This window comes from Notamacropus eugenii, chromosome 3 (assembly GCF_028372415.1).
Source record: "Notamacropus eugenii isolate mMacEug1 chromosome 3, mMacEug1.pri_v2, whole genome shotgun sequence".
Classification (NCBI taxonomy): Eukaryota; Metazoa; Chordata; class Mammalia; order Diprotodontia; family Macropodidae; genus Notamacropus; species Notamacropus eugenii.
The window spans coordinates 219,145,503-219,278,828 of record NC_092874.1 but is presented as its reverse complement, the minus strand read 5'-3'; the positions used below and the strand labels follow the sequence as shown (position 1 = coordinate 219,278,828).

Below are 133,326 nucleotides of genomic sequence, written 5' to 3'. Positions count from 1 at the left end.
GTCTACAGAAAATGAACCTACCTCCTAATACTTTTATTCAGCTGCAAATAGTAGCTATTTTGTGTACCTTGAAATAATCTGTAGCACAGTAAATATAAAAGAAAAATAACAGGATATCAACTTGGGCCAGGATTGTCTCTCTCTGACTGTCATTAAAAAAGATGAGAATGAGATGATAAAAATAAAAATAATTTTACACTTACTGAGGCCAACCTCAATATTGATACATCATTAGAGAAGGATTACATACTGAAAGACCTGTTTAACATGTTTTTTTTTTTTTTTTTTTTTGGTGGAGCCATATAGCTTGATGTCATCCACTGACATCAAGTGAGTAATAAGATTTTTAGTTCTATTTAGGATAGATCCTAGTGGATTTAAGACTGGACAGAACCATAAACAATCTCCCTGAAAAATACCATGTTTTATATCAATCCAGTCTTGGTATGTCAGTGGCATGGTTTTAAGAAACAGTTTTCCACATAAACATCATTCACACAATACTTGAGTCTCTTTTTGTAAATGTGCAATACACAAACAAGTCACATATCAAAGGACTAAATCAAAGGACTTGTGATCATCAATAAAGGCAGTTAGTGTTTTTATTTATACTAAAATATCACAGTACTTTTTGTGACATGTTCAATAATTGCCAAATGGATAATAAGTTGTTCTTTATACTTCTGGGACCTCTTAGCACACCCGTTTTGCTCCTTAGATAATATATTGTTTCCTTGTGTTTATAGATTTTTTTTTTTGTGAGACAAGCTGTGAATGCTTTGTTTGAAGGACATGACCCATATTTTGAATGTTGTTCTTATCTTTCGTTAGTAGAAATGTCATGTCCTCTGTTAAGAAAGATGAGATCAAACTTATGCCTGAGCAGCTAAGAAAGTGTTTTGCTCTTAATCTATGTGCAACTGTGAAGTGTTTGAGCCAATGATTATGTAGTTTATCTGGCCCTGTTGCTTTGTGGTTTTGAAGAAAAAGTTTCCATCTCTTCTTTTGACAGGATTCTTCTGTCTTTCATTATACTGACAATGCACAGCTTCCTGTTTTTGTTTGATCCAATACATATTTTCATTGTATTGTATTTCTTGTAACCAGAGATAGGCAGAAATTGTCCATACTCTTCTTCTTTAGTGGGGGTCCTCTCTCACCTGTAATTTCTTTATTTCTCACAACACTGTAATAAAGTTTTGTTTGATGTTGAATTGTTGCTGTTATTTTGGGGTTTTGTTTTGTTTCATTTTGTTTAGCTCTGCTTTGACTCCTTGTATTGCCTGAAACTTGTAACTTTTGTTTTCAATTACCAGTAGAGGGAATCTCAATTTTCTGATATATTTTTGTTTTCTGAATTCTTTTTCTGTGTTTCTTTTGTTACTTTTAATTGGGTAATATGTCATTCAAGTTCTCTATTACATGTCCCAACTAGATATGAGCAAAATCTTCTAATCAATGCCTTTCTGTTTAATAGTTTCCTCAAGTCACTTCAATCATGATGGTGTTTGACATATGTGCTTAGTAGTATTCCTTAATAGGTCCACAATTCTTTCTCTGGTTTTTACTGTTACCTCTGAATATGCCTGGGACAGGGCCTGGCACATAGTAATCACCTAATAAATGCTTGTTGATTAATTGAATGATTGTGTGCATATCTTGAAATGGTTTTACACTTTTGATTTTTTCATGCTGGTTATCACAAATAATAGATTTTTTAAATAAAGAACATTTGTCTATGTCCCCATTCACTTCAGATCTGTACTGTCCAAAGCAACTCCATAGTATCATGAAGGGTTAGCAAGGTTCAGATCTCTTGGCCCACAATGGCATGGGATTGGTTTTCCATCTGTAGGGTAGCATTCTTCCTTGTTTAGATTACATGTTGTTGAAAAAATCTATACTATTTATTATAAAATTATGGGGGGGGGGGGAGTTGGGAAGAAGGTAGAAAAGGAACTAGGATTCTGACATGGGTCTACCTACACCCTGAAATCTCATTAAGTTGATTGAGAGATCCCACCCTGATCTGAGACATCCCTGATCAACCCCAACTATAACAGATGCCATCTGGGAGAGCTCTGATGCTTGTAGCTTCTTAGCTGACTGGCCTACCAGAAGGAAAGGAGTATAGGATATGGAAGGTGAAGCGTTAAGACTACATGCTTGCATCTTCCCCATGCCTGAAATTTGGGGAACTTGGTTTATTATTTAGTATATCAAACTAGTTGGTGTTTATGTTTTTTTTAATTTACTGGTAGAAGCAGAAGTTCAGTCCAGAGTTTTTCCTGAAAATTCTTCTCACCAAAGAAGCAGAGAGTATCTATCCTAAGAAGAGAGCAACCCACCTCTATAGTGTAGCAATAACGATTACTACTGGACCCAGGGGTGCTGAGACAGTCACCCTTTCCTTCTCTACTAAGTTTCCCCTCTTAGCTCTAGGCCCAATCTTTTTTTTTTTTTTTTAAGTCAGGTTCAATTAGTGGGGGAATCTGGCCCCTAAAGAACCACTCTCTGGTTCTTTATTGTACTTGCCTTGGAGGTCTGAAGATAATTGCTTAAAGTTATATTTGTCTCATGTCCAGAGTCTCCCCAAAAGAGGGAATACAATGATACTTAATGTACAATTTAGATCATATATATAGGACAACTATATGTTTCCTTTTACAGAAAACATTTTCAAAACCCACAAACTTTAATGGACACAAAACTTAAATCAGCAGTAAAAGTAATAGAACTACTGTTGTATTTTGCTGGGAAGTTAAAGCTTAAACTTCAGTATATGAAGCAATTGGTGGGATTGCTAAATAGATATTTTATATTTCACCTTTGACCTGTACTATCCAAACAATGTCCATGTCATTTGGCAAGCCGGGCTAGGGGCTGGACTTCTCCTCCTGTTGGTCATCCTCCCCCATGTAGAAATTTGCCTCAAGTCAGCTCCAACTGAGAGACCCAAATACTCCCATCTCTTGAACCACATAACAGAGTTGTAGATTGAAAAATCGAATTTTCCAGGATAACAGAAAAAGACCTGCAGTCCAGGCAGTATTTTTTAACATGTTCAGTTCAGGCACTATCTTGATAGGACACAGTTTAGAAAGTAACTTATTTGCTCTCAAGCTTATTCCAACCACATTAGTGGACACATCAGTGGTCTTCCCTCACTGCCTTGGACACCCCACTGGATGTTGATGCAACCACCTCAAGAGGATTACAAGCGAAGATGCCAGTTCTTGCATGGAATGGATGATTTGAAAAATTGAAGAAGACTCAAAAGTCAAACGATGACTCCTCTCTCTTCCCCTCCCTTTCCCTTCCTCCTTAACTCTCTCTATCTTCGTCCCTTCCATCACCATCCCAGTCCCCTCACTTCCTCCAAGCAGTGCAATAAATCCTCAGAATTTACACTGCTCACCTTGCAAACAAGAGCCTCCCCTGCCCCCCTCCCACCAGAGCCCTGTCTGCCCCTGCTCCCCATTAGCCCCAGTCCAGGAACATGCTTTACCCTGGTGTGTCTGTGCTCTTTGAAGTGTTTGTGGAATCTTGAGAGGGCTGGGCTCCCTGGCCCTATACCTCTTGTCTCCATCAGATGAACATTTCTGATTCTTGCCTTTCCAGTCCCACAAGGTCATGTTGAGCTACATACTCAGAAGTAGGTCCTAATTCTCTGCCCCAGAGGCAGTTTGATCAGATCTGCAAAGTACAGTTTCTGAGACTGACTCCAAGGCTGGACATGTCCATCTTGGGATTCATTTGGTCACCTATGCTTAGCGAAAGAAAGAAATACAAAACAGAAAAGGCAATCCAAGGCCCAAGGCTCAGCCTACTTAGCTGAATCCCTGTTATAATTGTCATATGCAAGCAATCTGCTTCCGTGGGGGAAGGGCACAAGCCCTTCCCAGGCCCACAAGAGAAGCCCAGGGAAGGAGAGTTACTTGGTATATTTCAAGAAACAGGAAGGAAGAGCGTGATCTGGGGATTGGCTTTCTTTTTTAAGCAACATAGCATGCTGCCTTCCTGCAAATGTCACTGACTTAGGGTGGGGGGGGGGGGGGGGGAGGTGTGTGGATGTGTATCAAGGACCATTATAGGTTTGCTGTATCATACCAAAACACCAAATTCCTTCAGTGTTGAGCCAGGTTTACCCTAAAGTGCCTAGGACACAATCTCAATACTCTGTTGGTTACTCTCTAACTGGGGGAGACCAGATATTCCTGTTCTTTGCTCCCCATTTTGCTAGATCCAATAATGCATCGATTATTGTGGTTTATCTAGCATCTACAATATACTCTTTTTCTAGAGACTCTAGAAAAAGAAGGATAACTGTAGCAAGCTGGGCATAGGGTCATGATCATATGTTTGCTTCTTCTCAAAATCTTTCATGGCTTTGAAGACAGGTTAGAATTGCCTGCATTTTATCTCTTGTGACCCTGGAAGCCAGAGGAGCTAGAGAGCCTGAAAAACCTGAAGGGACTGAAAATCTCTCTCCTGTCTCTTGCTCCCACACTCTGCCCTGCCCCTTATGCAAGTATGTGGCATTGATTTCCAGTGAGGAGAAAAGTCCCATATTATTGACCTTTTGAGCCACGGGTTATATAAAATTTCTCTCCTCCCCCTTCTCCTTCCATTATCTTATCCCTTAGTGTGGGGTAGCAGATAGACCAGCTGAGATGTTTGCATGCTAAGGATTACAAACTTATTGGTGGTTAGCTTCTAACAACATCTCCCCACTTCCCTTTGGAAAATGAAGTCATTTGCTTATCTACATCTCTTTGACATTTCTTTCATTCTATATTCCTTATTCTGCTTCAGACTGGTTCTATAATCATCTCTGCAAGTTCTTTTGGTATCTGATAGGGTAATTTGATTTACTTAGTACTGGAGACTTCAAATTACATAAAACAGCTTAATACTTAATAGTTATAACTTCTCTCTTTCCAAACTATTTGCCTAATACTGTCAACTTTTCTTCATTGTTAAAAAAGGCTTTAGAGCTCCTCAAACATGACTCAGACACAAATCAAGAGAAGACTGGACAGAGTTGCCTGCAGGTGGAGCAGTCTATGAGCCAAACTGTGTGCCAGGAAATTTCAGTCTTTACCTGAGGGTAAACTACCCTTTTTGTTTGACTGACTTTGAAGAGAACTGGTGGGTATTAAAACAAAGCAAAACAAATAAAAAACCCTCAAATAGGTGAGGGACAGAGAAGCAAAGAGAAAGGAAAAAGTCAATGAGCAGGAAGACAGGTAAAGAATGGTAGAGGGTTAATACCAGAGCAGCATCCCATATTGAATCTCTCTCTCCCTCTCTTTCTCTTTCTCTCTCTTTCTCTCTCTCTCTCTCTCTCTCTCTCTCTCTCTCTCTCTCTCTCTCTCTCTCTCTCTCTCTCTCTCTCCTCTCTCTCTCTCTCTCTCCTGATTTTAACAAATAAAACAAGCATTTCCATTACAAAGTGGAATAGAAAAAAAGATTGCACCTGAAACTGCAACTTGCTATTCTTTTTAAATATACATATATTCCCTTCCTCCCTTCACCCCTAGAGATGGTTACAAGTATGTGTATGTGTATGTGTGTGTGTGTGTGTATTGTTCTTAAAACAATATTGCTGTTACTATATACAATGTTCTCTTCGTTCTGCTCATTTTGTTCATTATTTCATGCAATTCTTTCCATGTTTTTCTAAAATCAAGCTTATAATTTCTTATAGAAGGGTAATATTCCATCACAAACATATACCACAACTTGTTTAGCCATTCCCCAACTGATGTGCATCCCTACAATTTCCAGTTCTTTGCCACCACAAAGAGAGATGCTATAAATATTTTGCAACATATAGGTTATTTTCCTTTTTGTCTAATCATCTTGAGAAATAGACCTAATAGTGGTATTGCTGGTAAGAGGGTATAAACAGCTTAATACTTCTTTGTGCATAATTTCAGATTGTTCTCCAGAATGGTTGGATCAACTCACAGATCCGACAATGAACTAAGGTTCCAATTTTTCCACATCTCCACCAACATTTGTTGCTTTCCCCTTCTATCTTTTAAGCCAATCTGATAGGTGTAAAATTATATCTCAGGGTTATTTTAATTTGCATTTCTCTAATCAATAATGCTTTAGAGCATTTTTTCATGCTATAAATTGTTTTGATTTCTACATTTAAAAACTGCCTGTTCATATCCTTTGATCATTTCTCAATTGGAGAATGACTCATATTCTTACAGATTTGACAAAATTCTTTATATATTTGAGATATGAGATCTTTATCTGAGGAACTATCTATAAATTTTTTCCTCCAGTTTTCCTCTTTCCTTCTCATCTTGGCTACATTGGTTTTATTTGTAAAAATCCTTTTTAATTTAATGTAATCAAAATTATCCATTTTACAAAACTCACCATGTTCTCTATTTCTTGTTTCTTCATCAATTGTTCACTTATCCATAAGTCTGGTAGGTAATATGTCTCATGTTCTTCAAATTCTTTATATCACCCTTTATATCTAGAATGTGTGTTCATTTTGACCTTACCTTGGCAAACAGTGTAAGATATTGGTCTATGTCCAGTTTCTGCCAGACTGCTTTCCAGATTTCCCAAGAGTTTTTACCACATAATATATTCTTGTCCCAAAAACTTAAGTCTTTACACTTGTCAAACACTAGGTTATTATATTTGTTTGCTGCTGAAAATTGTATGTCCACTCTATTCTATTGATTTACCTTTCTATTTCTTAATCAGTACCAGATAATTTGACAATTACTGTCTTATAATATAGTTTAAGATTTAGTCCTGCTAAACTTCCTTTCTTTACATTTTTTTCCCATTAGTTCTGATATCCTTGACCTTTATTCCTCCAGATGAATTCTGTAATTATTTTTTACTAGCTCAGTAAAATGTTTTTGTATTTAATTGGGATGTCATTGAATATGTAGACTAATTTAGGTTAAATTGTCATTATTGACCCTGCCTACCTGAACAATTCACATTTCTCCATTTATTTAAATCTGATTTTATTTGTATAAAAGGTTTTTTTTTGTTGTTGTTACTATTTTGTTCATATAGTCCCTGGGTTTGTTTTGGCAGGTGTACTCCCAGGTATTTTATACTATCTAGAATTATTTTAAATTGAGTATCTCTAGTTATCTCTTCTTGCACGGTCCTGTTGGTGACATACAGGAATGCTGACAACTTATGTGGGTTTACTTTATATCCTGCTAATTTTCTAAAATTATTAATTATTTCAATTAATTTTTTAGCTGAATCTTTAGGATTGTCTAAGTATATCATCATACCATCTGCAAAAAGAGATAGTTTCATTATCTCATTGCCCATTCTAATTCCTTCTATTTCTTTTTCTTTTCTCATTGCTATTACTAGGATTTTGAATACAATATTGAATAATATTGGTGACAATGGGCATCTTTGTTTCACAGCTGATTTTACTAGGAAGGCTTACTGCTTACCCTCAAGTAATAATCGCTGGTGGTTTTAGGTTAATGTTTCATATCAATTTGAAGAAAAGTTCATTTATGCCTAAACTATCAAGTATTTTTAATAGGAATGAGAATTGAATTTCATAAAATGCTTTTTATGCATCTATTGATATAATCATATGATTATTGTTACTTTTGCTACTGATATAATCAATTATGTTTACAGTTTTTTTTATGTTAAATCATCCCTGCAATTCTGGTATAAATCCCACTTGGTCATTATGTATAAACTTTGTGATACGTTGTTGTAATCTTTTAGCCAGCATTTTATTTAGGAATTTTGCAACCATATTCATTAATTAAATTGGTCTGTAATTTTCTTTCTCTGTTTTTACTCTTCTTGGTTTAGGTACCAGCATCATATTTGTTTCATAATAGAAGTTTGAAAGAACCCTTTCTTTGCCTGTTATTCCAAATGATTTAGTTAATATTGTAGTTAGTTGGCCTTTAAATGTTTAATAGAATTCACTTGTAGATCCATCTAGTCCTGGTGTTATTTTTCTTTAGAAGCTCATTTACAGCCTGTTCAATTTCTTTTTTCTAAAATCAGTTTATTTAGGTACTCTTTTTCCTCTTCTAATGATGTAGGCAGTTTATATCTTTGTAAATATTCTTCCATTTCATTAAATTGTTAAATTTATTGGCATATAATTGGGCAAAATAACTCCTTATAATTGCTTTTATTTCAAATTCGTTAGTGGTATAGTCACCCTTTTCATTTTTAATACTAATGATTTGGTTTTCTTCTCTTTTTAAAATCATATTAACCAATGGTTTATCTATTTTATTGGGTTTTTCATAATACAAACTCTATTAATTCAATGGTTTTCTTGCACTCAATTGCATTAATCTCACCTTTAGTTTTAGGATTTCCAATTTAGTGTTGAGGGGATTTGTAATTTCTTCTTTTTCTAGTTTTTAAAAATTGCATGCCCAATTCAGTTGGTTACTCTCTTCTCTATTTTATTGATGTAAGCAGTTAGAGATATAAATTTTCCTCTGGTTAAGTTTTAATGTTGACTCATTATTGTCATTCTCTTCAATGAAATTACTGATTGTTTCTATGACTTGTTCTTTAACCCACTCATTCTTTAAGATTAGGTTGTTCAGTCTCCAATTAGATTTTTCCTGTGTTTGCATGGTCCCCTGTGAAATGTAATTTTTTATTGCATTGTAGTCTGAAAAGAAAGCATTTAATATTTCTGCTTTTGGCTACAAAATTTTTATGCCCTAATATGTGGCCAATCTATGTAGAAGTACCACATACCACTGAGAGAAAGGTACATTCCTTTCTATTTCCATTCAACTCTCTCCAGATTTCTATCATGTCTAGCTTATCTAAAATTCTATTCACTTCCTTAACTTCTTATTTTTTTGGTTAGATTTATCTAGTTTTGTGAGGGGAAAATTAAAATCCCTCAATAATAGCACTACTATTTATTTCTATCTGTAATTCATTTAATTTTTCTTTTAAAAATTCAGATGCTATAATATTTGGTGCATATAGGTTTGGGATTGATAGTTTCATTGTCTATGGCACCTTTTATCATAATGTAGTTTCCTTGTTTATCTCTTTTAATTAAATCTATTTTAGTTTTAACTTTGTCTCAGATCATGATTCTACCACTGCTTTTTTGCATCAACTGAAGCATAATAAATTCCACTCCAGCCCTTTATTTTTAACTCTGTGTGTATCTCTCATTTTTAGATATGTTTCCTGTAAGCAATGTATTGTTGGATTCTGGTTTTTAATCCATTCTACTGTCCACTTCTGTTTAATGGATGAGTTAATCCTATTCACAATCAGTGTTATAATTACTATTTGTATATTTTCCTCCATCTTATTTTTCCTCACTATTGTTCATCTCAGCCTCTCTTTTTACCCTATCCCTCCTTTAGTTTACTTCTAACTACTATCTCCCTAATCCACACCTTTTAAAAAAAAGAATCTCCCCCTTAATCCTCTCCCCTTACCCTCCTACTCCTTATTCTACCCACTCCTCTAAGAGTCCCTAGCTTTTCTCTCCCCCTCCTCTTCTAAATCTTAATCTACACACCCTTCCAAGGGTCCCCTCTTTATCCTGTCCCCTTGCCCTCTTATTTCTTTATTAATTTACAAATACTTTTCTAGATATATATGTTGTTCCCTCTTTAACCTAGATCTGAAGAGAATAAGGTTCCAGCATTACCAGCCCTTTACCCCAACCTGCTTCCTTTATATCAGTTCTTCCTCTTATATTTCATTTGTATGAGATAATTGCTCCTTTTTTACCTTTTGCTATCCATTTTTGTTTTTTAGAATTACTGCATCATACTCAGCTCAGCCCCAATCTTTCTTTCAAACTATCCAAATACTAATGACAGTTTTAAGAATAGTGATAACATTTTCACATATAAGTAAATTTATTTGACCTTATTGAGTCCCTTGTAATTAGTCTTTAATGTTTACCTTTAAAATTACCTTTAATGTTTACCTTTAATGCAATTTTCCATTAAGTTCTGGTCATTTTGCAACAAATACCTGAAAGTTTTTCAATTCATTAAACACTTTTTTTTATTCTGGATTATACTTAATGTTATATGGAGAGTTATTTTTGGCCATAATCCCAGATTTTTTATTCTTTAAAATATTGTGTTCCAAAGCCTATGGTCTTTTTTGTGTGGTGGCTTCTAGAACATGTAATTCTGGTTGTGGTTCCATAGTATTTGAATTGCTTTTTTTTGTTGCTCATTATATTTTCTTTTTAATCTGGGACCTTTGAAACTTGACTATGATATTCCTATAGGTTTTCATCCTGGGATCACTTTCAGGTCATGATTGGTGGATTTTTTTTTCTATTTCTACTTTATCCTATTGTTCTAGAACTTCAGGGCAATTTTCTTTAATTATTTCTGGTAATATGGCATCAAGATTTTTTTGTCATAATTTTCAGGTAGCCCGATAATTCTTATATTATCTGTTCTTGATCTGTTCTCCAGATCAGTTTTTTTTAATGAGGGGTTTCATATTCTCTTCTATTTTTTCATTCTTTTGGTTTTGTTTTATTATTTCTTGGTGTCTTATAATGTCATTAGCTTTCCCTTGCCCAATTCTTGTTTTCAAGAAGTTGTTTTCTTCCTTAAGATTCTGGATCTCTTTTTTCCACTTTCTTTTCATAATATTCTTGGTTTCCTTGGATTGCTCTTATTTTTTTCCCTAAGATTTTCTTTATCTCTCTTATTTGATTTTTAAAGTCCTTTTTAAGTTCTTCCAAGAACTCTTTTTGAGCACAAGACCATTTGATGTTGTTCTTTGGGGTAGGCGTGGTTTTGTTGTTTTTTTTTTTACTTCAGCATCTTCTTCTGTATATGAACCCAGATCTTCTCCATCCATATAGTAGCTGTCTATGGTTGAGTTCTTTCTCCTTCCTTATTCCTTTTCATTTTGTTTTATTTTACTTTTAGCAGCTCATTATAATCAATTCTACACCCAGGGTGTGGGGAATGGTACCCCAGGCACCTTCTTATTATTGGTTTCTGAGGGGAGTAGGAGCAACCTGGGCACTCCTCTCCCCCTAAGTCACAGCCAGGGCCCCTAGCCTCATTGTGCTGCAAACACTCACTGAGGACCCCTTCCCACCACCAGCTGCAACCTTCAGCTCCCCACTCAGGCCTGGAAGGAAACTAGGGTCACAGCTCTCCTGTAAGAGCCCACAGTCAGCAGCGCACCCCCCCGTGCCACTACACTCACCCAACATGGACTAGCTCCTTCCCACTATCAGCACAGTTGGGCCTAGCATCCCTGGACAACAGAGTCTCCTCCAATCCTTTCCTACTTAGATGTCTGACCCCAATACTGTCGGAGAGGTAAAAGTTCCTATAGCCAAGACTGAAGCTGCCTCCCAAGCTGAGAAGGTCTGGAGGTGTTTGTACTTCACTTAAGCCAAATGTCCATCCCTGAGGTCTTTCCTAAGGTCTTTTTCAGTCGTTCCAGGAAGACCACTGATCCATTCCAACTCTTGTTTGTTTTTGCCACTTTACATTTTACCCTGAGGGGATGCTCTGTCTTATTTGTGGAAGAAATCTGGAAAGCTTGGAATTTTCTGACCTACTCTGCCATCTTTCCAGAATCCCTCTCCTCAATATTGAATCTCTATGGTGAACTGTCCTATAATTAGATTGTAAGATCCTTGAAGGCAAGGATTGTATTTTGCTTCTATTTGTACCCTGGGTACTTAGCACAATGCCTGATACATAGTAGGCTCTTAATAAATGTTTATTGGTGGACTGATTATTGATCATTGGTGGAGCTCAGCACTGTGAGACATCACTGTTCCCATCAATGAAGGCAAGTAAGAGCCAAGGACAGAATCCCCAAACTGGTCAGAAACCATCAAAGATTCAGGAACAGGGCTATGATTAATTTCTTGTATTTCCTTGGAGGGCACAGACTCTTTCTTTACCTGTTTCCTAATGGAGAATTAGATAGAGAGGCAGTTCGCTAGCACTTGATGCCTCTCCCTTCATTTGTAGTAGGAGAACATGGTGGCTTCTAAAGCTGCTATTTTAGTAAACCATGTTGTTTTAATCATTTTATCAACACTTATGTGTCTATGCATTAAAATTCAGATGGCCATTAAAATCTGTGTCAGTTCTGCTTATTTGAATGCAAATGGTGAGACTGGGAAGTGAGAGAACAAAAGCCTGGTAAGGAAACAGATCTAGAGTATTAGAATTTATCCCAATAAAACAAAAGTTAATTCTTCCAGATCGAGATTTATGGTTGAGGGTTCATAGAAAAAAGCATTGAGAGATGACAGAGAAAGAGAGCAATCCTGAAGGCTGAGTTCAGTAACCACAGAGGTGAGGTCAAACAGCAGATTTTACATTTGATCTTGGAAGCAATAGGGAGTCATTGGAATTTATTGACTAGGGGAGTGACACGGTCAGGTCTGACCTTCAGTAAGATCACTTTGATAGCTGAGTGGAGAATAGACTGAAAGTAAGAAGAGATTTGAGGCAGAGGTCAGGTAGAAGGCTATTGAAATAGTCCAGGACTGAGGTGTTAAGGGCTTGTACACCTTATAGTGTATAAGGATATACACTAGTAGGAGTGTCAGATGAAGGAGGCATTTACAAGAGATGTTACTAAGAATCAACAGCATTTGCCAACAGATTAGATATAGGGTATGAGAGTGAGTGGAGGATGACATTGAGATTGTACACTTGGGTAACCAGAAGGATGGTGGTGACCTCAGTAGCAAAAGAGAAGTTTAGAAAAGTACAATATTTTGGGAAAAAGATAATGCATTCAGTTCTGAACATGCTGGGGATACAAAAAAAAAGGCAAAAGACAGTCCTTTCATTACAATCCAGTAGGAGAAACAACATGCAAACAACTGCATACAATCAATTGCACACAAAGCTATATACAGGATAAATAGTATATAATCAAAAGAGAGAAGACACTAGAATGAAGATTAGGAAAGGTTTCCTGAAAAAAGTGGCATTTTAGCTGGAACTTGAAGGAAACCAGAGAAGCCAGAAGGCAGAGAAGAGGAGAGAGAGCATGCCGGGCATAGGCCATTGAAAACACCCAGGAGATACTGGCAGAAGTGATTCAGCAGATATTGCTATTTTCTCCCCTGCATAGCAGCTGACGTCCTCTGGTCATTTCTTCTGAGTCAGTGAAGGGGGTGGTGGCTTCTGTTGTCCAGTCTTCCTGCTGATCTCTTTTGCCATCTGCTGGTCAATCTTACGGACAGCATTTGTGTCGACTGGGATTTCAGCTCTTTCAGCTTATGGTCCCAGGTCTATTTCAATTTGTGATTCCAGACCACACTTGAACCCAGCTAGCTACTGACTGGGGAAATTCATAGGGATTTAAGTCTGTAAAAAAAAAAACCAAAAACCTGAACAGAACCCCCCTACTGAAGTTCGCGCTCACTCTGACCAAAATGCCTATCTTATACCTGTTCAGACTAGCCTATACACCTGCACTTCATCCAGACAGCAAAGGGGATCTCTGATGAGGTTTCTCCTTCACCCTACTCTCTACCTTGCCCTCCCCTTCCCCACCCCAATGCAGCTACTAGCCAGAGTCCATGAAGTTAACCCTGGGAGATAGATGAACAGGTGTAGAATGGAGCTGGTGAAGCAGGTGCTGAACTTTGCCCTAATTTTCCTTAGCAACCAGATTGCTGTAATTTCTATCTTCTCAGCCCTCCTCTAAGGATTAGCCAGTAGCTAACTTCTCTAGTCTAAAACATCTCTAGTTCATTCAACAGGCTCTTTCAATATCTTCTCCAGGACTCCCGCTAGCCTGGTTGGTGTCTTCTGTAGTTATCCGAGTTCAGCCTAACCTTTCCTAAAAAGTAGTTCCCAAAATATAGCCCTCCACTCATGACCTGATCAAAGCAGAGCATAACCCAATTACTACACCCTTTATTCTGGGCTTTAAAAAAATAGTGTAGGAAAACTCCTACTAATGCAGCGTAGATTGACAACTATTCTGTTAGAGAGCTGGAGGGGGACTGAGAATTAAGTGACTTGCCAGGGGTCACACAAGCAGTATGTCAGTTGAACCTCAGTCTCACTTCTTAGGCCAGATTGCCATGCAGCCACTATCTAGATACCATGCTTTCCTTAATGTGGCTTAAGACAGCATTATCTTTTCTTTACTGCCATGACCCAGCAATGACTTATTAAGTCCACTAAAACCCCTAGATATTTCTCACAGGAATTGTTGTCTACTCATACCTCCCTCATCATCATATTATACAGCTGATTTTTTTACTACAAATTTAGAACTTCATATATATGTATATATACATATATATACATATAAATTTTGATATTATTGATTTAACCTAGTTTTCTAGTCTGTCAAGGTCTTTTTGGCTTTGGACTCTTATGCAATGTATTATGTGTAAGGAGGTGCTGGAGCCAACTTCTACAGACTCACAAGAGCTAATTTTTATATTTTCAATGTGAGCATTATAACTCAGAAACTGACAAATGCTACCAATCAGGGCTTGATATTATAACTCCTATTCCAAAGCCAATAAGCATAGAACTCTATCCTCATTGGTGGAGAGAACTCCAGCCTTCTTTGAGTCACCTTGGGCTCTCTCCTAGCTTCCAGTTTCAAAAAAGAAGAAGGATGAGACTGAAGGACATCTCTCTGGGAAGACATGAGAAGAGCCATCAGTCTCCATCATGTTCCTTATCCACAGTTTATTACAGTAGAGACTTCTGGGAGTTTCCCTTTGAGTGAAATTTGAGACTCTCTCCATTGAGTTGTTACCTCACTCCCAATGGGAGAGCACCCTTATTCTATATAGTCTGATATATAATTTTCTAACTACACCTTTTTTGATTTCTGTTTTGCTACAATTTGGATGAATGAGTTTCTTGGCTACTTGCTACGTATGTTCATTTTCCACTATTAGGTGGAAAGCTTTTCTCCTTAAAGCTTGGGGAATAGATTTTGAGGTCCCATTTCTCCCCCAATGACAAACAGTGATCAGAAGTTAGAATCTGATCATATTCCCTTGACTAACAATATTTAAGGGAGCAGATAGATATAATTCTAGTCTGGTACTTCCCTCTCTCTGAGGAGAGCAGAATGACCTCTAGCCCCAACTTCCTATTTCTCTTCCTGGCAGGAATGAAAGTCTCCTTTGAAGAAAGGTGGAGGGTGGTAGAAGCTGGACATGTCTATTCTGCCTCTTTTTCAGCTACCCTCCCCATGCTACAGATGAGAGAAGTCCCTTAGTACACATAAGGTTCTCTTATTATTTTATATTGTTTTGTTGATTGTCTAGATTAAAGAAAATGATGGAAAAATGTTAATACAGATTAAACTTAAAAGTATCTTATGCATAAAATGGAGTGATAGGAACTGGTGAAATCATGTTCTTATTTACAAATCTCCTCTAACCAGATCTAGGAAGTACACCAGAAATGGCCCGGGAGATGGAGAATCAATATGGCCAAGAGAAAGCATTAGAGTCCAATTCTATCCTCCATACTTCCTCAGCAAAGATCTTAAGAATACACCAGACAGACTTCTGATTAGAAAAGCTTAGAAGAAATCACAGTGAATCACTTTTCCAGATCAGAGTGACTTAGGTAGAGAGAAAAAGAGGTCTGTGGACTCTGGGGAAGGAGTCTGGTCAGAAGTGTGGTGAAGAACATTGCAGCACCCAGAGACTTAGAGAGGGACAAAACAAGAAAGAGAACCTAGGGGATCCCTGGTGCATTAGGTGCAGGAATGGGTTCCTTTTAGCAATTCTGTCACCTACTACTCGGTGCCAGCTCATGAATCCAAGGTGGAGAGGAGTAGTGTAAGCTTTGACTGAACACAAAACAACTTTGAGGAAGCAGAGCAGAAAACAACATCCCTAACCAAAGGGGAACTGGCAGTTGAGTCTCTCTGAAACTCTAGAGTTTTTCAGTGGGCTAGTGGTTGAATTAAGCAACAGTCTACTAAAAAGCCAACAGACCCAAACCTGAGTCAAGAATTTGCTGAATTCAAACCAGGAGGGCAGTAAAGAGATCTCCCACAAGATCATACCACTTTGGGAGCATTGAAAGCTTGCAGAATCCAGCCAGAACCATGAAAGCAGCAGGATGTAAGAGAACAGAAGCTCAAATCAGATATTCCTCCCTGAAGTGTTCAGAAGCCAGACTTGAAATAAAGTCCAAAGTGAAGAAGTAGGCTGGAAAAGTGAGCAAACAAAAAAAGAACCTGACCATAAAAAGCTATTATGGTGACAGAAAATCTCAAGACACAGACATAGAAAAAAAGAAAGACTAAAAAATATTTATGAGCAAAGTTTCAGAGGAAAAAAAATGTATCTTGGACACAAGTTCAACCAGATTTCCTAGAAAAACTAAAGAAGGAGCTAAAAATAATTTTAAAACCCAAATGAGAGCAGTAGAAGAAAGAATGGGAAAAGAGGCAAGAACAAGGGAAAAAAAGACATGAAAAGGAAATTAACATTTTGGGGAAAAAAGGCACAAAACTTTACTGACTAAAATTGCTCCTTGAAAATTAGAATTGACCACATGGAATCTAATGATTTCATGAGACTCCAGGAGAAATAATAAAACAAAGTTTTGTTTTTTTTAAAACCGAAGAAAATGTGAAGTATACCATAGGAAAAACAACTAACCTTGAAAACAGATGAAGAAATTATTTAAGAATCATTAGACTAGAGGCGGAGCCAAGATGGCAGAGTAGAAAGACGCACATACACATAGCTCTGAACCCACGACCCACAGAACAGCTAGAGGGGACCAACTCACGGTGAATTCTGCACCCAGAGGCCACAGAATATTGGAGCGAGGGAGATTTCTGTTCCGGAGGGACCTGCAAACCTCTCGTGGGGTGCCCGGGGCGACTCCCGGGCCTTCGCCTTCTACTTACCTATCCCCGGTCCTCAGACGTCTCTGGCCCTCCTCCTGGTTCGGGGGAGGGAATTCCCTCTCCCTGTTGGGGAAGGGGAATAAACAGGCAGAGCACCCGAAAGGAGTTGCAGCCAGCAAGCTTTATTCCGTTTCTCTCTCTTTCCAGCTCTCATGGTCATCCCCTTTTATTATCCCCTGTCTCCTCCCCGGTACTTCCCATGGGTGGGTGAGCTCCTCCCAAGTGCCTCCCCGTGGGTGGAGCCAGCCTGTTACCAGGGCCATCCCAGTACCTCGTGGCTTGCTAGACCAGCTAGCCTGCCACGTAAGCAGGTTCGGACCCTCAGGCGTCTCACGGTCCTCACGGGGGACCCCGGTCCAGAGCTGTCCCCCAACAGTGGGGGGTCCTTCGCACTACGGACTGGGCGCCGGGACTGGAAGCTGAGGGCAGCTCTGCAGCGGCCGCGACACTGTGAGGAAAAGATCCAAGCGGGCTACGGGGACGGGATCTCCAGCGGCCACGCGGGTCCCTCCACCCACAGAGGTCGCAGAAGGTCCGTCGCGCTGCGGACGCGGAGCCCAGCCCAGACCTGCGGCGGCCATGGCTCCGAGAGGTACAGATCTGAGCAGGCTTCAGGGATGGGATCTCCAGCGGCCGCGAGGGCCCCTCCACCCACAGGTGACGGGAGTCGGTGGGGGAGTCTCTTTGGCAGGTCGAAAGAGGAGTGGGGTGCCCCCATGGCTCAGGCCCCCCGGGAGATAGAAGCTGAGAGGCGGCTGCAGACAGGGGCTCCCCAAGCAGGCGGGAGCCTGGATCCATTGTGGAAGGTCTGTACATAAACCCCCTGAGGGAACTGAGCCTGAGAGGCGGCCCTGCCCCAATCTGACCACCTGAACTTAATTCTCACACTGAATAGCAGCCCTGCCCCCCGCCAAAAGCCCTGAGGCGGAAAGCAGCATTTGAATCTCAGTCCCCAAACGCTGGCTGGGAGGACCAGGAGGTGAGGTGGGTGTGAGGAGAATATTCAGAGGTCAAGTCACTGGCTGGGGAGAATGCCCAGAAAAGGGAAAAGAAATAAAACTATTGAAGGATACTTTCTTGGAGAACAGACATTTCCTCCCTTCCTTTCTGATGAGGAAGAACAATGCTTACCATCAGGCAAAGACACAGAAATCAAGGATTCTGTGTCCCAGCCCACCCAATGGGCTCAGGCCATGGAAGAGCTCAAAAAGAATTTTGAAAATCAAGTTAGAGAGGTGGAAGAAAAACTGGGAAGAGAAATGAGAGGGATGAAAGAGAAGCATGAAAAGCAGATCAGCTCCCTGCTAAAGGAGAACCAAAAAATTGAAAAAATTAACACCTTGAAAACTAGCCTAACTCAATTGGCAAAAGAGGTTCAAAAAGCCAATGAGGAGAAGAATGCTTTCAAAAGCAGAATTAGCCAAATGGAAAAGGAGATTCAAAAGCTCACTGAAGAAAATAGTTCTTTCAAAACTAGAATGGCACAGATGGAGGCTGAGGACTTTGCGAGAAAGCATGATATCACAGAACAAAGAGAGAAGAATGGAAAAATGGAAGATAATGTGAAATATCTTATTGGAAAAACAACTGACCTGGAAAATAGATTCAGGAGAGACAATGTAAAAATTCTGGGACTACATGAAAACCATGATCAAAAGAAGAGCCTAGAAATCATCTTCCATGAAATTATCAAGGAAAACTGCCCTGAGATTCTAGAACCAGAGGGCAAAATAAATATTCAAGGAATCCACAGAACACCGCCTGCAAGAGATCCAAAAAGAGAAACTCCTAGGAGCATTGTGGCCAAATTCCAGAATTCCCAGGTGAAAGAGAAAATATTGCAAGCAGCTAGAAAGAAACAATTCAAGTATTGTGGAAATACAATCAGGATAACACAAGATCTAGCACCCTCTACATTAAGGGATCGAAGGGAATGGAATAGGATATTCCAGAAGTCAAAGGAACTAGGACTAAAACCAAGAATCACCTACCCAGCAAAACTGAGTATAATACTTCAGGAGAAAAAATGGTCTTTCAATGAAATAGAGGATTTTCAAATTTTCTTGATGAAAAGACCAGAGCTGAAAAGAAAATTTGACTTTCAAGCACAAGAATGAAGAGAACCATGAAAAGGTGAACAGCAAAGAGAAGTCATAAGGGACTTACTAAAGTTGAACTGTTTACATTCCTACATGGAAAGACAATATTTGTAACTCTTGAAACATTTCAGTATCTGGGTACTGGGTGGGAGTACACACGCACACATGCACACATGCACACATACATAGAGACAGAGTGCACAGAGTGAATTGAAGAGGATGGGATCATATCTTAAAAAAAAAATGAAATCAGGCAGTGAGAGAGAAATATTGGGAGGAGAAAGGGAGAAATTGAATGGGGCAAATTATCTCTCATAAAAGAGGCAAGCAAAAGACTTATTAGTGGAGGGATAAAGAGGGGAGGCGAGAGAAAAACATGAGGTCTACTCTCATCACATTCCACTAAAGGAAAGAATAAAATGCACACTCATTTTGATAGGAAAACCTATCTCACAATACAGGAGAGTGGGGGACAAGGGCACAAGCAGGGTGGGGGGGAGGATTGAGGGGAGGGCATGGGGAGGAGAATGCAATCTGAGGTCGACACTCATGGGGAGGGAAAGGAACATAAGAGAATAGAAGTAATGGGGGACAGGATAGGATGAAGGGAAATATAATTAGTCCTATACAACACAACTAGTATGGAAATCATTTGCAAAACTACACAGATTTGGCCTATATTGAATTGCTTGTCTTCCAAAGGGAAGGGGTGGAGAGGGAGGGAGCTAAAGAAGTTGGAACTCAAAGTGTTAGGATCAAGTGTAATGTTCTTACCACTAGGAAATAAGAAATACAGGTTAAGGGGTAAAGAAAGCTATCTGGCCCTACAGGACAAAAGAGAAGACGGAGACAAGGGCAGAGAGGGAGGATAGAAGAGAGAGCAGATTGACAGGGGCAATTAGAATGCTTGGGTTTGGGGGGGGAGGGGATAAAAGGGGAGAAAATTTGTAACCCAAAATTTTGTGAAAATAAATTTTAAAAGTTAAATAAAAAAAAAATCATTAGACTACCTGAAAGCCATGAACAAAAGAGCTTAGATACATTTCAAGATATCATAGAGGATAACTGTGCTGATCTCTTAGAACCAAATGGCAAACGAGAAGTTGAAAGAATCCACTAGTCATCTCCTAAAAGAAACTTGAAAATGAAAACTCCCGGGAATATTACAGCCAAAATCCAGATCTTTTAGGTCAAGCAAAAAATACTGCAGCAACCAGAAAGAAAGAATTCAAGTACAAAGCACTGACAATTAGGATCACACAAGATTTAGCAGTCACCACTTTAAAAGAATTAGGGAGCTGGGAATATGATATTCCAGAATATAAAAGATCTAGGTTTACAACAAAGAATAACCTACCCGGCAAAAATGATTTTAATCCTATATGAACAATGGAAAGTATAGGAAAGGACAGGATTCAAGAGAGGCATAAGGTAAGTATGAGTGAGAAATCATAAGGAACTAAACAAGGCTTGACTGTTTATATTCTTAAATGGGAAAATGATACACGTAGCTTCTTAGAACTTTATCATCACCAGAGGTCATATAGAGAGTCTAATTAAACAGAGGGCTTGCATGTGATTCTGTTTCTTTTGGATAATCTCAAAAAAGAATGGAATGGGAGTGTGGGGGGGAGAGAAATGCACTGGAAGCATTGGGAGGGGAAAGGAAGAATAGGGAAAATTATCTCACATAAACTTGGTAAGCAAAAGAGGTTTATACAACAAAGAGGGGGCAATGGTGAAAGTGTACAACAGAAACCTCATTTTAATCTGAACTGGTTAAAAGAGGGAAGAATACACATAAACACATAAATGGGCACCGAAACATGTTATCCAACAGCAAAAAGTAAGGAAAGAAGTTAAGGGAAAGGGGGAGAAATAAGAGGGATGGTCTATTAAGGGAGGCATTGGCAAAACAGACTCTTAAAAAGAAAAAAAAATGAAAGTAAGTATGAAAGAATAAGATGGAGGGAAACAGAGAATTAGCAATCGTGACTATGAATGTTAACGGGATGAACTCACACCAAGAAATGGAAGATAATAGCAGAATGGATTAGAAATCAGAATCCAGCAATTATTGTTTACAAGAAACATGAAATGAATAAACACAGAGTGTGTATGACTTTGGAAGTAGGATTGTCAGGAATGAGAGAGAAAGAGAGAGAGAGAGAGAGAGGCAGAGAGAGAAAGAGAGAGAGAGAAAGAGAGAGAGAGAGAGAGAGAGAGAGAGAGAGAGAGAGAGAGAGAGAGAGAGAGAGAGAGAGAGAGAGAGGAAAGTTAGAGGTACCTATTTTAGATTATAGAAATTTAGCCCCAAAAGACACGAGATATATAGTATGATAGAAGGGATGAAAGAATCAAATGAATATTTTTAGAGGATGGGGGAGCCATGAACATATTTGTAGACAGTAGGAAATGAACCAGTACACAGGGAGAAACTAAAAATAAGTGACAGAGTAGGAACCATAGAGAAGCAATCTGTTAGAGGAGACGGGATGGATCTCTCGAGGTGGAAGAGGTAGCCTAAGTAAGGAGTGAAGCCACCCCATCATGGGAGACAGGGGCAAAGGAGGAGATGATGGCAGAAGGAATATAAGGGATACCAGATGAGGGAGAAGCGACAAGAGGGAGCTCAAGGAGAAGGGTTTTGTTTTTTTTTTTTTCCTGTAATATATGAGGCAAGGTTCTCAAAGGATAGGGTGAGGGAGGAGCCTTGAGCTTCGAGGAAAGCTCCAAAGATTTGGAAGAGTCACCATGGAAAACGGAATAGAAAAGGGATTGCGTGCAGATGGAGGTATGGTACATATGTACATATCATATGAGGTATGTGTCATACCTCCATCTGCACGCAATCCCTTTTCTATTCCGTTTTCCATGGTGATGTATATATGTGTGTGTGTGTGTGTGTGCCAAGGACAGAATTCTGCTTGACTCCAAACTGTTTGTTAACAAGGGTTTTGTGCTTCTTGCTTTCTCAAAGAAGAAAGAGAAGCAGAAAAGACAGATCTTTGTAAAAGCAGAATTTAATTTTTAAAGCCTCCTTGAGGAAAAGTGGGGAAAGGGACTTTACTGTGGTTTCAATTACAGCGCTTATTCTGAACCGACAGATATCAGATCAAAGGTGCGGTTCTGTGCGTGCTGTTTGCTTCCTTGTTCGCTATAAACCCAGCCGCTGACTTTCTAAGCGGTTCCGTTTCTTGCGCACTTTCAGAGCGCGTTTAAAAATGCACCACGGCCTCCTCTGCTTCTCCTTCCGACCCTCCGGGCCCGGGGTCCTTCTCTGGCCTCCGCTCCCCAGCCCGTTAAAAAGACTGAAGCAGCAGAGCCCGACCACAGCTCCGGGCGCTCCCAGGGGGCGCCTCCGGCGGGGTCTGGCTCTGTTCATTGTCGCCGTCAGCATCCGGGGCGGGGGGGGGGGGGGTCCCCACGACTGTCCATCCGGGCAGCCGACTTGTGGGAGAGCTGGCAGGAAGTTACTTGCGCAGATCCCACCTCCACTAAATGACTTAGGTCCCGCAGCCAGAAAGTCTCTGCGCAGGATTCGAACTAGGTCTTCCTCATTACCAGTCCGACGCTCTATCCACGGCATCACAACCTGAAAGCCCTAGACACCGCAGCTTGTTCCAGGAGAGCAGCTGACGGACAGCAGGGGTCGCCCTCCTCAGACACGACGCCGGCTCCGGCTTCCGAAACCGAGGCTCCGGAGCGGGCGGGGGCGGGGACTGGAGCTTTGCTCCCGTCGTTCCCCGGGCCCGAGAGGAGGCGGGGCGCGCCAGGCATTGTGGGAAGCGGTGCTTGCTCGGCGGTGGTTGTGGTGCGCAGCGCCGAGTCGGTGCTAGTGTCCTCGGGGGTAACCGGAGGCAGACTACGCGGGGCACCTTGGCACCGAGACGAGGAGCGACGGCAGGCCCCGGGTGAGGGCAGCCGAGGGGGAGGAGGGAGGAGCGCGTTTGTTGACGGCGGTGGGGTGGCGGCGGCGGCGGTGGCCATGGGGTCTCCCGGGTAGCGGAGCCTTCCGCCGGGGGCGGGGCGTCCACAAACCTCATCCCACGCGTGAAATGACGGGCGTGAGCGGACGAAGTGGGACGGCAGAAGAGCTGCCAGTTAGCAGAACTTTACAGAACTGTCACCGTCCTCCCTTCCCCCCAAGTTTCTTGGGGTAACTGGAGCAGATCGTGGGGGAGGGCCCTCCGGACCCTGCGTTTGCCTCCCCTCCCTGTAGTTAGCTGTAGGATCCGGAGTCGGAGAGCCCCACGACACCGTACCTGTTTACCGAGCTGCTAGGAGGCCGGACCTAGAGACGCGAAGACCTGGGTTCGAATCCTGCCCAAGACGCTTCCTAACCGCACCTCCTGGCTGCAAGAAGCCCTTCCCCATTCCCCTTCGTGCTTTTGCCCTCCCTCCCTTGGTTATCTCCCATCCACCCTGTCTATATCTTGGTGATGCATGGTTGTTGGCATGTGCCCCCTGGTAGACTGTGAGCTCCTTAAGGGCAGGGACCGTCTTTTTCCTTCCTTTTTATTCCCAGCACTGATCACCATGCCCGGCACATAGACACTTAATAAGCTCTGTGAGCCTGGGCAGTGACTATACTCAGCCTTATTCACCTCTTCCATCATAGCGCTTTCCCCTTAGGGTTGTAGAGAGAAAATGGAATTACACATAAAGTAAAGCACGTTGCCAACCTTACAGCCGTGTATGAAATGCTAGCCTTTGGGAAGACTCAGAACCTCACCGAATGGTCGTTTTCCTTATCTATAAAATGAGAGATTGAACTAGAGCTCTAAAATCCCCAAACTTCTTGTACATTCTTAATTTACTTAATTTTCTCCAGCTCTTAGCGCTTCGCCTGGGTATACAGTAGATACTTAATAAATGACTTGCCTCTGTGGCCATGCATTGCAAGCTGTTAAGGCATAGAGTAGGGACTGTAAACTAGGCTTTACTAAAGATGACTTGAGTCCAGAGCAGTAGAGCTTCAAATCCAGCACAAATATTTCAATGCAAATGTTTTCTTGTAATAAATAATTTATTGGGAAAAGAAGGTGAATGAATTACGAAGGAAGATTCTCAAACTAGACACTAGTATAATACTTTCTAGATTTTTTGTGTAGTTAAGGATAACAAGTTTTCTCCGTTACTCTGAACGATCAATAGTTTATTGTATTTGTGTTATCTTAATATAAATCAAATTACTGTAAACACCTTTGTCCTTACAAGGAAACTTATAAAAGTATCAAAGGTGAGCAGTTAATGAATGGATTTATGCAGGACACTTGGATCTTGTCTTGTTTAGTATATGTTCCTGAAAAGTTGAGCGTAAGTTGAATTAATTTCAGAGATGATTCCTGTTTTTCACTTTGTTTTTCACTTTGTCTTCCTAGCACTTCCAACACCTTAGTTTCAGTTTTCTTTCTTCTGGGTTAAATAGGTAATGACCTGATACAATTACACAAGGAGACTTCCTTATCAATAGTTTTGTAATCATGAAGAATTTTTTTAATATGAATGCCCCAATTTATCTGTTTTGTGAGTTTAGTTTCACAACTAAACTACATTAACTTTTAATGAAAATGTTGGAAATATTTTTTATGTTCCACTGTTGATGCTAACTAATCTTATTATTGTTGTTTTTTTTATTCCAAACTCTGATTTCATAGTTTTCCATCATGTTTCCATTGTCTTTAATTTTGTGGCTTTTGATAAGATATGAGTAGTAGTTGAAAAGCAGAAAAATTACTGTTTGGCTTCACTCAGGGTCATAGTATCCTAAACCTGTATTTGGGAGGGACCTTGAGAAGTCAGCTCCCTCATTTTACAGTTGAAGGAAAGGGAGGGGAAGTGACTTGCCAAAAGTCACAAGTGTCAGAGCCTAGATTTGAACTCAGGTCCTCCTACTCTAAAGTCAGCTCTCTTTCTACTATATCTTTACATAGTAATTTTTTTTCTTTTATCTTCACTTTTCCTCTGTGGCATTTGCTAGCTTGATGGTTTGAATTTTTTTTTTCATTCATCTTTGCATTTGGAGTCCTAAAATCCTTATTTGAGGCCTCAGTGTGGCATGGAAGTGACAGTGTGGCATGGGTTCTCAAAATAGATGCTACCTCTGGGTAAAACTCGTAACAGGTCCTGTCAGATTGGAAAGGCTTTGAATAGAGGTGAAGATTGGCCACCAGGTGATAAAATTTTTTGGCCGTTCAGTTAGTGAAGCATGTCTTTTAAGGCAGAAAGGGCTTATGATTTGAGTTGGCGCAGGGAATTATCCACACTGAAGAAATCATGGCTTTTTAAAGTGTTCCTACTTTTGTAAATATGCTAGACATTTTTGAGAAATAATAGAAACTCCCTTCCAACAGAGGTCCAACCATAAACTTTAAAATGTTTTTTAAAAAGTAGGTACTTTTCTAGTAGGCATCTCAAGTGAATTGGTATCATCTAGGAATATCAGAGACAACTAAGGAAATGATAATGATATGAGATATAGAGAAGGTCTTGCTTGTTCCTATAAGGAGCTCTTATGCATTCATATTTCACTCATAGATGAACTGGACTACACAATCAGATTTTCCCTACTAAAATATTTTATTTGGTACCCTGATTTGTGAAAGCCATAGAATATATGCAGTTTAATGAATTTTGTTTTATTCTTTCTCCTGTCTTTATGCCTTGACTGTATCTGAAGTGGTTGGAAGAATCCTTATTTTTTGTTTCTATAAGAATGTTTCTAATTTCAGGAAAATAAACAATACATTTTTAAAAGTTCTTATTAGAGGTTGGATGTTTCTAAAACTTTGCAGACCATAATGACTTCAGCAAGCAAAGCAGTTGAGTTACAATTACAGATGAAGCATAATGCTGAGGAACTGCAAGACTTCGTGAGGGATTTAGAAAGCTGGGAAAAAGACATTAAACAAGTGGATTTGGAGTTGAGAAATCAAAATGGTGTTTCAGGAGAGGTAAATTGAGAGTTTTTAATTTAATATCCAGCACAACTATTTATTTAAAAATAAAACCTAAAAAAGCTGTTAAAATGTATCTTTAGAGCTGCAAAATTGAAATGAATTACTTTGCTATTAAAGTTTTTCTTTTTTAGAAATTCTATTCTGTATCATTTTTTGCAGACATGTTTAGTGAATAATTAGAATTACAATAATTAGTATGTATTATAATCTAAAGGTAAACTAGTCACTAAACACATAATTAAATAATTTGAGCCTTACAGTGTAGAATATTTTCATAGGAAATTATAAATCTCATGGCATTACACTGATTTTATTAAATGTTTACCTCTTTTTCTGAATTATTTTTTCTGAATTTGAATTTTATCAAATTAAATGGGCATCCCCATATGCACAGTAAGACATGAAACTGTATCTCTTATGTACAGCTTGCTTTCTTTTTTAAAAATACGAGAGATTCGACATGTAATTTTCAGAGCTGTTCTTATCTGTCTTTAATTCTTTTCACTGAATTTTATAAAAATGCTTCAAAAACTCTTTTTCTTTGTCCTTCCCTTTTTGGAGGCTTTCTTATCCCTAGCCTCTTTTCCTCTCCCATCTGCCTGTGCCCAATTGAAAAGAAAAATAAAATCCTTTTAAACAGATAAACATAATTAAGTAAAACAAATTCCCACATTGCCTGCGTCTGAAAATATTCTGCATTTTGAGTCCATCACTTCTCTGAAAGGAAATAGGTAGTATGCTTTATTATTGGTCCTCTGGAATCTTGGTAGGTCTTTGAAGTGATCAGATTTCTAAGTCTTTAAAATAATACTTAAGCAAATAAATTTTACGATTTTTTTTTATGGTTGAAGAAAAGATTTTCATATGAGGGAAAAGATAAACTTTTACAACAGATTGTATTATTACTTGGAAGCCTTTGTATTGCTGCTGAACCCATACAGTAACAGTTCAGTGTTTGATATTTTAATCTATGATTTTAAATTGATTTATAATTACAACTGTCAGTTAATACATTTTTTGTGATTAAAAATATTAATTTTGAAGTTGATGCTGGCTGAAAATAACTGCTTAACCAAAACTAAACTTGCTTTAGTTTTTTACAAAAGTTTCGCCATGATCCTTTGTTCTAGAGGATTATGCTAGAGAAAATACAAGCTTTGGCATGTCCTATCAAACTGAAAAGACTTCAGATAGTAGCCCAGCATGGGCATGTATGTCTGAGGACCAGCCTAGGTAAATTTGAAGATGCTTATCAATAGATTTGGCCCCAATGTGACTCATTTCTCTGCCATAGCAAATCAGATATTGAGGTGAGTTATGTGTGCAGTATTAGTATCCACATTGAGGAAGTCATGAAAATTAAGTCTTTAAATAGAAGTTAACTTGAGCATAGATAATCATTACAAATGATAGGTAGATTCAGTTCATGACTAATAAGCACTTTTTTTCTTGAAAATGCCATACTGCCAGTGATAATATCTTTCAGATGTTAGTTAAAAGTAAAATCATGCAACACTTTAAAAAATGTTTTTCTACCTAGAACTTATTTCCTGTTCGAAATAAAAATTTTAAGAAAAAGAAGAAAAATAAAACAAAAATGTCTTCTAAAAAAACCACAGAAGAAAACAAAAAAAACAGGATAAAATCTTACGATTATGAAGCATGGGGAAAACTTGATGTGGTAAGTTACTTTAGTCAAATGCTATTTGATATACAAATACAAATTTGCTGGTAACAGCAATCTGCAGATAAAAGAGCTGTAAGAGTTTCTATGTAATTTTTCTTTACCTATTATAGATTATTTCATGGTACAATAAAACTTTATCTTGAATCCCCCATTAACCATATTTTTTTTTCCTTCTGTAATTCACACTTAAGGAAAAGGCAAATAATAAATCAAGCCAATATCAGGGATTTATTTAAAAGTCAAGTCCGTATATTCTCTGAGGTCAATATCCTCAATTTCTTATGCATTTTATATGTGGAGGAATTGATGAATTGAGGCCTTCATTTTAGAAAGATTTCAATTAATATTGACATAAAAAGATGTTCTGCTTCTCCTTTAATGAACATAGTTAATTAAAATTTTTGAGTGAACTATTTCCAGAATACACTGTTTGAGGTTCTGCTGTTATTTCTTCTCTTCTTTGTCTTTTATAAATTCATTTCCAAGTCAGTTATGATAATACCTTCCTAAGACTAGTGGTCATGGTAATGGGATCTTCTGTATATGATTTTTGTTAGAATTTTTTTCTAAGGTTTCCATTTTTCAGTTTCTCTAGAATTGTTATTTTGTTTAGCCTGAATAAAGTGACACATAAAATTCATAAAGTGACTTTATCTTACTTCTTTGGCTGTCTTATGACAGATTTATTTAAAAAAATAATAAAGCCTTTAAGCACCACTGATGGATGTGGTATCAAAAGTATACTGCTTTATCTACATTTTTAGTATCTTAGCCTTAAAAACTGGTCAATATCATTATTTTTCTCTCTAAACTTACCCCTTTTCCCATCTCTTATATTTCTCTAGTGGACATTGCCATTCCTCCAGTTCAGTCATTTTCAGTTGTGTTTGACTCTTCATGACCCCATTTAGAGTTTTCTTGGCAAAGATACTGGTGTGGTTTGCCATTTCTTTATCTAATAACTGAGATAAACAGAGTTAGGTGACTTGCCCAGGTCACATAGCTAGTAAGTGCCTGAGGCCAGATTCAACCTCAGGAAGATGAGGCTTCCTGACTCCAGGCCTGGTACTCTATCCACTGCACCACCTAGCTGCCCTGTTTTTCTAGTTACTCAGGTTTATAACCCAGGAGTTATTCTTGAGTCTTCATTCTCACTTACCTTCTGTATCCAATCAGTTATCAAAGTCTTGTTGGTTCTTCTCAACATCTTTCCCATCTGTCTGCCCACTTTATTTAGTTCACATCACAGTCACCTTAGTCCAGACCCTTATCTCTTGATTAAGATTATGGAAATTATTTCTTACTTGGTCCCCACTTCATCTAGTGTTTGACCTTTCCATTCCATCTTCTACACAGCCTCCAAATTGACATTCCTGAAGCACAAGTATGTGACCCTGTCGTTTCTGCTCCTGAAGTATCTTGTCTTTAGGATAAAATATAAATTTGTTTGTTTGGCGTTCAAAGTCCTTAACTATTTGGCTTAAGTTTGTCTTTCCAGAGTAATTATCCATTACCTTTTTTATATTACTATATGCTCTAAACAAATTGGCCTATTTGCTCTTCTCCACATGTAATGTTCTATCTCCTATCTCTGTCTCTTTGTCTGGAATGCCCTCTTTGGCTTCATTGCTTGGAACCCCTTGCTCCCTTCGTGGTTAAACTCAAATGCTACCTCCTTAAAGAGGTGAAAATAGTATGCTTTGATCTGCATTGAGACTTTCTAGTTCTTTCTCTGGATGTGGATAGCATTTCCATCGTGAGTCTTTTGGAATTATCTTGTATCTTATATTGCTGAGAAGAGCTAAATCATTTATGACTGATCATTGTACAATATTCCTGTTACTGTGTACAGTGTTCTCCTGGTTCTTCTCACTTCACTCAGAATCAGTTCATTTAAGTCTTTCCAGGTTTTTCTGAAATCCACCTGCTCATCCTTTCTTATAGCACAGTAGTGTTGCATTACATTCATATGCCACAGCTTGGTCAGCCACTCCCCAATTGATGGGGAATTTCCAGTTCTTAGCCAGCTACCACAAAATGAGCTGCTGAAAATATTTTAACATAAAACATTTTTGGTTTTTAAAAATATATTTGGGATACAGTCCTTGTAGTGGTATGTATTGCTGGATCAAAGGGTATACACAGTTTGATTGTCCTTTGGGCCTAGTTTCAAATTGCTCAATAAGAAAGTCTTAAGGACAAATTAAAAAGTTACAGTGTCACACAATGGGTAATAAATGTTAACCCTAGTGTGAACAGAAAAGCAAAATGTAGTAAAAGAAAAAAATGAGTTGAGGAACATTTGTGAGGCATTTATAAATGGCTTCTCAATATAGTTCATGCCTCTTATGGCAACAGTACTGGTTTAGATGAACCAGGCATCTGCCAATTTTTTAATTCCTGTTTTTCCTCTTAATACCATGTAATGCTAAGTATTTTTAAACGAATCAGATTCATTTCTCTGTAGGAATTCCAAGACCAGCCTTATTTAGTTGCTTGAACATTACTGCTAAGTGTTTAGCTGGATCTGTGGTTTGCCACAGTTATTTGACACTACTGTCAGCCAGTCTCTTGAAGGCTTTCATATTTTCTGTTCTGATTTTTATCTGCTAACATATAGTATGTAAGAGTATTGTCAGTTTAGTGGAATGTATTCATAGCTATGATTGCATTTCTTTTTTTGCTATGTAAAAGGCTTTTTGGTTTGAGATGGATAATAATTATAATAGCTGACATTTATGTAGAGTTTTAAAAATTTCTAAGCACTTTGTGTACATTATCTCTTTGGTTTTCACAACAGCCCTCAGAGGTAGGGACTATTATTATTCCTATTTGGATACTTTCAAGCTTTGCATTTCTTTATAATTCATGGGCTTATGTGAATATAGATTTTTCAGAATCATGTTTATTTACAAACAGTTTGCGGGGCAGTTTTCAATCTTGACATCCACAAGAATTCTGTAAGATGGATAAAATCATGTAATTTATAAAATCAGAATATCTCTAGGGTGTTATTTTTGCTTAAATATTTGGTGGTACTGTAGAACAGACAACAGAATGTTGTCTTAAGGTCTCTCAGTACTTATAGAACAAGATGACAGTATACTATCTTTAAGTTTACAAGCTGTACAATTTTAATTGCTATAACTTTAATAAGAAGTTTTTGATTGTTGAATACTCCCCCTTTTATGTCTACTGCACATATCTACATTGGCTAGTATAATTTGAGGTCAGTTTTATTTTACTCATAACAATGATTGACTAGTAAATATTGGAAGCAGATTTGAACCCATTTCTCTTCTGAATCCAAATCCTACCTCTTCGGTGATTTTGGCCTTTTGTTGTTGCTGCTGTAAATTTTAATATCCCTAATTTGTGGCTTGTCATTTTCAAAAATGACATGTCTTCTGAGAGCATAGTTATTGGTATACAGCTATTCTTGAGTCATGATCCCAGAGAATTTTGCTAATGCAGCCTGCTATGCCATGCTGTGTTCTGATTTGAATGTTCCATCATTCTGATGTAATATGTATTTTTTTTCTTTAAACTTACCTGTTGTGATTTTCTTTTATTATCCTATGGGATTTCAGGACACAATACTTGAAGAGCTTGATAAAGAGGACAGTACTCATGATTCAGTTTCTGCAGAATCAGATTCAGAAGAAGAAGGGATTCGCATAGATTCACAAAAGGCTCTTGCTGAGAAAGAAAAGGTACCACATGGTAGAATTAATAATATACTTTAGTGGGTCAGTAAGATTAGGGCTGGAAGAGATTTTAGATGCCATCCAACTCCCTCATTTTCCAGGTAAGGAAACTGAGGCATAAAGGTTAAATGACTTGCCCAAAGTCAGATAGATAATAAGTGGCCAAGCAGGAATTTGAGCTAATATTTTGATCTAAATCCAGCAATCTTTTTACTGTACCAGCCTTACCTTCAATGTCTTCTGCTCCCCCACCCCCTCCCCTGCATGAAGGTGTGGTTATATCCTTTATGAATTACTGCAACATGGCGTTGTTTTGTGGTTTCTTTCTGGTATCAGGAACTTGTGCCATTGGTACCACTAGGACGAGGTTTCTTGACCTGAACCCTGTGAAATATTTTTAATAAGATACTTTGATAACTGTATTTAATATAATTGGTTTGCTTTGTGATCTTCTGTGTGTTTTATGCATTTAAAAACATTCTCAGAGAGGGTCTGTTGGTTTCACCAGATGGTCTTAGGGAATCAGTGACACAAAAAAGGTTAAGAACCTCTAAGCTAGGGATGGAGGGCCAGGTATCCTCAGGAGTATGATTCTTGGTAGGAACTTGGTAGGATCATGTGGATCTACCAGATATTCTAAAAGTCAGGGAGGATCATAGAAAATTTTAGCCAAAGGAAAGGGAAAATTATTTTGGGTTAAACTTTTATTTTGATAGCTTTCTCTTCCTTGTCTGGTACTTTCCCTCATGTCTCTCGGGCTTCTCTTGTCAATTAGAAGGAGAGTCAGGTCATTATTTAACCAGGGATGTGGGAACAGTTTGGTTTGTGGCATAAAAAGAGTTGTAGCAAGACTTGAGCTTGCAAAGCAACATTTTTTGTTTTTTTCTAGGCTCCATGGTGAAATTAATGGAAGAAAGATGTTTGTAGATGTGTTAACAAAAAAAAATTGCAGTGAAATTGTGCTCCATTATCATGAAAATTGACCAAAATTATTCTTTTTTAGGGAAATAAATACTTCAAACAAGGAAAATATGATGAAGCAATTGACTGTTACACAAAAGGCATGGCTGCAGATCCATATAATCCGGTTTTACCAACAAACAGAGCATCAGCATTCTTTAGAATGAAAAAGTAAGGTAGATTCGTATGCTTATATAGGTATTATTTGTTCTATACTATATTTATTGTACAGTGTGGCATATTTGTGCAGGTACCATTTCTCCCTCATTTATTTGATTGTAATTTGCATGAGTGTAGGGACCATTTCTTTATTATGTCTCCCACTGTGTTTAGAAATGGTCGTTTAATCATTTAATTCATACCATTTATGGGTAAACTTCCAGAAGATTTTTAGATGTACTGAATTTTACTTGTAACAGCCTCAAGTTGACACAGTTCCAGCATTTTTAACATTTTGTATATTATATGTAGTTGTCTATGTAATAAAGGAACTATTTTCCCTTATTTAGTTTAAATCTAAAATTTTGCTTCCTGTAAATTCTTTTAAAAACAAAATTGATACAGATATGTTTAAAAATTAATTTAATGTTGAAGCAAAATGAGGCTGTATGGATTTGGATTCAAGACCTGGGTTCAACTCCCAACTCTGCTGCTGTTTTGTGTGTATGTAACCATGAGCTGGTCATTTAACCTATTTGGGCCTCACTTTCCTCATTTTTAAAATGAAGAAAGTTGAACTAGATATGACTAGTAACTATGACAATAGTATGCTAATAGAAAAGGCAGAATAAATGGTATTTTTGTTAGAGATAATTATTTTTTGGCAATAGAATTGGATCTTAGTCGTTGATATCAGTGCCTGGATTTTGATATGCTTGTTCCATAGGAGGTTTTTTGGAACTTATAGAGTGAATTTTCTTTCTTAAAAACCTAAAGGAAGTTTCTTTTTAAGGAGAGAACGAAAGAGGTGATACTTTATGGTTAAGTAAGAATACAAATAAGATATATTAGATTCTTATGTCAGATAAGATCTTGTGTTGCAGTTTTACTCTTTTAGATTATCTTTGTTGGCTCAGGAAAAAGCAATTAAGAGATTAAATTTTTGGATGCCATGAAAAGAACAAAAGAAGAAAAGGCTCCATTTTCTTGATACCACAATAGTGGACTTCAAGGAATTCTTTGTGGTTTCAATATTTAATACTCAAATGGACTTGTAGTCTCATTGATTCAGTAATTCTCTCTTTCCCTCTATCCCCCCTCTCCCTTCTTTGGGGGGGAGAGGCGAGGCAAGTGAGTTAAGTGACTTGCCCAGGGTCACACAAGTATCAAGTGTCTGAGGGTGGCTATGAACACAGGTCCTCCTGCATGGCCTAGCTGCCCCGTTTCAGTAATTCTCTTGAACAATGCAAGCCGCCACCCATCCATGACCAGCCATCCCATGTGACTCTTGTTCATGTCCTCCCATAAAGTCACCATAGTGATGTGTCCTGTTCTTCTCTTCTTCCTTTAGAGGATCCACCCATTGTGGCAAGAGGCTTTCTGCTGGTATAATGAGGTTATTAGTATTCTCTTTCTTGTCACATTACCAGTCCATGTATTTCCTTGATGACTTCTTTTACAGCTGTTCTTCCAGATTACTCATTGAATGTGTTATATATGTTTATATCAGTCTACCCAGTGCTCGCTGTACATCTTTCTATGTGCTTTACATGATGCCAGTTTTTAGTTTCTTTAGAGGTAATTATAACTATCTTGTATAACTTCCTTGTCTCACTGCCATATAACACCACTAATAGAATGTTAATAATAAAAAGAAATCTTGCTTTTCTGAAAAGTTTGAGATTAATAAAGGAGCAATGCAATTTTTCAAAGGCAATCCAGCCTGTTCTTCTATTAAACTGTGGACTCAACTCATTGTCCATCTACTCTCTCTGTCCTAGTTATGCACACTCTTGGGCAAGCTAGTGACATGTGGGCAATAGATACTCTTTATCCACTTGGTCTTTCCTGTGGGGATGGATAGGCCGAATTACTTTGAATGATTATAGATCTCTTTTAGAACTCTACAGTGTTCTGAGGCTTTATGTAGTCATAACATGATCTACAAACAGGAGCATCTGGAGGACCTCATCCTGTATCACAATGATGAATACTTTCAGTGGGCATCCATCTCCCTGTTCTATGCCTTGCGTTATGTTTATCATCAGAGGTTCATTGAGCAGGGAGTTTTACCCTACTGTAAATGAGGTAGAAGGTGACCTTACTAAGTTAAATGTGTTTTTATAATCAAGAAACGTTAAACGTAATGAGCTTATTTATTCTGTACATCTTTCAGTTAACTGAAATGTCTTTTGGCTGTCTTACTAGGATCCAGGCTTGCATGCCTGACAGCTAGCTCAGGGGTAACACCTACATCATTTGTCCTTTCCTGCCAAAGTATAATTTGTTTCATTTTTTAAATAGTTATTTAGTTATATTATTTTGATAGTTATATGCAGTATCTGCAATTATTTTCTTAGTGGTTTTTTGCAAGTACTTTTTTGCTATTTTTTGCAGTTGTCATAACACCTGATAACCAGTTATTCTGTGACATAATATTTCTTGTTGTCTTTAGGAATGCAATAAAATCCATTGCTTCATCTCGTTTCTTCTCTAAGGAGTACTGGAAGCCATTCTTCTATTGAGCTGTAACTTCTGTCTTCTGGTTTTGCTTTTGTAGCAAGGTGACCAAGATTGATATGATTCACAACTATAATGACCATCACTCATTGGACAAGGATCTCACATTTTGAGTAGTCCCCTTTGTATCCCTTCTGCAGCCACATTGGACTATGGGCCAGGTTTATTTTACTTTGTTTTGTAAGTTGCTGTGGTCAAAAAAATTTATCATCTCATGGCTGTTCTACTAGTGCTCTCCTTCTCTGTAGTTCCAAGGTTGGTTCTTGGAAAGTAGATTTGACCAGTTACACTTTGGCACCCTCCTTCACAAACTTTTTCACCAACTGTATGCTGGAGAACTCTGCCCTGGGCACTGCCCTCCTGACTGGTCACTGTCTCTTCTCTTCCATACTCAGAAAAGCCTTAGCCATCCTTCCCTTCTTCCTCTCCAGCCTCCACAGGTTCCTTCCTATCTGAGGTGTTTCTTTTCTGTCCCCTCCCATAACGTTCTGGTTCATTGTCAGTCAGCAAAGTTTTATTAAGTGTTTCTTGTGTGCCAGGCAGTGTGCTAAGTGCTGGCAATACAGGTATAAGTAGAAAAATAGTCTCTTCCCTGAAGGAGCTTACATTCTAATGGGGGAAGACAGAACATAAAATAAAGCTAAAAAGGTGTGGAGCAGGGATGAGAATGAAGCTCATGGTTGGTAAAGTCTGGAGTGTACCTTGGAGACTAATGGAATATGGTTGACCAAGGCACCCTCCTTAAATGGAGGTTCATTATTCTTGAATGGAGTGCCACTATTTTATATGACGCTTTAACTTGACTCACTAGAATGCCCTTCTCTGGTCAGCACTTTCCTCTGTGTATTATTTCCCCATTAGAATAGTAATCGTGATAGGTAGTATACATATGACACTTGACATGTTATCTCAGCTGGTACTTGGAACAACCTGTGAGATTGATGGGTGCTTTTATTTTGCTCATTTTATACATAAGGAAACTGAGGCTGAAAGGCAAAGTGACCTCACAGGGTCATACATAGTAAGTGTATGAGGTGGAATCCAAACTCTAGACTTGTTACCAACAGTATAGTCTTATTGCTTTGAGGGCAAAAACTGTCTTTGCTTTCTTATTTTGTGTAGCACTAAACACTTAACAAATCCCTTTTACCTCATTTATTCATTCATGGACAGAACCTTTCTCAAAACCTTTCTAAACATGTAAACCTTTCAGAGTTTCCCCTCTGCTGTCAAAACCTTCAAGAACTCAAGGTTGTCTTCTTGCTGCAGTAAGGCATCAGAGGAGGGCTGTGTTTAAGAAAATTTATTAATATTTCATGTTACTAATAAAGGTACTTCATGTATTACAGATTTGCTGTTGCTGAGTCTGATTGTAATTTGGCAATTGCATTGAATAGGAATTATACAAAGGCTTATGTTAGAAGAGGCGCTGCTCGTTTTGCACTCCAGAAGTTAGAGGATGCCAAAGAAGGTAATAAAACCTTAAGACATTATCATATTTCATTCATTTTTCATTTTGTCATACGGAGAAAACTATATGGTGACCACCTTTGCTCTTTAAGGGGTTATTTTAAAAATAATTTTTGTGTATTTAATTTTATTCTCATTACTAAAATTATTCAGTAGTATTGACCAAAATGAGCCAGCTATGTGAGGGATTAAGTGAGTCTTAATATTTGGTAAAAGGATTTTAGAGGTTTCATTTAAATTTCTAACTTTATTGACCTGACAATACAAGCTTTTTATTTTGTGTGTGTGTATCACAAAATCTCTGCCTGGAGTGGATATATAATAGGATTTAAGAGCTGACTAATTTGTGGTGCATAGTACGTACTTGGAAGTAGTAATCTTGGGTCTAGTGAAGGATTATGGTTTGTGCTAGTATTTTCTTTGAAGTTGGGTGTTGGAGTTAGAATTGAGATTAAGTCATGTCAGTTTGCCCGATGTCAACTGTTAATGGTTTTTTAAAGCCTTCTTAAAATTTGACTACCAATAAAAATTTCTTTTCATGTATTTTTAAGTTTTATGTTCCCATGTCTCACTTAGATTATGAAAGAGTATTAGAACTGGAACCAAATAACTTTGAAGCAAAAAATGAACTCAAGAAAATCAATCAGGTAAAAAAAATAAAGTTGCTCCTCTTAAATAGTATTTATAAATGGTGTTCAATCCTTTGTGCCTAGCTTTATGAAAAGCAAATTTTAAAATTTTGTATAGTAATGGAGTCTTCTTAATATGAATTTTTTAAAATACAAAAACATTTTAACATTGAAGTTTTCAGTATTACTATTTAAATTAGCTCACAAGTAATACTGTAGTTAGTTCCAAATTTTTTCAGTTTGGTTTTTGATCAGGAGTTAACAATTATATCACTATATACTACTACTGGCATTAATTAGATCACAGAAGGGAAGAATTTCTGAGCATACAGGAGAGAGAACATTATGAAATGCAATATGGATAATTTTGATTGCATTAAATTTAAAAGCTTTTACGCAAACAAAGCCAATGCAACCAAGATTAGAAAAGCACAAAGCTGGGAAACAATTTTTACAACTATTGCCTCTGATAAAGGCCTCATTTCTAAAATATATAGAGAACTGAGTCAGATTTATAATAAAAATCATTCCCCAGTTGATAAATTGTCAAAAGATATGAACAGGCAGTTTTAGAGAAAGAGATTAAAGCTATTTATAGTCATATGTAAAAATGCTCTAAATTGATTAGAGAAATGCAAATTAAAACAACTCTGAGGTACCATATCACAGTTACCAGGTTGGCTAATATGAGAGAAAATGTTAAATCTTGGAGAAGATGTGAGAAAATTGGAATACTTACACATTTTTGGTAGAGTTGTGAACTGATCCAACCATTCCGGAGAGCAATTTGGAACTATGCCCAAATGGCTGTGCATACCCTTTGATCCATCAATACCACTACTAGGTCTGTATCCCAAAGAGATCATAAAAAAGGGGAAAGGACCCACATGTACAAAAATATTTATAGCAACTCTTTTTGTGGTGTCTAGGAATTGGAAATTGAGGGGATGCCCATCAATTGGGGAATGGCTAGACTAGTTGTGGTATATGAATGTAATGAAATACTATTGTTCTATAAGAAATTATAAGCAGGCTGGTTTCAGAAAAACCTGGAAAGGCTTAGATGAATTGATGCTAAGTTAAGTGAGGAGAATCAGGAGAACACTGTACACAGTTATAAATAGCAACACTGTGATGACCAGCTCTGATGGACTTTGCCCTTCTCAGCAAGATAGTGCTCTAAGTCAACTCCAAAAAACTCAAGATGGAATATGCTATCCACATCCAGAAAAAGAACCATGGAGCCTGAATGTAGATAGAAGCACACTATTTTCTCTTTGTTTTCTTCTTTCTCATAGTTTTTCTTCTGATTCTTCTTTCACAACATGACTAATATGGAAATATGTTTAATATGATTGTACATGTATAGCCTGTGTGTATATATATATATATATATATATATATATATATATATATAAGATTGCATGCCATCTTGCCGGGGTGGGAGGAAGGAAAAAATTTAGAACTCAAAATTTTATACAAGTGAATGTTTAAAACTAAAAAAAAATTAAAAAATAATAAGTCACAGTTACGTAGTACTTTATAGTTTCTAAGACTTTTTCCTGCTTTTCTGTTTGTTCTATTTTTGTAGAAAAATATATCTGCTTTAGAAGATGAATATAGTTTCATATTAGAACAATATCTCTGTATTATAGAATTGAGAATTTGTTTTATTTTTAATTTTACCAAGTCTGTGAGATTTAGGAAATATCTTGCATATATACATCATACTCTGAGATAGAGATCTACTTTTAATAGATGTTTCTGGTTTGAGAGCCATATCCAATATTTGTTTATTTTTACTTTGATGGAGTGTAGATTTTAAATCAAACTTGTCCTTTGGTATTTTAGGAATTGTTTTGAAATAGTTTACACATTCTTCATGGCATTTCATGCAAAATGTACAAGTACATCATATTTTTGTTTCTAGTTGTTTTTATAATTGAAAAAATTATATTTCCTAGGCGCTGCTGTCCAAAGAAGGTTCTCATGTAAAAGAAAATGATGCAGCGATTGAAGTAACTGAGGAAGAAAAAAAACAACTTAAAGAACAGCAGCATAGGCAACAAGCCATCCGAGAGAAAGATTTGGTAAAAAAAAAAAAAAAATTATCCCAAGAAAATTGAATTTCACAAAATTTCCCTCATTCATTAAAGTTGCTTAGTCTTAACAATATTCTGAGGACATTGTAACGTATCACAGATGATGATTCTGCTGAATATTTTTTCCTTGGTTCTTTATTTGCTATCTGTATTTTGTCTTAATTATCATCACAATTAGCATTTTTATAGGACCTCAAAATTTACAAAGCACTTTACTTGAATTCACTAGTTTGATACAATCAGCCTGTGAAATAGATACTTTTATTACTCCCATTTAATCAGAAAAATGTGGTTTTTATAGACAGTAACTTGTATGACTTGTCTGGAATCACAGAGCTAGTAAATATCTGAAGTGGAATTTGAACTCAGGGTTTTCTGAATCCAAACTACTGTAAGCTATATACCTTACTGCCTTTCATATTATTCTCATTTTTAAATTATTATGGAACTTCACTTTGGAAATTACTAGGATAGTAGCTATTGCATGTAATCAAGTCATCCTAATATTATGACTGATGTTAAGGTAGTGGGACTAAAAGTTTTTAATGTACTTGGGAAAGTATTATAGTCCCAACAAGTGACTAACTTAGAAATAGATAATTTAATTTCTTTATACCCCAATTTTGTACCACATGGTTACTTAGGAATAAAAAGTGTTTTGCAAAAATGTGTATTAACTTTCAGGTGAAAACCAAACCCTGTGATAGCAAAATTGAATCCAAAAAGAAATATTTTTAGGGCAAACAGCAAATTAATAGAATCTAGAAATAAGGTGTAGTAAAACCTGATTAATTCAGGATTTTTGGTAGTTGAAGCAGGTTAGAGTAATTAAATAATGTAAATGGCATAAAGTTGTAAGGACAGTTTTACCTTAAAATGAGATAATTCTTAATTATTCATTGAAATTAGTTTTCTACTTGATTAGCATATTCTGACAATATTTTGGTGAGCGTAGTTCATGGCAGCGTATGGACTGTATTTTTAAATGAATGTTCAATTCATTCCAGTAAATTCAACTGGTGTCAATATGAATTAGGTGACTTTTTTGATCTGCTATGAAATGCCTCTGTAATATTGAAATGGGGAAATAATACTAATGCTTGAATTTTAGATTTTTCCGTAAGCTTTATTAACATTAATAATGCTTCTTTGATGTGTGTTTTGGGGAGATGTGATTTTGTTTAGTTTTTATGTGTTGAGCCATCTAGCTCCATGCCCAGGCATTGAAGATTATTTAATAAATAGTTGTTGCATGAGTTAATAATGAGTTCTTTTATTCTGGAATTTGACAAATCTTAACATAGTCTATACTTTGATATAATATATTTGGCAAAACTTCACAAGACCAGATTTGTGAAATTACTCTATATCACAGCTGATAACACTACTAAAAATACTTCAGTAATTTAACATATCTCTGATTTCCCCAGAGATGATTCTTCCTCCATTCATACAGATTGTTTGCCCTCCATGTTTTCTTATCCTTCCTGTAGCCTGCTCTAAGTCCTGCGTAGCAGGTCCACTCAGTAGCATGAGGACCTTGCTCTAAGTCTCTTGATATTATGTAAATACAAATACAGCATATAAATTGCTCCTCTGTTAACTCTTGCTTTCACCTCCTTTTCTTGTTACAAATCTCTTCTCTTACATGTGTTTAATTTTTGTCTTTGGTAATTGGCTGTATAGCCCATTTACACCCATCAAGAACATCTCCTCTGCTCTTTGGGTTACCTGCAATTTTTAATCTGTAGAGATTCTGATTCCGGGTAACATAGCATTACTAGAAGAAATTTGACATTGTTGAAAGTGCTGTGTGGTTTCCCAAATGCAGCCTGACCTGGTCTCTTCCTCTTGTTTACTTTTGGGCCTGACTTCTTGTCCATCTGTTTGTCTAACCAAGATAGAGGTACTGATGGATTCAACTCTGGACTGTTTATCTAACTGCATAAAATAGTCTGGACGATAGGCATTCTTCATTCACTATGGATAGCTAGGACAAACTCCTTTAGTGATTATAAAATATATTTAGGAAACTTGGAAAAGTTGTGGGGCTTCATACCTCACACACTTTCACTACCTATATGGAGTAACTCTTCCATTTGGCCTCTGTATTGGATATTTTTCCCTACAATGGCAAATATCTCTCTGTTTTTTATGGCTGTAATGGTCTAAAAACTCTTTGATTCTTAACTATAGTAGTAGCACAAAGGACTATTTGTTCTTTAATTTGCTTATTTTTAGTTTTCAACATTGGCTTCCACAAGATTTTGCATTCCAGATTTTCTCCCCATCTTTCCCTCTGCCCATCCCAAGACAGTGTGCATTCTGATTATCCCTTCCCCCAATCTGCCCTCCTTTCTATCACCGCCCCCCCTCCCCCTGCCTTATCCCCTTCCCTTCTATTTTCCTGTAGGGCAAGATATATTTCTATACCCCTTTGCTTGTATATCTTATTTCCCAGTTGCATGCAAAAACAATTTTTAACATTTGTTTTTAAAACTGAGTTCCAAATTCTCTGCCCTCCTCTCTCCCCACCCATCCTCATTGAGAAGGCAAGCAATTCAATATAGGCTATACCTGTGTAGTCATGTAAAATACTTCCATAATAGTCATGTTGTGAAAGACTAACTATATTTCCCTCCATCCTCTCCCACCCGCCATACTCCCCTTTGACCCTATCCCTCCTCAATTATTTGCTTCTGATTACCCCCTCCACCACTGTGCTCTCCCTCTCTTATCCCCTTCCCCCCTATTTTCCTGTTGAGTAAGATAGATTTCCATACCCAATTGAGTGTGTATGTTATTCCCTCCTTAAGCCAAATCCTATGAGAATAAAGTTTACTCATTCCCTCTCACCTCCCCCCTCTTCCCCTCCATTGTAAAAGCTTTTTCTTGTGAGGGTCATTTCTTATTTCATTGGTTCTCATGGGCAAAGAATTTGTCACTTAATGGCCAGGCTACTGGTATTGAGTCTCTTACTACTTACTTAATTACCTTGGAAAAGAGACAGTCTCTGGTCAGAGTGGTACTCAGAGCCTTATCATTCATGGTAGCCCCTTCTAAAGGTTATGCTTTGCTTAGATAGCCTTTGAGGACCTAGGGTCACCTCCATAGCACAATAAGACATTGGAATAATTCTTTTATGAAATACAACTGAAAAGGTGGTCACCTTTTAGACTGTAAAATAAGTGTGTTTCTTTTTCAAGTTTGAATATTTCAAAATGTTAGTATAATTTAACCTGAAAATTAACATTGTAAGGTAGCATGAATTAAAATTTTTTAAATGAAAATTTATTGCTATCTTGTACATTTTTAGAAAAATAGCAAATATTTGGACAGTAAATAAATTGGACTTGTGGAAGAAATTACTTTTTGATAATAGAAAAGCACAGCTCATGGAAAAACAAATTTATAAAGTCAAGGAGGAACATGTAAGAAATTGCAATCTAATTCATATGCCATAAAAGCTAATGTATAATGAAGTGTGTATCTAATGGAATTGCCTGTTGTCAACTTAAATATTTTTAATGGAAAAATCTTAATTCTGGTGTATGTTGCTTTTGCATATGTGGAATATTTTTATTAATATATGCTCTTGTCATTTGAGGTGTGGTGAGATGGTGGGTGCCCTCTGGTCCTTGGGTGTTGACCCTGTCCTTGGCTGCCTCCTACCTCTCCCACCCCAACTCACCTGCCTTCCCATCAGAGGGAAGAGGACCTTGCTGCCAGAACAATGAGCACCAAGGAGAACCAGGAGATGAAACTGGAAGCATTGCATTCTATTTGTGAAAGTAATAAAAATTTCTAATGACTGAGTCCAGTTTCATTTCAGTGTAGGATAAATAAAAATGGTGATCCAAAAGCCTGCTTAATAGAAATTTCTTGGGCCAAAGCATATTCACAAGGATCTCCAGTCGTATCTATGAATGCTTTTTTCAATAATACCATGTCATCAGCTACAAAGCAAAATATTCTGGCTAAATTATGTGAAGAAGTTGAAATTAATCTTGGAACTTGTATGACACATAGATTTGAATATTCCATGGATAGTAAACAGTTCTTGGAGAATTATCATCTTTTTAATTCTGTGACATCAATAAGCAATATTATTTCACTTGAAATTCCTAATAAAGTTTCCTTAAGAGAAAAAGATTTTAAAAAATACCTTTCAAAAACTCTGAAATGGAAGTAGGCAAACAAGACAAGTCACAAAGGTGAACTTCTACAAGGCTGGAACTGGGTTGATGTAGTTAAACATTTAAGCAAAACTAGTTCTAAAGATGACTAATGAAAAAAACGATTTAAGAAAATACCAGCTTTTAATACAGAAATTTTTCTTTCTGTACTCTTTTCTTCTATTGAAGTGGCATTTTATAAAACGTTAAGTTTTTATGTTTCCTAACAGTACTGTGGTAAAAAGTACCTTAATGTCATTTAATTTTTTGTTGGTGACATTGATTTTAATAAATTCCGTTATGCATACATACACTCTCTAGTATACATCAACTCTTACCTAGTCTGCTTTCTTTCCTATGTTTAGGGAAATGGATTTTTCAAAGAAGGGAAGTATGAACTAGCAATTGAATGTTATACTAGAGGTATAGCAGCAGATGGCACCAATGCTCTTCTCCCAGCCAATAGGGCTATGGCCTATTTAAAGATTCACAAGTAAGTTTTCTGTATTTTGTGCTGTTTTCAAATGAAAATTGAATATTTTTTCTTTTGGCAATATATTGAAATGATTTACTAAAGTTTAGTTTGTTTCTTTGAGCACTGTTTATGTTCAGTGATCTGTGCCTGTCTCATAGCTTTATTGTGAAATTCAAATGAAATACTGCATGGTAAGATCATTGTGTAAAGCTGTAAATGTATATAGTGTTACTTTATATACATACACTTTAAAAAAAAGTTAAGGATCCTACCTGCTCCAGTCTTCATGCTAGTAATACAAAGGGGAGAAACCTAAATATATTTGTCTATTCCCTGACATCCTATGCCTCAGTCTCTTGCAGTCTGATTTCTGACTTCACCACTCAACGGAAACTGTTATCCAAAAGGTTACCAATGATATCTTAATGTCTAAATCCAATAGTTGTTTCTTCACATTCATACTTGACCTTTTGCTAATAGTTGTTACTGTTGATTACGCTCTCCTCTTAGATACTGTTCCCTCTTTAGATTTTTGTGACATTGCTGTCTCTTGCTGGATCATTGCTATGCTTGGTTATATTCCAAGGCCCTGTCATTGGCCCTCTTATCTCTCTTTCTAATTTCATCCCTCTCTAATTCATGCCCCATGGAGCTGCTAAATTTAATGTTCGTAAAACTCAGATTTGACCATGTCCAGGTTCAAGAATTTTCAGTGACTCTTTTGCCTCTAGGATAAAATAAAATTATCTCTATTTTACATTTAAAATTCTTCTTAGGCTGACTCCAGCCTACTTTTCCAGAATAATTTTACAGTACATCCTCTCACAAAGTCTGTGTTCCTGCCGCATTGGCCAACATGGTTTTTGCTTTACGTGACATTCTCTATGTTTAGCTTATGTGCCTTTCTGTACAAACTATTCTTTCCTGGAATACTCTCTCTACTCACCTGCCTCTTGAAATTCCTATCTCCCTTCATAGTTTAGCTCTATTCTGCCTCCTATATGAGACCTTTATTGATCTCCTTTTGCCTCCTCTCCCTGAAATGATATTGTATATATTTTAATGTATCCAATACATGCTGTTTCCCCCCAGCAAATTGTAAGCTACTTTAGGGCAACAGTTTTCATTTTTGCTATTTTATTCTCATTGTTTAGCAGAGAACCTGGTGGTATTTACTCAATGCTTGAGGAAATAAAAAATGATAGTCCTGCCTTCAGAGAGCTTATAAACTAATGGGGAGAATATCATACATAGACTGTATATTGTATTTCCTACTTTTAATATGTATATGACAGTTTGTGTTCAATCTCTAATTGTTTTATAATAATAATAATGACAATAGCTGATGTTAATACTGAGATATGCAATTAGACCTGTGATCTCATCCATTTGGATGTATCCTCTAATGATACAGGTACCAATCCATCCATTCCTACTTATCCTGTATGACTCTTGGCCATGTCCATAATTTCTCCACTGAGGGGTTCAAACCAGCATGCTGCAGGCCTTCCTCAGTTTTTCCTGTGAGCCAGTCAAGCAGTCTGGCTGTCTACCTGTTACCTCATAAAATGTGACTAGCCCATCTTACTGTCATGTTTCCTTATCTTTTGCTTCTGTTCTTTGAAGTTCCTCATTGGTTGTATTTTGCAGCCTTCTCACATCTGCTATGAGCCTCTCCATTGCCTTCTGTATGATACTCTCATGTTCAATTCTTTAGAGACTTGTGTTGCATGTTTTGACACCCTGCCTTAACACCTTTAGAATACTGGTATATTATAAAGAATGGCATTTGTTTCTGGAAGAAGTTTGGGATCATTAAAGGAGTTTTGCAATTTCCCGAAGGCAGTCCAGTCCCTTTTCCTTTTCTCGTTTAACTTTGGGCCCAACTTGTCCATCTATATTTATTGTCGGTCCCAGACATATTAAACTAATAGACATGCTCTGTGGATTTGTCCATCCACATGTGTGTCATAATCTTAAGCAATAGATGTCCTTCATTCACTTGCTTTTCCATATGTTGACAACTGGGCCAAACTCTTTTGAGTGGTTGCAGATCTCTTCCAGGAGAGGTGTTCTACATTATTTTGCCAGCACAGTGTCTTATATAAACTGGAGTCCCTAGAAGTCCTCAACATCCTTAGGAAATCCTTCTTCAATTTAATTACTCCACTGAATCTCTCCTATCAGTGGTGAACAACTTTGGTAAACATATCTCCATGTTTTATGTTTCAGCTACATTTATAATCAGAAGGTGATTGAACAGAGTTATTTTTGTTATATTTTTCAAGGAAACTTGAATAATTATGATATATGGATAGATTCCTTGTTAGAAGAGACTTTATAAGGCATCATTTTGCTCTATCAAATCAAATGCTGCAACAAGTAATAAATACAGTGAGATCTTGTATTCTCTACATCTTTCAGTCCAGTGTGAAGTAGTTAAGGTGTGGCCCTTTATAGAGTATTGATTGGGAAGCTCTTTTTCTTGCCTACTAATATCCTCAGTTAGGATATCCTTGATTGATGTGAGATGAGTCTCATAAAGGGAAAGTAGGCATAAATTCGATAATTTTTTATGTTTTTTGGCCTTTTTTTGTGTGTTAATGCCCAAGAATTTTTTTCAATGTCTCTGGTATCTTCCTCTCCTTCAGATATCTTCTGAGTCAAGAAAGCTTTCAGTAGCATAGATAAGGCTCACCAAATTAAATCACCATACACTTTGATCTTGATAACTTGAATACAAAGGTGGCAGAAGGTGAGAGTGTTGAGAAATATATCAAAAGACATGACTCAGGAAAGAAGGATTATGAATAGCCATAACATATTTAATACATAGAAATCTCTTGTCTTTTTACATGAACACTTTATTTGAGAAAGGTACTGGACACAGCAAAAACCAAGTAGCATCACAAAAAATGAAACTGATTGTATTTTAACTGACAGGAAAAAAACCTGTCATTCCTGAATCTGCTGTCTCTGCTTAGTCAGACTTGTCAGAGATAATAAATAATGAGAAGAAAGATATGGGCTACAGGTGAAACCACCCAGCCTTGACTGTTTAAAAAATAATGATGAAAAATTGGTAAAGGACAAGAGAAATGACTTAAATACCGATTTTGATAATTTATATAGATGTTTAGCTGATAAAAATTCTATAAGAGCCTAGAAAGTACTTAATCAAATACTTACTTGCCTCAAGAAGCGAGTTAGTAGCTGGCAAAACTGATTTAGAATATATATTTGCTTATAAAAATCTTAGCATAATGATGGACAACTATAAACAGTATCTAAAGCAGAGAATTAGGGGAGGATAAAGCCAGTTTAGAGAAAGTTTGGTAAATGCATTTAAGCAAAGCCATCCCAAGGCCATTGAAGGACACCAAGAGAAGAGAAATGAAAAATAACCTGTAAAAATTTTCATAATAAACTTTACCAGTAGGGATGATTCTATTTGGAGACTTTAACATCCTATCACCAGATGTGCTTATAAGGAAAGTAGAAAAGGCATAAAGAGAATAAAGAGGAGGAGAAGCAATCGGATTTCCACCAAGTACATAAAGAAGAGATTCTTGCTTTATTTAACAGAAACTGACAGTAATTTAGCACAGTTGATCACATGTTTTCTCATTTATTCCTCTTAGTAAACCTGTGAGACAGTTACAGTAGATATTCTTACTTACAAATGAGGAAAATGAGGCTGAGGGAGTTTGTCACCTGCCCATGGATACACATCCATAGAATACTGGAGGGGAATTTGAAACATGGTCTCTCCTGACTTCAAGTTCGCTTTGCACTATTGTTATTATTACTTCAGAGGATTAAAGTAAAATTCTTCCACATTTTGGAAGAATGTCTAGATTCAAGTCAATCTCTGGGAACTTTGTCACAATTGTTGACCAAGCCTCAAAGATCAGTGCTTGTATTGTTAGGAACAGCAGTGGTAGGAAAAGGGAACAGTACCCACCATGGCTTTTCCTTCCCTTCCTTGTTGAAATCTAGTTCTCTTTCCATAAAATCTTCCTTTAACTTAGTCTTGTCTTGCAGATTTTAACGTAAGGTTTTTGATAACTAGAGCTAGCACAGTAATGGGTAATTAATTTGGTGGGTTGGGGTAGACAGGAGGAGTAGTCTCTGCTCGTGATTTCGTCATTGTGAGAACTTCTAGAGTGGAAACTTCTCCCAATACAAATCAGTAATTTATAGAGTTGCTAGGGCCACCGAGAGGTTAAAGTGACTGATCACATGGCATATGCCAGATGCAAGACTTGAACCTTGGTCTTTGAGACTTGAAGGCCAGCCCTCATTAACTATATTACTGTCTTGGCAATGAATTTTTTAGATACAGAGCACTTGTCTGCTTTATGCAGAAAATGTTAAGACTAATAGTATCATGTCACTATTATATTGAATCTTTTATTGAAACAAGTGTTATATCTAGAAATTTTGCACTAAACTTTGACAAGGCGGAATATATTTATATTTACATTCACATTTGTGGTTGAAGTTCATTCGTTTAAGTCGTGTCCGATGCTTTGTGACCCCATTTGGGTTTTTCTTGGCAAAGGTACCAGAGTGGTTTGCCATTTCTTTCTCCAGTTCATTTTACAGATAAGGAAATGAGACAAACAGGATTAAGTGACTTGGCCAGGGTTCCACAGCTTGTGAGTGGCTAAGGCTGGACTTGAATTCAAGTCTTTCTGACTCTGGCCTGGTGCTCTATCTACTGCTCTGCCTTGCATTTATATATTACTTGCTATGTGCCAAGCACTGTGCTAAGCCCTTTGCAGTAATTATTATATTTTATCTTAACAACAACCTTGGGAGGTAGTGCTCTCATTATCCTCATTTTACAGTTGATTAAACTGAGGCAGGCAGGTTAAATGATTTGACCAAAGTCATAGACATAGTGTCTGAGGCCAGAGATTTGAGGTCTTCCTAATTCTAGGCCTAATGCTCTTTCTACAGTGCCACTCCTCTATCTCTCTGAAATTGTTGATCAGACTTTTGCCATATCTTTCAAGGATTGGGTAGTAATTTAAAAGTCTCATGGTACTTCTATATTGCTTTGTCTATGATTGAAGAGAGAAAGGAAATTAATGTATGGTTCCACTTGGAAAGGCAAATAAATGGTTTTTTCATGTACTCAGGAATAAGCAACATTGTTACATGGAACATTTGGTCACCTCGTAGTGATCATGGGAGTAGTTGCAAAAGAACCATCAAGAAAATAATTGCAGCATAAGCACCAACATGTTGTAAAGACTAGAAAGAGAAAAATTCTCTATGAATGACTTGATAAGATCCTCCAAATTAAATCAGCTTACAGTTTAATACTTGATGGTTTCTATTTAAAGGCTAGGACTTGATGAGAAATATAGTGAGAATATATAGATGCATCATGCCTGTATATTATGAATATTTGATTCTAGAAAAGAATTAGAAGGGGATGGATATGGCAGACATTGACTAATGACAAAAGTGAAATTGATTATTTATCAGTAGACAGGAGTTAAGTCATTACTGATAAGAAAATCATTCCTGAATCATCTATCTATGCCTGATCAGACCATCTCTTTGTTAAAGCAAAGATCAAAATTAGCACAAAGCTAGACAGAAAAATAAAAATGAGAAAAAAAAGATAATGGTGATGAGGGATCTGTCAGAAAGCATGATTTGGGAAGAAGAAATGTGAGTGACCAAAGACTTGCTAGGCATTTAAAACAACTCCATTCTGATCAATTTAAATTATTCTTGAAAAATATTTAATGGATAAAATGATCTTGACATCTAGTTTAGTAACTTCATATAGAAATTTAGCCTATGTTATCACAAAGGAGAGCACAAGTTCCTTAGAACTCCATAATTAGCACATATTTGACTTGTCCCAAGTGGAGAGAGATGGCATCAAAAGCAATGTCAGTTTATGATATGAAGTCATTTTAAAAATTTAATGGAGGTGGATTATTCAAGATTATGAGCAGAGACAAACAGTGAAGGAGTATAACCAATTTTAGAAAGCTTGGTGAGAGATCCAGATAAGTATAGTTGTTCAGAACTGTTTAAAACTGAAAATGGTAGGATCACAGCAAAGAAAAGAAAAATGGGAAAAAATTGCGGTATTTTGGGTTTTTTTTAAAATAACATTTACCACCAAGAACCATGAAGCTAAGGATTCTAATATCATGACCTCAGATGTGCTAAAGGTAATAAAGATGGGAAAAGTAACTGTATTAGACAAAGGATATACAGAGGAGATCAGTGTTGGATGCTTCACAATTATTGGGACGTTGAGAGATTGAAAAAGAAATTTGAAGAGTGTGAGATACAAAAGGCATAGGAGACATTTTAAACTTTATTAATACTAGAACTTATTAGCACTGGAAAAAAGGTGATGGAAAACATCAATTGCTGATCCAAATGCTTGCTTTCCCACATATATTTAATTTTTTATGAGAATAAAAAAATATATATACATACACTCACACATTGCAAGCATCCATGATGAGAGTGCTACTAAGGAACAGGAAAACTTTTGCAAGTGATTGAAAGTTAGCTCCTTGAACACAAGAATTATTTCCTTTTTGCTTTTGTATCCTCAGCATTTAACATAGTGCCTGACATGTAGCTGGTACTTAATAAATGTTTATCGATTGATAATTCCTAATAGATCATATCTCTACCATCATTGACTGATCAGTTGACTGAAAGCTGTAGAGAGTTTAAGATCCCACTCTTTTTGTTTGTTGATTTATATTTTCAAAGAAGGTTTGATTTGGTGGAGGACATTCTAGCCTCAAAAGTTCTCCTTCAGCATAGTATCTCCCATCTATACTCAAAAGTTTTCAAGATTCCTCAGAGGATGTACTCAGGATTCAAGATGAGGAGGATTCTCTAAGGATGATGTGGTCTTCCAGATGGTCTTCTTTGTAAATAACATGTTGGTTGCATGAGCCTCATGGTTTGTTTTAATAGTACTTACGAAAAATCAAATTGATGTAAAATATCAATGAACATCTGGGCCTAGAATTTAAACTTCAGGAAAATGCATAGCTCCTTTAATCATGCCAAACTTTTCTCTGAAACAGAGGTCCATCTTTTTAAAAATGATTTTTGCCCAGTGTTGAACAGTGTTGACAGTATTGACATTTTAGATGCTGAAGATTACATTCAGAAGTCAAAGTTGAGGTACATAGCAAATAAGGAACTACCAAAAAAGTAAAGGATGTCATTAGAGAAGTGTATGATTCCCCCTCCCCCCCCCAAAATTTGGCTATTCATGTGATAAGGGCAAAAGATAACCAACTAATGATGGATAGCTTAAATGTTTCTATACTTTCAGTGTCTAGAGAAAGTCCCTCAGCATGTTGGGTGGACCTGCTGTGGTTTCTGAGAGGAACTGGACAAAAGTTGGACAGGAGGGGATGGGATCTGTCTGATCTGCATTGTTGGAAGGAACATCCAAATTTAGAATATTAGAAATTGATTTGAATAAATCTATAGAGAAGAAAGTGCTCATAATAACTTTAAACACAAAAGATCTCCCCCTCCCCACCCCCCTAGCCCAGAGACTTAGAGGAACTCAAGGGGGAAATTGTAGGGCTATTTGCTTTTTTGTGCTATACTGTTTCTATAACATTTTTATGTTTTTAAAATCCTTCCTCTCTGTTATAAATTTTAAGTTATGGATTTTTACCTGTGCAAACTGGGCTCCATTGTATTGGTAGAATCTGTGTTCATCCTTTGTTTTTGAAGAAGACCATGCCATCAGAGAAATAATGGTATGACTTGCACTTGACTTTGTTTTGAGTGATGGAGGGCTGTGCAGGTCACCAGCCTCACTTCCCCTCCTGGGCCATCTGGATCCAGTGATCAGATATTTACCAGGATGACTGGAGAAGGCCCAGGATGCACTGGGAGGCCTTGGCCTATTCATGTACTCACTTAGAGTGAGGTAATGCCTATTCAGTGAATAGGCCTCTTTAAGAAGTAAACAGGGAATGGCAAAAGAATGAGCAAAAGAAAGAAAAAAATAAGTAAATGGAGCTGGGAGGGAAAGAACAACAGTTATTCTTGCTAGAATACAAACAGCAGAAAGAAGATAAAGAGAATTTATATAAGGGAAATTTTACAGAAGGAGAAAAGAGAAGCTATAAGGCCTTGAAAGGAGAGACTGAGTGCAAGAAACTCAGTATGTGTTGCCTTGGTTTGTTCCTCTTTTTGAGAAGTAGAGGTTGTGATCAGTTCAGTAGAAAACAAAATCATAGAGTAGAAAAAATGTCAACGAAAGAGAGATAGTAACCTAAAAAAGGTTCTGATGGAATAACTGTTTTCATTTATTAAGCCTTTTTTAAGCAACCATCATTTGCCAGTACTGTGCTAGGTGCTTGGGATACAACATGAAAATGAAACAGTCCCTTCTCTGAAGAGCTTACGTTAATGCAGTGGCAAGATTCTCAGATTTAAAAAGGGATTTTAGAGATCAGCTAAGGAAAAGAAGTTAGGAGACCTAGGCTCTAGGTATTACTAAATAGCTATATGGACTTGTATAAGCTACTCAGCCTCATTGTGCCTGGGGTTTTCCCTTAGAATAAGGGGCTGTACTGGATCATCTCTAAGTTCTTTAACAGTCCTGGAGGGGGGCAATACAACTGGCAACATTTTCATTCTTATATTCATTTGAGATTTTACTTCCTTCCTTTCCCTAACTTCAATGTTAACGTTTTCAACTGATCTCAAAAGTTTCAAATGTGAAAAGTAGCTCATCTAAACGAGTACAAATACTCTTGAATGGTATTTCATTTTAAATGGCATTATTCATGTAATCTTTTAAGATTTTTTAAAAGCTTATTGTAAAATTGTGTTTATTAGATATGAAGAAGCTGAAAAAGACTGCACACAAGCGATCCTGTTAGATGGTTCCTATTTGAAGGCTTTTGCCAGAAGAGGTACTGCAAGAACAGCTTTGGGAAAATTAAATGAAGCCAAAGAAGGTAAGATTTTTATAGTGTTTACTAGAATTCACTCATTCTGATGAGACCTAACCGCTGTAGGAGCAAGAATTTATATAGCTTTCTTCACAGATCATGGATAAAACCCTTTCATCCTTATCTTCATTTATTTATTCAGTAAATATTGATAATTGAGTGGCTGTTACGTGTAAGGCACTGTGGGGCATGCAAGAAAGAACAGAATAATGCCCTTGCACTAAAGGGTTATCAGATAGCTTTCTGCTAAGATTATAGGATTTAGAACTGGGGAGAATGTTAAAAATTAACCTACAAACTATTTTGAAAATGAAGAAATCTAGAAATATTAGTTGACTTGGTAAAGGTCACAGATCTAGTGAAAGAACAGATCAACTGTTTTACTCAAGTCTTTTTAGTATAAATTCAATGTTTTTTCCTCTACACCATAATGCCACTCGTAATAGCTTACTGTTTTTAACCATGATGAAGTTCTCAGTGGTCTTTCAGTTAAAAAACAAAACTTCCATAGCAGTTTCAATCATTTGTTTTGATAGTGTGTAATAAAAGCTCACTTATTTGTGATAATTGTGGTGAAAAACTAGGTTGAATTAGTGAAATATCTCAATAACAGAATATTTTTAAATCATTCAGCAAGCATTAAGCATTTACTGTGTACCAGGCACTGTGCTAAGGGTACAGGTACAAAGAATGAAACAATTCCTACTAACAAGGGAGCTTATGAAAAGTACATATAAATATATATGTACATATGTATATATATATATATATATATATATATATATATATATATATATATAGCATAAATTTGAAGTTAATAAATTTTAATATATACAAAGTGGTAAAATACAATATAGTTTGAGAGAGAGGACATTAGCAGTTGGGAGATCAGTGAAGGCTTTCTACAGTACATCCTCTAAGAAGAGGACTCTCTGGGATAGACCTAAGACAGGAGGGTACGTTGCAAGCATATGGGATGGCCAGTGGAAAGGCACAGAGGTGGGACATGGAGTGTCCTATATGAAGGACAGGGAGAAGGCCAGTTTGAGACTGGACCAAAGAATACAGGAGTGGAAGAAATGTAGTTTTAAGGACATAAGGCATTTCAACTGGAATCAACAAAGTGTTTCTTAAATGAAGCCCTTTCAGGGCAAGGATTATTTTATGTTTGTTTTTGTATCCCCAATGTCTAGCGCACAATAGACACTTAATAATAGACTGCTCATTGATTAAATAATTGATTAAAGATCATCAGGGGAATTGCTCTAGTTATTTTAAAAATATAAAATTCACATCAATTATTTATATAAAATGTTACTTAAGTTTTTCTCATCCTCTCTTACTGTCTTGTATCAGTATTAATCTTCAGTTAGTGCATAGGAAGTTTAGTTTTGTTTTTATTTTAATTATCACCAATAACCAAAAAATCAATTCTATTGAATTTTGTATTTATAAAGCACCTTGATCTTATTACAGTGTCAGGTTTCTTAGTACTAATCAGTTGATTTGCAGTTTACTGCTTGAAAAATATATGAATCCTCATTTTGTCTGTCATGTATAAGCATTTTTGGGATAACTACCACTGGCAGGCAGAATGGGGATGATATATATGTCTCCTACTGTTTCATCATGATTTTGATTTCTTTTGCTAGATCTCTATATTTGTAAGCTTTTTATTCCATGTAATTTGGTAATAATAACTTCTCTGAAAATTAGGGATACTCCCAAATTCTGATGTAGTCAGCATATCACAGGAGACCAAGGACACTTTTACAATATTAATGATTAATTTTTGAAGTTGCTACAAATTGTAGTGCCATTAGGCATAGTTTTACCTACTTGTTTTTTATCAGTTCATGTCTTTCCAAGCTTCTCTGAATTTTTCATATTATTTTGGTACGGTAGTTCTTCGCTATATTATATACTACAATTTGCTTATATATTTCCCAGATGAGCATCTACTTAATTTCCAGTTTATTGCTACCATAAAATGTGATATGGTATGTGGATTGTTCTTTCTGCATTTGATACCTAGGGTTTAAAGCACTGGGGATCTCTAGTAAGAATCTCAGGGCTTTTAGGTATGGACATTTTAGTCTATGTTTTCTTACAATTCCAAATATCTTTCCATCAGAGACCTATTCAAAGTTTTATTAACAGACATTAAACTTCTCCAACATTGACTATTCCCATATTCTCTCATTTTTGCCCATTTGCTTCAGATGAGAGTTGTTTTGTTTTTCATTTCATTCATGATTAATGATTTGGAGTAATCTTTCATATGGTTGTTGATGGTTTTGCAAGTCTTTTGAGAAAAGTTTGTTAATATTCTTTGACCACTTAGTCATTGAAAAAATAGTGAGTGACTCTTAATCTTACGTATTGTGTTAATTCTCTATGTAGTTTGACTCTCAGACCTTTACTGGACAAACCTTTATCAGGGCTGTTTGATTCAAAGATTGGTTTTCTCAATCAACAGCTTACATTCTTATCTAAGTTGTATAGGATTTTTACAAGCAGAAGCTTTTTAATTTCATGTAATTAACATTAGAATCTATTTTATCTTTTATGATCTTTATGTTAGGGGGACCATAAATGTTCAAAGTGCTTATTTTGGGTTCTCTTTTTAATTTTTTTAATGACTTGACCTTTTTAGGTCTTGTATCCATTTTGAGCTTATTGTAAAACATAGCATAAGATATTGATATAAACCTAATTTCTGTTAATTGCTTTGCATTTTTCTCAGCATATTTCTTGTTTAAAAATTCTTCCCCATGTAATTTTTCTTTGTTAATTCTCCAACAATTATTGACCAACTGTCGAGCACAGGAGCCAGGGGGTGTGGCAGCACTTCGCCTCTCCCACGCCAGTCTTGCTTCCAGACCAATCATCATTTGGAGAGGCATTGGTAGAAGAGACTGCCATCCCAATTCAACAAGTATTTATTAAGTATTTCCATGTGCTAGGTGCTGTGCTAAGTAAGTCTGTGGAGGTGCAGTCTGGCACCTGCTTCAACAGCTGCTACAGTCATATCAGTTGAAAACCCAAAAAAGAAAGTTCTTGGTACTGAAGTCTTTGACATTATCAAATAGCACAGCATCAGAAATTGATGATTTTTATCAGTGGAAGTGACATTCAGGAAGAGGCATTACCATTTGCTTAGCTACTGCACCCTGAGGACCATGGGACTTTTCTATTTGGCATGCAACTAAAACCTTCCATATGTACTGTCTTCCCCATTGAATGTATTTTATCCCTAGCTAAGCACAGTGCTTTGCACATAGTAATGTAATAATTATATTTTGGCATGGTTTTTCACTTATTTTTTTGTTAGGTTGCTGAGTTTTCTGAATTCAGAAGCATTTTATTTGGATTTTTGTTGTTGTTGTTGTTTTATTTGAGCATTTTATTTGGTCAGAGAAGAGCTACCTTTTGCCCCAGTCTTCCCAGTCTTCCTTTGTATTTCTCCATTATAAACATTTTTAAAGATGTGTATTGGTAAGTATAGGTAGTAGACACTGACAGAGTGGAGATAACCTGTGTTGTCCTAGAAAGACTGAGCTTAGTATGTGTTCTTTAGATGAAATGAGGCTCTTGTTGCTTGCTGTTAGTAATTAATTTCTTATCTGGAATGGCATTCTCTACAAAAGGAAAAAGAAATGTTGATGCCTTTTAAATATTACAGTTGTTTCTGGATATATCTCCTTCCCTGGCTTTCTTTCTCTACAAACCTTTTGTGAACCTTCTCATCTTGTAACAAAGAAAACCAGTTAAGCAAAAACCCAACTGATCCAGCAACCTAATCTGACAGTAAAGATAACATTCTTTTTTCCCTGCAGTCTTCTTATATATTCACGAAAAGGTGAGAAATGCATTTTTAGTGGCATATATCAATGATATAACTGTGTGTGTGTGTGTGTGTGTGTGTGTGTGTGTGTGTGTGTGTGTGTGTGTGTGTGTGTGTGTGTGTGTGTGTGTGTGTGTAATTGAGAACATTCTTTTTCAGGTTTAGATTGAACTAAAAAGTGAGATCCTTCTGAACTTGAAATTCTGTGATTCTGTGGATTAACTGACTTGGTATATTTAGACCACAGAGTAGCCAGTCAGAAAATGCCCAGTAGAATTTGATGCCTTTTAAAAGTGGGGAATCCCAGGGATATGAAAGCAAGGGTCTAGTTTTCTTGGGATTGTCTCATAATTACTGTAATTTTATATATTAACGTATCACTTGGGCCTATCTCAAAAGCCAAACTATATAACTTGGTCCACTGAGTGTCAAGTTTTTTGTTTGTTTTTGATCAATTAAAGCCAGCTTATTTGGAAACAATATTTTGACCACTCCTAATTATAGATATTGAATGATTCTTAGTATGGTGGCATCTGAACTATACAGAAAAATAAGATGGTAAGAAATATTCAGCTTTCATTTGAGAATAGACTGAATGTAGTACAAGAGGAATGCTTTGTCTGAATTTAGCTATCTTTAAAAAGTTTTTACCACTTTCATGGAGGTTGTTTGCCATAGAGTACAGTTGAAAGAAAGAGATTCCATATAGATAGTGAGATTTAAATATTCCTTTGAGAATGGCATGGAGCTGCTTGCATTAAAACCAGAATGCTTCAGGGCCTCTTCTTGGTTTTTTTGGGTTTTTTTTGGATCCACAGTCCATCAGAAGAACACAACCTAGTAATTGCAGGAAAAACCAAAGAGGTAAAAAATGCCTACTATCCTGGGAAACAGGCAGTAAACATTTATTAAGGACCTACTATATGCCAGGAACTGTCCATATTGTGATATAGTTATATGAATGGCTTTTAATGAAGTAATTCTTCAATACCTAAACTTTGGATAGTCTACAAACGATCTGGGTCCAGAATTGGATAAGTGAAAGGAAGCAGACTAGTTTGCATTTTGGAAATTGTGCAGTGCTTTTAATGATCCCATGCTTCTTCTCCTTGATGGACAAGCTTCTTTGTTATTTATTTTTATTGATATTTCTTTATATAAATTTCACTTCTGATATATCCCTTACCTTCCCCAATAAGCCATTCTTAGGAACAAAGATTTAAAAAAAAAGTAACAGGCAGTTGAGCAAAACCAACCAGTAGTTCAGCTGTTTGACAGTATTTTTAGCATAATTCTTAATTGGGGAAAAGAATTCTGTTTTTTAAAATTGATTGATTACCAGATAAGTTAGCAAGTAATTTTTTTGAAGATAATTTTCTATTGAAAGTTACACGAAACAGCAATTAGATATCAGGTCATAAGTCAGTAAACAGAACAGCTCTGGGTTTTTCAGTAGGAGTTTCCTTGTGTGTGTCATCATACACAGTGCAAAAAAAAGCAAATATGAATCTGCTTTCAGTTCAGAATAAAATTTTCAATATAAGTTCATTATTGTTGTATAGTTTTCCTTAATGGATGGTATCTACCTTAATTTTCTTCATGTTTGGATTTTTTTAGTTGTTTTTGTGAAATATAAGGTCTGTTTTGCTGGTGCAAAAAGTCTGATAAGGTATAAATATGGAAAGTTAGTTTGGAAGGATTTTAAATGACAAAAGAAGAGTTTAAATTTGATCAGTTGATTCAATGGGTAGTCACTAAAGATTATTAAGGAGACTGACATTGACCTATTTAGGAAAGTCATTAAATGGAGGTTGGATTTGACTTGAGGTAGGGAGAATAATTTAGGAGACAGATGAGAAGTGCTCTGGAAGGGGTAGGGGTATTTTTTAGGTGGGAAAATTTTCCCAGTAACTGCTCAAAAGACAATAAAACTGTACATACCCTTTGATCCAGCAATATCCCTACAAGGTCTATATCCCAAAGAGATCATAAAAAAGGGAAAAAGACCCATATGTACAGAAACATTTAGAGCAACTCTTTTTGTGGTGGCAGAGAATTGGAAATTGAGGGGATGCCCGTCAGTGGCTAAACAAGTTGTGGTATATGAATGTAATGGAATATTATTATGCTATAAGAAGTGATGAGCAGGCAGACTTCAGAAAAACCTGAAAAGACTTACATGCACTGGGGGCAGAGCCATGATGGTAGAGTAAAAGCAGGGATTTGCTTAAGCTCTCCCCCAAACCCTTTCAGATACCTGTAAAAATGACTAAACAAATTCTGGGGCAGGAGAACCCACAAAATGATAGTGAATTTCCAGCCCAAGACAACTTGGAAGGTTAACCTGTTGGCACCAGGTTAGGAGAGGAATTCAGTCCAGCATGGGCTGTACCAGCGCAGATAGACTAGGCCTTAGCAAACCAGAAGCAGGCCTCAGGGGACTGAATCACTGGCAGCTATGGGGCTTTTCAGTCTTCTCAACCCACAAATGCCAAAGACAACTTGAAAGGCCAGTGGGAAAGGTCTGTTGGACCTGGGTGAAAGAGAAGTGCAGTCCAGTCCCAGCCCTGGGGTGGTGGTGGCAGTGGCAGTGGTTACTTCCAGAGCTCTCAACCCACAGATGGTAAGGGAATTGAGCAGCTGACCAGAGGGGAATTGCAGGAATCTCTTTGCTATGACTGAGGCAATATTCTCTCGCTTTTTCTAAGCCTAGATCTGGGTCACCGACCTGGGTGGCAGTCCTCGGGCGAGGAGAAGCCACTAGCATGACAGTTTGTGGTGGCAGTGGAGAGGGAATCCTCACAATTCCAAGGCAGAAAAGAATGCTTGTGGTTACTCACAGACCAGGAGAGGAGTGAACACCTCTCCTTAGATTGTACAAGAAGAATTGAAGAACTGAAAATTTGCAGGTCCTTAGAAGTACCTCTGAAAACAGCTGCACAAAACCCCTGAAGCTTGGGACAGTACACCCTCCACACTGGAAGCAGAGTCCTACCTTAACAAAGAATTAAAAAGTCAAGTTGGGAAAAGTCAAGGCTGGGAAAATGAGCAGACAGTGGGGGAAAAAATGAGACTTTGAATCTTACTTTGGTGATAAGGAAGCTCAAAACATACAGGAGAAGACAAAGTCAAAATTCCTACATCTAGAATCTCCAAGAAAAATATGAATTGGACCATGGAAGAGGTCAAAAAGGATTTTGAAAATCATGTAAGAGAAGGAGATGAAAAATTGGGAAGAGTAATGAGAGTGATGCAAGAAAATCATGAAAAAAGTCAAATACCTTCCTAAAGGAACCCCCCCCCCCAAAAAAAAATACCGAAGAAAATAACATCTTAAAAAAATAGACTAACCCAAATAGCAAAAGAAGTCCAAAGAGCCAGTAAGGAAAGAATGCCTTAAAAAGCATAATTGACCAGATGGAAAAGAAGGTTTAAAAACTCATTGAAGAAAATAATTCCTTGAAAATTAGAATGGAGCAAATGGAAACTAACGACTCTATGAGATCAAAAAATGACAAAACAAAACCAAAAGAATGAAAGAAATAGAAGACAATGTGAAATATCTCATTGGAAAACAACACCTGGAAAATAGATCCAAAAGAGATAATTTAAAAATTATTGGACTATTTGAAAGTCATGATCAACAAAAGAGTGTAGACAACATCCTTCAAGAAATTATCGAGCAAAACTGCCATGATATTCTAGAACCAGAGGGCAAAATAGAAATTGAAGCAGTCTACCGATTGAAGTAAAATACTTAAATAACCCCATCTCAGAAAAAGAAATTGAACAAGCCATCAATGAACACCCTAGGAAAAAATCTCCAGGGATCAGATGAATTTGCAAGACTGTTCTACAAAATATTTAAAAAACAACTAATTTTCATACTATGTGGACTATTTGTGAAAATTGGCAAAGGAGTCCTGCCAAATTCTTTTTTTGATACAAATATGGTACTGATACCTAAACTGGGAAGAGCCAAAACAGAGAAAGAAAATTATAAACCAATTTCTCTAGTAAATATAGATGCAAAAATTTTAAATAAAATATTAGCAAAAAGATTACAGTAACTTATCACGAGAATAATAGTATCAGTGCAGCTGATCATATCAACAACAAACCTAACAGAAACCATATGATTATTTCAGTAGATCCACAAAACTTTTGACAAAATACAATACCCAATTCAAATATTGTGGAAACACAATCAGGATAACATAAGGTTTAGCAGATTCTACAATAAGGGATTAGAAGGCTTGGAATAGGATATTCTGAAGGTCAAAAGAACTAGGATTAAAACCAAGAATCACCTACCCAGCAAAACTGAGTGTAATCCTTCAGGGGGAATAATGGATATTAGATGAAATACAGGCCTTTCAAGCATTCTTGATGAAAAGACCAGAGCTGAATTGAAAACTTGGCTTTCAAATACGAGACTCAAGAGAAGCACGAAAAGGTAAACGGAAGAGAAATCATAAGAGACTTACTGAAGTTGAACTGTTTACATTTCTACATGGAAATACAATTTGTAACTCATGAGGCCTTTCTCTGCATTAGGGTAATTGGAGGGAACATACATACATACATACATACATACATACATACATACATGTATATGTATAATGCAAAAGACAGAGACAGGGCACAGGGTGAGTTGAATATGAAGGAATGGTATATGAAAAATAGGGGATGAGAAAGGAATGTACTGGGAGGAGAAAGGGAGAGAAGAATGGGGTAAATTATCTCACATAAAAGAGGCAAGAAAAAGCTTTTACAGTGGAGGGGAAGAGAAGTGAGGTAAGAGAGAAGGAGTGAATCTTAACTCAGTGGATTTTGCTTAAGGAGGGAATAACATACACACTCATGTCTTACTTGACAGGAAAATAGGGAGGGGGATAAGAGAAGGGATAATAATAGAAGGTAGGGGTAATCAGAAGCAGACACTTTTAAGAAGGGACAAGTTAAAAGGAGAGAATAGAATAAATGGGTGGGATAGGATGGAGGGAAATATAGTTAGTCTTTTACAACATAATTATTATGGAAGTATTTTGTATAACTACATGCAAGACATAACTATATTGAATTGCCTTGTCAATGAGGGTGGGTGAGGAGGGAGGTAGGGAGAAAATGTGGAACTCAAAAGTTTTAAAAACGAATGTTAAAAATTGTTTTTATGTGCAACTGGGAAATAAAGATTCGCAGGCATTAGAGTATGGAAATCTATTTTGCCCCACAGGAAAATAGAAGGGAAGGGAATAAGAAAAGGGTTGAGGAGGATAGAAGGGAGGGCAGATTGGGGAAAGGGGTAATCAGAATGCAGGCCATCTTGGGGTGGGGGAAGGGGAGAGATGGGAGAAAATTTGGATTGCAAAATCTTGTGAAAGTGAATGTTGAAAACTAAAAATACATTAATTTTAAAGAGATGTGAACTAATGCTGAATGAAGTGCGCAGAACCATGAGAACATTGTATACAGTGATAGCAACATTGTGAGATGACCAACTTTGATAGACTTAATTCTTCTCAGCAATACAGTGGTCTAAGAGAATTCCAAAAGATTCATGATGGACAGTGCCATCCACATGTAGAGAAAGAACTATGGAGTCCGAATGCAGATGGAAGCATGATATTTTCTTTTTGTTTGTTTTTCTTTCTCCTGATTTTTCCCTTTTTGTTCTGATTCTTCTTTCTCAACTTGACTAATGTGGAAGTACATTTAATATGATTATGCATTTATGTCCTGTATCAGATTGCTTGCCATCTTGGGAAGGGAGGAATGGAAAAGGAGAGGGAGAAAAAAATTTGGACAAAAGTCTTACAAAAGTGAATGTTGAAAAGATAAATAGATGGAAAAGAAAAACTGTCGTTAGGAGCTAGAAAAAAAATTTATTTCCCATTAGCACCTGTGAAGCTAAGTTATAAGCTTGCACAGGTTTGAGCAGAATGAGGGAATGTTGGGTAATAATGAGGTAGATGTGATTGGAGACAAATCTCACAATGACTCTTAAAGGAATGTGACTGCTTTTTCTCCCTGAATAATTGATCCAGGTACTTGTTAGGGATGATGGGGGAAGGGGAAGTTAGGCTTTTCCATGAAGTTTTCCCTGATGGACCCCAGCTAGTAGTGATTTCTCTCTCCTTTTAAGCCCTCATAGCTCTTTGTGTGTGCCTTTCAGTTGCACTTATTTCATTCTCTCTTGTATTATGATTATTTGTGTACATGTCTTAACCTACTAGACTAGATAGAATATATGTTTTTTGAAGGCAGGGTCATGACTTACTCCTATTTGTATCCCCCTGCAAATAGCAGATACTCAGTTGCTACATTTTTAAATTTTATTTTTCTGCTTTTGAAATAAATACATAAAGAAATAAGATTGCTTTCTTTATTTCCCTTCTTCCTCTGCACTACAGTTTGGATAGAGAGATAGCCTTTGAGTCAGGGAGACATGAGTGAAGTTCCTTCCTCTGGCACGTATCTGATAATGAGAAAGTCACTTTATCCTCTCAGTGTTCCCAGGCAACTGTAGTTGTTGCTAGCATTGGTAGAAGAAAGGTCTTCTGGTTCCTTTATCTGTGAAATGATGGGTCTGGACCAAAATTTTAATATGTCCTTGCCCATAAGTTCTTTTTTATAGGAGAGGTGGTAATAGGGGAAACTTAGGACCGCAAAATTATGCACTAGCTCCCAGAATAATAGAATAGGGATTCTGACTTTCAAAAAATGGGTCATTATTTGTGAGGCTGGGACTAGGAACTGGATGTTTTCTTTAGGAAACTTTTTTCACTTGATTAAATCAGCACAGAACTTTGTTTTGTATCTTTTTCTTTGATATTAGCAGTCAAAGTCATTGCTTTATGGTGTGGAGGTGATCTCAAAGTCTACACGAGTAGAATACAAACTTCACAGGTCCTGTTCAAGGACCTGGAATGTAAACCCTAGTCATCTGTTGTCTGAGATCTGTCTTCCATACAGCTGCCAGTTTAATCTTCCTAAGGCACAAATTTGGCTGTGCCCCTCCTAAAAGCCTTCAGTGCCACTCCGTAGTTTTCCTTATTTCATATTATTACCCTTCATTCTCTCTATCTCTAGCCAAGCTGTACATCAGATGCTCCTGAATTCAACACTTCATCTGCCTCTTCTTCATTTGCACAAAGCTGTCCCCAGAGCTGGGGATATGCTTCGTCATCTTTGTTTCTTAAAATCCTTTACCTCAGGGGCCATAATTTGTTAATGTTCTCTCTCTCTTTGAATTACTTTTTTCAGTGTATCTGTGTACATACTATATCTCCGCAGCAGAATATAAACTCATTGTGGGCAGGGACTTTTGTAATGTTTTCTTTATATCCCCAGTTCCTAGCATAGTGCTTTGTATGTGGTAGACTTTTTATAAATGTTTATTGATCCAAATTGAATTATTTATGTTTTCAGGAGAAGAAACTAAGACTGATTTATCCTATTCATATAGCAAATATAGAAAAATAGAATCTACTCTTGATCTTTTCATTTACTTTACTACTGAATGCTGTTCTCCTCTGAATGGCTTGCTCTATTTTCTAATACATTTAAGTATAACCTTGGTAGGAAGACATGGAATTAGTATCTGAACATATAATCTCCTGAACTCTGTAAATACTTTGCCTATTGTATTTTTTTCCTGTTTTTCAGATTTCACAGTGGTCTTAAATCTTGAACCAGGAAATAAACAAGCAATAAGTGAACTTTCCAGGATTAAAAAAGTATGCATTCTTGTTAAAGCAACATATTAAAATTCAGAAATATGAAATTATTCAATTTACTACGTATTTCACATGACAATATCAGATAACTATCTCATTCATTTTTAAGGAACTAATTGAAAAAGGGCTATGGGCTGATGTGTTTGATAAATCAACTGAAAGGCAAAACTTGGTAAAATCCATTGATAAACCACTTCATCTTAGATCAAATGTAAGTACAACTTTTTCCAGGAGTTTGCATTTCTCTTTTAATAGTGTTATCTCAATAGATACTGGAAATTTACTTGCATTTATAAAATCAAGAAATCTAATACACATGTTTGAAAGGCAAATACGGAAAGCTGTACTTTGAGAAGTTGTAGTATTATACCTGCTAGCCTTATTGAAATAAAAATAAGAAAATAACTTTTAAATTAATTAATTAAATAAAAGTGCTGATAAAACTAGTTGTTTTCCTTTTTATTACCTTGGAGAAGCAGCTCAGTGGAAAAAACATTGCACTTGAAGTCAGAATAACTGGATTCAAGTCTCAGTTCTTCTTTTGATTCACCCTGTGAATGTAGCAAGGCAGCATTCAGCTCTATTGAGTCCTATTTCCTTGTTTGCAAAATGGGTGCTGACTCTCCCTGACATACAGGGTTGCTCTGAGCAAGGTATTTGGTAAACTGAATATTACACAAATTATTATTACTATACCTTAGCATTTCATAATTTACAGAATATTTACACTTGTGTATCTTATTCAGTCCTTAAAACAATGCCATGAAGTCTTCACATCTCTTCCCTTTTCTGTACTCTTAGATCCTGTGCTTATTGGTGATTATGTTGTCTCCCCATAGCAGAATATAAGCTAGATGAGATCATGGACTTCCTTATTTTTGTATTTGTGTCCCCAGAGCCTAGCACAGTGCCCAAAACATAGTGACTTACTAGTAAATGCTTAATAAATGTTTAATTGATACTCAGGGCAATTGATATTTTTCCTGTTATTTTTCATATATATTCCTATATTTTTCATATAATAAAACTTGGGGACAGTTATTTGCCAAAATTTCTAGAAGTTCATAGAAGAACCAAGCCTTTTCCTTGTTCTTTCACTGACATCACATTTCAGCTGGATCTGTCAGTTTATTTTTACTTTGCTCTGTAACTTAGAGTTTTAGAAATGAGCTTGTCCCCTTATAAATTATATATTGCTTATATAGACTAAGGATGAGGAAACCCTAGTCTAGAAAATAGATTCATTTGTGAAATGAAGCTGGGATTTTTAAACTCTTTAGTGGTAGTCTCCTAAAACAGAAAGGTGTTACTCCAAACATGAGAGCATTTTTCTCTATGAGAGGGCTATTATACAATAATCATCACAGCATGTTGAATTAGATAAAAATTAAATAAAATACATCACACAGTTAAGAGAATTGGTGAAGAGAACTGTATGTGGACACTTGTTGGTGGGGGAAATGAGAAGTGGATTTAAAATGTGTTTAAACAATTTTATAGGATGGTTAGGTTTTCACCAACCTGAGGTGAAGGATATAGGCAGTGGTATTAAATAATCTCAGCGGGGACAGGGAGTACAGTTTGGCTAGAACATAGAATGTATAGAGAAGAAAATAATATGAGACAGATCTGGGATGGTACGTTGTAGTTTCTGAGGTTGTTCAATGTTTAGATTTATACCCAAGGTAAAAAAGGAATAATTTTCTCCTTGCTTTTCTCCAGACATCTCTATTTCTAACCCTATCCCTCAGGGGACTTGCCCAGTATCATTTGGAAAGGAGGAAGATTCAGACTTGGCAGAAAGAGAGGTGTTGCACCCTCCAGTATCATCTCCCATACCCACCCTTACTCCACTCTTGGGCAATTTCCTTTCTGTAGGAATTATCTGTGGGAGATAGAGTGCTATCTAGGGATAGCAGTATCTGGGTTCCAGGAGCAGAGTAGAGATACGATTGGAGAGGGAAGGAATACTTAGATTCCTATCTAAGATGAAGAAGGCTGGGGAATAGAGTAGGGCATTGGGGCCCTAAGCTCAGAGTTGGGGTGAAAGGAGATGGGGAAGGATAGACATTTGGATTCTGTGAAGAAGTTGGCTGCCCAGGAGGTGGGGTGGAGTTGAGGTTTATTAAGAAACTCTTGTGACTAAAAGGTCTGCTGCACAATTCCCTCTTTGCCTCTCTCCTTATTCCCTTTTCTTTCCACTATTCCCCACTTATTCTTCCTTGCTTCCCTGTCTACCACCACCCACTCTATTTTCTACCCCATGCCACAGGAGTTTTCCTAAACATCATACATTTCACCAACCTCCCCACTTGGTTCTTTTCCCTAGTTCTTCTCCACATTTTCTCCTCTTTTTCTTCTAACCCATCCATTATATTATGATCTCACTTTCTCCCCATTCAGTGCTCCCAAATACTCTTGCTCTTTCACCACTTGTCTTCCTGTAAATCTGTTTCTTCTTTCCCTGTTCATTTCTTATGTTAACTTCCTCAATTTTTCCTCTAGTTTCTTTTTACTCCTTCCAACATTTTTCTTCCCTCTTCCCATCTTTCCCTTTCTCCAAAGAGTTATCTGTTTCCTAGAGAAAGCTGAGGGTGAAGACAGAATAGTGAACTAATTTAGCGGTCACTGCACTGTACTCTACCTGTACCATTCCCAAGAAAACTAGGACCATGGGCCTCAGGAATCATAAGTAGTTGCTAACCTCCCACTACTACTCTAAGTATCTTCTCCATCCATTCCTCAACCTTTTAGATACCCAGTGTCCTCACCTGTCCTGTGAGGTAAGAACTGGGGAGCAGTCAGCCCCTATGATGGACATACCTTCACAGCTAACTTGAAGTGGTCCATGTTCTCTGCAGATTCTACTTCATCTATACCCCAGCTTCCTGACTCTGGAAAGAAGCAGTATAGCACTAATGAGAAGATACTAGTACTTGTGAGCTATCTCTGTCTCAGCCAAAGCTGTCTTGAAATGAGGTCCCTGGAGACCAACATTTATTAGTACCCTTGTAGAAGTTTAGTGCTGCAGGAGTTAGGGGCTGACCAAGGTCTGTAGTTTTTCTCAACCTCTACCAGATGAGAAGTTGTTACTACAGTAGGAGGTTTGAGGAGGATTGCAGTGATTGAGATTGTAATTCTTGGTAGTGTTATGGAGGAGCAGGCTTCTGCAGTTTTAGCAGAGAACCCTGGAACTCAGAAAGTCCCAAAACATAGGGTGAAATGGTAACTGAAATTATTTCCAGATCTTTCAGCATGTGCTCCATATGTTTGAGAATACTCCCTGGTTCTAAAGGGAGTCATCAAATTTTGAGTAGAAGTCTGAAGAAAGTTGGCCAAAAGAACATAGTGTCCCTAGATTTGTCCAAATATTTGTGGTGTTGGTGGTAATATTAAACCATTAGTATGCAGATAAATATCAAAGAACTGACTTTTCACCATTTAATTTAGAAACCACTGAAGACAATCGTCATTGAAGAAATTGGTAACTTGGTGCAAAATATTGATTTGCCAGCAACAAATACCATTTCCATGTTAGAGACCAATTGTATTAATCCAACAAATGTTATGAAGGCTTCAACTATTACAAGTAAAAAGAATTCGAGCCAAGATGATCTTTTGCCCACAAGTGATACTCCAAAAGCAAAAGTATCAAAAATAGAAGAAATCACAGATATTCCAGTCTTGCAGTGAGTACAAATGTGCACATTTGGTCGTGTTCTGTGGGGACATGATTGCTGTGGAAAAACTTACTACTTTTAATTATTCTGAGCTTTACTACTTTTAAAGCAAAAGCAATTGCTCAGTTTTGGCTTAAGAGTAGAATCATATGTTAATTTAAATTTTCACCAGTGGTTTTTTTTAGTACAATATCTGAGATTTTGTTTAAGGAAACAGAAACACAAGGAAAGGATACAATGACCTTTATCAGTGCTTGTTTACTACAAAAAATAATGTTTACAGGCATACCATCTTCAACATTGTATATTGGTTCTGTCAAAATACAGCATTAGATGAAACATTATAGATATCTTTTAGGAGCAGTAGTAATTTTTTATGTACGTGAAAGTAAACATAATGACTGAAAATATACTGGTGGTCAGAGATTTTAATGCCAATGAGGCCCAAGCACTAGTTCAGATCATCATTATCATCATTAATCCAGTTTGCTGATTGACTGACATTATAGATGCTTAGAAATCATGGTGGAGTTTGGTTTTAGGTTATTAATGATATTTCTGTGAGACAATGTAGATTAGAGCAGTTATGCCAGATGACTGAATGAATAAGAAAATATTCTGAGTGAACAGGGTAGACTTTAGTTGAGAAGTTATTATTCAGTTTTTTTAATCTCAAAGAAAATTTGGTAAAAAAGCTTGATTTAAATTTGACAATTAAAGAAATATCCAAAGGATGATGACAAATAGCTCCAGTTATAGTGTTGAGAATGTTTTTTGTATGTTTCTCATATTTGATTTTACATTTTTTTAAAGTCATATTTTCACCTGGTAGTGGAAAGAGATGTGGTAATATTAATTTAATGGATGTTTGTAAGCTAAATTAAGCAAGTTTTTGTTTCAGCTTAAATTTCATAAACTTTTAATAAAAATGATTGCTTCATCAAAAAACTAACCTAACAAAAAGGTACTTAACTGAAGGGAAACATCATTTCTTTGTTTTTAATTTTATTCAGAGTTCTACAGACACTGAATCTAAATAGCTTTTGTCTTTTATTAAGACTGGAAACAAGGGGTTTTTGCAGGGTTCAATAGGTAAAAGATAACCAATTACATCTATCCTCCACAATATTTTTTTTAGTTGTAGGGATGGAAAAAATTACAACATGGGCAATAAATAGACCCTAGAGAGAATACATTGTCTGATTCAGCTTTTTTTTTTTTTTTTAAGATAGTAATTTCTCCAGCCAAAACTTTAGCTCATGTAGCCTGGTGTCACACTGAAGACTTAGGGTCAACTCCTGCTTGTCACCTAGGACTAAGTGATCATGGGCAAGCCCCCTAACCTTCCTGAGCATCACTTTGCTTATCTATGAAATAAAGATAGGTCTTACACCTATCTCAAAGGATTGTTTGACTCAAATAAGACTGTATGTAAAGCACTATATAACTTGTTAAATATCTTTCAGACCTCATGCCAATATAAAAGTGGATTCAGCTGTACATCAGTCTACTGTACATCAGTCTTTCAGTAAGAACAATTCCACTGACATAAAAAAAATACCTACTCCATTCATTACAACTGTTCTTCCACCAATTCCTGCAAACTCATTTCAGCTTGAATCTGATTTCAGAAAGCTGAAAAATTCTCCAGATATGTTATATCAGTATCTAAAGGTAAGTGATGTGAGTTAGCAATTCTATTTGAAACAAAGCTGAATGCCATATAATTGTCATAATCAGTCTTGGCCCTGGAGAACAGATGAGGAAATGCATTTATTTCCTTCCCTTGGAGAGGGGGTGGACTTTGGTTGCAGAATGTTGCATACTTTGTCAAACATGATTGCTGTGCTGGTTGGTATTGCTTAGCTATTTTACCTGGAAATGATGATGGATGTAAAAAATAAAAGGTATCTGTAATACTTTAAATTTTTAAAAAATTTACTCATCACCCAGTCACATGGACTCATAATTTAAAAATGGATTCATATAATCAGTCAACGGGCATTTAATAAGTGTTTACTATGTACTAGGCACTGAGAATACCAAAAAAAAAGAGGGGAGAGAGTCTAGGTAGGGCCTAACAACAGTAGGGAAATTTGGAATGGGGAGATTTTGGAGAGGAAAGAAGTTCTATTTTGGACATGTCATTCTGAGTAAACTGAAGTATCTGGTCAGAGTTTGTTTTTCTTTACACTGTATCCTATTGTACAGTTTATCAGCTGTGAATGTAAATTGCATATATTGAACCTTTAACGTGTTTTTTAGGTTGACGTCTTCAAAATAGTGAAAAAATCCTTATTGTAGGAATTGTCTTCCAGCTGTTAGGGTTTCATGTGGTTGGAGAAAATTATCCACTTAGTAAATTTTGCCCTTTTAAAATTTAATAAACCTCCATCTTTAACCAGATGGGGAAAAAGTCATTTTTGGTTCCATGAGAACTCTTTGATAGATGGGTGAGTCTCCTGTGAAAGGTATTTCTTTTTTGAACTCTGTTTTCCAGGCCTGAATAAGCTGGGAAGATTATCTTGTGTTTTTTATAGACTATAATTTATTTTTGTACATCTTACTGAATCTTTGAATTCAGTATAGATCTGCAGGTCCATTTTACTACAACATGGCTAGCAGTCATTCCTCATCTCAAAATTTGTTCTCCGTTCATAAGTGGCTGATGAAAAATGGGATATATGATTATGATTTTTATAAACCAATATACTTAGTTTAATAACTTTTATAACTGTTATTTTTTTTTCCAAGCAAATTGAGCCTTCCTTATATCCTAAGCTGTTTCAGAAATCCTTAGAGCCGGATGTATTCAACCAAATTTTGAAAATTCTGCACGATTTTTACATTGAGTAAGTTGAGTTTCTTAATTGTCTTAATATGTTACTAAGGTTTACTTTTTTACTGTAATGTAGGAAATTCATTGCTTTTTACTTACTGTTTATTTTAGTAAATGTAATGAAGTTACATTTAGTACTTTTATGATTGCAGAAACTTCAAAGAAATTAAGTATTGAAATTGGAAAGCAAAATGGCAAAGGAGGAGGGAAAAATACATTTTCTCCCCTCTAGGGAAAGGGTGGGAAGAAGAGAGCAGAGTATAATAGATAAATAAGCTAATTTATCTTTTCCAATTACACAAAAATGGATATATTATAATCCTTTTCAACTTATTTTACTTGATTTGATTCTTAGGCCTAGGAAACTTAAAGATAGAATTTTTTCAGATGGAAAAAGTCCTAAGTCTCTGAGACATTAGAACAGTGTTAGGAAAATTCTACTTTAAGATGGAATGAATGAAAAATGAATAGTTGAAAGAAAAATCTAGTCCTTAAGGTTAATTACAAATCTTAAAAAAGAAATGAAAAGAAAAAAGTATACTATTTTTGATTTATTATTTATTTTCCTCTTTGTATCATGTCAGCCAAGAAAAACCATCACTTATCCTTGAAATTTTACAAAGATTATCTGAACTAAAAAGATTTGATATGGCAGTAATGTTTATGTCTGAATCAGAAAAAAGGGGTAAGTACTATGAAAAAAAATTTTCCCTTCTTGGTAATTCCTGCATGTCTTTTAAACATAAACCTCATATTTAATATCTGTAAGAATTTGGGTAAGTTCCTCATCTTTAAAATGAGGCACTCAGATTAAATGAACTTTGAGGTCTCTTCTAGCACTCAGTCATTTCAATCAGTCTCCTTTTCCTCTACTTGACATTTACGTGATCATTGATTTTTACAGTGACACTGAAGTGTGGCATCAACTTGTTTTTGGTGGGGGAAAGTGAGGGAGGAAACTCTTCCTATCTTGCTCACATTGGAAGTATGGTAGTCACTCATGGCCCCAGTTTCAAGATTGATTGGCATGGAAGCTTTAACCTGCATCACTTTCCTGACCTGAACCACTTGGTTCCTTCTTCGGCATCCTGGTGATCCTGGAGGCTCATCATATTGGTGCCAGACTTAGTGCAGACGGTGATCAGCTGTAGCCCTAGCCTTCCCAGGAGCAGGGACTACAGGCATGTTCCACCATGGTTGACTACTATAGGATTTTGAATACTCAGAGGACGACTATGTTCCTTTATAATGTATATGTTAAAAAAGCAACAACAACAACAAAACAGATTTGTATGTTTTAAAAATAGTTTCAGTTTGGAACCAAAATTGTTTTTTGACTAATTTCCAGTTAAGCAGAAAATTAATTTAGTTATAGTATCTCAGGAATCTTTTTCTATACTGCTATTATGCGTGCTAGGTACTGTCCTCATTGTGGACCAAGTTCTTGCAAACAGATTCATCTTGTGATCCATTTAAAGCTATTTATCCAATTAAATATAATTATCTATTCAAGCTTGCCAGAGGTATCCGAAAAAAGTACATCCTTCTAAGTGAGGAAAGGTCAAGTAGGAATTAATATTCTGTAAAGAATCACAGGATTTCAGAGTTGGAAGGCACCTCAGTGGTTCTATATGTGAAATTATCCCTTTAAAAGAATACTTTGTACAATATATCCAACAAATGGCCATGCAACTTTTGCTTGAAGACCCCACTACCTTCTAAGGCAGCCAATTCCATTTTTACATACCTCTAATAGTAGGAAGTTTTTCTTAATGGAAAGCTTAAATTTATGTCTTCATAATTTCTGCCCATTGCTTCTATTTCTGACCTACAGGGACCAAGAAAACAAATATAACATCTTTTTTTAGATAATAACCCTTCAAATAGTGAAAGATACCATGTCACCCATGAGTAATAAGTATTTCCTTTTCTAGTCTGATCATCTCAGGTTCCTCTACCTGGTTCTCATGTGGCTCAAACTCAGTACTCTTTACTGTCCTTGTGGTTGTCCTCTGGATTCTCTTCTTATGAATGTCCTTTCTAAAATGTATTTAGAACTGAACACAGTGTTCCAGATGTGGTATTATCAAGGGACAGTATAGTAAGACCACCACTTTCCTGGACACTGCATTCTTTGTTAATGGATCCTAATGAGTACCTTGGCTTATTGAACTTATATTCCACCAAAACCTTCAGTCTTTTCCTAAAAACTCTCTCCAATCACCTTGTACTTGTGAAATTAGTTCTGTGAACTCAAATTATTAAATTTTATCTTATTAGATTGAGTAGTGCTGTAACCTGCCCAGACTTTTTGGGATTCTGTCTGTTGTCCACTGTGTTAATGGTCCTTCCCAAATTTTGTGCCACATCCTTGCAAATTTGATAAGCATTCCATCTATACCCTTATCTAGATCACTGTTAAAAAAGCAAAAGACCAAGCAAGCATAAATCTCTGAGATACCCCCAAGTTTAAATGCAATGATTAGTAATTATTCTTTGGGTTTAGCCATTCAGCTAGCTTCAAACCTATCCAAAATATCATCCATCTTTTTCATAAGAATAACATGAGAGATCCTTTTTCAAAGGCTGTGCCAGAATCATGGTAACACTGGTATGTACTGCATTCTCAGTAGTAACCCTGGCAAAAAGAAGGACGTAAGATTAGTCTGTGCCTGTTCATCATAAAACCATGGTAGCTTCCTGTAGTTACAGCTTCTTTTTCTAAATGTTCATTAGCCATCTCTTTAAATAACATATTCTAAAATTTTGCCAGGAAGTAAAATCAGTCTTACTGACCGATATTGTAGAGTTTATTCTTTTCCCTTAAAAAAAGTCAAGGAATGTGCCCTTTTCTAGTCCAATACCTATCTTGTTTTTCTCATTCTTAAATATCCCTGACAGTTGCTTACGTCACTTCATTCACAGTACCCCAGGATTTAGGTCTTCTGGGCCTGGTAACTTTGACTCATCAAATGTTGCTAGGTGTTCTTTTGCTATTTGCTCACTTGTGGCAGCAATGCTTTCTTGCTATTTTTGTTCTAACATTTGTAGTCCAAAGGTCATTTTTCTTGGTAGAGAAAACTGAAGTAAAATAATAATTGAGCATCTCTGCCTTCATTTTGTTGTTAGGTATCATCATCATCATCCTCCCTACCCTGAACATCAGTCTTCTGTTTTTAAAAACACACACTTATATTTTTATATATCACTTTCATTTCTAACTATATATCCCTTCCCTTTCCTTAACCTGGCATGGTATTCCTAGCAATAAAAAAAAAAAATAGTAGTTGAACAAAAGTAAACACCACAACAACCAAATCTGAAAGAATATGCAGTGGAAAGAAGGGAGTGTGTTATTTTTAACTCTTTGGGTCAAACTTGGTCAGTTTTAACTGGGTCAAATTTTATGTTTACTTTCAGTTTTATTGGTTCTTTTCAATGTACATTGCTATGTAGTTATCGTGTATAGTTTTCCTAGTTGTACTTATTTCATTCCACACTAGTTTGTGTCTTTCCATGCGCTGTTCATTTTTTAATATTCATATTTTTATAGCGTAACATATTCCATATTCGATAATGTATAAGTATCTCAATTTGTTTTGCCATTCCCCAGTCAACATGTCTCTACTTTGTATCCAGTTCTTGGTGACCACAGGGAGAGCTGTTGCTCTGAATATTTTCACATGTAGCAAACTTTTCTATCTCTGAGCTCTTTGGAATACATACATAGCAATGAGATTTGAATCAGCTGGTTAGTAGCACAAGTCTCAGTTCTCCAGTATCACTGCACCAATTCATTGTCACTGCCCACAGTGGATTAGCGTGTTAGACTTTCAGCAGCCAGCTGCTCTTCCTTTGCAGTTTCCTGGATATATGTTGAGACCTCAGAGTTGTTTGGATTTACATTTCTTTTCATAATGATTTGTAGTAGTATTTCATGTGGTTGGGAATATTTTGTAATTCAGATTTGTTTTCTTTGCAAGGAGGAACCCAAATTTGCCTTGTTTGTTGCCTAGACTCTCCCGTGGAAGCCACAGATCTGTTACTTGCCATCTTTTTGGAATTGTTTTCCTCTTTGAACTTCTGGTATCACAGCTGCTTTTCTTCTTACATCCTAACTGCTCTCTGGCATCTGCCTGACTTGGTGGATATATACTAGCAGTTTTGTTTTCCTTCCTGTTCCTTTTCAGTTTAAAACCCTTTTGATTAGATTGGCAATTCTGAGCAAATCCATTTTACCAACACTTGTTAGGTGCATTCTAGTTACTCACCACAAGCCTGACATTTCTGCATTTTAAACCATGGTCCAGAAATCAGAAGCCTATACTGAGACACTAACATCCTACCTTGTTCTTCATCCCAAATATTTCTTTTCTGCATCTCTCATCTTCAGTAAGCATGATAGAAAAACCAACTATGCAGCTGTGATCTTCAGTTTCTCACCTAAGACCTCATAATCTTTGGCAGGGCTTCCTAGGTAACTTCTTGTGGTGTCATTTGTGCCTGTGAATTGCCAGAAATAGGTAGACTCTTTTGACAAGTCTTGAGTTAGGAGATTCTCACATGGTTTATCTAGATATATACTCTGAGAAGAAATTTGCTCTTAGAGAATTTTTGGAAAGGCCTGGATGAAAATTGCACAGAATGAGAAGGCATTGTGGGGTTGTAATATGCATTATTGGAAGAATATCAATTTTTAAAAGGAATTGAGGTAAAAATTTTTAATAATATTTATTTTTCTTTTCTTCTAGTTACATGTGCATTATTTAATCACCTGGAAAACTCGGGATTGAAGGATAATTCTCTTGAAGAACTCAAGAAAAGATACAGTAGTTGATAATTTTTACGAAATTATTGTCCTTTTGTTTTCATAAGTAAAATTCTGTTTTTCCTACTGAAGACAAAGTATTATATAGGTCTGCTTCTGAAGGCTGTGAAGTTGTATAAAAAACAATATTCTTTAGATATGTTGGTCAATTGAATAATATGGTGACTTGCACTAATGTGATGTGCTTAAAAGTATACTATTTATAAATTTTTTGTGAAAATAAAATATAAATATCTTGAAGCAAATCTGTGTGTGTGTGTGTGTGTGTGTGTGTGTGTGTGTGTGTGTCTAGTTTTGAAGTCAGGAAGGCCTGGGTTCATGTTGTGCTTCCGATACAATAGCACATACAATAATTCATTAATACGACAGTAAGGAGGAGGATTATGCCACTAAAAGGATGCAAAGTACAAACTGTTTGGAATGATAAAGGAAAGAACAGAATGGAAAGGAATGGAATGGAAAGGAAAGGAAAAATAAGTGACCTGAAAAGGGAAGGGACAACTATAGTGAAGGCTATCAATTAATTGTTAGGAAGGAAAAAGCACAGGGAAATGAATTCAAGAAACACTGAGCATGAAAACAGAATTGTGAAGTCACTTGTGTGGTCCTAGAAATCATGTGCCCCACTCCTGTGCATACTCACCTTTATTGAGATTCCAATCAGAACTAGTGGCAATTGTGAAGAGCCTTTCCTGGAGCCATGACTTGTCCTTATTATCATCAGATTTATAGATAAAAATGCACATTCTTACCATGTAGATGAATCAGGAAATCAAATGGAATGTGATTGTTCCATGATGAGTCATACCTCACAGAAATTGTGCTGGAAAAGAATGAACTTGGTGAATTAAAAAGGCAGATAGTGTACTTTCCATGTAGAGCCTAGCACAAGGTGATACATGTAATAGACATATAGTATAATGGATCTTCATTTTAATCAAGCAAACAAGTTCTAAACAAAACACATTCTGAGGGTTGAAGTTAAAAAGAAAAATATGAAAAAAAATTTGTCTACAAAAGTCTTGCATTCTGTTAGGGGAAAATATTGTATACATTTTAAGTATCCACAATCTAAATACCAAGTATAATTAATATAAAGTTCAGCATTGATCAGCAGCTATTGGGGAGAAGAGAGAATTGACAAAGCAAAGTATTGTACTACTATAGTAGCAACAATCTGCGCTAAACACTAGTGAGTACTTTTAAGCCCAGTTCTTTCTGATCAAGTGAACCTAAAAACAATTTTTTACTTTTCTCCTAAGAATGATCTATTTTTTCTAACCCTCAAGCACCTCTACAACTCAGTTCATATACATACATACATACATATATATATATATTTTTTTTACATAGGAAAGAAATGAACAGGAATTTTGTTGTTCAGGTAACAAAAGATGGCCACACCACAAAGGAAACATGGAATCTTTCGGAAGTCTCTGAACCAAAATGCAATGAGCCAAGCATTGTCTCAACCCACTTATCCCATGCTTGAGTATCTTCTCTGTAAGAAGGGTTTAATTATATTTGGGAGGTTTCTACTTCTGAGGCATGCTCTCCCCCACCCAGATAATTTGCGAGCATCAGTTGCATACCCTTAAGTTAGCAAATGGCCGGCTTTCAGCTCCCCTGAGAAATACACGAGTTTACACAGTTTAAAGAAGGAACAAGTTTATTTACCAGTCTAAGAATACACATTCCTGTACTCCAGAAAAGAACAATATAGTGAGCTCGTGAACAATCCTTCCCCTGGCACCCAGCGTTGTCTTAAGGCATTCCTAGCATATTGGGTAGGGATGCCAGGGTATACACTCCTCTTTGAAGCTCCCATGCTCTCTTCTCTTGGCTGTGCCATGTCTACCGTGTCATTCAACTTGTGGTGCTCACCACCTTCCAGGAGGTGTTGATGTACCTCCTGTCATGTTTGTACCAACTGAGGTGAGGAGTCTACCTCCATTAAATTCTACAGATAGGACTCCTGCTGTCCCATCTCACAGTTCTTTGCCATCTGGTTTCTCAGACTGGGTACTTCACAGTTGCAAAGGGAAATGCTATCAGAACTCTCTTATTTGGGGTGGAAATTAGATTTCCTCCTTCCCATTATTTCTGGGAAGTGAAAATTTTGTAATCCCTGCTGTACTTAACATGGAGAAACTATGCAGTCCTCCCACGACGAGCAAAGCCATAACTCACAAGATAACTCTGCGTTTGCACTTTCATAACTATAATTCATGAAGTCTCATTGCTGCATTTAACTTTGACAGTTACCCAAATGACACAATTTAAAGCAAAGGCATTTGTTTATTGAAAAGAAAAATCACAAAAAGAAAAAAAGTCATAAAAACTGTAACTACAAAACATTCCTCACATAAAACTGGGGAGCATTCTCCTGCTAAGAGACACACGTAGACTACACCAGAAGGGAGGTCCTGACATGACTGATTCTCTAGAGAAAAGTTCTTAACCTGGGGTTTATGAACTTGTTAATTTGATAAATGGATAATTTTATAATCCTTTATAATCCCACATATTTTATTTCATGAGTGGAAAAATATTCTTTAAAGGAGGATTCCACTGGGTTTGCTAGACTCTCCCATGACACAAAAAAAAAGGTTAAGAACTTCTGCCCTAGAGAGTGTCTTGTTTAAAGGAACAACAGAAGTGTGGTTGAGCTTTGATCAGTTAGCAGCTAGCTGCCCTAATTCCAATAAGTTCACTGAATAACTTCACACCTCCTAGTGGGGGGGGGGGGGGTGTAACAAAATCTATACGCTTTTTACATTACACTTAAGTTGTAAATACCTGGTTGTCTCTTTTACCTGCCCTTTTTATTTTTAACGAGGGACACGTGATCTACATCCCGCTCTTACTTTGTGGGATCTCGACAGCAGCCCTCCATGGAAATGCAGGTCTTGTCATCCCAGAGGGCATCTCTGAGGACCGTGGGGAAGAGGTGAAGGGAGCCCCCCATCCATCCACTGGTGTCCACGTGGATGTCCAGATTCTATTTTCATTGACTTCGCTGCACTAGAGGTTGGACAGGTGATTCTGATGCCAAGTCATGAAGAAGATACCCCCATCAGGCCTCACCCAGCCTCTCAGGCCTCTGATCACAGCCCTTACTTGAGCTTTAAAGTGGAGATAGACTGGCCCTCCGCATGGCAGGCACTTGTTGAGCCCAACCAAGGAGTTCCGTTACTTAGGATCAAAGTTGAATGGAGGCCTGCACTGTAACCTTGACAAGAGGGGAACAGACTGAGTATGGGAAAGTGTTCACCCTCCTCCTGCTGGCTCTGTCCTAGCCCATTCTTCATGTTGTGTGATGGCTCATGACGTCTGCATGACTCCCCTTCCTCTCTCTTCTCAACAAGAGGAAAGAAAGCAAATGTATTTAAAACTGGCACACACAAAAATAAAAAAAATAAAATGGGAATAATACTTGTTCTATCTACTTCACATGGTTGTCATGTGGACAATACTTTGAAATCTTAAAAAACTATACAAATGTGGGTTATTAATATCATTATTAGTATGAGTGACATTAAAAAGATGTTTTTTATGCCGTACACAAAAGAGGCATCAGAAAAGTACTTGCTAAATTGAATTGAATGGGACATAATGAGAAGGCTCTAGGGATGATGGTATCAGTTAAAGAAATTAAGATGATTGTAAAACTTTCACCTGAAATGTAAAATAAGAATAAAATGTAAAAGAAAAAAGTACCCTGTGGTTGTAAAGGACATGGTGTATAAATGGAAGGAAGCTTTTAATAACAGGATTTAGAGACTAAAAAAGAAAGAAAGAAAAATAAGCATTTCAAATTCAAGAGAAAAATCTTGACTTTTTCAAGAAGAAAAGCCTTTCAAAATGACAAAAATGACCATTTTAAAACCATTTAGTACAGTTATAGTTGCTCCTGTGTGCTCATAAGTTGGAATTTTAGTCACACTGGATATGTTTTCATTTAAGAGCAACATTTTGGAAATGAAAAAAATTTGATTGGATATGTGAGAAATGAATTGAACTTATGTTTCCCCCAAAATTATGGAATATCTGTATTACCAGTGATAATCATTTAGATCATTTTTGAACCCTCAATAAGGGCCAGAGCCTGAACTAATCAATCAGAAAAAGAGTATGGACCTAACAGCTCCTTCATTCTCTTAAGTAAATTCAGAAAATATCTCTTCCTATTGCAACAAGGCCAAATGGGACTGCCTTTAGAGCATTCTTTATGAGACTCTTAACCCAAGACATTATCTTGAATATGCGACATTTTCTTAACATTTTATGTACACATTCTATATTATGGCATGTTAATTAGGTAAGGTGGCATGTTCTTTTCTTCCCTGGAAATGCAAGTAGGATTCCCTTTTCACAGGTGCCATCAGCTCCACCATCAGCTCCAGCGCCACTGCTCCTCCTCACCCCAGGAACACCAATCAGGACTAAGACTCAAATCAGCAACTTGATTCCCCCAGGGTCTTTAGACTAAGGGCTCCAAAAGTGGAGGCTGCTGTCTGGATCCAGACTTACCAGACTGTGAGCTTAGGGACTTCTTGGAGGTATTGCTGATAACTTAGATCAAGCCTTTGTCAATTTCTAAGATGAAAGTTGTGATCTGATGATCATTACCACCACCAACCCCCAAAAGAAAAAAAAGTTCAGTGAGCCACCTCTTGTTTTAATTTAGTGGTAGGGCCAGGAGAGGAGTTTTACAATGTTAAAAATGAGGATAATTTCAAAAGTTTCATTTTTCCTTTAATGTGACAGGTACATAGATTACTTTTTGAACTGAAGAAATGACAAATTATTTTGACTGAACTAGTTTTAAAATAAGAAGGATAAAGAGCAGAAACAATTTCCTAGTAGCAAAGAGAAACCTTTTCCTCTCTCTTGTGGGAACAATATCCTAAGCTCCAATCACTCTCCACCCACATGAAAGTTAGGCCAGTTTTTCCTTTAAAAAGTATAGAAAGAATCTTTGAGATTTGATTGACTGAAGGGACTAAAATTGGGGCTAGTGATGAAATTTCCTGGTTATCTAGCTACAGAATAGCCAGGATGCTAGCTTGGGGCCAGTTATCTGTGGTTTTATTTATATCATAGACCAGCATTATGAACAGGGGTGAAAAACTCTACTCAACTGAGTCAACATTTTAACCTGGATGAACGTCTATCTCTTCCCTGCCCTAAACATCTTTCCCCTAACATGAATATGTAAACCCACCTTTACTCATTGTTAAATGCTTTCCAAGTTTTTCCTTTCATTACAATGTTGGACCTAAACTTCCAGTAGACAGACCTGACTTGGGCCTGGAGTCTTATACTCTTCCTTTGAAATGAGTGTGAAATGTTAGAACTTGAATAAATGTTTCTACATTGATGTTTAACTGAATTTGATAGATCAACGCACTGGTAGGTCTAAGGACTCTTGACACATTTCTGCACGAACATAAAAGAATGAACAGTCTCTATTCTTTTTCCCAAAGAGGATTTGGCATGCATTAATGTTTTCTTTTACAGATGACCAGGATGTTTAAACCACTTGTGTCAACATTTGAGAATGGAATAATGTAAAGGTTAACATTGTATTATTGGCATTTAGGGGCATTTCTTGGGCAGAATAATTTAATACTTTGTTGTACTTAGACCAGAATTAGTTAAAAGGTAGTTTTATAAATATATTGAAGATGGATGGTTCAGAAGAAGTCCTTTTATGGTTTGGCAAAATGATAATTTGATTTTGCTTTTGTGTTATCTTGAATTCTGATTGTGGGTCAGAATTATTATTCAAATTTCAAGGTTTGAAAAAAAAAAAACTTGGATCAGGAAGTTCTGGGGTTGAATCCCAGAACTTGTATATTCATCTTGTGTGCAAGTAACTTGATCTCCCTCAGCCTCTTTTTTTTCATTGGTAAAATCAGGATAATAATATCTAGAAAGCTGATTTTAAATGTGATTGTAAGACTCCAAGGAAAAAGTGATTGACAAAAAATTTTGATAACATAAATCTTGTTATTATATGATGACTTCCAGTTCCATGGAGCATGCTAAGATGCTTTCCTTGGTTTCTGGTTGACCATGTGGGAGCTTTGGGATCTACTTTCACTCATGAAGAAATGAATACTAAAGGACATTTGCTTTGAGATGGCAAATAGTCTCCTTATTGACTGCTAAGCAGGAATTGCCAATGACTGGTTATTTAAAAGGTAGTGTGCCAACCCCCTCCCGAAGGGCTCTCTTCCCTTCTATTTGTTTCAAGCCACTTCCCATGAGGGGTCGTGGAGAGGTAAATTGTCCTATTTTCTACTCCATGTGAATATACCCTGGCCTCCATGTTATCATGAGAATATATCTTCCCTAGACAAGCTTGATCCTAGGTTTGGGACTGCTTTTTTTGTGTTTTATTTTTTCCTTAGGTTAGGTGAATGAGTATTGCTAAATGGACATATCCAAGCTTGTGAATTCAAGAAGTTAAAATTGTTTCCTTTTGATCAGAGCTAACTCGTAGCAAGTAAGAGAGTTGGCAGCAACTACAATGCTCTTGGAGAGGATGAACATCTACAATAGTGCCCTCCTTGAGCCCCTTCCATTTGGGGCATTGTCAGTCACAGTCCAGGTAAGCACATATTAGAAGGTTGGAGTAGAATTGCTTCTGAGTATGTATGGTAGAGGGGTTCATTTCCCCTCAACTTCAGTGCACATAAAGTATCCAATAATTATTTCCTATCAGCCATGAAGACTCAGGTTCTTACTCTGCAGTGACAAAACATGTTTTAATTGGTTATTGAACCAGAACTCTTAAAGGAAGTTTACCCCTCAACCTCTTCTTATCTGGTGGCTTTCAAAGTAGGAGGATTGTTTCGAACTATTGGGGTTCTTTTTGGGTTGGGTGAGTATGGAGCTAATAACATCTCTGCTTCATTTGGTTTTATTCTTTCCTAATTTGGGGTAAATAAGTATTGTAATAGGGAATGACCAGGCAACCAGTGAGAATGGAAAATGCCTCAAAACCATTAGAGATCCCACAATAACTAGCAGGAGAAGCAGCAACAGCAGAGTCTGATGAATGATGAAGTGCTACCAAGCAAGGAATGGATTTTTTTTTTTATCTAGCCCAGCAGTAAATTAGATACAGCCAAGCTCAGAAGGGACCTGACTTGCCCATGGTCTATACGATTCACCAGAATCAAATTTGGTGGAAGGGAAAAAAAGGATTTCCAGGACCAAAAGTCTCAAAGTATTCCTAACCTCATAACATCTTTACATAAGTGACTAAAAGCCTTTAGATCTGAGCTCACTCTTTCCAGGATCCTTGTGTTTGTCCCCTGATTTGGGGATTTTGTGTGTGTTCTTTCTATGCCTTTTCAATAAATATTGCTTTAATAAAAACTTACAAACAGTAGACTGGCTAATAATGGAAGCATGTTTGGATAGGAGCTCATGAGCAGTGGTACTAGAAAATATCATGACTTCTCAGAGTTACCTCTACACTCAGTGGAGAAAAGTTGTATTCTCCAGTTTGGGAACCAGTGTTCTCCAGTGCAAGGTAGAAGAATGAGCCCAGAGAAGGTCAGTCTACAAGACAACCACCCCATTTCAGTAGTAGTGTGGATTAGGAATTGATTGACTAGTATTCAAGGAAACAGTGGCCCTTTACAAACTGCTTTGTATTTTTATAAAATTTGAGAATTCTGTCTAATAATAGTTTTAAGTTGTAACTGAATCCTTTTTAAGGTGTTCTGTCAATACGTGTTAAATTTTTTGTGCCTTTTAGTATTTCTTTTGTGGGAAGAAAAAGAAATAGCTATCCTGTACCAGATTCACCTGGTTCAAGAAATACTTTTTTTTCTCCCCTTTAGGGGGAACCTAGAAATGAGCACCAAGCATAACCTTTGAATAATTTGCCCTAGGAAGGTGAGGTAATGAGCCAGAGTATGAGAAAAGACAGCCTAATCTCTCTGATTAAAGGCTAGGCTCCCTTGGAATTGAATTTGGTCCAGACCACAATAACTATAGCTAGAGTAGAAGAGATCCAACATGAAGTGAATAATCTCAAAGAGCAGGGGTTATGGGGAGAGAGGGAGAGGAGTTCTGTTGCTAGTCATCTCTAGAGGTGTAGGGTTTGAAAATATAAGAGTGTGTGGAGAATCCAGCTCCCCCACACATCTGCTGCTCTCCACCATTCAAAAATATAAACTTTTTTCTCTACTGCCTTCTCTGAAGTATCTGCTCTACTGAATGGTACTCAGGCTTATCAGTTCAGAGAAATTCTCCAGTCAGAAAACCATCTCCCATAGCATACAGCTTATGAGGCTGTTCCTCAGGAAAATCTCCTTAGCTTGGGAAGAAGTGGGGTTACATAGTAAGAGGGTAAGCCTATATCATCACTCAAGTCAAATATAAGAACAATGGATTTCAGAGGAACTAGGCTCAAGGAAGCAGTCAGTCCATTGATAACCATTTATTAAGTGCCTACTATATGTCAGACATTGTGCTCAATCCTGGGGATATGACAAATGGCAAAAGATAGTCCCTGCCCTGAAAGAGCTCTCAGTCTAACAGGAAAGAGAATATATAGACAACTATGTACCAATAAGGTATCTACAGAATACAATGGAAATAATAAACAGGGCAGAGTTATTTGAATTAAGAGAGGTCAGGAAAGGTGTCTCGTGGAAGGTAGAGTTTTAGCTGGGACTTGAAGGAAGCCAGGGAATGTAGGAGGCAGAGATGAGGAAGGAGAGAATTCTATGCATGGGGGACAGTCAAGTGAAAATGCCTGGAGTCGGGAGATGGAGTGCCATTATGTTATAGGAGAGCCTGAAGATGTTCTACATACATGCATGCAGTAGCACTAGAATTGCTTAGGTAAAGTGTGCCTTGTTGCAATTGCATATATTCATTGTGACACATGGAAATTTCTGCACATTGAGTTGTGCTTTTATTTTATTCTTTTGCTAGGATGTTCATTCACTTATGTACCTGTGCTGTGTTTATAATAATATAGCAACCTGTTTGTGAATTGTTTCATTCACTGTTTATTCGCATAGGATTAGGATTAGTTAGTTTTGGTTTGCTGTTTATGATTATTTGGGGAAAGGAAAAGGAAGGGAAGAAGCATTTATTAAGTTACTATTATGTACTAAATGCTATACATGTATTATCTCATTTGATCCTCACGACAGCCCTGGGAGATGTGTTATTATTATCCCCATTTTACAATTAGGAAACTCAGGCAAACAGGGGGTAAGTGATTTGCTTGTCTGTCAGTGAGTTAACAAAGTTACATTTATTGAACACTTACTATGTGCCAGGTGATATGCTTGACACTAGAGACACAAAGAAATGGAAAACCTGGTCTCTCTTCTCAAGGAGCTCATGTTGTAATGGGGAAAATGAGATGCAAATAACTGCTTTAAAACTATCCTGTGTAAATTGAAGACAATCTTAGATAGAAGAGAACTTTCTTCCAAATACTACATCCCTAACAGTGAATTTTTCCTGTTCTGTTCACTGTTTCACATTGAAACCTGCCACAGTGAGTATATCAAAGTTACAATCTGTGAAATGAGCAGAGGTTGGTAATTGGTATTGATAACCTAACCAAAAAAAACAACAACCCCAAAACCTCAAAACCAAGCTGCAGTGGACAGAGCCAAGATGGCAGAGTAGAAAGATGGAGTTGTAGAAGCTTTCCCCCATAGCCAATAAAATACCTATAAAAAATGACTCTAAACAAATTCTAGAGCAGCAAAAGCCACAAAACAACAGAGTGAAAGAGATTTCCAGCCCAAGGCAACCTGGAAGACTGAAAGGAAAGGTCTATTGCACCAGCTTGGAGCAGAGGGCAGCTCAGCCTTGACTGCACAGTGCGGCAGGGACAGGACTGGAGCAGACCTCAGGGGGTGGAATTGCAGAAAGCAGTTGCAGTTCCCAGATTGCTCAACCCAGAAGCGCCAAAGACAGCTTCAAAAGTCAATGAGAAAACTCTCTCACCTGGGTGAGAAGGAAACACTATCTGGCCCTGCTGGTAGCAGCAACTGCAGCACAGCCTCCATTTTTGGAACCCTTGGCCTAAAACCCCCAGGGGAATTGAGCTGCTTCTCTGGGTTAGCCCTGAGTGTTAGCCCTAGGGTGAGGAGGAGCGCTGGTAGTGTAGCTGGTGGTGACTGTGGAATCCTACTGGCAGATCCTAGGCAGAACAGAGTGCTCACAGACAAGAGCACAGGCCAGGAGAGGAGTAAACTACTCTCCCTTGACTGTGCCACCTTGGAGGAACTGAGAACTTACAGGTACCCAGAGTCTACCTTCCTCTTGACAAAGGACTCCAAAGTCAAGTAACTGGCTGGGAAAATGCCTCCAAAAGGGAAAACAAATAAGACTAAACAAGGTTACTTTCTTGATGAACAGGTATTTTCTTCCATCCTTTCAGATGAGGAAGAACAATGCATACCATCAGAGGAAGACCTAAAAGTCAAGGCTTCTGCATCCAAAATCTCCAAAATAAATATACAATTGTCTTAGGCCATGGAAGAGCTCAAAAAGAATTTTGAAAATCAACTAAGAGAGATGGAGGAAAAATTGGGAAGAGAAATGAGAGCTATGCAAGAAAAGCATGAAAAGCAAGTCAACACTTGCTAAAGAAGACTCAAAAAATGCTGAAGAAAATAACACCTTTAAAAATAGACTAATCCAAAAGGCAAAAGAGGTCCAAAAAACCACTAAGGAGCAGAATGCTTTATAAAGCAGAATTAGACAAATGGAAAAAGAGGTTCAAAAGCTCACTGAAGAAAATAGTTCTTTAAAAATTAGAATGGAGCAGATGGAAGCTAATGACTTTATGAGAAACTAAGAAATTAAGAAACAAAATCAAAAGAATGAAAAAATAGAAGATAATGTGAAATATTTCATTGGATAAACAACTGACCTGGAAAATAGATTCAGGAGAGACAATGTAAAAATTATGGGACTACCTGAAAGCCATGATCAAAAAAAGAACCTAGACATGGTCTTTCATGAAATTATCAAGGAAAACTGCCTTGATATTCTAGAACCAGAGGGCAAAATAAATATTGAAAGAATCCATTCATCACCTCCTGAAAGAAATCAGAAAAGAGAAACTCCTAGGAATATTATAGCCAAATTCCAGAGTTCCCTGGTCAAGGAGAAAATATTGTAAGCAACTAGAAAGAAACAGTTTGGGTATTGTGGAAATACAATCAGGATAACACAAGATCTAGCAGCTTCTACATTAACAGATAGAAGGGCTTGGAACATGATATTCCAGAAGTCAAAGCAACTAGGATTAAAACCAAGAATCATCTACTGAAGAAAACTGAATATAATACTTCAGGGGAAAAACAGTCATTCAATGAAATAGGGGACTTTCAAGCATTCTTGATGAAAAGACTAGAGCTGAATAGAAAATTTGACTTCCAAACACAAGGATCAAGAGAAGCATGAAAAGGTAAACAGGAAAGAGAAATCCTAAGGGACTTACTAAAGTTGAACTGTTTAATTTCTACATGTAAAGATAATATTTGTAACTCTTGAAACTTTTTTCAGTATTTGAGTAATTGGAGGAATTACACACACCCACATGCACACACACACAAATATATATATATTGACTGAGAGCACAAGGTAAGTTGAATAGAAAGGGATAATATCTAAAAAAATAAAATTAAGGGGTGAGAGAGGAATATATTGGGAGGAGAAAGGGAGAAATGGAATGAGGCCAATTATCTCTTATAAAAGAGGCAAGAAAAAGTTTTTTCAATGGAGGGGAAAAGCAGGGAGATGAGAGGGAAAAAGTGAAGTTTACTCTTATCACATTTGACTTAAGGAAGGAATAACATGCACACTCAATTTGGTATGAAAATCTTTCTTACACAATAGGAAAGTAGAGGAGACAGGGATACATGGGCTGAGAAGATGATAGAAGGGAGGGCAAATGGGAGGAGGGAGTAATTAGAAATTAACTCCTTTGGGAGGGACAAGGTCAAAAGAGAGAACAGAATAAATGAGGGGGCAGGATAGAATGGAAGGAAATATAGTTAGTCTTGTACAACATGACTATTATGGAAGACTTTTGCAAAACTGCACATATATATAGCCTATATTGAAATGTTTGCCTTCTCAGTGGGAAGGGGTGGGGAGGGAGGAAGGGAGAGAAATTAGAACTCAAAGTTTTAGGAACTAATGTGGAGAATTATTTGCATACAACTGAGAATTAAGAAATACAGGTAATGGGGTATAGAAACCTATCTTGCCCTACAAAAAAAGACAGAAGGTGGGGATAAGGGAAGGTAGGGATGAGATAGAAGGGAGGGCAGATCAGAGAAAGGAGTGACCAGAATGCACGGCGTTTAGGGGTGGGAGTGGGGAGAGATGGGGAGAAAATATGGAACTCAAAATTTTGTGGAAATGAATGTTGAAAACTGAAAAAAAAAAAACAAAAATAAAAAACCAAGCTCCAGGGTCCAGTCTGGGTTTGAGTTTTTCATAAAGAATAAGATGGTAAACTCTCTAGGATATAATAGCAGATGATTAATGCCTCAATTATCTGTCATTGGTGCCAGAGAACATGCACTGCACCCCTGTACCCACTGATTTTTGAGATAGAGTTCTATGTTAGACCTGACCGAGACCAGTATGATGGTCCAGAATTGAGATTAGAATGAAATGAGACACTCACAGAAAATCTAACTGTAGCAAAAAACTGGTACACACAAAAAGAACCTCTGAAGGTAATTTTTGATATAGAAAAGGCAAGGGAACCTACTTCTGGGAGAGTTTCAGTGAGGGGTAAAGAAATATCGTTGGACAGGCTTTGGAGAATGTGTGGATATTTTGTGATTGGTTTCAGTCAGCTAACGATGTGGTGAATGAGATCCTCTTTGCTTGGTTGCAGAGGAATTCAAAATGGCATTTGACAACCTCTACCCTTTTCTCTTTGTAGACCTATGCCCTTGGTTTCATTACTTCACTATGTTTGTCAAGAAACCTTATAATATTGTAAGGGGATATATATAGTATATATGTGTGCGTACATATGTATATATGTATACATATATATGCATATATATGTATATTTAGTATAACACACTCCAGGATATACTATGGGGTCTGTCCCTTCTCTCTGAAGCCAATATTATATTTCGCCACATAATTGTTGCACCCAGTCTGTTTTCATATTTTTTTTTCCAGTTCAAAAATTGGTTTATATTCTTTCATTGCATAATTGTTGCATGGTATAATTATGTTTCTCGTGCCACTTAAAAGGTGGCTTGTTTGTTTAGAGCACTGTCATACTACCAGTACTGTCACTCAACCCAATAAAGAGCCATAGGTACAAGGGGAATGTGAGGGCAAGTGAAGCAGTCATAAGTAAGTCACATGATATAGTAAAACTTACATCTTCCCAACTGTAACATATATTCTCCAGTGTTCCGTGCATCTTAATCTTGCACCAAAGACAGTTTAATTACAAATGATTTTTAAGTAATTTTAAAGACTATAAGTATTATTTATATTACTATTATATTAATGATAAATGATTTAAGTAATACTGGCACAATTTTAAAAAAGCTTCATGTAATGGTTGCACCCAAGATTTCTTTCCAAAAAAAAATGGCATAAAATCTGGGAAGATTATGTGTTGAAATAAAACAACTTCAGTTGTTTTTTTTGCCTCAGCATTTGTTCCTTTGTTTTAGGTGAAGGAATTAAAGATGATGGCCTTGTGAGGTTAAAACATCCAAAGAATACCTTTCTGGGTTGTCCAGGAGGGGAATTTTGAGGTTTTTTCTTTTTTAAACAGAGATATTGAATCAGAGTAAATATATGATATATTATGTCATTGTAGAGGGAATACTGATTTCTTTACTTTCCCTACCAAAAGTAGTAGAGATCTCTGGGACTTAATAGTAATAATAAAAGCTAACCTATAGTGCATTACCATTCATGTAGCTTATCTCATTTTATTTGTCAAAAAATAAAAATAGAAACCAAACTACAAGCCTCTGAAATGATAGTACAAATACCAAAAATGTCAAAAATAAAATGAAATTATTTTATTCAGATACTACTACACATTTATAAGTTCTTGGTGGCTGGAGTATTATTGAATCTGTATCAGCAGATAAAGTGTGGTAGGAAGACAAGAGAAAACCTCCAGCAGCAAAATATGCCAATGTGACCTTAATGAATTTCATTTTATAGAGGAGGCTATGGAGACAGAGAAGGGTTAATTGACTTGCCAATGGTTGGTTGGTTGTCCTTCATTCTTGAAGAGGACCAAAATGACATCACCATGATAAAGTGAAGTTTCAATGTGTCTGATGGGGGTTGATCAGACCAATGCTTGCTCAGAATGCCCTACCACAGATTGGGCACAGATAGTCTGTGTGAACATTTGGGGTGGTTACTCCAAATTTGCACAACCTACATTTGCATTTTGTTGTTTCAATTCTATTTTGCTCATGGAACACAACACCTTTTCTGATGTGGGCACACCATGCTGAACGGTCTTGTGCCACTGTCTCCTATGTCACACAATCAAATGAAAATTCTTGGGAGAAACCTTGACAGTGTCCTTGAATCACTTCTTCTGACCACCATGTGATTGTTTGCCACATGTGAGTTCTCCATAAAATAATCTTTTTGGTAAGTGTACATTTTGCATTCGAACAATGTGGCCAGCCCATGAGAGTTGTGCTGAAGCATAATTTGAATGCTTGGCAGTTTAGTTCGAGCAAGTGTCTGATACCTCATCCTACCAGGTGATCTTCAGACTCTTCCTAAGACAGTTCAGATTGAAGTGATTTAGTCTCCTGGCATGGCACTGGTAGACTGTCCATGTTTCACAGCCATACAACAATGAAGTCAGCACAACAACTCTGTAGACCTTCAGTTTGGTAGTCAGTCTAATACCTCTTCTCTCCCAAACTTTTCTTCAGAGCCTCCCAAACACTGAGCTAGCTCTGGCAGCGTGTGCATCAACCTCATTGTCAATGTGTACATCCCTGGAAAGTACGCTACCAAGGTAAGTGAACTTATCCACAGCATTCAAAACTTCTCCATTTGTTGTAATTGATTGTTCCACATATAGATGGTGTGGTGTTGGCTGATGGAGCACCTGTCTTTTCTTGGTGTTAGTTATTAGGTCAAAATTAGCACAGGTAGCATAAAATTGGTCCATACTTTGTTGCATCTCAGCTTCAGAAGCTGCATTGAGTGCACAATCATCTACAAACAGAAAATCATGCGCCAGCACTCCCTCCACTTTGGTCTTGGTTTGTAGCCTTTTCAAATTGCAGAACTTACCCTCAGTACGATCTTTGACTTTGATGCCATGTTCATCCTCATTGAAACCATTTGACAACATGGCTGAAAACATCATGCTAAAAAGTATGGAAGCTTGTGTGCTTCACAGCCCTGTTTCACTCCACTGGTGACTGGGAAAGCATGAGAGCATTGTCTACTATCCAGAACCCAGACAAACATGACATCATGAAACTGACATACAATGCTGATGAACTTCTCTGGGCAACCAAATTTTGACATAATTTTTCATAATCTCTTCCTTCTAACAGTGTCAAAGGCTTGGTCAGATCTACAAACATTGTGTACAGACCTCTGTTCTGTTTCTGGCATTTCTCCTGGAGTTGTCGGGCAACAAACACCATATTGACTGTTCCTCGTCCTTTTCTGAAGCCATACTGGCTCTCAGGTATATGACCATCTTCCAGTTGAAGGATCAGCCTATTGAGGACTCTGGCAAGAATCTTGCCAGCAGTGACTAAGAGAGAGATCCCCCCCACTCCCATGATTATCACAGGACAATCTATTCCTTTTACTTTTATAGAGATGGACAATGGAGGCATCCTTGAACTCCTGGGGGATAACCTCCTCTTGCCATATAACTTGGAAAATTTCAATCAGCTTTTGTATGAGCGATGGTCGCCGTACCTTATAAATCTCAAGTGGGATAGAATTGGTACTACCACATGAAAGGAGTCTGATGACACTCAAAACTTCTTCTTCGGTTGGAAGTTCAGCTAAGGAGGGATTGACTTCAATCTGAGGTAAACAGTCAATGGCCTCAGCATTGATTGATTATGGTCTGTTGAGAACACCATGGAAGTGTTCAGCCCATCTCTCTAGGATCATGTCTTTATCACTAATCCATATAGCTCCATCAGCACTGAGTAGTTGTGATGCACCATAGGTTTTTGGTTCATGAATAGCTTTCAGAGAATCATAAAAGTGCTTTGGATTGTTACTATCAGCATAAAACTAATTTTCATCTGCCTTCTTCCTGAACCAGGAATCCTGCATCTCTCTAAGCTTTGCTTGTACTTTGCTTTTGATGGAATTAAATGCTGCCTTCTTAGAAATGGATGAACTGTCCTGCTGGTAAATCCTGTGGAGCTCTGTTTTTCATTTAGCAGCTTCTGGATTTCCCCATCATTTTCATCAAACCAGTCTTAGTGTTTGTGAGTGTTCTGACCCAGATGACCAATTGCAGTGCTGTATACCGAATCTCTGAAAGCTGCCTACTCCTTTTCTGCTCCACTGTTGCCAACTGTGTGTTGGCTCAACTTTCCTTTCAAGTTAGCAACAAACTGTTCACACTCAGAGAAGAGCTCTAGTTTGTTGACATTAATTCTTCTGGTAGCCATTTTGCCGTGGGGGTAGCACTTTTGGTGAATGTAAATAATTACTTTGGAAAGGATAAGTCTATGATCAGTTCAGCACTCTTTCCCACACATTGCCTTTGTCACTCTCACATCTTGTCTATCTCTTCTCATTACAATCACATAGTCTATTAGATGGCAATGTTTGCTGTGAGGGTGCATCCATGAAGTTTCATTGCATTAGGTAAACAGAAAACAGTGTTGGTGATGAGAAGGTCATACGATACACAAGTCTTCAGCAGTAAATGACCACTACTGTTGCTGTTTCCAACTCCATTCCTCCCTTCGACTCCCTGCCAAGTCTGGTACTCTGAGACTACTCTAGCATTGAAGTCACCCAGAATTATAAGCTTGTCCTCTTTTGGCATGTTGATGATAAGAGTCTCTAGGTCTTCATAAAATTTTTCATTGATCTCATCAGGGTTCATTATGGTGGGAGCATAGGCACTGGTTGTGACTCCAGCTCCCAGTGAATCTGCATCCACTGTTTTATCACTTGCCTGTCACCACAGGACTTTGAGGTATAATAGTGAAATGGTATGGGTGATGTCGTTTGATTCCTGTGCAAATTGGAAGTGATGCAGTTGAATGAAGTTGTCAGTCTCACTCTCCTCCAGAGTCCTCATAGTCCAATAGCAGGACAGAGTCAAGACGGCTGGCAATGGCATAGGTTGCAGTGGATGACCTTGGTGTCTTGGGTGTCTAACCAAGCTCTAAGTGCTCCACATTGCCTGCTTAAACTGCCTTTGTGGCTGTTGGAAAAAATTGTTCTCATCCACCCATTCCACTAGGAGAAGTCTTCACATGCTTGAGTGAGACATCGCCCTAACTCACCAATGGGTTTGAGACCCCTTGGTTACACTCAACCTGGTTTGGCCCATCTGCCAAAATAGTTTACTGGAGTGTGGTGGCTGCTCATGCAGCAGCTTTTTGGAGGCACAGGTGAGAGTCAAGTGGAACAGGTGAACACCAAAGGTGGAAAGAGCCCGAGAAAGGACGTGACAGCCATCATATCAAAGGTCTTGGTCCTCCCTGAACACACCCTACACCCCAATTGACTTACCAATAGTCACATAGTTAATATGTGTCAGAATCAGAATTTGAATACAGATCTTCTGGATGAAAGCACAGAACTTCCCCCATACACACATACACACTAGTCTGCTCTGGACCAAATCCCACTTTGAACTTTCCCATGGATTTCAGGGACCCAGCCCCTGAATTTAGATCCCTGGGGTTAACCTGAAGCATCAGTCATCCCAGTCAATAATCCTTTTAACTGCACTTTCACTAGGGCTGTCCTGCCACTTAACTCCTTCCATTGTCTGCCCCTGGCCAAACCCAGGCTACTTGCCATTCCTTAATCCCGTACAGATGTTCCCATAGTCTTTCTTACCCTCATCAACTGCATAGATTCCTTAAGAGTCCTGCTTCTATTGGCAATACAATAAACCTTGTTACTTGGACTGAAAGAAGACTTGAGTGGTCAAATTCTTTCGAGAGAGACTTGTGCCCTTTCACCCGTAAGGTTGGGGTTTGCTAACACCCCTACAGCACAACAAAAATATTGACCAAATGAATGGATGGAGAGATGAATAGGTGAATGGATGAAAAGGTGTTTACTAGGGGCTTACTGTGTACTAGACATTATAGTAAGTGTTGAGGATACAAAAATAAGCCAACAAGACAGTCCATGCCCTCAATAAGCTTACATCCTAATGGGGGAGAGTATGTATACAGGATCTAGAGTTGGAATGGGTGGAGTGGGGAGAGGAAGAGAAAAGAATTGGCCAAGGATACACATGTGGCAACGTGACTTAGGGCTGGCTAGGAAATGACCCAGTGCACTGACTACAGAAAAGATTGTGAACTCCTTGAAGGCAGGAACCATCTTTAGCCTCTTTTTATACTGAGAGTGCTTAGCACAGTTCGTGGCACAGTGTTGTTGTTCAGCTATGTTTGACTATTCATGACCCCATGTGGAGATTTCTTGGCAAAGATACTGGAATGGTATGCCATTTTCTTCTCCAGCTCATTTTACAGATGAGGAACTGAGGAAATCAGGGTTAAGTGACTTGCCCAGGGTAACACAGGAAGTAATTCACAGATTTGAATTCAGGAAGATGAGTCTTTGTAACTTCATGCCCTGCATCACCTCTTCACCACTTCATGCCTCTGCCTCATAATAGGCACTTAATAAATGTTTACTGAATGAATGAATAAGTGAATATTGTATGAAGGTATTGATGAGAGTTCATCTGTTAGAGCTCAGGGTCCCAAAGATGGTCTTCAGTTAAAGAGAATTGATTTATATCTGCAGTGGTTTGTATTCATGGAAGTTTATGAGGCATCTCACTTAACTATGGATTCACATATTACTTGGTTTCAATGTTAGGAAAAATAGCCCGCATCAAGGGTCTACTCTCCCAAAAGATCAGGAAAGCACTCTGCATTGTTAGCAAACTATTCAATTGGAAAAGAATAACATAGCAGGTTTTTGAAGATGAATTTCTTTGGGTAAAGTAGTTTCACAGTCTAACTACATAAGTTTCTGGGAATGTAATACTTGATGGATAATGCTGTTTTCTTTCCTTACTGGTAGTAATAGAAATATATTGTGAGCTCTGAGGGGAGTATTTCGGTGGCAACATTATTAATGGCAGTAATTAAGACTGATGACTTTTGGGAAAGAGAGACTATGTGCATACAGTTTGAATGAGAGGAGTTTGAACTTTGGAGATGGGACAAAGGTGAGTGGAGAAAGAGGCTCAAAGCCTGCAAGGAATGGAAGCTGTGAGAAACAAAAGAAGGAATTCTGTTTGCTGCACAGGATTAACACTACACTCCCAGCTTTGCAGGAAAGAGAAGAGCAAGTAAATTAGAAGTAACTGGTTCCAACCAGAGCTGTGACCTAGCAGCACCAGGCTCAGATAAAAGGTCAGAAGCTTGTATGCATGCTTAAAGAGCTGTTTAATATTATCCAACACCCCCCCAGGGCGGAGCTAGCCAATTTAAATGCACATGCAATGTGTGACAAGAGAGGAGGAATATATCTAGAAAAATAACATGGAATATGGCAGTTCAGGAAGTTGCATCCAGCCAGTGGGGAATAAGGAGGTAATTTTGAATTGTGAACAGGAAATAAATAGCCTTTAGTTAACTTTAGCATTTGTGCTTCATTAGGGAGTTGCCTATTCCCAAGAATGTAAAATAAAATTAGGGCTTTCCTGGCTTCAACAACGAAATGACTATTGTTGTTTTCAGAGTGAGCATACTTCTCACAAAGCTAAATTGGGAGAAGTAGAGACTGGACAGCTTGGCTCCATCAGCTGTTGCTTCCATCTGCTGAGACCAGATGAGAAGTGTAGTTGGAATGGACTGTGCTGAAATATTTCTGTCTTGAAGATCCAAGAACACTGAGGCACTTTCATTTTCCTCTCCCCTTTTCTCCCTATGTCCAAGTTAGCAGAGAATTGCTTCAATGTTTTTCTCTTCTCCAAGTATATTCATCATTCCTGACTTGTTGAGTAGCTGAAAACCAGCTCACTTTAGATATAATATTATGATGAACCATAACCACTTTTGAATGGTGTATGCCTTTACTAGCAAATGGGGGTGTCTGGGGAAGTTGCAAGAGAAATAAAGTTAGTGCTTGGCATGGTATAGGAAAAGAGACAAATGTCTGACCCCACTATCTAAAATACTGAATTAAAAAAATTCTAGCTGGGGGGTGTCTTGATGAGTGTTGAGTTAATATTTAATAAACTTCTTGAAGCAATGTAAAACTGGTTCCTGGGTTTTCTTATACTGATTGCTGTCTGGTGAAGACGGGATGGTGGGTTTGTGGTGTCCCTGGTCCTCCTCATTGTTTTCTTTCTACATATACTCAGAAAACATCCTACCAAAAGGTTGGAACAAGAGTGGTAAATGGAGACTAGAAACTTTTTGGTGGGGAAAGAAAAGGAGTGACTGGATCTGGCTAGTCACATCCATATTCCAAGGGCTGGTTCTGCAGGAGGAATGAGTCCAACTCTTTTTGGTTATCAACTTCAACCTCAAAATTCAAATTGTACAAAAGGCCATAAGAACAAGGTAAATAATAGGAAAACTCAGACAGTAGGTGTTAAGAAAAGTGGTTTTTAGCATGTGTAAAGTGAATTTTTATTATTCTTTCTTAGAGTTCAGTTTCTAACGATCCAGTGTCATAACAATCTCTTGTTCCCAGGCATTAGATATGAATTCTCACAGTTGGGGTTCAAAACATCTCCACCACACTTGTGCATTATTATATAATGATAAATTAAGTTTATATTTAAATTGTAAATATCCAAAGCAATGTGAAGGTGTCTGTGCCAATGGCGTCTCCCAAGTAGAGCACCCTCAGTGGATATGGGAAGAAGACATTGAAAGTAACCATGATGAGTCGAGATTGAATGGTACAGGATGAGCAGCATGTTCGAGGGAGCATTTCAAAGTGTGTTCTCTGGAAACCTCTTGGAGACAGTCCCTAAGATCCTTTCAGAGGGCCTAAGAGATCAAAACTACTTTCATAAGAACACTAAGACATCTTAATTTCTAAGACAGTAAATATTCATAGATAAAATCAACATAAACAAAAGCTCTTGGTCCTCAATAATTTTTAAGAATGTAAATGGATCCTGAGATCAAAAAGATTGAGAATCCTTACTCAAAGGGGAACTTACTTCCACAAACCTTAATCATTAACTACTTGAGAAGGAGGGGTCAATGGACTGAGGAAGATGCATCAGTGTGCATAGTGAGCCTGGTAGCCAGAGGGTGGAATAAATAAATTTTCCACTGCTAAAGTAGAACATGAACACTTTATTTTTACTCTATGGGCATTTAATGCTTAATATTTTCAAAAGCAGTATCCTATGAAGAACACAATACAAACAAGATAATAACAGCCAGAATTTTATTGAGAAAAAGTTAATAGGCTAATAGCATAATGCCTTATCTTTAACATGGCAACAAGTCATCCACTTCCAATCGCAAGACGGGAATAAGGAACTCTTTCAGTTGCCACATTCTTCGCCGCCCTAGAATCTTATGGAGCATGGTTTCAAAGATAAACGTAGAATCATCAAAAAGTATATAACATGATAATCCCAAAATGGCAAAGACATAAAACCCCAAAAGAATCCATAGTATATGTTTCCTGGAAAAAAAAGAAAATGTCATTATGATCATGAAGATAATCATAGGCAATAGAACTTCAAAGTATAAACATGATCAAGATATGATGTTAGAATTTATCTCTGAAACTCATAACATGGTCTTTCTTTCTAGTACATACAATAAATTTGTGAATGTAGAGGCTCAAACTTCAAAGTTCATACTGACTTTATACAAGGTTTATATCTATTTAGGCAATTAGAAAGTAATCAGTGAGGAAAACAAATATGAGAGGTTGAACAACCCTGCTTCTTGAAATACCCCAGTGTTGCTATCACTGAGTAAATGAATGGATATGAATAAGAGAGCAAGTGAATAAATCAATGCAACTCTCACTATTATTTTAGATCAGAGCTAATCCCTTAAACCATACCACCTTTTGCAAGAGGAAAAGTATAAAGGGAAGAATCTTGAGATTCCTTCTTTCTAGACATAAAAGAGAGAGATATAGGTTAGCCATTGTGATAGATGGTATCCAACATAGAATCCATGTGAAAAGAGATTTCTTGTGGATGGTAAGGTTCTTCAGATACTCCTATGTTTTATGACTAATATGAACCACCAAGCACCAGAATGTTGCAAAATCTTCTGGAAGAGAGCTGTAATCACTCAAAGGAATTTGTCCTATCTATCCACAAAAGGAGGACTGAGTGGATAAAGAATTTCTTTGCCAACATCTCAAAATGTGATCTTGTCAAATAGAATATACATCTGGAATAGACAAGACAGATAGATCACATAAAAAGAAGAAGAGTGGAATACATTCCTTGGGAAAATTAAGAAGCTCTTTTAATGACCCCAAGCTTCCCATGAAAACAAAGGCCCATTTTAAAAAGTATTAACATAATGTTGCTATTAGGCAGCCAGATACAGATCAACATTACCTCTGAAGAACTAAAGGTGAATATTTCACAGAAAGAAATAGTCTATGGTGGTTGGATGCAACATATTATCCTGTTGAATTTGAAATATTTATTTTTCTTCATTTTTTTCTCTAAATCCTATTATTGAAAGCTTTTCAGGATTTATACACTACATCCCTTTCAAACACAGGGAACTTCTTTTCTTTTACATTTAATTCTAATTTTTACATTCCAAGTGGAAGTTTTACAATCACCTGAATGAAGTAGATCCAGAGATATCTGAGTCTGGGGATTTGCTGATACCATAACAATGGAAGGAGCAAATGAGACAGAAACTCAGCAGGAGGATACTGCATGAGTGGGATGTAGGCAACTAACTCACTGTTCTGTCTCTCGGTCTCCTGCTTCTCTCAAAACTCCATATAGGCCAGACCAAACTTTGCCATCCTTCCTTTGCTAGGAAGAACAGCAAAAATGTGAAATTCCAAGATGTTTAAATGTTGCTCAAAAGATTTGCCCTATTACGTTCAGCACCAACTGATGTCGTAGGGCTGGGTGTGGGGTGTGCTAGTGTTGTTACACAGTATTTCAGAATCTAAGGGAAAAGCCATTTATCTTACGAGAGAGACAGAGAGAGAAAGAGAGAGAGAGAGAGAGAGGATGAGAATGGATGAACAAATTGCAATGTATGAATGTAATGAAATATTGTAAAAGGGATTTATTTAGAGAAACCTGAGAAGACTTGTATGAATAAGTGAAATGAAGTGAGCAGACCTGGAAAACAGGTAATGGCTGAAAGGATAAAATGAGGTAAGTATACAATAGAAAAGAATTTTAAAGGATTTCTATCTTACCAGTGCAAAGACCAGTCTCCATCCCAGAAGACTGATAATGTAGCATTGCATCTCTTGAGAGGTAGTGGACTAGAGTTGGAGAATGAAACATAACCACTATATAAATTTTTTCTTTTTAATTATTCATATTTACAACAGGGGAGGGCTTTTATTTGCCACAGTGTGAGTTATAGAATGGAATGCAGTGATAGAACTGTATAAGACAAAAAGTCTCAATGAAACATTAAAAAGCACAGAGAAGAGAGTAGAAGGAAGTTCTGAAAGAGCTAAAAAGAAGCAAGGAAGATTTGGAATGGCCGTGTTAGATTTCATAAATACTTAAAACTTAAACTACATAAATAAAGATTTATGGTTGCATATACAAGACTCTTCTTCTCTTCTTTACATATGGAAATGTTCATATTTGTTGTTGTTTGCCAAATTCACAAATGAAAAAAATAAAATGAAGCATACAAATCTGAAAAACCTCTGAAAAATTAGTTCCCATATAGGCTTATGGATAATTTGTTTCATTGTAAAAGGTTCCCCCCTCAGACACCAAAATACTTAAAAATGACAGAATCACAGCTGTATAATGTTTTGGTGCAATGCAGAATAGCTATTTTAAAAGAAAAATGAATATCAAACTCACATTTTGAGGGAATTCACTTCTGTCCATTACACCCAATAATTCTGCTTGTAGGATCAGTTTCCTGGCCAAAGCAGGACCACAACAACCACCAACCTAATAGTCAGGAATTGTATTTAACCAAGCAATGAATGACCAGAAGTAGTTTGTCACAATGGACAGGGCAGGGCAGAGCAGCAATGTCTAAAGCAGCAATACCTACATCTATTGAGGATAAACACCTCTTATCACAAAGGCTGGGTGTGGTTAGCATGTGCATAAAGTCTGCTACATCCCCTGGGAGTTTTTTTGCAGCTAGCTCACATTTCCTCAAACAGTAGAGTACAAATCCAGCCAAATCTGGGAAGGCAAGTTTGTGGCTCCTTTGTCACACTCATCATTCTAATTGGAACACTGAGACCAGTCAACCCTCTAATCTCATCTAATACAATTCTGCCATATAAGCTGCGGTAATTCTCAGCTTTTAATCACCCTGCACCATTCAGTTTTTTCCATCTGTACTCCCAGTTCATTGCTACAGAGTTATAAAAGTGTACTTAACTGGGTCCACCACATCTGAAATTCATGGTCTGATCACAACAGTATTAATCTCTTGTTATCCGCTTTTCTTATTCCCCAAAGATGCTTTTCTAACCCTTTTCTACAAATTCAATTCCCAAGCTCCTAGTCTGAGCAATATTACAGTGATAGTGCAAGAAACCAGATTATAAATGGTTAAGGAATGAGTTTATTTTGGAAAAATGAAGATAGGGAGCATAATGGAACACAATCACTCAATTGAAACAGCTCTTTTCAACGTCATCATTGACTTTAGAATCATTAGAAAAGCTTTTCTCAGTCCTCCACATGGACCACTCTGGATAGTATTAGATAACTCAGATTTCACCTCCTTCCTTGAAACTCTTTCTTCCTTTAGCTTCTTTGCCATCACACTGTCTTGGGTTTTCTTCTGTCTTTACTGTTCCTTTGCTGCCTTATTCAGTATGGTGGAAAGAATATGGGCTTTGGGATCAGAAGATCTAAATCTGATTTCCAGATCTACCACTACTCACTATTTGTATGATTCCTAACAAGGCACTTAAACTCCCCATGTAGGACCTGTAAAATGAAGGCACTGGACTGAATATATATCTAAGGTCCTTTCCACCTCCAAGTACTATAATCATATGGTGCCTACTTTATGATCCTATTGGACTACTCTCTGAGGACCATTATTCTTATTATATAACTGATTCATCCCTTTTGCCACTCATACATGTCATTGATGTATGTTTTATATCATTTCTCACTTGAAAGTCAGCATTGCTAATATGCTGTAGATCACTTAAGCATGAGTTTCTCCATTCTTCTTTAGGTCACAGTTGATTTCTCCCAGAACATGGTATTCTCTGGTTATCAGGAGTTGATTGGAGTTGGGATGCATCTCATAGAACATGCATGAGGATGGACCTGAAGGGGCTATTCCATCAGGCATACACTTAATTGCCCGGGCTGCCTCCAGCTGATAGTAGTACAATCCTCTTTTTGGTCCCTTGAACCTGTGATTGTGGAAAGGGATATCTGCATTAAGGTGAATGGCCACTGGACCAGGAAGAATTACTCAGTAGACCTTATTTTTTGGTAGGCTTTAAAAGGGGGGATGGTTTCCTTGAGCAGATTGCTGGCATATGGGCAATGAACACACATCCTGATTGAGAGAGGTTGAGCTTGGGCCTTGTGCCTACGGCTGCCTCTTCTGTTTTTAGTTCCTCCTGGGAGCATAGCTGTTCAAACAGCAATTGCAAAATATGTAGGTGCAGCCTTGGAGGGAGCCTTATGAATCTGAGAGGTCAAGAGATCCCGCGTACTTGTTAAGAGCTGGCTGGCAGGAAGAGTAGTGTTCTGCAGCAAGAAGAGTACCACCAGCAGAAGTAGTGAAATCCTTGTCCTGGTTTGCAAGGAGACACAGACCTATCAGATTGTATACTGTCTTAGGGAAGGGGGAAAGGAGGGAGGAGAAATATTTTAGAACTCAAAGTCTTATAAAAGTAAATGTTGAAAACTAAAAATACATTTTAAAAAGAAGACTTGGATCTAAAGGGAACTATTTAAATGGTTCAGAGCAAAGTCAAAGGTGAAATGCTGATTCAACAGCCCTGTAAAATGCTCCATAATTTGATTTTAAGTCCCAGGCTCCTGGGAGAATGCATGAAGAGTTAGATTAAATGTGTGTATATATGTGTGTGTGTGTGAATAGGAAATAAATAGTTGTCCTATACCTGATGTAAATTGTACATTGAGTACTTTTTTGCTCCTCTCTCTTTTTGGGGAGATATTAGGCATGGACTAAACTTTAGTTTTAAGTGATTTTCCCCCAGGGCTTTGAGGTAAGAGCCCTGGGTCCAACAGGAAGGAAGGAAGAAAACCAGCATTTATCAAGCCCTTTCTAAATACCAGGTACTTTATTAACAGCAGTTATTTTTGTTATTCCTGTTTTGCAGGCCCTTGGCATCACTAAAAATGTGGTCTATTTTCTAGGACCAACAAGTGAGCCAGTTGGATGGCTGATGAAAATTCAGTCACTGATCAGTTGAGCCCGAGGGATGGAGATTCAAAGATGAACCAATTAACTTTTTTTGTACTATAGACCTGGATTCTGGAAGGCCCAGTTGTGGAAGTCAAGATCTCAGACTCTGGATGATGTTCCCAGTGGAAAAGAGATCATCCCAGCAAGGTAATGGTAAAGATGACCTGGGTGGATGGCTGGACATAGAGGACATACTAGAGCCAGGTCCTATGGGCTCACAAGCCAAATTATTAAATTTTCACTCTGAGTATTTATACCCTCACAAACCTGTAGATACTACAAACCAGGGACTGATTGTGTTAGAGACGTACTTGATGCACAAAAAGGTATCAAGGAAAATTTATTAAAATTATTAAGAAGGGAAGGCCTTCTACATTCATTCCTGTGAATGAACTGGTGGTCTCCAGCATGGCTACCAGAGACTACAACAAGGTCAGAATAAGCCAGGCTTCTTATAGATTTCTGAACTTTGAGTCTCATGGGCCATCATCTCCTGGCCATGTGACTTCATGTTTTCCTCTCTGATAGGCTTTCCCTCAAACAGCTCATCAGGCTTGTACAGGAGGTTTCTGACCTTCACCTCACTCGGAACTGTGGAAACAGAACTTTGTTGTTTCCCACAAACTCCCCCTTTTTTCTCTTTATTAAAAATTTTGTTTCTACACCTAAATCCAGTCAATAAATACTCCCTCAGTTTCTTTCCCCTCTGAATTCTTCCCTTCATCTATCTCCCCTTTATATGAATATGAGAAGGGGGCAAAGTTGACCAACACGTTGACAAATTACAAGGGAAAGTCCCTTTGTTTTAAGTACAGATACAGAGATTCAAAAGAAAAAAGGTAAATCAATGAATTGTCCATTTAGAAGTTCCATCTCATTTTCCATCTCATATCCATCTGATACAGTTTTCTCATCTGGATGCTTATTCAAGCTGTCTTCAGCACAGCACCTCAGCATCTCACCTTTTCCCTTTGTCTTCTTGCCGAAATCCAGATGTCCACTCTCCTACAAAACTGACCTTAATTCAATTTTAGATTACCATTCCTAAACTTTATACTCTTATCACTCTCACAAAATCAAAATTTGGAACTTTGGCCAATTGTCATATTTAAGAAATTCACATTACAACTCAGCTTTTACATTTTACATTGATTTACTATTCATTTCCCCCATCAGGAGAATGAGATTTCATTAAGGAATTAATCATAGGCTTTAGTCCATAGATAAATACAATAAGTAATCTTTTTTAACATAGTACATATCACGTCATAAAGCAATTCCAACTTCTAGTCATGTGATGTTTCTTTTAAAGCATTTACAATATAGACCACAAACCATTTTTCTTTTAACATTAACCAAATGAGCCAAAAATAATAATGACTATGTATGCCAACCTCACAGGCCCTTGACCTGATTGACTCCATACTATTACCAAGAATTAACTCATTGTTGTTGATCTAAAATCCTAAGCCTAATAGCTTAATTTTAGACTTAACCTCAAATGTTCCCCTACCAACAGTGTATTATTTAATACATCTGGTATTACTCCTACAAAACTTTTGATTATAGGAAATTGCCACTAAAGGTAGGGGCATTTCAGGGAAACATCTCCCTTACTTCATGTCAATTTCAGGCAGGAGTAGATTGTCTTCTGGCATCCTCCTAGTCTTAAAGTCTGCCAGGTGTCAGTGGGGAAATTGAGTCAGGAGAACAATCATTCTCCCAACCTTTCCATGAGATCACCCCTTTGCAATTCAAACAGCATCTCACTGGCTTAGTGGCATCATGGATCAATGGCTCAAACCACCTTTCTTTCTATCCACACCTGGAATTAGATTCAGAAGAACAGTCAATTAGTAGTCTCATAAAATCTTAAAGTAGCAAGCTCCAATAATCAGGTTCAGATATGACTGTAATTTCACGTTGGTTAAGGAACATCTTTTGAAGCAAGTCTTAAGTAGCTTACATGCCTTTCTATACATTTTCTAGTTCCTGATTAAGTAAGAATCATAAAATCAAATTTACAATTAAAACCATAAGTTTTTGCTCTAACAGATTTACATCTGTTTCTCAAGCATCTCTATCCCTTTCTAACCATTGCTCAATCTAAAAGAATGAGCTACACATATAAGTTCAAACACTATCTTCAACTTATGTTCATGAAATGAATTCAAATCAAAGCATTTACATCAATGCAAAATATTACCAGAGGTTACCTGCCTCTAAGAAACTTAGACTGAAATTCTTTTCCCCAAACTGAAAATGTCTCTGATTTAGTGTCAGTAATTAATTCAGTCAATTGTATTTACCCAATTGGTCTTTGTAACATGTAAAGACCTTATTCCAAGTCAGGACCTTTGTCCTTTGCCCCAAAGAGTTTTAATCCCATTTGTCTAACAGGGCCCTGGAAAACCTCACCTTGAAAGATCCATGGCTTTTTCTCCACTTGAACTGGCTCTCCTGAGGCCCATAAGCTTTTCCCTATCACTATGCCCTATCAATTCAATTCTCCAGGCTACTAGCCCCTCCCATCATGACCATTCCTGAAACTCCCAGACAACCTGGGACCACCCCGAATTCCTTCCCCAGAGTCCTTCTGTGGGTAAGACACATCTTATTTTAGTATTACAAATGCTCAGACACTGTTGCAAAAGAACACGAGCATTTTCTTTTTAAGTTCTTTAGAGAAACTAAATTTTTCCCAAATTTTGTAAAAAACAAGCCAAAGGTGAACTTTGGGGAATTGCAAAGCAGTGAACCATTATAAGCATGGTGCTGGAAGTCCCTCCTTCTGTAAAGGAGGATCTGGGAGTAAGCCTTGGAAAAAAAAAAAGAAAACAAGTACCTGAAGTTTTCCCAATTCTCTATTGCCAAAAGAATTGAAAAAATCTAGCATACACTTCCAAACAGGGCCTCTGTCCCTGTCCTCAATGCTTCAGGAAGTGTGCTCAGGTCCATGGCCTCCAACATAACCACTGGACCAAAAACCTTCCTGAGACAGTCTCCTAACTGTCTGACTTTTCAGGACCTGACAGGTCAGGCCCCCCAGAAAACAAAACAAAACAAACAACGCTTCCAAGGTACTTAGAGAGGGAGAAGGGGATAAGGAAAGGGGGTAGCTTACATACCTTCCAGTCTTGGTTGGAGAGGAACTATAGTTTCTTGTCTCTTTTACCTTTCAGACTTATTAGACTAGAAAATGTATAGCCCTCAGGGAAGGGAGGAAAGGATAGGGAGAGAGAGGGGGCTTACATCTAGGCAGTTTTTCCAGGCTCAGAGGCCCAGGGTGTGGCTGGCACCCCTTTGTACCTTCTACAATAGGAAAGAGTTAACATCTTTTCCCTGAGCAGCTCTGAGTTCAGATTAGATCTTTAGAAGTCCTTGTGTTATAATGAAGGTAGGTGAGGAGACTGCCATGAGGCTGCCTCAAATATATCACAGCTTCCTGGAGTCATAAAACTCTTGGTCTCCTTTATCTTGTCCTTTATTTTCCAACCCCCATAAAACCTTTATATAACAAATTAGATTACAAATACAAATTGGGTAGGCCTTCCAAAAATCAAAGAAAAGATTTTACAAAACACTTCTTCATACAACAAATATATACCTCTCTTAAGAAGAGTTTACAGTTTATCACACAACCTTCTTGAACCTAATTGACAGAAAAATTACAAGACAAATCTAAAACCAAGGCCTTTGCACATTTACCAAAGTTCCTTTTACAAACATACCTTTGTCAATGCTTGATTTATAGCAAAAGGAATTATAGTGAAAACTTCCTTCTTAATAGCAGAAATAAACTTTCTGACATACTTAATACATCCTTAAATGGAACAGGCTTGAAAATCACACCCATATATAAAAATATATATGTATGTTTTTTCAAGGATTCTCATTTTCTCAATAAGAATTCTACAACAAAGAAACTCTTACACAGAATTCCTAACAGCTTTTTAACCAATTCATCATTAATTTAACAATGTAATTCCTAACATGACAACATTTTATCACTTAAAAATTTAAACTATTTAAGTTTACTTAAAATAAGCCATTACCCATTCAGGTAAATGCATTTCCACATCACTTTGCACAGTAATCCATCTCTTTACCACAACGTGGGCACATTCTATCACCTGATCAGATAAAGTCATCTCAAATTTGATTGAGCTACTAACTATTAAATCAAGTTAACCATAAGACAAGATAGCTCATAAGTTATTACTTTTTAACTTTATGTACTGGAATCCTATTCCAGCTTAAACAAAGCAATGAAGTTAAATCTACCATTATATAGCAAACATCAGCATTATCACTGCTTATTTATAACCAAATATGTTTCAAATTATCAAATTTCTATCATCCTTTTAAAACCCCCATCTATATATGACGAAATACAAATTAAAAATTATAACAATTACATTAGATTAAAGTTGTATCTCACATATAGCCATCCTTGTGTCCAAGCACTTTACAGTCATAAATACCAAATAACAATATCTTTTTCTGCCTAAGCCTGATAGGAAGAGCATTCTGAGATACTGCTGTGTATTCCTTCATGACAGATTTTAACTTGAATCATATCAAACCTGGATTTATAATCACTAATGATAAACATTTTAGCCTTTTTTTTTCTTAAGCCAAATACTCTTTCTACTTAAAAGAAAAGCTTCCCTTGAAGGAAGATGTGGCCATTCTCAGCTCTGAATAGCCTTTCCCTTTTACTCTACTTTCTTAAAGAGATGAATCACTGTCTTATGGCTCCTCTCCCCACTCTGAGGCCCACCAGACAAGGAGCTCTACTCACCCTCCTTTTCTTCATCCTTCAGAATCTGGAGATTCTCCAAAAGAAATCACTGAAATTCCAAAGTGAACTTGCAATTTTAAATGCACTGTCTGGTATCAGATGCATTGACCAAATTCAAACCTAAAGTACAGATTTTAGCTTTGAGATCTCATCAGATCAAAACTCAACTTTTCACTGCAGACTGCCCAAGGCTCCTTTTTCACTTGTTAATACAAGAGATTCTCCTAGGAGAGGTAGGGAATGACTTGTCTCATCCCTATCTGAGAGAAAAAGATTTTCAAGATTCAAAAACTTGACCAGTGTTTTTGAATGCAGAAAGAAAGTTTTTTTTTCTTTTTCTTCTCTCTCACTTTCCCACCTACTCATTCCTCTGAAACTGCTCCAGGTGGGGGTGGGAGTTGGCTGGCTGCATTTACAACCTTACACCACAAATATGAAATACTTCACAAACACACAGAGAAGACATTTAAAAATTTTTTGTGTGTGGGAACAAATATTTATTTATTTATTTTTAGTTTTCAACATTTGTTTCCACAAAATCGAGTTCCAATTTTTCTCCCCACCTCTCCCCTCCCCCAACCCCGAAACATGATGCATTCTGATTACCCCTTACCCCAATCTGCCCTCCCTTCTATACTACCCCTCCCCCTTCCTTTATTCCCATCTTTTCTCTTTTCTTGTAGGGCAAGACAGATTTCTATACCCCATTACTTGTATTTCTTATTTCCCAGTTGTATGCAAAAACAATTCTCAACATTAGTTCCTAAAACTTTGAATTCCAACTTTTCTCCCTCCCTTCCCACCCATCCCCACTGAGAAGTCAAGCAATTCAATATAGGCTGTATATGTGTAGCTTTGCAAATAACTTCCATAATAGTCATGTTGTGTAAGACTAACTATATTTCCCTCCATCCTCTCCTGCCCCCTATTAATCCTATTCTCTTTTGATCTTGTCCCTCCCCAAAAGTGTTAATTTCTAATTACTCCCTCCTCCCATTTGCCCTCTCTTCTATCATCCCCCACCCTACTTATCCCCTTCTCCCCTACTTCCCTGTAGTGTAAAATATATTTTTCATGCCAAATTGAATGAGCATGTTATTCTCTCCTTAAGCCAAATGTGAAGAGAATAAGCTTCACTTTTTCCCTCTCACCTCCCCACTTTCCCTCTCCATTAAAAAAGCTTTTTCTTGCCTCTTTTATGAGAGACACTTTGCCCCATTCAGTTTTTCTTTTTTCTTCCCAATATATTCCTCTCTCATCCCTTAATTTTGTTTAGATATTATCCCTTCCTATTCAACTCACCCTGTGACCTCTGTGTATGTGTGTGTATGTATATGTATGTATATATACTTATTTAATATGTGTGCGTGTGTGTGTGCGTGTGTGTGCGTGTGTGTGTGCGTGTGTGTGTGCGTGTGTGTGCGTGTGTGTGCGTGTGTGTGTGTGTGTGTGTGAGTATAATCCCCCCAACTACCTAAATACTGAGAAAAGTTTCAAGAGTTACAAATATGATCTTGACATGTAGGAATGTAAACAGTTCAGCTTTATTAAGTCCCTTAGGATTTCTCTTTCCTGTTTACCTTTTCATGTTTCTCTTGACTCTTGTGTTTGAAAGTCAAACTTTCTATTCAACTCTGGTCTTTTCATCAAGAATGCCTGAAAGTCCTCTATTTCATTGAATGACCATTTTTTCCCCCTGAAGTATTATACTGAATTATTCTGGGTAGGTGATTCTTGGTTTTAATCCTAGCTCCTTTGACTTCTGGAATATCCTATTCCAAGCCCTTCTATCCCTTAATGTAGAAGCTGCTAGATCTTGTGATATCCTGATTGTATTTCCACAATACTTGAATTGTTTCTTTCTAGCTGCTTGCAATATTTTCTCCTTGACCTGGGAACTCTGGAATTTGGCTACAATATTCCTAGGAGTTTCTCTTTTTGGGTCTCTTTCAGGAGGTGTTCGGTGGATTCTTTCAATATTTTACCCTCTGGTTCTAGAATATGAGGGCAGTTTTCCTTGATGATTTTATGAAAGATGATGTCTGGGCTCTTTTTTTGATCATGACTTTCTGGTAGTCCCATAATTTTTAAATTATCTCTCCTGGATCTATTTTCCAGGTCAGTTATTTTTCCAATGAGATATTTCACATTGTCTCAATTTTTTCATTCTTTTGGTTTGGTTTTGTAATTTCTTGGTTTCTCATAAAGTCATTAGCTTCCATCTGCTCCATTCTAATTTTTAAAGAACTATTTTCTTCAGTGGGCTTTTGAACCTCCTTTTCCATTTGGCTAATTCTGCTTTTTTAAAGCATTCTTCTCCTCATTAACTTTTTGACCTCTTTTGCCAATCGAGTTAGTCTATTTTTAAGGCTGTTATTTTCCTCAGCATCTTTTTGGGTCTCCTTTAACAAGCTGTTGATTTGCTTTTCATGATTTTCTTTCATAGCTCTCATTTCTCTTCCCAATTTTTCCTCCACCTCTCTTATTTGGTTGTCAAAGTCCTTTGTGAGTGCTTCCATGGTCTGAGATCATTGCATATTTATTTTGGAGATTTTGGATGCAGAAGCCTTGACTTTTAGGTCTTCCTTTAATGGTATGTATTGTTCTTCCTCATCTGAAAGGATGAAAGAAAATACCTGTTCACCAAGAAAGTAACCTTGTATAGTCTTATTTTTTTCCCTTTTTTTGGGCATTTTCCCAGCCAGTAACTTGACTTTGGAGTCCTTCATCAAGAGGAGGGTATACTCTGGGTACCTGTAAATTCTCAGATCCTCCAAGGTGGCACAATCAAGGGAGAGGTGTTTACTCCTCTGCTGGCCTGTGCTCTGGTCTGGGAGCTACCAAAGCTTTTCTGCCCTGAATCTGAGAGTAGTATTCCCTCACCAGCTACAGCCAGCTTCACCATGCCAGCTTTCCTCCTCACTCCAGGACAGCCACTCAGGACTGAGATCCAGATAAATGGCTCAATTCTCCCAGGGTCTTTAGGCAGAGGGCTCCAAAAAGGGATGCAACTGCTGCAGTGGCTGCTGTAGGCGAGACCAGACCACATTCCCTTCTCACCCAGGTGAAAGAGATTTCTCACTGACCTTTGAAGCTGTCTTGTGGGTTGAGTAATCTAGGAACCACTGAGGATTCCAACCCTCCCCCCCTCCCCCCCATGGCCTGCTCTGGTCCTGTTCCTATTGCACTCCACACCTTCGGCCAAGCCTGGCTGGGCTCTGTGGGCTGTGCTCCACTCTGCGCCTGGTTCAATAGACCTTTCCTGTTGGCCTTCCAGGCTGTCTTGGGCTAGAAATCTCTTTCACTCTGTCATTTTGTGGCTTCTGCTGATCTAGAATTTGTTTAGAGTCATTTTTTACAGGTATTTCACGGGCTATGGGGGAGAGCTTTTACAGGTCTATCCTTCTACTCCTCCATCTTGGCTCTGCCCCCCAGAGAAGACATTTAACAAAACATTGTGCACATCAATTTGAATTTGAATTCAGACCTTGTCCTAGCCAATTTAAGGATTAAATTCCTCCCTAATAAGCTCACTCCAGCTTCCTGAACAAACAAGGACCTAGAGGTAGTTTGACTATCCCTACACCAGATGGCTTAGGAAAATGCTGGTCACTGCTGGGACTAAGTCCTTGGTCCCTAGCAACCACTATAGTCATTTTGACCTGGGAGGGCATTGCATCCTCCCAATATCCCCACGGACTTGCCTTCTCACCATTGCTCAAATTCCCAGAATTTTGTCCAAGTTTTCTCATTAGCTTAGGGCCAACCAAGAGACTTCTGGACAGAAATATGACCAACAAAGAGTATGCAACATGCCCAAACTTCAACTTCCCCAGTAACAGACTGATCCAGAGTGGAAGTTCCTGGGGTGACCTAATCCATGCCCTGTATACTGAGTTATCTGGTAATGATGGGTAATTATTTTGAGAACCAATTATTAAATACTTACCACCATACCACTTGTCTGGATGTTAAGTTTAAGTAAAACATCTCCACTAAACTATCTTCCCTGCTATTCTCCTACTCTGCTCCAGGGTGGGGAAACTGGAAGAAATCATCCACAGCTGCATTCTTGGGGAGCTGAACTCAGCACCAGAACCAATATCTCTTTAAAAAGCAAGGTTGGGGGAGTGCAGCAATCTCTTCAAGTTTGTCCCAGTCATGTCTATCAGTCCTAGGCAGGGGTTGACTTTTTCAGTTTCCTATTGCCATTAACTGTAACTTCAGCCTGTGAAAATCCTCAGGAAAAAGAGTGCAGGTGCTAATCTTCCTTAAAATCAAGCACCATAGTTACTTTTTTTTAATCTTGGAGTAAAAATCAGGTGGCCACCACAAGCCCCTCCCCAATTTCACATTCACTACTTAGATAGCCAAGAGGGAAAGGATTATACAAGAAAGTTTGTAATAAATGACAAATGAGTGGTATAGATAGGAGTTCAAAGGAAAGAAAAATTACTTAGGACATGAGCGCTCCAGGTACTGGAGAAAGTTTAACCTGAGTGAATCAGATAATTGGAGCAAACTTTGAAGGAGCGCATACCCACTTTATAAACTTTTGAGTCAACAAAGGAATTCATGTATTTTGGGATACAATTAAAAGAAAACCTAGAAAAGCAAGATATCAAAAAAAACCCTGAAAACACATCATTAGACTCTTAAAACTGAAGAGATCAACAAAAATTAAAGTTAAAAGGAAATGGAATAAAAAACAATTACAAGCTTTATTATGGGGAAACTAGTAAAACAGGTAAAGAGGTAGCTAATCTGAGGTGTTTGTATAATTTATTTATTTTTCAGTTCTTAACATTTACTTCCACAAGAATTTGAATTCAAAGGCAATCTGAGCCTCCAATACATGATGTCAGTAAGCTGATGAGATGCTGGTATGAACTGCATACGTGATCTCAAGGGAAGGGTGGGAGAGTGGCTGTTCAGCATGGGCTGAGATGGGATTCTCCTGACTCAATTTCCCCACTGACACCTGGCAGACTTTAAGCCTGACTGAAAGCAAGTGGATAGTCTAATCCTGCCTGGGGTTGACATGAAGTTGGGGAGATATTGTATCCCTGCAATATCCTTACTATTGGTGGCAATTTCCTATAGGTTTCCTATAAGGTTTGTAAGCTTAATACCAGATCTATTCAATTATAGATTATGGGTAGGGGAACATTCAAGGTTGTCTAAAATTAAGCTATTAGGCATAGGACTTTAGACCAACAACTTTAAGTTAGGGTCCTTTAATTCTTAGTAATACTGTGGAGACAATTAAGTCAAGAGCTTGTGAAGTTAGCAACATAAATATTATCTGTGTCTCAGTTAGTTAATGCTTAAAAAAAAAATCCTTTTGTGGTCCATATTGTAAATGCTTTAAAAAGATATGTCACCTAACGAAAAGCTTGAATTGCTTTATCTTTTATAAACTGTGTTAAAATAAATAAATAAAAGAATTTGAATTCAAAATTTTCTCCCCATCTCTCCCCATTCCCATTCCAGGACAGCATGTACCCCATCCACCCTTTCCTCGAGTCTGTTCTCCCTTCTTCTACCCACTCTTCTTCAATTCCCTTTTCCCTCTATTTTCTTATAGGGCAAAATAGATTTCTATACTCTATTGCCTATATATGTTAATTTCCAATTGCATGATTTCATTCTTAAAGCTTTGAGTCCCATATTCTCTCCCTCCCTCTCCACTTACCCTTATTGAGGAAACAAGCAATTCAATATAGGTCACACATGTGTAACAGTGCAAAGCACTTCCAATAATATGTTGTAAAAGACTAACCATATTTCCCTCTGTTCTATCCTGCCCTTCGTTTATTCCATTCTCTCCCTTGACCTGTCCTCCCACAGTAGTGTTTGCTTTAGAATATCCCTTTGCCCAAATTGCTGTCCCTTCTGTTATCTTCTAGCTCCTATCCCCTTTCCCCTTGCCTTCCTGCAGGGTAAAACAGATTTCCATATTCAATTGAGTGGGTATTATTTCTTCCTTAAGCCAAATCCCATGAGAGTAAGCCTCAATTATTTCCTTTCATCACCCAACTCTTCTCCTCCATTGTAAAAGCTCTTTCTTCCCTCTTTTATATGAAATGATTTACTACATTCTACTTCTCCCTTTCTCTTACTCTTAGTCACCCAGAAAAGCCAGAAGAGGATAAGCTTATAATTCTGGGTGACTTTAATGCTAGAGTTCGCTCAGACTACCAGACTTGGCAGGGAGTTCTAGGGAGGAATGGAGTTGGAAACAGCAACAGCATTGGTCATTTACTGATGAAGACTTGTGCACTGCATGACCTTCTCATCACCAACTCTGTTTCTCATTTACCTAAACACAATAAAACTTCATGGATGTACCCTTGCCACAAACATTGGCATCTAATAGACTATGTGGGTAAGGAGAAAAGATAGACAAGATGTGAGAGTGACAAAGGTAATGTGTGGGGCAGAGTGCTGAACTGATCACAGACTTATCCTTTCCAAGCTAAATATTCACATTCATCAAAAGTGCCACCCCCAATGACTACCAGAAGAATTAATGTCAAAAAATTAGAACTCTGATCGTGAACAGTTTGTTGGCAACTTGGAGGGAAAGTTAAGCCCACACAGCTGGCAACCGTGGAGCAGAAAAGGAGTGGGCAGCTTTCAGAAATTTGGTGTACAGCACTGGATTTTCTCATCTGGGTTAGAACACTCACAAACACCAAGATTGGTTTGATGAAAATGATGGGGAAATTCAGAAGCTGCTAAACATAAGAACTCCACAGGATTTACCAGCAGGATAATTCATCCACCACTAAGAAAGCAGAATTTAATTTCATCAAAAGCAAAATACAAGCAAAGCTTAGAGAAATGCTGGATTCTTGGCTCAGGAAGAAGGCACATGAAATTTAGTTTTATGATGACAGTAACAATTCAAAGCACTTTTTTGATTCCCTGAAAGCTATTTATGGACCAAAAACCTATGGTGCATCATAACTACTCAGTTCTGATGGAGCCACATTGATTAGTAATAAAGATATGATCCTGGAGAGATGGGTTGAACACTTTCATAGTGTTCTCAATAGATCATCATCAATCAATTCTGAGGCTATTGATTGTTTACCTCAGGTTGAAGTGAATCCCTCTTTAGCTGAACTTCTGCCTGAAGAAGAGGTTTTCAGGGCTATTAGACTCCTTTTGTGTGGCAAAGCACCTCCTGTGACTCTATTCCAGCTGAGATTTACAAGGTAGGGGGACCTTTGCTCATAGAAAAGTTGACTGAAATTTTCCAGGTTATATGACAAGAGAAGGTTATCCCCCAGGAGTTCAAGAATGCCTCCATTTTCCATCTCTATAAGGGTAAAGGGAATAGATTGTCCTGCAAAAATCATGGTAGGGGGAGGTTCTGTGTTAGTCATTGCTTGCAAAATTCTTGGTAGAGTCCTCGTTAAAAGACTGATCCTTCACCTGGAAGATGGTCACATACCTGAGAGCCAGTGTGGCTTCAGAAAGGGGCGAGGAACAGTTGATATGGTGTTTGCTGCCTGACAACCCCAGGAGAAATGCCAGGAGCAGAACAGAGATCTGTATACAACATTTATATACATGACCAAGGCCTTTGACACTGTTTGTCATGTGGGCTTATGGAAATTATGTCAAAATTTGGTTGCCCAGAGAAATTCATCAGTATTGTATGTCAATTTCATGATGTCATATTTGCCCAGGTTCTGGATAGTGGACAATTCTCTCATGCCTTCCCAGCCACCAATGGAGTGAAACAAGGCTGTATGCTTTTTAGCATGATATTTTCAGTCATGTTGTCAAATGCTTTCAATGAGGATGAACACAGCATCAAGGTCAACTACCATACTGATGGTAAGTCCTTCAATTTGAAAAGGTGACAAGCCAAGACCAAAGTGGAGGGAATGTTGGTGCATGATTTCTGTTTGTAGATGTTTGTGCACTCAATGCAGCCTCTGAGGCTGAGATGCAACAAAGTATGGATCAATTCTCTGCTGCCTGTGCTAATTTTGGCCCAATAATTAACACCAAGAAAACACAGGTGCTCCATCAGCCACCACCACACCATCCATATGTGGAACCATCAGTTACAAGAAATGGAGAAGTTTTGGATGCTATGGAAAAGTTCACATACCTTGGTAGTGTACTTTCCAGGGATGTACACATTGACAATAAGGTTGATGCACACATTGCCAGAGCTAGCTCAGTGTTTGGGAGGCTCTGAAGAAAAGTTTGGGAGAGAAGAGGTATTAGACTGACTACCAAATTGAAGGTCTACAGAGCTGTTGTGCTGACCTCATTTTTATATGTTTGTGAAACATGGACAGTCTACCAGTGCCATGCCAAGAAACTGAATCACTTCCATCTGAACTGTCTTAGGAAGATTCTGGGGATCACCTGGCAGGTAAGGTACCAGACACTGAGGTCCTTGCTCAAGGTGAAGGGCCAAGTATTCAAACTATGCTTCTGAGTGTGCAACTCCAATGGACTGGCCACGTTGTTCAAATGCAAAATGTATGCTTGCCAAAAAGACTATTTTATGGAGAACTCACATGGGGCAGGTGATCACATGGACGTCAGAAGAAGCAATACAAGGACAGTGTCCAGGTCTCTCTGAAGAACTTTGGATTTGAACGTGCGACATGGGAGACACTGGTGCAGGACCACTCAGCATGGTGTGCCCACATCAGAAAAGATGCTGTGCTCTATGAACAAAGCAGAATTGAGACAGCACAAAGGAAACATAGGATGGACAAATTTGGAGTAACCACCCCAAATATTCATGCCAACTCTCAGTGCCCAATCTATGGTAGAGCATTGTGAGCTTGTATTGGTCTGATCAACCACAGCAGAAACACTGAAACTTCACTTTATCATGGTGGTGTCATTTTGGTCCTCTTCAAGTACAAAGGACAACAACCACTCCTACTACATACTATTCAACAGTAAATGTTTTTTTTTAGGTATTTTTAGGTATTTCTCTGGGAACCTCTAGGTCTCCATAGATGTTGGTTAAAAGGACACTAGGTCCATGAAAGCACTGAAGCTAACAATATTGTATATGAGACAGCCATTGTTTTACCTCACAGACAATGTAGAAAACATAAAAGGCTTATAGAAGCCCATAGATAAAGAAGAAAAACATTTATGGGGCCACAGAGGTCACAGTAGCCAAGAAACTGCTCTCTGCTACCCCAGGGACTCATACAGTCCACAAGCCTTATCACATTACCCTAAAGATTTCGCCTCTGCTAGAGAGAGAGAGAGACAGAGAGAGAAAGAGAGAGAGAGAGAGAGAGACAGAGAGAGAGAGACAGAGAGACAGACAGACAGAGACAGAGAGAGACAGAGACAGACAGACAGACAGAGACAGAGAGACAGAGACAGAGAAAGAGACACAGAGAAGAGAGAGACAGAGGGAAAGAGAAGAGAGAGAGGAGAACTCTTTTTTTTTTTGCCTTCCACTGAGATTCCACAGATAAAACAGCAGGTTTCACTAAGGAGCAAATCATAGGCTATTCTTCAGGCAAGGAGGGAATGATACTTTCCTATTCTTAACCATGCCCAGCATAATTAGACAAGAAAAACCTGGAATTTGCCTATCTGTTTCTCTTTTGAATTTGTTTTGTATATGGAAATCATGAATTCTGAAATATCCACAGAGGAAAACGCAGATAGAAGAACATCCTGCCCTGCACAGTATCTGCAAAATTTGCAGTGAGTATATAGGGAATAAGGAAATTAATAAAAGGGGAAAATGAAGAGAAAGGAAAAGTAGAAATTAAATTGTAAAGTAGAATAAGGGAGGAGGAATGAAAGGGAAATAATAAATAAGGAAACAATAAGATGAGGAGGAATGGGATGAAAGGAAGTGAATGAGGAAGTTAGAAATGAGGGAGAAATGATGGGAAGAGAAAAAGAAAAAGTGAAAACATAACCTCTGGAAAGAAAAGCATATAAATTTGATGTTACAGAGAAAATTCATTCTTTTGTAAGCTTACATGGGATGCTTGCCCCTGAAATTCAAGAAAGCCATGTTACAATTCAACCAACAGTAATGCAGCATATTCCTTGAATTTAGAGCTCGGTACATCACATTTATCTCCACTAAGGATGAATTAGCTCTGAGATTCTCACATATATTGATCTTAATGATTAATATACTCACACCTGATCATACCCTACACAAGCCACTGATTCTGAATCTCTTTAGGTCATCATTCTCCATCCCCCATCCCCATCCAGCAGTTGGGAACCCTTAGGGTTGAATGCACAAGCTGGAATGCTGTGTGTGCCTAGATCAGCCCTTTTCAAGGCTTGGGGTGGGGGGAGATTTGTGTTTTCCTCAACTGGCTCTCATTGAGGCTTGAGGGGCTTTAGAGGAATGCACAAACTCTGCCTGTCTCGACTCACCCCATCCAGAGGAGAAGAGACATAGGAGTAGTTTCCCCCCACCCCTTCTCACTGGTCCCTGGGAGAAAGGGGCATTAGGGAATGCTGTAGGATTTGGTGCTTCCATTATCAGCAACTCTTTTGAGATGAAAAGCTAGAATCAAGTAAGATTATTAATCCCTTAGAAGCTGTCTTTCTCATCTGATCAGATCAAGAGTGAACCTGTGCTAGTAGTCCTCTTGTGTGCTGTAGTGTTATCCATTTTACAACAATCCACTTCTCTTGAGTCTGTGGTCAACTTAGGATATCACAATATGATTATGATATAATATTGATTCTGCCATGCCAAACCTCAGCCTTGAATGATTACTGTCATCCACCAAAATCACAATCACCCTGACTGGGTCCACTACAAACTTATATTACACCAGTTCAGCTGGGCCCTCACTGCTGCTAGGCAATCTTTCTATACCTCCCAATTCCTATTTCTGAAATCACAAGTCTGAGCATGGCACTTAGCAGCTCAAGAAGTTTTAGCGACTTGCTATTTACTGGCTCTGAGATCAAATATATCCTCCTCTGTTTGGCATTTAAAGCTATTCTGAGTCTGGCTCCACGCTATCTTTCCAGGTTGATATCACATTACTCTAACCAAAATGACCTACTTTATGTTCCTTGTATATGACATCCTGTCTCTCCCTTCCTCCCCGACCCCAGTCCCCTGACACCTTGATACAGACTGCCTCTCCCTCCACATCTCCCCTTTGCTTCTTGAAATGCAAGACTCTGATTAACACCACTTCCTACAGATGCCCTGATGAGAATTATCAACTTTGTTAGGATGTCCCATCCTTCACCCCAGAAATCAAATTGTATAGAATTTATATTACTTTTCTGAGTATTTGTTGTAGAATGTAAACTCCTTGAGGGTAAAGGACTGGTTTCATTTTTATCTTTGCATCAACAAATGTTACGTATGTCTGGTACCTGATGGAATCTTAATGAATGCATATTGGATTGAATCGAATGAAAAGGTACATTTGCATTAAAACATGCCACTTTGTTACTGTGGAACAGAAAACCTTTTTTCTTTTCCTGAAATTAAATCTTTTCTTGTCCAAACTCTTATTATTATTATTTTTTTGAAATAGGAGATGATGACAAGGATTAAAAGCCAGATAGGAATTATTAGCAAAGAATTAGTCCAGGTAAACAAGTGTAGGTTAATTGATGGGGGAGGAGACAGGAGAGAATTTAGCTAGATCCCTAACCTGTAGGAAAACCCCAAAACATACATTTATAAATGGATTGCACTGTGAAGCAAGGTGTTTATTTTCATTTGAAATGTTCAAGGGCAGCCTTATTAATCACCTGCTAGGGATGTTGTATGAGCAATTTCTGGATGTCTTAGGAGGTTTGATTAGATGACCTTTAAGACCCTTTAAGTTTATATTTTGAGTCTACCATTCTTTTAAGAGTCTGACATTGTCTTCGATAGTACCTTCCATACCAGGACACAAAGAAGAATGCTAATGTTTCTCATAAATCTATAAAATGGAAAAACATTTGCCACCTACCTATACAAGCTTCTCATAGGTATGGCTTTCCATCAATGTAGACACTTTCTCCAACTATGTATGTATCTCTACTAATTCATAGGAGTGTTTTTATGTGGATCTTGTCCATGTCTTAATTTACCTTTGAGACAGGGATCTCTTCAATATAGAATTTTACCATTATAGATTTAGAGTTAGAAGGGAACACAGAAGTTATTCAGTCCAAACCTTTCATTTTACAGATGAGGAAACTGAGACCCAGAGAGATTAAATAATTGTCATAGAGACAGTAAGAGACAGAGGCAGAATTTGAAAGTAGGTCTTTTGATTCTAAATTCACCACTCTTTCTCTTACGCCATACTGCATGAATGACAATACATGTTGACCTTCAATTATTCTTTGCTCTATCTTCATGCCTAGCCCATCTTGCCCACCTTTATTTTTTTCCTGATCATACATTTTTCTGATGACATCTTTTATGCCACCTTTGCATAATGCTCCATTTGTAATGTGTTGCAACCTGCTTATGGACATGATGTGCCTTTTTGTTACCTTTTGAATGACTCTCAATTTCAATTCTATTCAATGACTGCTAGCTGCACAACAGCATTGGCAGAATTTGGAAGTTCAGAACAACTGGTCTTTGTTTCAGGGAGAAACAAAGTCATCAAAATTCCTTCACAATTTCCCAAAGGCAATCTAGGTTGCTCTATTACTCCTGTTCAGTTCTACTCCTTCCTTTGCCCATTTTCAGTAACAGTGGAAGATGAATGTTCTGATGGACAGGCTCCATTCAACTGATATCTTTGGACAATAATGTTTTTCATCTACTTGCATTTGTCTATGTGGTCAAACTCCAACTACTGGAAATTCCTAACTGGATGTTCCATAGATCTCTCCAACTTAATATATTCAAATAAAAAATCATTGTCTTTCCCTTCAAATTCATCCCTCTTCCAAACTTCCTTATTTCTCTTCAGACATTCCAGTCTTTCAGGTGTACAATCTTGATCTCCCTCTCTTCACACAACCATTTAGTTGCCAAACGTTTTCCTTTCCACATCTTCCAACATCCCTCACATCTAACTCTTTTCTCTATTTTTAGATCATCATACTCATTCAAATCTTCATCACTTCTCAACTGGATGGTTTGCAATAGTCTCATTCTTAGTCCTGACACCTTATCTCTCCCTTCTCCAAAGCGATTTTTGTAATGAGCAGGTCTCACCATGTCACTTCCATATTCAAAAAACTAAACTCTGTCACTGAATGCCTTTTACAATCTGGCCCCAAGCTACCTTTCTAGCTTTATTCCCCTTCTCCTACTTTATGGTCAAACAAAACTTTCTGTCAGGCCCATCCAGTGGTTTAGGTTTGGAACTGGAACAAAGTGCAACACTTATAGGTCATCTAACAATAAGCAAAAGAAAGTTTATTTAAAAATATGGAAAAGATATTCAGCAAGGATATATAGCCTTGATTCAGTTAAGCAGTGAACCTGCATCCACACTGGTCACAGTGGCATGCCTGAAGACAAGGATATATCATACTCCCCTGTTCCAACTCCATGTGCCTTGGGCTTTGCAGTTAGGCAACCAGGAAGCTGTGTTAACTGTGTGAGCCTTGATCCCCTGGACCAGTTTATTCTAGAAGATAGTTTCATCGCCTTTTAGGGAAAAAACTAGTCTAACCTATATGGCAGAGATTCTCAATAGATATTATTCTACTATAACAGGTGTCTGTAACACAATATTATATCCTTTGTATTGGCATCTTCCTGTGCCTAGAATGCACTCCTGCTTCACCACTGCCTCTTGGAATCCCTTGATTCCTTCAAGATTCAGTTCAAGTATCACCCTCTGTATCTGTGGTGTCAAACTGAAATGGAAAGGATCCATATTGGCCACATATTGACTTAGAAAATCACAAATTAACACTATCTATGTTGTTTTGAATTTTGTTAAACATTTCTCAAACACATTTTAATTTGGTAGAATTTGTTGCCCAGTGATGAGTTTGATACCTTTGTTCTATATAGTCTTTCATGATTTTTTCCTTCAAGCAGCTACTGCCCTTCCTCCCAAGGATGGCTTTTCTGTTTTTAAATTATTCAACATATACTTAGTTGTGTACATATTGTCATCCCCTTAGCTCCCCATAGAGTGTAAGCTCCTTGAGAGCAGAAGCTGTTTCATTTTTGTATTTGTATCTCCAGCACCTAGGACAGTGCTTTGCTTTTTGATAGATTGATTATGTATCTCATTTAAGAAGCTCTGCAGTGTATCAGGGCTTGAATTGATAGGTAGAATGCCACTCAAAGAGTTTAGGTGTACAAATATTTAATCATCATATTTAAGTACCTTATTGCATATTTCATTAAATCTTTCATATTTTCATGTTTACATGTGGTATCCCTTCTGGGATATTCCCACAACTCTCACATTTACAGGCAGAATTTCTAGAGGATGGCTACCATTCTGTTCTATGGTTACCCTATTGGTATGCACTCCTACTAAAACTACAGCTTATGAACCTCTACCATTGCTTTCCTTTAGTAGTCCGTAGATACAAATAGCTTGAATCATAGGCATAGGCTGAGATGGCATAATAAGAAGGGTAGTTAGAAAACATTTCTTCCTCCTTTCCCAATCCCCTTTCCCCGTAAAATAGCAGTGTGCTATCTCATGGATACATTGAGTATCCATGAGAAGAGTGGGCACAAATTCAAAGTGCATAATGGTAGAAAGAAGCACATGTAGGGAACATTTATAACCAAGGAAACTCATACCTCCTGTACTACAGGGTCTGGATGTACTTTCTCTCTCATGGAGTTTTCATGTAGTTCCCTACATGGGTGTAGTATGTCTACTTGACAAGTTGATAATCTGGGTTCCCAGAGTCTTCATCTCTTTGTAGCTAAATCCTCAATTGCCATGGCTAATTCACCATTGAATCTTTTCTCAGAGAGTCCCTGAAATTTTTTTTTCCTTCAAGTCACTGCCTTTCTCTGTACATTTCTGATGAGAGACTGTGTGTCTCCAAACTCTCATCTCTTCCTCAAAATATCAAAAATACAGTTAGCAGGTTTTTGATAAGTATTGAATTTCATCTCAATTGTTTATTGGCATAACATCACAAATGTTGGCTTCTTTTCCCTCTTTGTACCTTTTGATGATTTTACTACTCCTTAATAGTATCTGTCAAGAAGATAGACATATATTCTTCATATCATACAACTGTAGAGGCTTAGAGCTAGGAAAAAAAAAAACTTAGAGATAATCCAATCCTCTTTATTTTACAAAGGAGGAAAATGAGGCATTGAAAGATTAAATTATTTATTTTAAGTCCTACTAGCCTAGGTAATGAGAGAGCCAGGAACAGAAATCAGGTCTCTTAGCTCCAAATCCAAAGCATTCTATTATACCAATTAATTGAACTGATTTTAAATAAAGTCAGAGGTTTGGTGGGAAAAGAATTTATAACTATTGGATATACTATTTTATAAAAACTGGATTTCATTTAGTTACACTATCTTATCCCATTGAACAAATAATCCAGGAGACTTAACAGACTATACTGTGAATTTATATTAAAGATTATATTTTCATGGAGGACTATGTACCATACCTTCCTCTTTAGTTTAATAATAGTTTTACTGAACCTCAAGTATTTAAGATCAAACTCCTTCAAAGACTATAGGTAAGATTTCACAAAGCTGATATTCAAGAATTTAATTAAGATAATTACAATACTAACAACATTATTTTACCTTTATAACAGAAGTGGGAGGGGGTAGGACTTATTTAGCTGGAGAGAAGAAATACAAGGCACACTCTGACCTCCACCCTCAAATAGGCTGAGCGAGTATTTCCCAGCTCCTGCCTTCAGGTATTCCCTAGGTGTGACTTTTCCTCTAATACCCTCACTCTATCCTAGTGTAAGATAATCAGCTCTTTCATTGAACCTATCTAGAGAGGCCAAAGGGTATGGGAGTTGCTTGGGCAGCAGTGGAAATCTCCTCTAACTCTTCCCTATTTATCAGACCTCTTCCCACAAGAATATTGTTGGCTCATTTTGTGTCTGGGTCCAGATTCACTTAATCTTTTCCCTCTTTGGAGAACTATAATAATAGGTACCTATAGAAATCTCTCTAGCCCATCCCTAGTCCCCAGATGGTAGCCCTAGATGTTGAAAAGAGAACTTCCCCTCTTTCTCTGTCCCTGAACAACCACTGGTCCCTTGGACACTGCTTTTATTTCCCCCAGGTAGGGCGCACACATTTCCACCCACTGAATGATTATCTATGAGAAACTTGTTTCTTTTTGGAAGTACATGGCCTGTATAGAAAAGGAACAAACTTTTTTGTTGTTGTTTTTAAGAAATAAAGGAATAGAGGCAGCAAGGTGGTACCAGCCCTGGAGTCAGGAAGATCTGAGTTCAAATCCTGCCTCAGACATTTGACACCAGCTGTGTGACCCTGGGCAAATCACTTAACCCCAATTGCCTTGTCAATGGAAGGAAGGAAGAAAAGAACAAAGAAGGAAGGAAGAAAGAAAAGGATGTGTGTTGTGTGTGTGTTCATCCTTCATTGCTGAAGAAGACTATGCCATCAGAGAAATGATGACATGACTTGCACTTGACTTTGTTTTGAGTGAGAGAGGGCTGTACAGGTCACCAACCTCACTTTCTCCTCCAGAGCCATCTGAATCCAGTGACCAGATATTCATCAGGATGACTGCAGATGACCCAGGATGAGGCAGTTGGGGTTAAGAGACTTGTCCAAGGTCGCACAGCTAGCGAGTGTCAAGAATCTGAGGTGAAATTTGAACTCAGGTTCTCTTGACTCCTGCACTGGTGCTCTATCCACTGCACCACTTAGCTGCCCACTAAAGGAAAAAGGGAAAGGATATAGGCTCAGTAAAAGAGCCATAATGAAGAAATAGCTTATCAGGCAACACAGAGAACTAGTCTTTTCCCTGTACAATTACTCACAGCTCCTCTATCCCTCCCCTGCCTCCTTGCCCCCAGTGTCTTTTATCTTTCTTGTTTTCTTGTTTGTTCTTTTTCCTTCTGATGAAGTTGTTTAGGTAAGGAGGCAGGGATGGAGTTACTTGGTGCTACTTATCTCTCCTTTCTGATGCTTTGATATCTCTCTCTCTCTCTCTCGGTTGTGCTTAGGGCCCTTAACCATCCCTCAGTACTCTTACATCCTTCTTGAAATTTCTTGAGTAAGAAGATGCTACGCATTTGTATAGTGTTATTTAATTTTTAGAACACTTTTAAGTATATACTCTCAGATTCTGGTTGTGAGATACCTGTGTCCCAGGGAAGTCTCCTAGTGAATCCTATTTGTTCTAAAACCTTCTAGGAGATGTAATCCAGAGAATCCTTGCCCACTCAGACTGGACCAAATTTCAGGGTGGTAGAGGATTTCTAGAGTTTAATTGACTCCATGGTTAGTGGAATTTTATTCCCCATCCCAGAGAACAGAATATGACAGTCAAGAAACTAGGCTTCAATTCCTTTGTCTGCCACTTTTCTTAGACAAGTTCTTAAAGATCACTCCTTCACCCAGGCTGCAATGTGTCCTCATATCTATTTAACATTTAATATGGACAAGGACAAAATTCTACACTTTGATCCAAAAGAAATCAATTTATCTGTAGGACGAGGATGCTGTGCATAGACAAGTGTATCTGAAAAAGGAAGAAATGAATTATGAGTACAACTCCAGTAAGTGGATCTCCAACTCAAAGTGAGCCAACTGTATATGTGACAGCCATAGAATATGTTAAGACACCAAATTTAGGAGGTCTTTGTAACGGGACAAGTTAGAGCCGACCCCTGTACATCACACTGTCCACACTGAGAGCCTGCCTAGGTAACCTGGAGGCTTGTCAGTAGGGGTGGAACTAGATGGATTTCAGGAGGAAGGGTCTTGTCTTTGTTGGCAATGTGGCAGTTCTTTGTCCAGTTCCGGATGTCCAGTGGAGAAGACACCCATATAAGGAATAGTGTTAGGTGATAGGTTCAATGTATAGGCTTAGGAATGTTCACGTAATTGAGACTATATATGCATGTGAGCTAGCTGGAATAAACGGAGTTCTCACCACCTTGTCTCCTGCCTCATTTCATTACTCACTAGATCAAGGCCTCTTGCTGGACAAGAGCCTTGGGTTGGGTTTTAGGGATCCCTGAAATGGTCTAGGGGACCCCAACAACTGGTGCCCATACGCGGGGCGGGAAAAAATCTACGGAACACAGCGCAGGGCCAAAAGTGTAGTCCTTTAGCGGGGGAAAAGACATACCTGCGCGCCCTGAGGAGCCTCAGACCGGGACCAGTCTGAGACGAATTTTGGTGCACTCAACCTCAGGAGGACAAGGAAAGAAAGACAGCAATCTGTGAGTAACCTGTTCATAGAGCAGTGAAGTAAGAGAGAAAAGAGATCTTACTATGGGGCTAGTAGAATCAATAGAGACGGTGGACAGAGAAACTTTTGTTAAGATAATTTACAGATCAGCTAAGACACAGGGGGTCGTCATTCAATTGAAAGTGATCAGGGAGTTCTTAAAGGAAGTAGAAAGAATTTGTCCCTGGACAAAGGAGAGACCTCCAGTCTCTATAAGCTCATGGAAAGTTGTAGGAGAACAGTTAACTAGCCATGACTCCAAAAATCCTGGGGATCTGGAGCTCACAAGTTTCTTTCTGTATAATATAGTAAAAGCAGCCCTTCAGGCTGCGGATGGCTGTTGTGATCGGCAACCCAGGCAATTCACAGCCTCCACACAAACAACGCCTTCCATTTCACCAGTTTCCTCCCCCGAACCATGCCATGCGAATTCTCCGAGTCCACCTTCAATTTATCCTGATTTAGGACAGCTTCAGGAGCAGAATCAGAAGGAGGAGGAGAGAGAACAAATGCAACAGGAGATAGATGAGCTAAAGAGTAGATTACGGGACTTAGAAGTGGAAAAGAAAAAATCAGTTAAGTTCAAGGAGGAAGCGAGGGTTCCCGCCAGAAGGGAGGACACTGAAACAAAGAGAAGAGCAGAAGTTAGCGGGAAACAAAGGGAACTGGAACTGTCTCCAGGGAGACAGAGCGCAAGGGAGACACCTAGTGGAAAAGTAAAGACATTGCAAAAGGAAAAAATTCTGGTTAAAGGAATAGAGACATCTGATGGACAAGTAGAGGTATTACAGAAAAGGAATTTTTTGAAGGAATATGAGGAGTGAGTACTTGTCGCCATTACAACGAGCGATAAGGAAATTACAAAAGGAAGGTAAAGACAAGGTTCTAGAGTATCTTGGCTTTCAAAATGTTTTCCCCGTATTAGAAACACCTAAAGATGATAATAATCCGGCACAAAGGACACACTCTATGGTGTCTCCATATCTGATAAAAGAGCTCAAAAGAGCCATAACAGACTTAAATCACCATATGTGAAAGTCAGGATTCAAGATTTGGCCTCACATGTACTTACCCCCAATGACTGGAAGCTTGTTATGAGGGCCATCCTCACGCCAGGAGAGATGGTAGTATGGTTAGGGATGTTTTCTGAAGAATTCAGATTCATGGCAGTACACCATAATCCTGATAACCCTCAAAATGCTCAAAGATATTATGAGATGTTATTCGGTGGTGGACAGTATAGCACAGATAGGGCACAAATTCAGCACCCTGTGGAATTATATGAGTGGCTAGCACAATGTGTAGAGAGGGCTTATGACAAGTTGCCAGTTAAAGGCGAAGGTAAAACTTCATTGAGTGCCTTAAAGCAAAAACCCAATGAGCCTTTCGCTGACTTTTGTGCAAGAGTTCAAGATGCTGTGACAAAGATCATGGGGGAAGTAGAAGGGACTGTAGTTGTAATCAAAGATATCTTGAGAAATAGTTGTAATACAGACTGCAAAAAGGCCATGACAGGATTGAAAAAGGATGCTGGGTTGGAGGAGATGTTACAAAGATGTGAGATAGTGGGTAGTGAGGTCTATGCTGCACAAGTTCGAGGCCAGGCATTTCATGATATGAAAAATAGGCCGACTGAAAAACCAGACAAAAAACGCTTTCAATGTGGCAAGTTGGGACATTTCAAAAAGGACTGCAAAGTAAGGCCGACACAAAGAGGGGGAGCAAGATCCAAGACACCCTGCCCAAAATGTAGAAAACTGGGGCATTGGGCGTCAGAATGTCATAGTGGCCCATCTCAGCAATATTTAAACACCCTAACGGGCCCCTCCCCAGCCCAGGAACAAAGGGGAGGAATGGGCTTTCTACCGCCCTCTGCCGACCAATGGCAGGACAATCCCAATGCCAGCATGATGGCACTCTGCCAGAGATATCAGGAATTGGCGGGAATGCGTCCTTTCAAATAGAGGACCTACATAGTGCTGGATATTTTTCTATTAATCCAATGACTACAGTCATGGTTCCCACACAGGAAAAAATCAAGCTCAAACCAGATAGCATAGGAATACTGTTAGCACCCGCAGCTCATGAATATACAGGCATGATACCCATAACACATATGTTTCCACCTGATATGGAGTTTCAATATATTCCAATGATGAATACTACTAATATGGAGAGTTTATTAGATGCAGGACAAAAAATAGCAGTGTTATTATTATTTCCAAAAATGGCAGATTCGCAAGTATTCTTGACACAGCAAATTACTCTGGAGAGGCCACAACTTACAGTCATTATAGAAGGGAGGAGATGTACAGGCCTCATGGACACTGGGGCTGATTGTACAGTCTTTCCTTTAGAGCAGTGGAATTCTGCGTGGCCTTTAGGGCAAGCACAAAATCTATATGGTATAGGAGGTGTTCAGGCAGCAGTCGAAGCAAAATGGCTGTTGAGATGGGAATTTGAAGGAAAAACAGGAAAGGTTTGGCCACATGTATTACCAGGACTCCCAATCATTCTATGGGGTCAAGATCTGTTGTCACAAATAGGCCTTACCATATCTACAATAGAAAATTTTTAGTGGGGCCCCCTGGAATGGCTGCACAACCCATACCTGTTTCACAATTACAATGGATCAATGATGAACCAATTTGGGTTGACCAGTGGGCCTTGACTGATGATAAAATAGCAGCCTTAAAGGAGATTGTCAAAGAACAACTTAGTTTAGGACATATAGAGGAATCTTTCAGTGCTTGGAATTCACCTGTGTTTGCTATTAAAAAGAGATCAGAAAAATGGAGAATGTTAACAGACCTAAGAAAAGTTAATGTATCCATGCATACTATGGGTTCATTACAACCAGGACTTCCTTCACCAAATATGATACCAAAAGATTATAAAATATGGGTTATAGACATTAAAGATTGTTTTTACAGCATTCCTATTCATCCTCTGGATTGGCAGAGATTTGCTTTCTCCATACCTTCCATCAATTTGCAGGAACCCTATATGAGGTATCAATGGAAAGTACTGCCACAAGGTATAAAGAATAGTCCTACATTGTGCCAATGGTATGTGCATAAAGTGCTTCAACCTATGAGAGAGAAATATAAGGAGGCCATAATAATACATTACATGGATGATATTTTGGCAGCACACAGAGATGGTGAACTGCTAGAAAATATGTTACAGGAAGGGATACAAACTCTTAGCAAGCATGGGCTACAGGTAGCACCAGAAAAAATACAGAAGGCACTACCAATTCATTACTTAGGGTATAAGTTATCAGACAGAGAGATTCAAGTTAAGTTTCCAAATTTTGATATACAAAAGGTCAAAACTCTGAATGATTTCCAAAAACTGATAGGAGAGATTCAGTGGTGCAGGCCAAGGCTTGGTATCTCTATCTCTGCATGGTACCACTATATGAACTATTGAAAGGCTCTCCTGACCTTAATTCAAGTAGGGATTGGACCCCTGAAGCTCTTACATGTGTTAAGAATATTCAAAATACTCTCATACAACAAACCACTCAAAGATATGATAAGGAAGAGAAAATAAATTTAACTATACTTTTCACTCCAAACTTACCAACTGGGGTTTTACATCAGCAATTAGGAATCCTTGAGTGGATTCATTTACCACAGGTAAAGAACAGAACATGTTCTCCTTATACAAACCTAGTGGCTAAGGTGATTTGGAAAGGCATACAGAGGGCACAAGCTCTTAGTGGTATGGACCCTGCAAGTATTTTTGCTTCTTATACCTCTCAACAATTAGAAAAATGTTTTATGGAAGATGCAGATTGGCAAATTATAATTGGACAGGATTATCATTATGGCAATCCTGTGCCATTTGCTGATCAACTCACTGCATGGCCATGGTCTTGGTCAGACAAGCATTCCGAGTCACCTGTAGTAGGGATCAATGTTTTTACAGATGCCACATATGAATATGACAGGGATATTCAATTTAACTTGTCCAAATTGTTCGGTACATGAATGCATAGGGCCACAATTTGAAAAAGGAAGGCTTTACATAATTACTAGGCCAAAGTATGCACTCACAGTAGTTAAAACACAAGGATGGTATCACACTCCGGCTGACAATATTATGTCACTATTAGATCAAAAGATAACAAGTTTGATGTGATTCAAAAGATGTATCTCATGTGTAGTGTTAGGTATAACCTTATTAGTTGAGCTAATTGTTAGTTCTACTGCTCTCGCAATGTCTGTCTCTAACACACAGAATAGTGTCCAAGAAGCAAATGCTCTTCATGATCTCATGCGCAATGTCTCAGAAGGATTTCAACGTCAGGCTCAAATGGATAAGGAATTTTACAATGCTATTCATACTTTACAGAAAGCAATACTGTTCTTGGGAAATGAAGTTGCATATCTAGAATTACAAGCAAAGTTACAAAGTGATCATAGGTATAATACTTTTTGTCTTACTCCAAAACAATATAATGCAACTGAAATAGCATGGGAAAAGATTCGGGCTCAATTACAAGGTGTAGTCAATGATAATGTGACCTCAGAGCTCCAATAATTGATTCAATTGGCAGAATATATCAGTCAGGCTTCCCATGAAGACCTACTTCCACAAAAAACTGCTCAACATATCTTAGATTTTTTCCAACATGCTGATCCCTGGCACTGACTAAAAACTTGGCTAATTTCATTAGGATCAGGAGTACTAACATTGCTTATATTAGTTACTATTACACCAATATTATTAAAATGGGTATTGTCAACAATTCGTAATTCCCTCTTCTCCACTAAGCATACTGTGTTGGCTATGAAAGAACAACTGTACCAAAACAAAAAGCGGGAGCTGTAACGGGACAAGTTAGAGCCACCCCTGTACATCACACTGTCCACACTGGGACCCTGCCTAGGTAACTTGGGGGCTTGTCAGTAGGGGTGGAACTAGATGGATTTCAGGAGGAAGGGTCTTGTCTTTGTTGGCAATGTGGCAGTTCTTTGTGCAGTTCCGGATGTCCAGTGGAGAAGACACCCATATAAGGAACAGTGTTAGGTGATAGGTTCAATGTATAGGCTTAGGAATGTTCACGTAATTGAGACTATATATGCATGTGAGCTAGCTGGAATAAACGGAGTTCTCACTACCTTGTCTCCTGCCTCATTTCATTACTCACTAGATCAAGGCCTCTTGCTGGACAAGAGCCTTGGGTTGGGTTTTAGGGATCCCTGAAATGGTCTAGGGGACCCCAACAGGTCTTAATGTATAAAACATGGAAATTATGACCTCATCATATTTTATCCTGCTCAGGCCACATCTAGAGTATAGTGTTTCATTCTGGGACACCCATAGCATTGCTGCAGAAACAGATTAAAATGTAATTGGGAAATATTTAACAAAATGCAATAAAACATCGTTAATATTAATATGTGACTTTTAAAGTCAATATGTGGCCTGCAGGGCTCCCTATGTAAGGTTTAGTGGCCATTTTTATTTGTGTGTATGACACCATTTCACTAGAAGAACATTATGAAGAGGAGAATCAGGACAGTGAAGGTCCTTAAAATTGTACCATATAAAGGCTGAAGCTTCACCCTTTCTTGAAGTCTTCAAGAGGGCCTTGATTTTCTCCTCAATAAAATGAGGGGATTGAATTAAATGGGTTTTAAGGTCCTTTCCAGTTCTAGATCCCTGATCCTATGAAGACTGAATGATTACTTGTTGGCTGTGTTGGAGAAGTCATTGTTTCAGAGTACTAGTATGGAGATTTTTGATTTCCTTTTTTTTTCCTACAACTAGGTAACACTATAATCTGTAAATTCCTGCTACCAAATATTGAAAAGAACAAAAATAAGCATTTAAAAATTGTTTGTAAAATGCTTATACATATATGTGTATATACACACATATGTTTATGTATATATAAAACTACATTAGTGATAATTCTATTACTACTAAACAACTTATTGCAATAAGTATTTAATTACTACATTAATGATCATTCAGACAAAAGATCCATGAAATTTATTTATATATTTGGTCAGACTAGTGGTTCTTGGACTCTTTTCCTTGGTGAAGTGGCCCAAACCCCAAAGAGGAGAATTAGTCACACTTTTCAGTTTGTGTCCCTAAAGGCAGAGTTTATAGACATTTTAAAAATACTTCTTTAAAATTAGGTATATTAATTAGAAATATCATTTTCCTGTTCTTTAAACTTTCTGCAAAATAGCTGCATTTGTAATCTTGAGAAAAATCCATCTGTAACTGACATTGTATTAAATATAATAGTGGATAACAGCTTCAAGGAATTTCAAATAGGGAACTATTTTTGGTTTTGTTAAGATGCTGAAAGCATTTGAATGACAGATATAAAAAAAGACTCTTGGTTCCATGACATCATTACTCTAGTACACTGAAAAACGAAAAGATTAAGATTCTTTAAAATGTAGTTGAAATAATGATTTTCCTAGACAAAAGCTCTATTAAATAGATTTCTTTAGGAAGGCTTTGCACTGTAATGGAATTGTTCTATTGGTCACTTTCTTTTCTTTGTATTTTATTAAATGAAGTGACTAAAATGGAAAACCAAATGGCACACCTAGAGTCAAATACATGTCAGTTCCTTGAAACTGAAGAGGAAGTAAGCAAGCAGATAAAAAGACTTCAAAAAGACGATCATCAAGTAAACTTTTTTTCTTCTAATGATACTATTCATCCTTCCCTCACCATCTTCCACAAGCTCATACTGTTTTATTTTTTTAGGGACATATCACAAACTGACAACAATTTTCTGATAAAATTTGAAACTCTAGGATCTAAGTGGTCAGGACTGAGAGGAAGTTTTCAGGGCTTTTAATCTCAATCATTGATGGTAGAAAAATGTTTGATTTCCCTGTTTCTACCTATTAATACGTAGGTGCATCTGATAGTTTAAGGGAGTATTTAATCCCATTCTAAAGAATATTGTAGTTGTATGGCCCTGGAAAGTCACTTAGCCTTTCTGACCTCAGTTTCTTCATCTTCAAAATGCAGATAGCACCCACTTCCCAGGGTTGTTATGAAATTTGAATGAAATAATATTTATAAAGTGCTTGAAGTGCTACATAAATGGATCACTATTACAGTAATTCAGGCAAGAAGTAATGAGGTCCTGAATTAGGGTGGTGACAATGGGAATAGAAAAGGGAGCAGATTCAAGAGACATTTTAGAGATGAAATTTACAATACTTGGCAACTGATAACGTATAGACAAATCTGTCGAAGATGAAAGATGATAAGATTTTGAACATAATAAATGCCTCGGAGAATGATACCATCAACAAAAATTAAGAACTTGGGGTAAAGAAACAATGTGGAGAGTCATATTTTTTTCCTGGGACTTGAGTTCCAGCTATTATTGCGACCACTAGGTGGAGATATTTAGCAGCAATTGGTTGTAAATGTGAACCTGTAGCTCCATTAGGAGAGAGGTTAGGGATGGAGTTACAGACTTGCCAATCAACTACCTGGAGATAACGGTTTAAGACAGGAGAGCCCTTTAGATTGCCAAGAGAGGGAGAGTGTAGAGAAGACTGAGGATATAATGCTTACATTTCGAAGAGAGG

At 37.7% G+C, this 133,326-nt stretch overlaps 1 protein-coding gene, 1 long non-coding RNA gene and 1 pseudogene across 2 annotated transcripts; 2 read left to right on the top strand and 1 right to left on the bottom strand.

Annotated features, from left to right (window-relative positions):
- Positions 1 to 22,446: 22,446 nt before the first annotated feature.
- Positions 22,447 to 76,012, top strand: RPAP3 (RNA polymerase II associated protein 3). The gene is made up of 17 exons (XM_072654484.1): positions 22,447 to 22,918; positions 25,802 to 25,960; positions 27,507 to 27,647; positions 31,244 to 31,366; positions 32,364 to 32,491; positions 36,349 to 36,470; positions 37,046 to 37,116; positions 39,063 to 39,188; positions 43,741 to 43,868; positions 52,719 to 52,840; positions 64,350 to 64,420; positions 64,530 to 64,631; positions 67,871 to 68,109; positions 69,567 to 69,774; positions 70,855 to 70,952; positions 71,524 to 71,624; positions 75,691 to 76,012. Exons 2-17 carry the CDS (start codon positions 25,808 to 25,810, stop codon positions 75,774 to 75,776), a joined length of 2,019 nt encoding a protein of 672 aa, XP_072510585.1. The 5' UTR covers positions 22,447 to 22,918; positions 25,802 to 25,807; the 3' UTR covers positions 75,777 to 76,012.
- On the top strand, positions 42,838 to 43,607 carry LOC140533979 (RWD domain-containing protein 4 pseudogene; annotated as a pseudogene).
- Positions 76,013 to 97,388: 21,376 nt separating the features above from the next.
- On the bottom strand, positions 97,389 to 100,112 carry LOC140531369 (uncharacterized). Its single transcript, XR_011976333.1, has 2 exons — positions 100,015 to 100,112; positions 97,389 to 97,649 (listed from the first exon to the last, which is right to left on the bottom strand). It is a non-coding gene; the product is annotated as an uncharacterized lncRNA (long non-coding RNA).
- Between the last annotated feature and the right edge of the window lie 33,214 nt (positions 100,113 to 133,326).

Bases quoted from the DNA above. Each gene is read 5' to 3' on its own strand.
- RPAP3 (XM_072654484.1), top strand. From the start codon at position 25,808: ATGACTTCAGCAAGCAAAGCAGTTGAGTTACAATTACAGATGAAGCAT. The intron at 27,648-31,243 runs GTAAGTTACTTT...ATGGGATTTCAG, and splicing joins CATGGGGAAAACTTGATGTG to GACACAATACTTGAAGAGCT. The intron at 39,189-43,740 runs GTAAAAAAAAAA...TCCTATGTTTAG, and splicing joins CCATCCGAGAGAAAGATTTG to GGAAATGGATTTTTCAAAGA.